This window comes from Palaemon carinicauda, unplaced genomic scaffold, assembly GCF_036898095.1.
Source record: "Palaemon carinicauda isolate YSFRI2023 unplaced genomic scaffold, ASM3689809v2 scaffold89, whole genome shotgun sequence".
NCBI lineage: Eukaryota > Metazoa > Arthropoda > Malacostraca > Decapoda > Palaemonidae > Palaemon > Palaemon carinicauda.
This window is the reverse complement of record NW_027172192.1, coordinates 163,404-285,934: the sequence shown is the minus strand read 5'-3', so window position 1 is coordinate 285,934 and position 122,531 is coordinate 163,404. Positions and strand designations below refer to the sequence as shown.

The window sequence follows — 122,531 nt, the reverse complement described above, 5'->3', positions numbered from 1 at the left end:
CTAATATAAAATAGTAATATATAAATTATATTTATAATTGTTTGTATTTAAATACAAATATAATTAGAATAATTACTTATAATCCATAATTACTTTATGTCGTAATTTCTTCATATTTCAGATTTTCACCTTCGGCGACCAGATCTAGACTCAGAGGTCAAACCCAGAATTACTTTGATATTACGTAATGAGTTACATAACATCACGTTATAATATCTCTCTCTCTCTCTCTCTCTCTCTCTCTCTCTCTCTCTCTCTCTCTCTCTCTCTCTCTCTCTCTCTCTCGATTGCTAATTACTCACTACGGTAAATAAGTTTGCATGTAAAACTTCTTAGCTCATACTCGGTACAGTTCTGTAATTATTGCACTTTTTCTTGTACCCTAATCACTTAATACAGTCTTAATAAATATCTTAAAAGTTTTATTCTTATCTCTTTTTACCTTGAAATAAGTTTAGATAAAATCTTGTCAATTCTGGTATCTTTAAGTCTCTAACTTTTTGCTTAATATCCACTCTTATATCACGTTCTTTTAATTTTAAAATGGAAAATGTTTTGCATAACATTTATGTATTTTCCATTAAATTACTCTCAATACTGAGCATGTTTTACCTCGTTTTCATTATTAGGTTTTAAATGGCCCATGAATGGCAGGGGCAAGGGACTGACATTCCCCTATCAAGCAGGACAATTCCCTAGAGATTGACCACATATACATATGATCCACCCAAGTTAGGACCAAGTAGGGCCAGGCAATGGCTGCTGATGACTCGTCAGATAGACCTGGAGGCTCCCCCAAAACCCCCATCTTTAGCTCACATGGATGGTAAAGTTGCAGCGACCAAGGGAACTAACGAGTTTGAGCGGGACTCGAACCTCAGTCTGGCGTTCACCATTCAGGGATGTTACTGCATCGGCCACCATGCCATTTCTAAAATACAAGGCAGTGGGCATTCCTGTTCTACAAATCTCCTTTTCTTCATACCTTTCGTTTTTATTCAATTGCTTCTGTTTCTTTTCCACAATTATCTTAATTTATTGTTTTTTATTCTCAGTCAAGTCCCCTTAATGTCTTCTATTTCTATTCTATATTTACCTCCGCCAACAAAGTTGGAAGGAGGTAACGTTTTCACCACTGTTTGTGTGCTTATTTGAGAACAACTTTCTGGTCACAATTTTAATCATTGAGGAATGAAACTTGCAGGGATCAACTATGTCAAAGGCTGGAAATTATTAAATTTTGGAAGGTCAAGGTCACTGTCCAACTCACATAATCAGCCATAATTTTAGACATCATTGTCATAGACACATCAAACTTGGTTCACATTGGAATGTATGAAAACACACGGCAATTAACACGTTAAGGTCAAGGTCAGGGAAAAGGTCGAGAAATAAACTGCTAGCGGCAGATGTCTGTGCTCTACTGAGTACCCCTCTAGTTACTAGATATTTCTTAATGCACTCCAGCACTTTTCATAGGGTTTGTACAGTAATTGATACTATAGCCTCCTTTATCTTTAATAAGAATAATAGAACTCTTTCAGTAAAAGCTCTTCACATCTCTATTTTAATAGGGATTATGTTTCTTCTGTTCTTTTGTAATAGCATTTATTCCCATTGTCAATTTCCTTTCCTGAATGTGAAAAATAAAAAATTTGCTATTATTTTCTCTTTATCTTCCTAATTCACAGGGATAAATCTACTCTCGTCATGTCTAGGAATATAAAAAAAATCTCCCAAACTTCTATTTATTCATTCAAAAAACCATTTAGGTTTTTAATCTAGCTCCTAAAATTAACATTTTATATGCACATTATAGAATTATCTTTGGGCTCAGGCCATGTCGTCCTGAGGGAAGGTTCCTTTAGGTAGCTTCCTAGGGTATATTTGACTTCAGTGGATATTCCCAGAGAATTTAACTTAAGGTCTCCAGAATTCTAACTCCTGGCGCAAATATCCTTAAAGTTTCCTTCAAGGATATCGCATATCAGGGGACGTATTCTTGACACGCCACATAGCTATCTCATCCGTTTTACCATCTACATTTTTTAATTGTTTCCCTTCAAACAGTTTAATCTTATTCATATTAAAGTCTAATTCTTCCAAAACATTATTTTATGTATTCCAAAAGATTCTTGTTTTCAAATCAGTTTGCTGCAAAGACCATTTAATAATGCCTACATAGCATTTTGCAAGGAGCACTGATGGCATAACTACCGAGCCAGGCTATGAATAGGACTCCAACCAACAAAATAAGGATTCGTTGGTTGTTCACGAATAACAGACTGATCATTCTAGCGTTACATCCCTTTTGTTGGTGTTGGTATCTTTCTACTCTGCAATATCAACAGTACTTCTCAGGATCTTGATTGTTACAATACAGCTAAATGGATTTTAACTAAATAAAAATCTATTTTTGGGTTTGAGCCATGACGTCATGATGGAAGTTCCTCAAAGGCAGCTTTCTACTTGTCTGTCTTATTGCAGAAATATGGCAAGTAGAAAGCTGCCCTCGAGGACCTGCCATCGGGACAACATGGCTCGAACCCAAAGAAATCAAGTTTACATTTCCCTTATACTTTGTTGTCATTGCAAATCTCACATCACCTTGGATGCGTCCGATTGTCTCAGGAGATGGAAGAAACTAATCTTATCCCTGAACATAAATCAATAAACCTAATTAAATTTTAGGTACTCTTCGTGAAATTATCAGTCTGTAATCAGATATCAAGATATATTACTTTATAATAACCCATCAACCCCCAGGCTCTTTGGAAATTTCCAAGGGTTATTTTTTCCCCAGCACATTTTGCAATGTATATTTTTTTTAAATTGCTCTAACAGCCTTAATTTTTGTCATAGAGAGGTCAGGTTGGTCTTATTCTCTTGGAAAATGCCTGAATTTTTTCAAAAAATTATCAAAAATATGAAAAAAGAAATTTTTATAGCATTTTTTTGCAAGGACGTATGGGTACGTCCATGGGGGTAAAGGGATGGCTTTTGTGAATCGTACCAGTACGTCCTTTGGGGGTAAAAGGGTTAAAGTGGACTAAAATGTGCCATACAGAAAGTGGTTTCTATTTACAACCCTCTTTTCAAAACCAGCTTCTTCAAATTGCTATCTAGTGAAGACCACAAGTGATAGATACAACCTTCTTAGCACGAAGAATCTTCGTTTATTTTTATAAAATTTCCCACGCAGGGGTTAGTCTTGGCAAAAAATCTTCCCAGTTTTTTCCATAAAGAAAATAGCTTTGCACGAGAAAAAACAGACATTTTTAAAAACAAACCCAGCAAGAATAAACTTAATTCATCATATCACATACATATACCCAGGCACTTCCCCCAATTTTGGGGGGTAGCCGACACCAACAATGAAACAAAACAAAAAAGGGGACCTCTACTCTCTACGCGGGGCCATATAAAAATTAGAATAGCGCCAACGTTATCCCTGCGTGTCGTAAGAGGCGACTAAAAGGGACGGGACGAGGGGGCTGGGAACCCCCTCTCCTGTATAAAATTCCTACGAGACACCGACTTAATTCATACATGGATATAAATTCAAAATTATAAGAACATTTCCATAACATTTATTATAAAAAAAGAGGTTGAGACACCGGGTCGTGGTCCAAACTAAAAGTAATGGCTTATTTTAATGAAATAATGAATTTTCCAAATAAAATAAATTAAGGAAATTTTGAAGTGATTTGTACATCATATACTAAAAAGTTGATAATGAAATAATGAATTTTCCAAATAAAATAAACTAGGAAAACTATGAAGTGATACATCATACAGTAAAAAATTTATAATGAAATAATAAATCTCCCAAATAAAATGAAAGAAAATTTTGAAGTGATTCATACATCATACACTAAAAACTTTATAATGAAATAATGAATCTCCCAAATAAAATAAATTAAGAAAACTATGTAGTGATTCATACATCATACAGTGAAAACTTGATAATGAAATATTGAATCTCCCAAATAAAATGAAAGAAAACATGGAAGTGATTCATACATCATACAGTAAAAAGTTGGTAATGAAATAATGAATTTTCCAAATAAAATAAACTAGGAAAACTGTGAAATGATTCATACATCATACACTAAAAAAGTTTGAAGTCATTTTAAAAACTTTTTACAAAAAACACTGGAACAATACTGAAAGTCAACATAAAAACTGTTTTCAAGAACCAATGCCTTAAATAACATTATATACAAATCCTTACGGACGAAGCATTAAAAAGCATAACACGTACGTATATACATGACTGTTTAAAAACGGACCCTCCACAATAGTTATGCAGAATTTTTACATAATTTTCCTAGACATTCCTTATCCTCTAAGACGTCCGCCAGGAGGGTACGGTCTCCGAGAACCCTTTCAGCTTCCTCGGGATTCAGCCTCAGGATGACCTGAAAGAGAAAAAATTAAAATGGGATTTCTGACAAATGAGAAAAATATACCGGGATCACTTGTAGAAATGGTTTGGAAATGCGTCAAGGCTCGGTTAGCAGGGAGGTAGGATTAGTAGTTGTGCAAAGACTTATATTGAGGATTAAAGATCGGATAATCGTGGGAAGAAGTCAGAGAAGTGTCAAAACCAAAGGGGAATTTGGACAGTAGACAAAACAGATGAGATTAAAGAGACACAACTTTGTATATAAAAATATAAATGATGAATAAAAAGTTTACACAGTACGAACATCAAATGCTTGGATCTTAAAGCTTGTACTAGACATTGTTCTATTCAAAAAGGATAAAATGCAAAAGGTCAAAATGACTAAAAGTAACCAATTATTTCATAGAGTAATTCATTTGAAACAAAGACATTACCTCGTGTCATTGAGACCTCAGTGGGCCAGGGAATTACAACCTGTTTAATCTTCTCTGAGATTAAGAAAGTAAATCCAGAGGCAGAGTATAAGGGGATAATGGAAGGGAAGAAGAAGTAGCTCCACCAAAGGGTCAAACAATGATGCAGACCATAAAATACAGTAAAACCTACAGCTTGGTCCATGAGTTAAACTAACAGCACAACATGGAGAGAGCAGAAAGCAAGGAAGCTCACGTCCATACTAACCTTAGAACTCCGAACTTCTTTGGCACGTTTTACTTGCAACATTCCTCGTGATTCGAGGAGGGTGCACAAGGTGAGAAACTCGCTCTGGTCCATGTCGGGAATGCTGCGTTTCCTGCAGACTTTCGTGTACAACTCATGAAACTGGAAGAGGAGAAATCGTCAGGTGTAACTTCAATGCAAGGCAGTACTGTTAATGCATACATTAATCATTCAAAATGAAAAGGAGAAATTTACTGTGATGATTGTTATATACCACACAAGAATTCAATTTCAATAGGCAGCTACATGAACAAGTAAAATGGTGACCTCAACTATTTTTTGTTGATGCTTCAACCACTTAAATGAAACTACTTTATACCCACCTCACAAACAAAGTACAAACATTGAACTAAAACATTCAGAGGTGGGTACATTGCTGATACTCACTCCTAGCATCCTATGTGAAATGTTTTGTGGATGGAGAGTACAATATAAAAGTTGAAATAAATCGAATTGTTGATTTCACAAAATCTCTTTATCATTGAAAAACAAAAACTGATTACTATGAATCTATAAATGTTACATAGCACTTGTATTCAACACAATTATAAGTAATGATAGTTCTAGCAATGACAAAAACAGCACATAATTCTTACACTAACTTCTTAAGTATACATTGTAACCCTTTACAGATTGTTACACTATAATGCCAATTGGAATTCCACAACTGAAAGTCCAGAATACATCCAGTTCCAAAAGCCCCTTACCTTCCCGAGAGTAATGTCCTTTGATCTCGCATTCCTCAAGAACAGCAACAAACAGCAGATCAACAGCTTCTGCTGCAGGGAAAAGCTCTCGGGGGCGTTCTGAACGGCGGAGATGACTCGGGACCCGTACACTTCGTTGAAGATGGACATGATCTGGGGAATTTCGACCATCTTGAGACCCGGTCCTGCCTGCTTCTGGGGAGATTTCCTGGGCGACTTTCGTGGACTCCCTGTCGAAAATAAAGAACACGTTGTAAACAAGTGTACCGAATGATTGACATATGGCAGGCAATGGGGTTTGGGAGGCTAATCAATACAGGGATGCAAATTCGGGGCATACAGGACTAGGGTTCAAGTCCTGCTCAAACTTGATAGTTTCTTTAGTATCTGCAACCTCACCATCCTTGTGAGCTAAGGATGGAGGGTTTGAGGAGGCCTATATGTCTACCTGCCGAGTATCAAAAACCATTTCCTGGCACAAACAACAGAAAGCAGCCCCAGAAATACCAACATGCACACCTGGAAAGGTTAAGCTTTTTTAAGGCTCTCTCACTCTTCTTGGACTAATATTTTCTTTGAATGCAAGACAGAAATATAACTTAACATGTTCCAATATATATCACGTCTCCTCCTACATCTATTAATTCAACACTTCTCCATCATCTTCCACTTTACGTTTCATAATTCTGAGCCATGTGGGCTTGGATCTTCCAACTCTTTCTAAACATATAACCAGGTAGAAACTATCCAAAATTTTCGACAAAAAAACAAGGATACAGGTGATAAGTAGTATCCAGAAACTACACCACTACATTCACAAGATTATTTAACCTTACAAATACTCAAGTAAAACTAGGGTACTCACCCATCGATGGTTTCAACACGGACTGTCTCCTGGCCTGAATTTCGCATAGTTCCACGGCTCTACGGCACACATCCAGAGCCTTGCGCACGTCGCCGGCAACGGCTGCTACTTTGCCGGCTAGGAACTGGATGGCCGACGGCCGAATGATCTGCACGTCCTCTAACCCAGCCTAGGGAAGATGAAAAATGTTTAGGAGATCATTTGATAAGATACAATTAGACCTTGCCATTCACAAGGAATATTACTATTATTATTATCCAAGCTACAATCCTAGTTGGAAAAGCAAGATGCTATAAGCCCACGGGCTCCAATAGGGAAAAATAGCCCAGTGAGGAAAGGAAATAAGGAAATAAATAAATGATGAGAACAAATTAACAATAAATCAAGGGAAGGTCACCCTCCCACATTATCCACCACAGTAGGGGATTCAGCATTATGAAGCTTCATCTGTGGTGGATAATGTGGGAGGGTGGGCTGTGCCACCCTAGCAGTACCAGACAAACTCGGTTGAGTCCCTTGTCAGGCTGGGAGGAACATAAAGAAGAGACGTACCCCTTTTTTGTTTCATTTGTTTGATGTTGGCTAACCCCCAAATTGGGGGAAGTGCCTTGGTATATGTATGTATGTAAAAACAGTAACTACATTAAAAGATATGTCATAGGCTATATAAACTATAAAAAGACTTATGTCATTATCATTACTAGCTAAAGCTACAACACTAGTTGGAAAAGAAGGATGCTATAAGTCCAAGGGCTCTAACAGGGAAATATAGCCCAGTGAGGAAAGGAAATAAGGAAACAAATAAACTACAAGAGAAGTAATGAACAATTAAAATAAAATATTCTAAGGACAGGTAACAGATAAACCAGCAAATGAGGAAAAACCACAAGAACAATTGATACTTCCTTACAAACACTGACTCCCCATTTACTTATACAACTAGAAAAATAAAGAAGTAAGTGTGTTCATAGTTATATAACACCAAATACAGCAGAGCAGTCACAGTTATATAAAAAAAAAAAAAGATAGAAAAGACAAAAAACCATTATCATCAGAGAGATTGAAAACTCAATTACGAAGTATACCGATATCGGCCTCAACTTACGCCGAAGTGTAACCAAGTATGCTGTGTTAGTTTGACTTTAACCAGAGGCTTTTTAGTGTTTTCCGTTAAGGTGCATTCGCAGTTATAAAGTATAAGTTTAAATCCACCTAAACTCAAGAGACAGAAGAACCTGGAGTCAAGTAGAATCAAATATAGCACAGCAAACTCAAGCTACATAAGAGAGGGGAGCAAGTTGAGACTGATACTGTTATATATGCGAGTCTTAAAGTTATATAATCATGAATAAGAGTTCACAAACATCTTTCAGGTCTTGTAGGGCACAGGGTATCAATGTGTGATCGGGCTAAAATAAGTAGCCCGTAAAGTAAAGTAATCAATCGCTAGGCCCTTCGCACCAAAAATGTTATTTTCATTAGTAAAATAAATTTTTGAATATACTTACCCGATGATCATGAAGCTGTCAACTCCGTTGCCCGACAGAAATCTACGGTCGGGATACGCCAGCGATCGCTATCCAGGTGGGGGTGTGCTCAACAGCGCCATCTGTGGTCAGGTACTCAAGTACTTCTTGTCAACAAGACCTCAATTTTCTCCTCGGTCCACTGGTTCTCTATGGGGAGGAAGGGCGGGTCCTTTAAATCATGATCATCGGGTAAGTATATTCAAAAATTTATTCTACTAATGAAAATAACATTTTTCAATATTAATCTTACCCGATGATCATGTAGCTGATTCACACCCAGGGTGGTGGGTGGAGACCAGCATACATGTTAACAAAGAAGCTAAGTATCCCGTATTTCATTTTATTAGTTATTCAAAATAACAAATATAAAATAAATAAGTACCTGGTAAGGAAGTCGACTTGAACCATTACTCTGCCTTTATTAAGTACGTCTTCCTTACTGAGCGTAGCGGTCCTCTTAGGATGCTGAACGACTCTTAGGTGCTGAAGTATAAAGGGCTGCAACCCATACTAAAGGACCTCATCACAACCTCTAACCTAGGCGCTTCTCAAGAAAGAATTGACCACCCGCCAAATCAACCAGGATGCAGAAGGCTTCTTAGCCGACCGTACAACCCAAAACAACAATAAAAAGTATTCAAGAGAAAGGTTAAAAAGGTTATGGGATTATGGGAATGTAGTGGCTGAGCCCTCACCTACTCCTGCACTCGCTGCTACGAATGGTCCCAGGGTGTAGCAGTTCTCGTAAAGAGACTGGACATCTTTGAGATAGAATGATGCGAACACTGACTTGCTTCTCCAATAGGTTGCATCCATAACACTCTGCAGAGAACGGTTCTGTTTGAAGGCCACTGAAGTAGCCACAGCTCTCACTTCATGTGTCCTTACCTTCAGCAAAGCAAGGTCTTCTTCCTTCAGATGAGAATGAGCTTCTCTAATCAGAAGCCTGATGTAGTAAGAAACTGCGTTCTTAGACATTGGTAGCGAAGGCTTCTTGACAGCACACCATAAGGCTTCTGATTGTCCTCGTAAAGGTTTTGACCTTCTTAGATAGTACCTAAGAGCTCTGACTGGGCAAAGTACTCTCTCCAGTTCGTTCCCCACCAAGTTGGACAGGCTAGGGATCTCGAACGATTTAGGCCAAGGACGTGAAGGAAGCTCGTTTTTAGCCAAAAAACCGAGCTGCAAGGAACATGTAGCCGTTTCCGATGTGAAACCTATGTTCCTGCTGAAGGCGTGGATCTCACTTACTCTTTTAGCTGTTGCTAGGCATACGAGGAAAAGAGTTTTTAATGTGAGGTCCTTAAAAGAGGCTGATTGGAGCGGTTCAAATCTGGATGACATAAGGAACCTTAGGACCACGTCTAGATTCCAGCCTGGAGTGGACAACCGACGTTCCTTTGAGGTCTCAAAAGACCTAAGGAGGTCCTGTAGATCTTTGTTGGTGGAAAGATCCAAGCCTCTGTGGCGGAAAACCGCTGCCAACATACTTCTGTAACCCTTGATCGTAGGAGCTGATAGGGATCTAACGTTCCTTAGATGTAACAGGAAGTCAGCAATCTGGGTTACAGTGGTACTGGTTGAGGAAACTGCATTGGCCTTGCACCAGTTTCGGAAGACTTCCCATTTAGACTGATAGACTCTGAGAGTGGATGTCCTCCTAGCTCTGGCAATCGCTCTGGCTGCCTCCTTCGAAAAGCCTCTAGCTCTTGAGAGTCTTTCGATAGTCTGAAGGCAGTCAGACGAAGAGCGTGGAGGCTTGGGTGTACCTTCTTTACGTGAGGTTGACGCAGAAGGTCCACTCTTAGAGGAAGAGTCCTGGGAACGTCGACCAGCCATTGCAGTACCTCTGTGAACCATTCTCTCGCGGGCCAGAGGGGAGCAACCAATGTCAGCCGTGTCCCTTTGTGAGAGGCGAACTTCTGAAGTACCCTGTTGACAATCTTGAACGGCGGGAATGCATACAGGTCGAGATGGGACCAATCCAGCAGAAAGGCATCCACGTGAACTGCTGCTGGGTCTGGAATCGGAGAACAATACAATGGGAGCCTCTTGGTCATCGAGGTAGCGAACAGATCTATGGTTGGCTGACCCCACAGGGCCCAAAGTCTGCTGCAAACATTCTTGTGAAGGGTCCACTCTGTGGGGATGACCTGACCCTTCCGGCTGAGGCGATCTGCCATGACATTCATATCGCCCTGAATGAACCTCGTTACCAGCGTGAGCTTTCGATCTTTTGACCAAATGAGGAGGTCCCTTGCGATCTCGAACAACTTCCTCGAATGAGTCCCCCCCTGCTTGGAGATGTAAGCCAAGGCTGTGGTGTTGTCGGAGTTCACCTCCACCACCTTGTTTAGCTGGAGGGACTTGAAGTTTATCAAGGCCAGATGAACCGCCAACAACTTGCAATTGATGTGAAGTGTCCTTTGCTCCTGATTCCATGTTCCCGAGCATTCCTGTCCGTCCAATGTCGCACCCCAGCCCGAGTCTGATGCGTCCGAGAAGAGACGGTGGTCGGGGGTCTGAACAGCTAAAGATAGACCTTCCTTGAGAAGAATGCTGTTCTTCCACCACGTTAGAGTAGACCTCATCTCTTCGGAAACAGGAACTGAGACCGTCTCTAGCGTCATGTCCTTTATCCAGTGAGCAGCTAGATGATACTGAAGGGGGCGGAGGTGGAGTCTCCCTAACTCGATGAACAGGGCCAGCGATGAAAGTGTCCCTGTTAGACTCATCCACTGCCTGACTGAGCATCGGTTCCTTCTCAGCATGCTCTGGATGCACTCTAGGGCTTGGTTGATCCTTGGGGCCGACGGAAAAGCCCGAAAAGCTCGACTCTGAATCTCCATACCCAGGTAGACAATGGTCTGGGATGGGACGAGCTGGGACTTCTCTAAATTGACCAGGAGGCCCAGTTCCTTGGTCAGATCCATAGTCCATCTGAGATTCTCCAGACAGCGACGACTTGTGGGAGCTCTTAAAAGCCAGTCGTCTAAATAGAGGGAGGCTCTGATGTCTGCCAAGTGAAGGAATTTCGCAATATTCCTCATCAGTCTCGTATACACAAGAGGTGCCGTGCTTAGGCCAAAGCACAGGGCTTGGAACTGGTACACAACCTTTCCAAAGACGAATCTTAGGAAAGGTTGGGAGTCTGGATGGATGGGGACGTGAAAGTATGCGTCTTTCAGGTCTAACGAGACCATCCAGTCCTCCTGCCTGACCGCTGCTAGGACCGACTTCGTCGTCTCCATCGTGAACGTCTGCTTGGTGACATAAGCATTGAGAGCACTGACGTCCAGCACCGGTCTCCAACCTCCTGTCTTCTTGGCTACCAGGAAGAGACGGTTGATGATCCCGGACTATGACCACTGCTTCCTTCTGTAGCAAGAGCGACACCTCTTGTTGCAACGCTAGCCTCTTGTCCTTCTCCTTGTAGTTGGGAGAGAGGTTGATGGGAGATGTAGCTAGAGGGGGATTGAGGCAGAACGGAATTCTGTATCCCTCCCTTAGCCACTTCACAGACTGAGCGTCTGCCCCTCTGCTCTCCCAAGCTTGCCAGAAGGCCTTGAGTCTGGCTCCTACTGCTGTCTGGAGAGAAAGGCAGTCAAAACTTGCCTTTTGCGGACTTGGAACCCTTCTTGGACTTGCCACGGTGACTGTCTGCACGGGTACCTCCTCTGCTGGAGGTTCTGCCACGAAAGGGCAGGATGAACCTAGAAGCAGGTGTATCAACTGCTGTAGGGCGGAAGGGTCTAGGCACGGAAGGTAAGGTTTTAGCCTTACGTGCAGAAGAAGCCATGAGGTCATGAGTATCCTTCTGAATAAGAGAGGCAGCCATCCCCTTAATCAACTCCTCCGGAAACAGACACTTGGAGAGAGGAGCAAACAGCAACTCTGACTTCTGGCAAGGAGTGATACCAGCAGATAAGAAGGAGCACAGATGTTCTCTCTACTTGAGGACTCCTGATACATATGAAGCCGCAAGTTCACCAGACCCATCCCGAATTGCCTTGTCCATGCTAGACATGATCAGCATGGCCGAGTCCTTATCTGAAGGGGAAGTCTTCCTGCTTAAGGCTCCCAAACACCAATCGAGGAAGTTGAATATCTCGAAGGCACGAAAGACTCCCTTCAACATATGATCGAGATCTGAAAAGGACCAGCAGATCTTCGAACGTCTCATAGCCAACCTGCGGGGAGAGTCAACCAGACTTGAGAAATCGGCCTGGGCAGAGGCAGGAACCCCCAAGCCAGGTTCCTCTCCCGTGGCATACCAGACGCTCGACTTAGAAGCCAGCTTGGGAGGAGGAAACACAAAAGAGGTCCTTCCCAGTTGCTTCTTGGAATGCAACCAGTCCCCCATAACCCTCAAAGCTCTCCTAGATGATCTGGCGAGAACAAGCTTGGTGAAGGCAGGCGCAGCAGACTGCATGCCCAGAGCAAACTCGGAGGGAGGAGAACGAGGGTTGCAGACACAAAGTGTTCAGGATACAACTCTCTGAACAAAGCAAGGACTTTGCGAAAGTCTAAGGAGGGTGGCGAAGACTTGTGTCCTTCAACATCAGAGTGAGGATCATCCAGATGAGCAGCTTCATCATCCGATACATCATCATCCGAAAGTTGAGTAGTGAGAGGCAAAGGCAGAGCAGCAAGCTGAACGGCTGAATCCTGCAGAATGGGTGCATGCGTGCCTGCGGATCCATCATCATGCCTCTGCTGGACAGTCTGCGAGCTGGCAACAACAAAAGCAGAGGGCTGGTGTGTGGGAGGGTCTGCGGTGGGCTGAGGAGCATGCGGTATGGTATGCAGAGCAAGCTGTAAGGTATGCGGCTCATGCTGCATGGTATGCGGAGCATGCTGTAAGGTCTGCAGAGCATGCTGCATGGGCTGAGGAGAATGCCGCATAGTGCTGGAACCCGGCAACTCCTGATGCGGCAGCTCACGCATGTTAGCAGATGGTGCAGCAAGAACATGCGTCTGGCAGTGAGGACTGCGCATCGGTGGAGGAGCTCTCACAGGTGGGGTGTGAGAGCAGGCAGCCGCAGTATCTGCTGAGCGCACAACCTCTGCGGGTTGTAGGTTAACAGGAGAGGTGTTAACCTTCTCGGCATGATACTCCTGCATAAATGCCGCAAGCTGAGACTGCATAGTCTGCAGCATGGACCACTTAGGGTCTACTGTGGTTGGAGCAACAACAGACGGAGCAGAGGCCTGTTGAGGGACCACTCTACCTCTCTTGGGAGGTGTGCAGTCATCAGATGACTGCGGCGAGTCCGAACTGACCCAGTGGCTACACCTGGGCCGTTGGACTAGCTCGGAAGGGACCTTACGTTTGAGCGGTCGTGAGACCTTGGTCCACCGTTTCCTCCTGGAAACCTCTTCCACAGACGAGGAATGTAAGGGCTCATTCGTCTGTAAGTGGATGGGACGATCCTTAGCAGATACGTCCGCAACCACTGAGGATACATCCGTGCGCCGATCAAGGCCTGCCGAACCCTTTGGTCCTTCGACATTGCTTCTCCCCTGGGCTTGGGAGCTTGCAAGAGGTCCCGGACTGGGAGGACGACTGGCACGCACAGATGTACCCTCATGCGCAACACTGACACTGACACTATGCACATCACTAGCACTAACACTTCCCACTGCACTCTTCGCTTTCAGCTCTCTGACATCTGCCAAGAGCTGATTGCGGTCACTAACCAACGACTCCACCTTCTCACCGAGAGCCTGAATGGCACGCAACATATCAGCCATTCCAGGCTGAGCACTCGTAGCAGGTTCGGGAGTCACCACCACAGGGGAAGGAAAAGGTTGAGGGGCATGGGGAGAGGAAAAATCCACAGAGCGAGAAGAACTCCTCCTATCTCTCTCCTTCTCTAACCTACGTGCATACCTGAGGAATTCATTAAAATCGAATTCCGAAAGCCCAGCACATTCCCCACATCGATCTTCCAATTGACAGGATTTTCCCCTACAATTGGAACATACGGTGTGAGGATCTATAGAGGCCTTCGGAAGACGCCTAGTACAAGTCCTAACACTACATTGCCTGTATTTAGGAACTTGGGAATGGTCAGACATCTTGAATTTAGAGGTAGTCAAGGGGGAATTCCAAAATTAAGCAAAGATCGTTAACCAATGAATCAAATTAATTCCAAAAGCTTGCTAAGCTAAGGATAAAGCTTCCTGAACAGCGAAGGCTAAACTTCAGAGCAAATACATCACCAAATCGTGAACAAAAGACTCCAAATTCAACAGCGTATCCATGTAGGTCTTGCCGGCGGCACGACAGAGGAAAAAATTGAGGTCTTGTTGACAAGAAGTACTTGAGTACCTGACCACAGATGGCGCTGTTGAGCACACCCCCACCTGGATAGCGATCGCTGGCGTATCCCGACCGTAGATTTCTGTCGGGCAACGGAGTTGACAGCTACATGATCATCGGGTAAGATTAATATTGAAAAATCAAATTTGCAAATGGTAAGCGACTAAAACACTTTCCTCTTACTTATAAAATTTGTGTATTTCAAGTTTTTAAAATTAAGAAAGGTACAGATGCTATGAGAGAGAGAGAGAGAGAGAGAGAGAGAGAGAGAGAGAGAGAGAGAGAGAGAGAGAGAGAGAGAGAGAGAGAGAGAGAGAGAGAGAGAGAAAATTTAAACCCCAAAGGCGACAACTTTCCTATCTTAGTAAAAAAGCAAAGGACAAACCTCTTGTATCCTCTGGTTAAGAATCTTGACTATTTCTGGCTTGGAATAAGGCGGGAAGTGCAACAGCTGCGGCTTGAAGGTCGGTCTCGCCTGGAGTCTGGGCAGCACTCTGTCTGTGAGATCGAGGGCGTTGGCGATGCCGACGAGAACCAGCTTGGAGTCCTTTATGGACGGCCACTCGAATATGGAATACAGGACCTCCTGGCTCTTACTGTCCAGCTGATCGATCTCGTCGAGTATGATCAAGCTGAGGACGAATGTTTGAATTAATGAATGAAAGTTTGAATGAATGATTGTAGTATACCCTCACCTGATAAACATAAAATCTTCAATCCATTTGTACTTTTCTTAACCATACAAACCTGAGAATTTTAAAGGTTTAAAGGCCACTCATGAATGGCAGGGACAAGGGACAGTGACATTGCCCTACCGGGCAGGACAATGCCCTAGAGACTGACCATATGATCAGCGCCCACGCCCCCCCTCCACACAAGCTACGACCAGACAATGGCTCCTCTTGATTCAACAGATAGACCTATCGGCTTCCCCAAACCCCAGATCTTTAGCTCACAAGGATGGTGAGGTTGCAGCGAGCAAAGAAACTTGAAGAGTTTGAGCGGGACTCGAACCCAAGTCTGGCGTTCGCCAGTCAGGGACGTTACCACATCAGCCACCAAAGCCCACAATAGGAGAATAACTTCAGCCATTAAGCTTCGAGCAAGGCAAATGCAGCACCAATAACCCGACACGTAAAGCTATCTTCACTCTGACCTTTGACCCAGGACTTGCAGGTACTGTAATTCAAAGGTTCCCGACTTGCGTAATACATATTTTGCTTGTGGTTTGGGTCAATGAAGGTTTTAGTCCCAAGGTCAGAAAGTATCTCGTGGACGGGAACTGCCTACTTCAAGACTTACTGGTTATTGAAAATGCTCCTTCCCATCCCCTGGCCCCTGAAGATAACCTGATGGAGGAAGTCAAATTCGTCGAGACAAAGTTCCTGACGGCCGAAACCACTCCAATTCTCTAACCAGTGGACCAGGCATAATGTTCCAACAATGTATCGAGGCCACCGAAGGAACAAAGCTTACCCTTCGAGAGTTTTGGGTAGAACATTTCCACATCATTAAGTTTTCTCTAAATGACTGATTAAAGCCTAGGAAAAGGTCACCAATTCTGCATGGAAGAAACTGTGACCAGAATACAGAATGCAATTTTTAGGGGTTCGAACCCAAGCAGGAGGAGTTGGTTCACAACGGCATGTGTCCTTAAGGGTAAGAAGGTCCGGAAACCACTCTGCATGATGCCATAGCGGAGCTATCAGTAACTGATAAGTTCTTGCTTATTCTCACATTGTTGAGGACCTTCCTCATGACACAGAACAGGGGAAATGCGTAAACATAGATGTTAAAATGTACCTTTTCATAAAGCCTAAGGAGCAGTAGAGCGAGAACCTAAATTTCAGGGCTGTCGCAAACAGGTCCACAGTCAGGGAACCCCACAAAATCAGATTGTAGATGGACAGAGAAGACAACAGCGATCCGCCTGAGAAACACGGTGAGCAGATGACGACTGAGGAGCTACTGGAGTTGCCTAAGTAGTAGCAACAGGATATTTCATCTAAGGAGGAGCGACAAACCTTTCAGTTCGAGTGAAATCAGGAAAATGCTATAAATGGGGGAGATCCTAATCACCAAGACAAGGCTTCACCAAGGCGAGCAGTGAATAATGTTGACCTTTCTCTTGATCTTTGACCTAGGACTTTCAAAATTGAATCACTTCCATGTCTCAACAATACAATTAATTCTTGAAAGTTTCACTATTCTATGAGTAAAATTGGGGCCAGGAAGTTGTTAACGAACAAATGGACAAAAACAACCTCCTCCCAACTTTGTTAAGGGCGGTAATTACATCGCAGGACAAACGCCATCTTAAACAACGAACAATACGAATAACAGATAGGCAAGCAAAAGTGCAAAGCAGACTAGCTTAGCTAGTAACAGCAATGAGACTGGAATGTGAAGTGAGATGGCTCATACCAAAGATGAGAAAGGATGAGGAACAACCATGTATGCAGAGAGATGAATCCATAGACGAATGTCAAGGGAATCATGGGAAAATGGATTAAAGAACAGACCTGTCGTGAATCAAAGCAGAAAGATCTAAAAGACATATAGGAGTGGAAAGAACTCATTTCATACCATCATAAAAATGTTCAAAATATATCCAGATAAATCCTCTCAAATCCTGCATTAGAAATTAATGTTAACCCTTTTACCCCTAGGCTCTTTGGAAATTTCCAACCCTTAACCCCCAAGGGGTTATTTTTTTCCCAGCACATTTTGCAGTATATTTTTTTTAAATTGCTCTAACAGCCTTAATTTTTGTCATAGAGAGGTCAGGTTGGTCTCATTTTCTTGGAAAATGCCTGAATTTTCTCAAAATATTATCAAAAATATGAAAACAAAATTTTTTATAGCATTTTTTTGCAAGGACGTACCGGTACGTCCATGGGGGTAAAGGGATGGGTTTTGTGAAACGTACCAGTACGTCCTTTGGGGGTAAAAGGGTTAATTTCCTGCAATTGTAAAAATTCTATAATACTCACACAGGATTTTTTGAAGATACTAGTGTTTTTTCTATAAGCCTTGAATTCTCCTTTTCAGTAGATCGTGGTTGAAGTCCGAGGCCCGAGACGATTTTGCCGTATATGGACGCTGATGTTTTGACCGTCATGCAGTTTAAAAAGATCTGCTTGAAGTTTTTATCCTTGAAAAAAAATTAATTTACTGTACTGTATTACATTAGATTATTATTTTGGATTAATTCATTTGTGTATACGCCACAGCACTGGGGACCATATTCACCAGAATTACTATTCAGATGGATAATTTAAGATATTTGGATCAACAAAAAACTAAACACATGAAGATGAGATAGAAAAGTTTCTCAAATGACAAAGTAAGGATACTTAACCCTTTTACCCCCAAGCTATTTGGAACTTTCCAACCCTTAACCCCCAGGGGTTATTTTTTTCAAGCACATTTTGCAGTATATTTTTTTTCAAATTGCTCTAACAGCCTTAATTTTCATCATAGAGAGGTCAGGTTGGTCTCATTCTCTTGGAAAATGTCTGAAGTTTCTCAAAAAAAATATAAAAAATATGCAAAAAAAAAAAAATAGCAGTTTTTTGCAAGAACGTACCGGTACGTCCATGGGGGTAGAGGGATGAGTTTTGTGAAACGTACCATTATGTCCTTTGGGGGTAAAAGGGTTAAACATCATCATACAGTTAATATTTAAGTCGGTAACTTTGATGCTGAGTACCAAAATCCTTGAAGGCAATAATGCCAAATACAATAATAAAAAATAAAAATCATTCATGTAGTGGTTAGTACCTTCATGTCTGCAACAAGAGAAGTGAGGCAAGCAGTCTTCCCGGTGCCCGGGGCCCCGGAGATATAGAGCGACCCAGCTCTACCCTTTCCGAGATGATTTGACAGGAAGTCTTTCATGGCCTTAATCTGTTCTTCGCGGCAGACCAGCGTCGTGGGCGTTCCCGTGTTCAAGCTCTGTCGTACGGCTCGGTAAGCGGTCACTGTTGGGAGGAGAACGAGATAAGGAATCTTATCAACTCATGCAAATATCGTGGTCAGCTAAGCAAACACAAATATTAATCGTTAGTCACAAAGTACCTTGAAGAACTGAATAATCAGCTAAAAGCCATCTTTTAATCAAATCCAAAATAAGAATTCAAATTACATTAAGACACCACATCTTCTCAAAAACACATACCCAATTTCAAGTCGGCTCTACATAAAAACATGAACAAGGAACTCGCTTTCTAAAATCACAAGGGAAAAACATTCAAGAAAAGATGTCGGGAGGAAAAAAGCATAAAAAAATTCTCAATTAATCATTAATATAAATAAATGAAATTTCTTCATGAAAGCAAATAAATCGCGCTTTTATTATATGGCTAGACATGAAATCTAGTTCTCTTTGGTCCTGTACTGAATACTCTTAAAACATCAGGTCCAAGATACTTTATCTAATCCCCTTTTCAAAGATTTCCCGGGAATCCCAAGTGACTTTTAATATGCTAATTTCATGTATACTGCAATCTACAATTTTTCTAATCAGCTGTTCTTCATGATATTAAAGTCAACATGTTTAGAAGACAGGCGGAGATCATATACGTATATAAACACTATCTATAGCCAGAGAGGGATGGCCAAAATTATTTGAGTTTTTCAATCCCAACCCCTCACCAGAAAGTTTGCCACTTGAGTGCAAGATCCTTTATTGTAGACATTTTACTTAACAGTAACACAAAAACTCACCATCAGGTTTAAACAGACCAACAGACAAGGCTTTCTTGCAACTGGAAGGACTAGACAGCGAGAGACTGGACACCAAAGTCGAGGGGCTGCCGAACTTCACAGGTGACAAAGGCAATTTCCTGGGGGATCTTCTTGGACTACAAGGTTCGAAATTCAATTTTCTAGGGGACCTCCTCGGGCTTCCGATCTCCTCGGCAACAGCCTTCCCCAAATATCTAATAGGGCTGTTCACTCCGACTCTCAAGGGGGACTTGGCGGGGCTGCTCAGATCGAGACGTCGCAACGGGGACTTCGAAGGGCTCGTGAAGGTGAGTCTCTTGATACTATTCGCTGGGCTGCTCACGTCACTCAGGGAAAGTTTCGCTGGAGACTTGAACGGACTTCTGGACCGCGTAACGATTTCGCTGACGTTGTTGCTCGTGAAGGTGAGTCTCTTGATACTTTTCGCTGGGCTGCTCACGTCGCCCAGGGAAAGTTTCGCCGGAGACTTGAATGGACTTCTGGACCGCGTAACGATTTCACTGACATTGGAACTGAAGTCTATAGAGCTGATCTTCAGTGGACTTACGACAACTCTAACAGATTCCAATCTCCTGTCTTGACAGTTTTCAGAAGCCTTTCCCTCAGAATCCTTGTTACTCTTCTGGTTTTCTGTCAGTAACCGAGATGGAGATGTTTTGGGGGGACTGCAGCAGTTTTCTTTGTCGTTTTCTGAAAGAGAACGAAATTTCCAATAACAATTTCACACTCAAGAAGTTTTAACAATTTGACAAAAGTAGCAGAGGGAAAGACAATCTCTATTAATAAAGTTATCGTATGTCTAGAAATTTTATTTATGTATTACTGTATAACCATTTACATAAATTAACTAATACTTCGTGCTGTGCTATTTATAAAACACGCATCTGAAAAATGTAAAATTGCAAAATACTGAAGGTGCATACAGTTAGATCCTATCTTTCGTGGGTTTGTTATTCGTAGACGTAAAAGCCCTGGGCTTCCATAAGCAGCACTGTATTCATGAGTATATATTCACAATTATACGAAACCACATACTGAACAGACCTTAACCCTTTTACCCCCAGGCTATTTGGAAATTTCTAACCCTTAACCCCCAGGGGGTTATTTTTTTCCCAGCACATTTTGCAGTATATTTTTTTAAAATTGCTCTAACAGCTTTAATTTTTGTCATAGGGAGGTCAGGTAGGTCTCATTCTCTTGGAAAATGCCTGAATTTTCTCAAAAAAATTATCAAAAATATGAAAAGGGTTAAGTAACATGAGTTCACTGTACTACATTTGGTCTTTTATAACTCAATGTTTTGTTTTACCAGCAAAAGTGCATTCACACATATAATTATGACTATTATTATTACCTTTTATTATATAGGGGAGAGTAAGTTGAGACTGATACTTTTAAAAAAAATTAATTCTGAATCTATGGGTAATACTGTAACAGTACTTTGTCCTATGTCCCTGTAAATTCCTTTATGTATTTGGTGTTACGTAACTACACAGTACCCTTCTGTATTTTCCTCTAGCAATATCAAGATATACGGGAGTCTAGGAGTGTCATAAAAAGAGCAAAAATTCTCCGTGCTTTCTTCAGCATCCGCAACCCATGCGAATGGTGCGGCCTGGCTGTAATCAATCTAGTTTCTCTATTGGAGCCCCTTGGTCTTATAGCCTCCTGCTTTTCCAAAAAGGGTTGTAGTTTAAAAAGTAATAATAATAATACCTAACAATAGCCAACGTGTTTTGCAATGCCTAGCCTTTCTAACTCGTCACATAAAATATGAACATAAAGAGGATGTCTTCAACTGGAGATCTTCCTTTTAACAGAAGGCACGGATAAAGTTGCCTCTTTAGATGCTATAAGGGAATATATATAATTTGAAGAGCTACTATATTCTATATCAAAAATCTATAATATATTCTAATCAACAAGAAACAGATCCGTATTAGTTACTCGCGAAATTCCTACCATACTTTTTCTATTCACATTACAATGAACCAAGCTGAAACCTTCGTTGCAAACTCGGAATGCTACAAGCCTACAAGTTATATGACCCGCAAATAAAGAAAACATAGCACAGAATCAAAAATGACAAATTCGAAGATAATTTGTATTTTTCCTAACCATACAAACCTTAGCTATTTACACAGGGTTTACCTTTTAGCGCAGCTGAAATGGTGAGCCATTAGAATTTAACGAGGGTGTATTACCCCCGCACTAGTTAGCGGGGGGGGGGGGGGGTAGGGGAGTGGTAGGTAGCTACCCCTCCCCTCCCTCACACACAGATGAATGCTCACTTTCACTTAGAGGTAGGACTTGTCTTGGGGGACAGGGCTGGCGGGCAAATGTGTGTAAATAGCTAAGGTTTGTATGGTTAGGAAAAATACAAATTATCTTCGAATTTGTCATTTGTTCCGTAACCGAAATACAAACCACGCTATTTACACAGGGTGACTTACCCCTTAGGTAGGGTGGAAAGTCCCCAGCCATACTGGCTTTGGCTTTACCCGGGGACTCAGAATCCGAGTGAGTAGCACTCGATAAAAGGAGTCCCTGCACCTCACAAGTTCCTTGCTTCGCAAGGAACCATGTGGCATACGTAAGCTTGTGTGTGAAGGAAGAAGTGTGACCCGTCCTAGGCAGTTGACCTGGAGTTCCAGAAGGAACTCTGGGTTAGGACGTTCCCAATACCACCTCGTCAGGGTATGGGGGACGCGACAGTATTGACTCAATACTCGGAACACAAGGAAGCATGGTTTACCTGCAGAGGTTCGAGGTCAGCTATGCAGAGACCAGGATGCTGCTTCCCCGTAGAGGAGATGATGAAGAAAGAAGTAAGGGCCAGACATACTTCTTTCGTTCATGCAGACTAAAACCTGATAACAATGCCCTCAACCTTCTGCTACCTGTCCAAAAAGGAGCCTGAGGTTAGACCAGCTGTTGTGTAGCCACCACAGAGCGATAGAAAACGTATCAAGACTCCTGTGGGTCACGCCCTGCAGGAAGCGGGCTGCGAAGGTCATTAGACGCTTCCAGACTCCAGCTTGCAGCACCTGCGTCACAGAGTAGTATTACTCGAAGGCGAGGGACGTTGCGATGTATCCAACATCGTGCTGTAGGGCGACGTGACGGGGGAGGGTCTGGAGACTGGTCGAGATGAATGTCCTTGAGTCCGGGCTGAAGAGGTATACTGGTGAATCTCCCCCATGTCCTCCTTGTGCTCCCAAATCGGCTGCAACTGAGGACAAACTGCAGCTGTTCCCAGCGCTAACCTCTCGATTCCTTTACTGGAAAGAAAGAGAAGGTCTTGGGACATCAGATACAGAATGGAGACTCGAAATCTTGAATGAATCGGACCGAAGGGCCGGGACCCCAGATTCTGAGTCTAGCCAACAACTCAGGAGCGAGCCTGAATGTTGCCTTCCCCTCTTCCTTAGAAAGGGGGGAGTCGTAAGAGACCAAGAAGATTGCTTACACACTGGCCGTGGCCAGAGTGAGCAGGAGACCCAAGGCGGAATACAATCCGAGGCCTGTCGTAAAGGGTCTTGAGAAGATCTCTTAAAGGACTAAAAGTCCGAGCCATGCTCCAAGTTGAAGGTCTTCCTCTGACTAGGGCAGGGACGATCGTAGCTTCGCATGAGCGAGGATAGATCCAGCGGTCAGGAAAAAGTTAATTCCTTTAAGCCTGAAGGTCAGGGAAAGGCTGAGCGACAGGCTTCATTGCCGAGAGCGGAAAGGAGTTTCCTCCCGCCGAAAGGCAATAAGACCGTTATTGCTGGAGAAGAGGCCTCAAGGGAAGAGGTATATCTCCCACGGCACCAACCACCTTAGACTCTTCACTTTGCCTGGGAGACCCCTGTGGATGACTATCGCAGATGACGCGACCTCCGTACCGCGACTGTAGCGGGTTGTTTCTTCTTGAGGAGGAGGCGTAGTGTCTCCAGGCATGAAGCCGAAGCGACGCCCCGGTTCGGGAGAGATGTCGCAGTGTGGTTGCTTAAGTAGTCTGCGCCGTGGGAGAAGCTCTCCCGGGAGTTCCGTCAGGGGAAGCAGAGGGTCCAGAAACCGTTCTGCGCATAGTCCCAGTGGAGCTCTCCCATTGAAAGGTTGACAGACAACCTGGTCTTGTTGAGACCCATTGTCCACAGACAAAAAGGAGGGAAGACGCAGGCGTCGAAGTTGTCCCACCATCACCGGAATGCATCTTGCCAGAGTCTCGGGGTCTGAGACTGGGGGGAAGAATAGCGGAAGCTTGAGGTTCCAAGCTGTTGCGATCAGGTCCCCCAGACCAGTACTTGCTAGTTACCCAAGGTCAAAGACCCCCAGGTACACTCTCTCTACGAGGCTCTGCTCGGATAGTCTGAGAGAACATTCCCCTGCCTGGAATGAGAGAGCCGATGGTGGTATTGAGAGAATCTCAATCATCCCGGTATCTCTACTGCAAGATGTGAAGGTGTGAAAATGCGTCCCCTGCTGGTTAGAATACGCCAGAATCATGAAGTCGACGCGCACGGGGCGACTCGGCAGGAGCTGTAGGATCTGTGAAGGGGCCAGACTAAGGCCCCTAAGCCTGCCTGAATGATGGAGAGGTATCCTTCAGGTCTTGACCATAGGCCTGGACCGGAACATGCCCCCCCCCTTTCCTTTGACGAGTCCGAGAACAGCATCAAGAATGTGGGGAAAGGACGAGAATATCCACTACCATCAAGAGGCTCCATAGGTCAACACCCATTGCAGGTCTAATAGTTCCGCTGGTCCCATAGGGGCCAGGAAGTCCGGTTAAACATTGCCTGAAGCCACCGGACCTTGGATCGCCCCACATGGAAATTATGCTGAGGCGACCGTTCGGACTATAGACGGGTCAATGAGGAAAGGAGAACTAGGAAACGTTCCAAGGTAGGGCTGAAAGCTCTGCTTGACTGAGAACAGGTACTGCGACTCTCCTCAGTCTTGCCACAGTCAACCGAAAGGAAGGCTCGGAGGATGTGGTAACAGAATCTGGCGTCCCCAGGTGGTCACCCATCCAAGTACCGACGTTGCTTAACCTCGCTGGACGGACGAGAAGCGGGGTTTCCAACGTGGTAAGGCCGTTGACCCAATATCATGGCCAGATACTCCAGATGTTGAGGCAGAGGAAGAGAAGGCTCCAAGCAAAATACCATGAGCCCACACTCATGGTAAGCATCCGGAAGCTTGTCCCGGCGCTTAAGAAGGTCGAACCCGAGCCTACCGGAGTTGACCAGCCCTCCAAACAGCAGAGGAGGCGGAAGCCTGCACCTGAGCGGCCAAGAGGAAGGCAGGGAGAGTTCTCTGGGGAAACAAACCTGCTATGCCACGGCGGGATAGCCACACTGCATCATAAGCAGAAATACTTGCAGTCTAGACTGAATTCGACGAGCACCCTGGAAGATGGATGGAATGGAAACTGAAAGTACCCGTCCTTCCGATCCAGGGTTTAAGGAGTCCTGTCGCCTCGTTACCAGTCTGGTCGATTCTGCTGGTCTACGCTGGCCGAAGTTTGTTCGACAAACTTGATCAGGGCTGAGAGGTCGACCAAGGACATCCCCTCTCAGATACTTTCTTACAAGAAAGGATCGACTGAGGAGGCCGGGGGTGAAGCCGTCGATGATCCTAAGGAAGACCTTCGCCTAAGGTATCGATCATTCTGCCCAACCGGGCAACTCTGCTGACGCTATGGCATAGAGGTTCAGAGACACTGAATTCGCTGACAGAGACGGCAGGCGCGATATCCTTGGCTGATCACAGAGATTGTGCGGGAATGGGCATCGGGAAGCTGTCATTCGGATGAGTAACCTTAAGCATCCTCCCAGGGAAAAACCTGCAATCCTAGAGTTCGTGAACTCCTTTTAGGACTATGCCCCCCGGGGGAGTCTCCCGTGCCATCTGTTCCTGACAGGAGGAAACTGCAATTGGACACCTTGTCCCAGTTGTCGTAGCCGATAACTTAGGCCGACGTGATTGAAAGAAAAGGGCGCTGGAGCCCTGCAGAGTCTGGAAGAAAGCGCCTTGGAGGAGTGAAAACGGAAGTCGATTTCCTCCGCACAGCCGCTGTCTAAGTCTCTGTCCTTGGGTACAAACAAACTCTTCTCAAGGATGGAAGGGTGTCTGAGGTCGTCGACCTTCACAGATGAGACACCCGAAGGAAGCCCTCAGTCAGCGCGTCCAGATGGTACAACATCGAGCTTGTCCGCAAGTTAGATACTTAACGACGAAAGGCCAAGGTGCCTGAGCTCGAGAGGAGGAAAGTACCCATGGTCTTCCTGTAGCTTCCTTGAACCCAACCTCGGGCCGTAATCGAGGAGGGAAAGAACCTGGTAAGCTCCCAGAGGAAAGGGTAAGCAGTCACCCCTTGTCCGATGGAGAAATCTCGAACGGAAAGCCCCCCCCGCCAAAAATCCTTCCAGGGAATGACGGGGAAGGGCTAACCAGGTTAAGGAAAGAGGAGTATTGCTCAGATCTCCCTTAAGTTTCTCCTATTCTTGCAAGTGCCATGCTCTGTGTTTACGGGGTGAGGCCGTGTTCTGGAAATACGCTCCAGAAGAACTCGCCAGGCTGGCCATGCTGCGAAAACCCCATTGGGAATCGTGGTCGCAATCGCCCTGGAGCTCGCGCAACGGTAATTCAAAGATTTTCGCGTGGGCGAACGTAGAAGCGCCCATGCGCGGTAACGCAAACGAAGGTGAGCGAAGGAGCGCAGAGGGAGGGCGAGCGCTGGTGGTCGGCGAGCGATAACCCATAGACGAGCAATGGATACTGCAAGAAATAAGCCGACGCTTGTGCGAAGAAACACTGAGGTTCGCGCGACGGAACACCATCTGTCCGCGTGATGGAAAACCGTTGGTTCGCGCGTGGGCGAACATTGGAGAGCATGGGCGCGGACGCGCATGAGCGTAGACGTGCAGGCACGTGGGCGTGTGGGCGCGCAGGCGAGCGGGCACACAGGCAAGCGGTCGCGCAGGCGAGCGGTCGTGAGGGTGGGCAGGTGGATGAGCGCGAGTCCGAGGCGGCGAACGCAAGCGTTAGCGCTATGGCGAGGAAATGCGCTGCCGCGTGGCCGAGGAAGACCGCTGGCGATATGGATCAACAAGCGATCGGTGGTGAGCTGGTGAGCGCTAACGCGCTGGTTGGCGATGGCGCGTTGTGTTATGCCGACGCGATGGTCGAGCAGCATGCGCAGGTGAGCGATCGTGCGTTGGCGAGCAATATGCGAAGGTGAGCGATCGCGAGCAGCATGTGCAGGAGGGCGATCGCGCGATGGTGATCAGCATGCGCAGGTGGGCGGTCGCGCGATGGCGAGCAGCCTCTGCAGGTGGGCGATCGCGCGATGGCGAGCAGCCTCTGCAGGTGGGCGATCGCGCGATGGTGATCAGCATCCGCAGGTGTGCGGTCGCGCGATGGCGATCAGCATCCGCAGTTGAGGGTCGGGCGATGGCGATCAGCATCCGCAGTTGCGGGTCGCGCGATGGCGATCAGCATCCGCAGTTGAGGGTCGCGCGATGGCGATCAGCATCCGCAGTTGAGGGTCGCGCGATGCCGATCAGCATACGCAGTTGAGGGTCGCGCGATGCCGATCAGCATCCGCAGTTGAGGGTCGCGCGATGGCGATCAGCATGCGCAGGGGAGCTAGTAGCTGGCGAACCATGTTCCTTCAGAAGAGTTGGAGAACGTTGGCGTGCCGGCTGTAACACACGCGGGCGATCCGGAGATCGCCGAGAGACAGGTGATCGCTGGCGAGCTGATGATCGCTGACGAGCAGAAGGCTAAGCGTGGAAGCCTGCGTATAGAGGAAGAGTCCTTGACCCCGACCTGAACCGAAGTTCTAGATCGCGAGGGCAAACGTGGGCGCACAGGGCGCGTAACAGGAACCAACAGGAACAGCAGGAATGATCATCATGAAAGCGCTGACGAACAGGAGAGCGCTGATGAGCAGAAGAGCGCCTGTGCGTTAACACTGAGCAGGAGCAGGAGAGAACACAGCAGAAGGGCGCGCAGGGAAACCCTGACACGCAAGGGAAGAACCCCCGTGAGAGGCAACCCTTTGCCCCGAAGGGATCGTTGTCCGCCGGGAGACTGATGTCCGTCGGAAGACCGCTGTCCGTCGGGAAGACCGTTGTCCGTCGGGAAGACCGTTGCCCGTCGGAAGACGAGATCAGACTGCTGTCCATTTGCACCAAGGCGGAAGATCGAGAAAAAGGAGTTATAGGCTGCAAACGGAGATTCAAAAAGGCGCCTCAAGCACCCTTATAGGGAGATGAGAGGCCCTTACGACGAGGCGGACGGTGGGCCTTACGGCGAGGGAGGCCAACAGCAACAGCAACAGAAGAAACCTCCGAAGAGGAGTCTCTATGAGTGTACTCTCTCGCGAACGAAAGAGAAACACTTCGTAGTAGAGACTGGTCAGCAGTGACCTAAAAGGAGCAATCCTCCGAAGAGGAGCTCCTGCAGTTGCCCAGCCCCTTGAGCGAAACTGCCGGTGTGACCGCTCAGCACCAAGAGCATAGTCGCACGAAAAAAAGGCAAGAGGAGAACCCTCCATAAGGGGAAAAACTCAAGCCTGGACAGGAAAAACTTCCCTCGGAAGGAAAGTTACCTGCCCAAGGAGGCAAGCCTCCTGAGAGTACTAAAATGAACTGGAGAGCTGTCCGTCGTCACGGAAGTACTTCCAGTAGAAGGAGACACGCCCCTGACGAAAACACAAGGGGGGAGGCAGCAACAGCCGAATCCCCAGGACTCAACAAGACAGCTCACACCGTTGCCATATTACAGAAACGAACTAGATTGGTAACTGTAAAAAAATAAAACAAAAAAACATTAGTACACATTCATTCCCCCGGGAAGGCTCCGAAGAGGAATCCCAAGGGAAAGGAAACAAGAATTACACAACAGGCACGTGCCCTCACAACCACTTACACTCACGGAAGGAGAGCTGTAACCAAAACAGAATTATAACAATTATTAATTATGTAACTATGTAATTATGTAATTTAAAAATGAATGAACACTAAAGAAAGAACGAAAACCCCGAAAGGAATCGTTCTACAAAGCTGAAAAATCAACAAATACAATTAGATTTATAAACTAATTGAGACAAAACGTACGGCGTAGCAACCCCCCCCCCCACACGGAAAGGAAGCTACAAGGGCATAGTAACACGTAGTAAAAGGGTGAACGACCTCAAGAGAGAGAGAGAGAGAGAAAGACATGTCAAACTCGATCGCCACCCATAACGCCGAGGCGGCCAATTGCCGAGGACACCACGTAGATAAGTACACTACACACACAAATCTGAAAAGGAAACTTACTGATTTCTATACTCAAATATGTATACAACATGAAAACATGTTTACATATATATTGAGTAAATGAAAAGTAAGCGATTAAGTAAAGACAAAACAAACAATGGCTGCCAAGAGAGGACCAAGACAGAGACGTCTGTCACAGTCCGAGCCAAAAGTGAAAGTGAGCATTCATCTGTGTGTGAGGGAGGGGAGGGGTAGCTAGCTACCACTCCCCTACCCCCCCGCTAACTAGCGCGGGGGTAATACACCCTCGTTAAATTCTAATGGCTCGCCATTTCAGCTGCGCTAAAAGGTAAACCCTGTGTAAATAGCGTGGTTTGTATTTCGGTTACGGAACAAATAAAGAATAAAGAATCCCCTATAACAGGTATGGCAAAATGAAACAAAATCAAGGGATAATGAAATAAAATATGACAAATAACAGATAAACTAAAAAGTAAAATAGGTCTTAAGTTATGCCTGGCCTGAAACATTTAAAGTCAAGAAAAAATAAGAATAATTTCCCCAGGACAGAAATCAACTTACCTCTGTCAATTTTTCTTTTCGTTGGAGTGCGATCTAATTGACTGTTTCTAGCATCCTGGGATGTGTCGTCCTCGGCCGAGCCGTCCGTTCTACTTTTAGCTTCTAGTTTGGGAGTCACACACGTAACTTCAAGGTCCCCCTTGACTTTCCTTGGCCGGCCTTTCCGTCTGGCAACTGGACTCGGGACATTTTCGTCTTCGTGTTCTTCGTCGTACCTTTGAATTACCTTCTTGGCCCGGTTCGATTTCCGGATGGGAAAGTCTAGCGTGCTCTGAGTTCTCGTCTTATGCATCTGGGGAAATATAAAGTGAGAAAGAAATTAGAACAGAATTTTCAAGATGCAATTATTATTAGAACTATCAAGTCAAGTAGCTCATGTCACTCAAATCTAATGGCCGCCCATACTCTGATTACTTATAACAGTTTCAGAGGAACTTCATAGCAGCCATTAGACTCGGACACTACTATTGGCTTCTTGTATTATCCTTCAACCTCTTTTCACTTGGTAGTGCCACTGGGGTGAATGTAGTTTATCGGGACAGGGTGATATCTTAATACTATCCCAATCTTTTTTCCTTATGGGGAAGATGTGCTTTACTATGATCCGATATACAATACCATAATATGAAGTTATTTTAAATTTTATGAGTTCATCCCAAGAATGGGGTCCGGGGGCTTGCCCCCGGCTGGTGGTTATGACCTGGGAACTACTAGGTTCGGTTAGATTGGGTTTGTGGGGTTTGTATGATAGTGACAGTGGTTGAGGGATGCCCCCGTTAGGTCATTAGGAAGGTAAGGACACAGCTTGCAGGTCAGGTTAGGGGGGGAAGTTTGGGTTAGTTGTCAATTTTTTCTCGGCGTGTCTCCATGAACTACAAAGGCTCCGTGCCACTTCCTTACGAGACATAGAAGAGCCCGAGAACGACCATTTTTTAAAATATTCTACCTAAACCTGACTGAACATAGTTTGTTGTGACAATCGTAAACTAATAACTTGCCAAATCCATTTCTTTATAGGTAGTAGGTTGGCCTGGGCACCTACCGCCCGTTGAGATACTACCGCTCAAGAGTTATGGGGTCCTTTGACTGGCCAGACAGTACTACATAGGACCCTTCTCTCTGGTTACGGTTCTTTCCCTTTGCCTACACAAACACAGAATAGTCTGGCCTATTCTTTACAGATTCTCCTCTGTCCTCATACACCTGACAACACTGAGATTGCCAAACAACTCTACTTCACCCAAGGGGTTAACTACTGCACTGTAATTGTTCAGTGGCTACTTTCCTCTTGGTAAGGGTAGAGACTCTATGGTAAGCAGCTCTTCTAGGAGAAGGACACTCCAAAATCAAACCATTGTTATCTAGTCTTGGGTAGTGCCATAACCTCTCTACCATGGTCTTCCACTGTCTTGGGTTAGAGTTCTCTTGCACACTTCTATCTAGTTTCTCTTCCTCTTGTTTTGATAGTTTTTATAGTTTTTATAGGAAATATTTATTTTAATGTTATACTCTACTATAAATGTTTTGTTTTTCTTTATTTCCTTTCCTCACTGGGCTATTTTCCCTGTTGGGGCCCCTGGGCTTATAGCATCCTGCTTTTCCAACTAGGGTTTTAGCTTAGCATTTAATAATACTAATAATAATAATAATGAAAGTCGTTTACCTTGGTCTGAAATATATGAAGATAGTTTTACGATTTACAAAATATTACGATTTAGTGTTACACTACCAATATTTTCCAAGTTCAACCCAGTCCAAAGAATGTGCCTAAAACAAGTTCAACCCAGTTAAGATAATGCACCTACAACATTCAAATTGTGCATCTATTCAGCCTGTTATGCCTACAACACAGTCAAATTTCCTACTGATTTTTTCTTTGGTTACCATAATGATAGTTGATTAAAGATAATATACTACCAAGAGAACAACAGTTTTTGAGCTTTAGGTCTATCTGGCAACTAACACGGTTAAGAGCATCACTAATTCCAATGTCGAATGAATGATCACCATTAAAATCCATATCAAAGCTCAACCAGTTAATATTTTGTTGGTTAGGATTGGTAGGGTAGTGTTAGTAAGGACAATAAGGTAGGTAGGGCAGAGGAAGGTAGGGTAAAGAACGTTGGGTAGGTAGGGTGAGATAAGGTAAGGTAAGGTAAGGAAGGTAGGGTGAGGTATGGTATGGTAGGGTATTGTAGGGTAAATAAGGTGAGATAGAGTAAAGTAAAGTAAGGAACAAAGGTAGGATAAGGTAGAGTAAGGTAGGGTAAGGAAAGAAGTTAGGGTAGGGTAGAGTAATGCTAGGTAAAGTAGGGTAAGGTAGGGTAGAGTAGGATAAGGTAAGGTAGGGAAGGATAAGGTAAGGTAGCGCAGACTAAGGAATGGAAGGGTAAGTTATGTCGAGGTTAAAGTATGGCCAGAACATTAATTAATTTCTAACTATGACCCAACCTCCTACTAATTTCCCATTACGAGCGCTCTTCGTCTTTCGACGTTATCAATCCCACCATAACGCAGGATCGACGGCTCGAATCAACTCTCTTCATTTCTATTCCTTGTTTAATTTCTACGAATGCAGGGAGGAACTGGCCCCTGATATACAAAGGCTCCCTTACCTTATATATTACATATATTACATTATATTTATAACTAACACTGGTATAAAGCAATACTTTACCATAAATTACTTCTATACAACTGTAGAACTCAGTCATAACTTATGTGGGGGAAAATTACCTAACCTAAAGCAAGAAATGGGGTACCAAAGGCAAACCTATTTATGGGGTATAAAATAATCCATACGAAAGCCAAATCTTTTATTAAATAGCTTAGAAGCATTTAGTATTCATAAAATATCACAATACCGTAATTAAACGTAGCTATTAATTTAAATTAATTACAGCCATGGGGGGCAACTTCCTGGTAGCGAATCCAAGCCAAGGGAGGTAACAACCAGCCTTGTATAAATCAAGATATTACCAATATATAAACATTATTTAAAATAAAAAGTATATTATAAGTAGAGTAAATACCCACACGCATACTTTACCTTACTTTATTTATCGTAGAAATAAATATATCCTTTAAAAATACACAAAAAATATTAGACACTTCTTCCCGGGATTCACTCGGTTTGTTTACAAATTTCCAACTAGCGGCCAGTGGCGGGAAATACCCTATGAGGTATGTATACTGCGTTCTGATTGGTGGATATATCTTCGTATTTGAAAGCTGCGTTCTGATTGGTTGAAATGTTTTTCCTGTCCCATCCTGGAGAACCAAGAGCCCGCCAGACATTTAAAAATGGTTAGAAAAAAAGGTTTTATGGTCAGGGCATTTAAAAATGACCTTTAAATGCAAGACTTGGTCAATTTAATTATATTTTCCATCATTGATATCACGAATAGCACTTTTAATATAGTTTTAATAATATGATTATGTGAGTGACCCAGTTGCGTAAAATATTTAGTTTTTATATTAACTATAAGATTTGGCGCCATTGTGGCATTTCGACTTGTTCTAATCGCTATATATCTAATACAATTTTCAAGTTAAATTATTGTGACACAAGGAAATTCTTAATAATCAAAATTTAACGTAAAATTACTTTATTTCCTCCATATGTATCTTATTTTAAGTAAACTGGTCAGTTACATAATTACATTATCGAAATCCTCAGAGAACAACTAAGTCTTCAGTTTCTTCATGAACAATATATATTTCTCATTTATTAATTCAAGAATTTGAATTGCTTTAGGCTATAACAGATTGAATATTTACGTTGGCGATATTTATGACACTATTCTGTCTAATTTATCTTCCTCTTGTTTTGTTAAAAGTATTTATAGTTTATATAGGAAATATTTATTTTAGTATTGTTACTGTCCTTTATATATTTGATTTTTCCTTCTTTCCTTTCCTCGCTGGGCTATTTTCCCTGTTGGGCCCCTGGGCTTATAGCATCTTGCTTTTAGGGTTGTAGCTTAATAATAATAATAATAATAATAATAATAATAATAATAATAATAATAATAATAATAATAATAATAATAATAATAATAATCTTTTCAATTCCAAATCATAAGCTTTGCATTGTCTTGAATTAATTATATGATCATCTGGTTAGTTCAACTTATAAGGTAGTTTATACCTTTTATCTGTTCACGTGGGTTAAATTCCTCAAGCTGGAATTACACTAGGCTTTTTTTTCGCCAGCAGCTGCCCAAAATGGAAAGCAAGAGATGTTTTTGCTCGAGGTATTGGCAGCAGCGAGCACAAACCGCGAGTATGACGTCATATGTAAACACACAAGATGGCGACTGCAAATAGAACGTGCTCTAGCATGGAAATTTTGGTCCAACAAGCCTCAAAAATAATAATAATAAAAAAATCTGCTTTATTCATCCTGTGGCAGATGTAGAGCTCTAAAATTCACGTAATATACTGATAATAAATTTCACTGCAACAGGTTAAATTTCTTGGCGTCATGATGATATCAGCAAATAGATTTCGTTTCACTTCTTCCAATTCTTTCCTCGAACTGCGATATCAAAGTGTGAGTAGATTTGCTGAACATTTCCCACAGTCTTGAACTCCCAATCATTTTTTTTCAAAATGTCCATACCTCTAACGGTGGAAACAGGTGATTATGTAGTAGGCCTATGTATCACGTATAAGTAGGCCTACACCATCGCAACATAACTTTATAACCTGTATCACCATTTGCCTTTCGAACTTCATTATCATATTATGTCAAGTAGTGGGTAGTACCACCTGCAGCATTTTTCGTTCATACCAGAATTATCTTCTCTTCTATGTTTTGGATATTTATCTATTTCCTTATTTCCTCTCCTCACTGGGCTATTTTTCTCTATTGGAGCCCTTTGGCTTACAGCATCTTGCTTTTCCAACAAGAGTTGTAGCTTGGCTAGTAATAATAATAATAATAATATGGTCCAGACACCGATTTCTTTGAATAAAAGCGTTTATTATTTCCTCTTCATCATTGTATACATTATATATCATTATTTTTAGTTTTAATCTTCAACTTTTCTTAGTCTCTATGTCGACAATCATAGAATCTTAATTACACTTCCATTTAATGTTAAATTTGAATTAAGAATTGTTATAGGCCTATATCCTTAAGTACAACCTCAAGCTCATTTTTTTCCTATCAGTGATTTTTTTCTAATATTATATTCAACGATTTTAATACATATAGAGCATTGAGAGACAAGTTACAGTCAACAGATGTATTTAGTTAATATGAGTGAAATTGTGTAAAAGAGTGTAAACCAAAATTCAAAAGAGTGTAAATTTAAAGGAGAAAGACTAATGAATATTAATAGGGCTAGTACAAATACAGAAATAATTGATTCTGATAAATATATCTTGGAGTAAACATATAAAACGTGAATGCAAAATAGAGGATGCACAAAAGAAATATATTAAACAAATTCTTTAATAAAAGTAAAGTATGCAGTTACTAAAAAGTATTTTGAGGTGAAATGAACAATAAGGGTTAGTCTCCTGAGCTTACAACCTAGAAATGACAGATGGGTGGAAGATAGAATGGCTTGGAGGGAGTTAAAATAGACGTAGGTCTATATTGAAATAGTATGGGTTCGTATAAGTTAAAGTTAAATGGCACAATAAATATTAGTTTCAACGTGCTATTGGTGAGCATAATTTGTAGAAATATGAAGAGACTAACGCTATGTAAATTTCAATACACACACACACATACACACACACACACACACACACACACACACACACATATATATATATATATATATATATATATATATATATATATATATATATATATATATATATATATATATATATATATATATATAAACGATTATACTAAAAAAAATATGAAAACTTCCACGTAGCAGAATACGAAAAAATAGCTTTTATATAACCAGTGGAAAGTCCGGGAATATCGATTAAAAAAATAATAGATATAGAACTAATATTAGTTTATTTTTATCATAGTAATTTATAAATAGTTCCCAGTTTTTTTTTTTTATAAAGCTCATATCTATAAAACTCGTTGTCCTGGCAGAAGGTGGAATAGTAAAGGCGATGGCGAGTTTTGTTTACATCCTCTTCTTCTTCTTGTTAATTTCTGACATTTCTGCTCAAGATGGGGACGTGAATATCGAGTGTCCTTTTCCAGGTAGGATACGATATTTAAAAAGTTATTAATAGTATATATTCTAACTAATATTTAAAGGAAAGCTTTGCCAAATATGGGATGGTGTTATCTATACAGTCTTGCAATCTCTTATCATTGCTACTTTAAGCACTGAAAAAGTAGCATTTAATACTACTTTTTAAGGACTGGAAAAGTAGCTTCGTCCTTTGGTTTAAGAGAGAAAAAAAGTTTATATAGCTATTGAAACAATAAGAGTCTCTCTCTCTCTCTCTCTCTCTCTCTCTCTCTCTCTCTCTCTCTCTCTCTCTCTCTCTCTCTCTCTCTCTCTCCCTCAGCCACATGTCAAATTCTCACGAAGAATATGTATTATCTTCATATTTTTTTATAGAAATTTCCCGCGTTTTTTTGTCAAATTTCTTACAAAATCTTATAAACAATTCTTATGTAAACTGGAGTCACTGGGTATATATATATATATATATATATATATATATATATATATATATATATATATATATATATATATATATATATATATATATATATATATATATATATACTGTCGTTTCTAGTCAACTGAAGGACAAAGGCCTCAGACATGTCCTTATTCATGTCTGGACTTTATCCAGTTTCCATCACCTATATCCATGCTCAAATGTATTAGAAAAACATTAAAAACTCAATACAACTATTAAAATTTATCAATAATTCATTGAGAACTTTACCAAATGGCCAACTTTATCAATGATGCATTGAGAAATTTACCAAATGTCCAACTTTATCAATAATGCTTTGAGAACTTTACCAAATGTCCAACTTTATCAATCAAGCATTGAGAACTTTACCAAATCTCCTACTTTATCAATAATGCTTTGAGAACTTTACCAAATGTTCAACTTTATCAATAAAGCATTGAGAACTTTACCAAATGTCCAACTTTATCAATAATGCTTTGAGAACTTTACCAAATGTCCAACTTTATCAATAAAGCATTGAGTACTTTACCAAATATCAACATTTATTACTAATTAATTTTTTAAAAATCTACCAGTTGTAAAGATTTATTAATAATTATCTAAAACTTTACCAAATGTCTAAATTTATCAACGAATGATTGATAATATTACAAAATGTCCTGATCGACCAACCAACAGAAGGCCAAGATGTGTCCTCACCTGAGAAATGTGCCCAATACACAGCCTGTGAGTGGACAGATGTCCAGTGCCACCTCAGGGGGAATTCGGAGGCTGGGTACGCTGTCGAGGGGGCGCCCGTACCCACTGAGAGGGGTTACAAGGTAAGCTATGGGCACATGCGTCTATGTTTACTCTGCAAAATAGGACTACTCTTCTTCTTTTAAAATAGAAATTGTAGCTGTCGCTGGGTTAGGCGGAAAGGATTTCAAATCTGACTGGGCGGAGTCTCCGGAGGCCGTACTCTCTAGTCGAAGCGAATCATCTTGCCTCTGGAACAGTGCCGTAGGTAAGAGGGGGGCATCTGGAGCCCCCAAAGCAAGGTCAGATAATCAAAGTACGTAAGTATACATTTAAAATTACCACCAACTCACCAGTTTAAAGGCGAGGGGGACCACTTTACTAACTCAGCCCGTTCACAGGAGTCCAAATCTCTAGTTATTTCACTGTTCTGTTGTAAGTCCAAGGTGTGAATATATTAAACAGATAATATCTCCATATCTGGTTGGGTGGAATATGCAGAAGCCTCACTTTGAGGTCCCCCTGGTTTATCTCGATGTGAAAAAATGAGGCGAAGGAGTTTGAATCTATCTGTTTGGAAGCTCCGGCTGAAGAAGCTTAATATTTTTCCTTCCGCTATACCCCAAATCAAGCTGCTTTTCTTATCATCTTTATATGTATTTTATTATAACTTATACTTTATAATGAGGCTGTAGGATATTCTCCCAGAGCAATATCAGTGCTGAGTGGCCTTCCAGGCCCAAGAGACAAACCATATGTCATAGAGGTGTGAATCCTTCAAAGTTTAAGTGAGTCGTACCATCTGAATGCCTCGGTGTAAGGTTTAATGGAAATAAGTGTTTCTGATGCTTTTTGAAAATCCTTTTTATAAAATCCTTTTTATTTTTGAGTTGTTATTGAATAATTCATACGCAAATAAGACAATTAATGAAATTATAAAAACCTAACTTCATGACTTATGTTTTAGTCATAAGATGTTATTTTGTAAAATATTCCATGGCACAATTACACAAAAATTCCCTCCATTTTCTAGATAAACAAATAGACAAACATTCATCTAAATCAATTAAATTCTGTTCGCAGCTCAACTTGAAGAAAATAGATCAGAGTGTGACAATGTTTGACAACGACATCCGGGAACTCGTGTTTGAAGTGATCAACCATGAGGATTATCACGTCCAAATTAAGGTGAGGAAATACCCTCCCTCCCTCTCTCTCTATCTCTCTCTCTCTCTCTCTCTCTCTCTCTCTCTCTCTCTCTCTCTCTCTCTCTCTCTCTCTCTCTCTCTCTCTCTCTCTCTTCTCTCTCTCTCTCTCTCACTGTATCGGTTCTTCGAAAAAAGATGAGAGTTATTTAAGCGTAACTAGGTGATATGTGACCTGAGGAAAGGTCAAGATCTGGTCCCCATTTATGAATGACCTGGGAGCACTGTGTCGAAACACTTGGTGTCTCAGTGGCCTAAACAGAGAAATAGGTATTTGACAGTTCTTTTATTGAAGTGGAAAACTACTGCATGAATAAAGCAGAATAAGATGCACAAAGGCTGGGCTACAAAAAGGCTCGCTAACGTCTTCAGAGCCCGAACACTATTCCAGTATGATACTTGTGTACGTATGGGTATTCATAAGAAAAACTGTTTGACACACAAAGGATATAGCTCCGTGTATAAAATAATGTGACACTTATGTATGTATATATACCTATATGCAAAGCAGTTTGACACATTGCGGATATACCTCCATGTGTAAAATAGTTTGACACTTATGCATATAATTCTATATATACCTATATGCAAAGCAGTTTGACATTTGTGTATATATATATATATATATATATATATATATATATATATATATATATATATATATATATATATATATATATATATATATATATATATATATATATATATATATATATACAGGCAACCCTCTCAATGTAGGAATAACGGTAAGAAAGAATGTACATGAAACACTTTGACTCTTATGTATGATACTATATACATATGTATAAATATATTAATCTTCTTGCATTCTGTTTTTTAAGATCTATGATGCAAATGAAGCCAGGTATGAAGTCCCAGTGCCACTGAACTTACCCGAAGAAGCAGGCACTTCTCCGAAGTACGTCGTTAACACTACGCAAGACGGCGAACCGTTCTCGTTTTCGGTTTCGCGAGATTCAGCTCCCGAGGATCCACTGTGAGTCGAACCTCCTGTTGGAGTTAGATAAGCTCGTATTGACTTGAATTTTTCCTGACTAGAGAAGTTTTTGGTGTCACAATAACATTGATTTTGAGCAAATAAGATTCTGATCAAACTCTTATTGTTTAAAAACAGTTTCATGACTTATATCAAATTGTAGTTTTGTTTCAAACTTTAATACTTATACCACTATATCAGTTTCAGCACGGTAGGTGCCCTCATCTTCGAAGACCAATTTCTGCAGTTCACCAGCTCCCTTCAAACGGAGTACCTTTATGGCATCGGGGAGAACATTCGCAACACCTTCAAGCACAGCTTCCAATCGAGGGAAACAAAACCGCTGTTTGCTAGGGATCAGCCAGTTGGGGACGTAAGTCTCTGATACTTTAGAAGTATCTTTCTTTCCAATAGTCTTTTCATTTGTACTCCTCTTCTTTATTTCAAATAAGAATATTAATCTCCCAATGAACATTCAGATGATCAAAAGCATTTTTCTCTAACAGACTGAGGTCAACAACTACGGTGTGCATCCGTACTACGTCAACGTCAACCACAAGACGGGCACGGCGCATTCCGTTCTCTTCTTCAACACCAATGCAATGGGTAAGAAATAGCACATGAAGAATATGTCTTGTAAAGAATGATATATCCATACAAACATTACGGAGTCAATCAAAGTCCTGATGTAGAGACTTTCCTCAACAGAGTATTCTACTTACGTGCTGAGCGACGGAAGCCCCGCCCTTACGTTCCGTAGCATCGGAGGTATTATCGACCTGCATTTCTTCTTGGGACCATCTCTGGAGGATGTTAACATCCAGTACACTAATGTAAGTCCTGATCTCCCCCGTTTCCTTTGTTTTCAGTTACTCTTACTAACATTGGGGACTCATACTTGGGGCTGCAGAGCTGCAGTCCACCTGAAACCCATTTCTAGAGACTCAGCAGAGTGTCCCCCTGAGACAATGGCTAGGGCTACGAGTCCCTTAGAGACTCAGCCAAATGTCCTGAGACAATGGCTAGGGCTACTAGTCCTTTAGAGACTCGGCAAAATGTCCCCCTGAGACAATGGCTAGGGCTACGAGTCCTTTAGACACACAACAAAATGTTCCCCTGAGACAATTGCTTGGGCTACGAGTCCTTTAGACACAAAAAAATGTTCTCCTGAGACAATTGCTAGGTATACGAGTCCTTTAGAGAAACAGCAGAATGTCCCCCTGAGATAATTGCTAGGAATACGAGTCCTTTAGAGACAGCAGAATGTCCCCCTGAGACATATTGTTGGGTATACGAGTCCTTTAGAAACAGCAGAATGTCCCCCTAAGATAATTTCTAAAGGTATGAGTCCTTTAGACACAGCAGAATGGCATATTACTAACGAATGCCTCATGATAAAAAGTCATTAGCCTTTATGTTATCTAAGGATTTGCAATACTTTACTGAGTGAGTTTCCATTAAAGACGAGCTAAAATTTCCGTTAATTTTTTGGTTTCTGTACGATACATGTCTGTTGAGTACTGCTGTTTATTGGCACCACAGCCACACCACATCTGGAAACAATGAGCTGAATCAGAGCAGCTCAGTCTTATGCTTACTGTTACATGAAGCTTTCACTATTTCCAGCTTATCTTATCACTATCTGCCACTGGTTACGACTATCAGTAATTCTACATATTATAGTTACTATTGTTATTATCACTGTTTAGTCACATTGCCAAACCATTGAGAAACTTACCTGAAGGATTTATTTTTTTCAAATCATTTAGAAGGAATCAGTGCAAGCTGAAGTTGAAGAAATTAGATAGCTAGCCAGGAGAAGGACATTCTAAATTTGTTATTTTGGTGGTCCTCTTGTAGGTTCTCATTTAACCCTTCAGTTCAGTCCCTTATTGCTTTTCTATTTAGAGACAGATTCTATAGTTCTCTTGAATGACTGCTCCTTTTATGTCCTAACTGTTCTCGATAAATGCTTAAAAAAGAAACAGGTAAAAGACCTTTTTCACAAGGATAGTTTATCCCATAATACTTTCCAGATGATCGGATTACCCGCTTTCCCTCTTTACTGGACGCTCGGATTTCAACTCTCTCGTTATGGCTACACTTCGGTCGAAGACGTGAGGGAGGTTCGTGAAAGGATGAGGGCCATGGCTGTACCCCAAGTAAGTTGTGTTAGGGCCTTCATCTTTGGCTTATCAGAAGACTGGTTGTAAAGAAATAGTCTGAAAAACTTATTTTAACTAGAGGGGCACTCAGCAGAGAGCTTGCCTTCGCCACGCCAATTAGTCCTATTTTGCTCTTAACTCCACAGCGTACTTGTACTTCGATGGATTTCCTTCAAAATCTAATGGATTTGTCCTTGGGTCATACTCCAAATGTCCTCAAAGTTTCGTTGAAATTGATTCTGTAGTTTTGGAGTAATGATGTTCACAAAGAAAAAATTTATATTGTGATTATCTTGTACTTTGATTAATCCAAAAGGATGCAGATTTATCCTTGGGTCATACCCAACAGGACTACCAAGTTTGATCAAAATCAGTTCTGTAGTTTTTGTGTAAAGTTGTTCACAAACAAACAGCATGGGTGAATACATACCCTTTGCAAAATCTTCTATTATGTCTCTACAACTTCCATGTGAATATCAATGCACTAAAAACTAAGATGTTTTGAGAATGTTTATAAATGTTTCCTCATTTATGTTATTCACCAGGACGGCCAGACTATCGACATTGATTACATGCTGCGGTTCCGGGACTTCACCTACGACACGGACGTCTGGGCCGGACTGCCTGAGTTCGCCGAAGAACTTCACAATGACAACATCAAACTCACTATTATTTTGGTGCGTTTATTGTCCAACGGTCTTGAACCATTGCTAATATTAATATCAGTTCTGCTTCTTATTATTCATGTATCATTTGTGAAGGAAAAATACAAGATATCCAGCTTGGCTTGATACATGAAATTCAAGTCAGAATGGTTGTAGAGAATCTAAGTATTTTTGTAAACTTGGTCTAGGTACTTAAGATAGGAAAGTTTCAAGTACAAAGAGCTAGAATAAAAAAAAAGTGGTTACATATTTTTACATACTTTTGATAATTTTATAAGAAACTTCAGGCATTTTCCAAAAGAATGAGACCAACCTGACCTCTCTAGGACAAAAATTAAGGCTGTTATAGCAATTCAAAAATATTATATAGAAAAATGTGCTCAAAATTTAACCTTATGGTGGGGGTAAAAGGGTTAAATAAGGAATAATTCACATTTTAAACAATTAGACTTCTATTCAGAAACCATTATCCAAAACTAAACTACGTCTCTTCTTATCAGGACCCAGCCTTAGTCATTGACTTTGAAAATTACTCTCCGGGTCAGCGGGGAAAAGATGCCGACGTATTCGTCAAGTGGATGTCAGAAGATTTAGTTCCGGCAGACCAGGAACCCGGATGCGAGTCTTACGTGGTCGGATATGTCTGGCCCGACACCAAGACGATGTTCCCTGACTTCTTCAAGCCAGAGACGAAAGCGTGGTGGGCCAATGAGCTTGCTATATTTCATGAGGTAAGGACCTCGTCCTGTCGTAATTTTGTAAGGTCACTCGACTTATGCTACCATTTCCTAACCTAAAACAACTTACTTAGTTTAGCTTGTTATTATTATTATTATTATTATTATTATTATTATTATTATTATTATTATTATTATTATTATTATTATTATTATTATTATTATTACAAGATAAGCTACAACCCTGAATGGAAAAGCAAGGTGCTATAAGCGTAAGGGCTCCGACAGGAAAAATAGTGCAGTGAGGAAAGGAAATAAGGAATTAAATAAATTACAAGAGAAATAATGAACAATTGAAATACAACACTTTAAAAATAGTAACAACATTAAGATGGATCTTTTATAAATAAACACTAAAAAAAGACTTATGTCAGCCTGTCCAACATAAAAACATTCGCTGCAAGTTTAAAATTTTGAGGTTCCGCTAATTCAATTACTTTACATGACTAGGAAGATCATTCCACAACTTGGTAACAGCTGAAATAAAACTTCTAGAATACTGTGTAGTATCAAGCTTTATGGTGGAGAAGGCATTAATATTAGAATTAACCTAACTATGCCTTATAAAAGCATAGCTTAACCAACCTAACCATATGACAACGGAATTAAATCTTTCTCGTGACAGACGGTGAATTATGACGCCATCTGGATAGACATGAACGAACCCTCAAACTTTGGCACCAATCTGGCTCGTCCTTGGAACTGGCCTCCTGAGAGACCAGACTGGAGTCTGAAATGTCCTTATAACAAATGGGACAGTCCGCCTTATCCGACGAAGATGGTGCGAGTTGGCGGTTGCGAAAGTCAGAGGATTAGGTAATATAATCACCTTCTCGAATTGAAGCATTCTTTGTATACGTGTCAGGATTCTGTATCATTCATTTTCTTTATGGTTACAGCAATTACCAGTGTGTTCATTGTGCCCATACCTTGATGTATGATGGCAATACAAATAAATTGGTCAAGAAACCGTCTTTAATCACCTCGAAATGAAGCATTCTTTCTATACGCGTCAGGATCCTGTATCGTTTATTATCTTTAGGGTTACTACAACTACCGGTGTGTTCATTGTGCCCATACCTTGATGTATCATGCCAATGCAAATAAATGGGTCAAGAATCTGTCTTTAATCACCTCGAAGTGAAGCATTCTTTGTATACGCATCAGGATCCTGTATCGTTTCGTAAGCTTCCCTGATACCAAGTATAACTGGGGAACACAATTTGAACTCTTCACCATAATGAATCTTGTATAGTTATCTTTTACAGGCTCTACATATGATATAACAATATAACAATTGATATGTGATTGAATTATAGTGTGAGTAATGTGTGTATGTTTAAATATCACCCAGAAAGAAATTCAAAGCAAACATCATTTTACATGTATGTGAACCTTTCCATGATATACATGTATAAGTCAATTGTAAGACTACTCTCACCTCTGCATAGTGTTTACCTATGTGCCTAAAATCTTCTTTAATGTCATTTACATAATGCATTTCATGTGACAGAACTATATAGGGTACTTCATGAACTGACGTTAAATCTAAAGTTTTACAAAGATACATCGGATTCCTCTATCTTGGTTATTTTCAATCATTCTCTCCTTGATAACACCAATAACTTGCTTATTCCATCTGCCTGTGCACGAAGAAGCTTAAACATATTTATATTTTGCAGCGAGAAGACCATATGTATGTCGAGCAACCATACAAACGGAAAAGAGACCTTCCTCCACTACGACGTCCACAGCCTGTACGGATGGTCTGAGACAGTGGCCACCTATGAGTACGATTGAGAGCTTTCTTGTTTCAGTAGATTATTGAGTTTCAAATTATAATCACCACCACTTAAAAGACAGCTGGTTCTGGAATATGTATATGAAAAACCTTGTTTTCAAGACTAATGTTTACCCGAAGATTCTATTCGATCTGAATTATCAAGTCTTGAGGATGCTACCTTTCAACTTTTCTATTTTCTAACTTTTAAAGTAATGTTAGGATTGAATGAAATACACCTTTGCTTAGAAAAAAAACAAATTCACCAAACCAGAATTTACGCACAAAAATACTTTCTCCATACGGCTAATGCTTCCTTCTCTTATCAGAGGACTGGACGGCGTGTTCCCTGGTAAGAGACATGCCGTACTGTCCCGCTCGACGTACCCGGGCTCCGGTCACTACGTGACTCACTGGCTGGGAGACAATACAGCCGAATGGAGTCATCTGAGGAATTCTATCGTTGGTAAGGCTCATACAGAAAGTCTTCAAGATACAAACTTGATAGGTTCCGAGAAGCTGTTTGTGAGTCAGATTTGGGTAGTTTGTAGCGCTACGGCCAAGCGTCCTAATTTGCTTATTATCGCTCCGACTGTTATCTTGTATAGAATAAAAACGTTTGGAAATGGTCTACGGATCTTAAATATGTTGTGTAATGGGGGGGGGGGGGTCCAGGGGGGCACAGCCCCCCTGGGTAAGGACACGGCTTTTAGCATAGGTTAGGTGGGTTTTTTAAGTTAGCTTCTCCTGTCGTACTCGTAGGTAAGGAAACTGTTGTGAGAGGGGGGGGGGGGGGTCCGGGGGGGCAAAGCCCCCCTGGGTAAGGATACGGCTCTTAGCATAGGTTAGGTGGATTTTTTAAGTTAGCTTCTCCCGCCAAAATCGTTTTTAGAACGACGGCCATAGTTCAGAATATTCCCGTTTTCTACGGGATCTGGCCGTCACCCTACAAAGGATCCTCAAATTTTGTTAAACTTTGGTCTGATTCGCATGCCTACGATTTTCAGTTGCCTCGTAAGGAGAGGATATGTAACAGCTCCTCACTTATCCTTCCCCTTAGAGGATTAGACTTGGTAAAGTCTATTGGGGGTGCAGATATCTATAGTTATCTTAGGATGCGTCCTTGATTATACACGATATCTTCGGATAGTCGTTCCGGGGGGCTGGAACCCCGTGATACCTGACGGTAATTCTCTTGTAATATCACTCGCAGAAATATCATGGAGTAGGAAGCTGCTGGAGGGAACTTCCATCAGGACGACATGGCTCGAGCCCAAAAATAGATTTTTCAAACCCTTCAGAATCTCTTACTCAATCCTTCTTCTTCTTCAGGAATGCTAGAATTCAATCTGTTCGGCGTGCCTATGGTGGGAGCAGATGTCTGCGGGTTCTTGAACGACGCCACTATGGAACTGTGCGCTCGATGGATGCAAGCCGGCGCTTTCTATCCTTTTGAGTAAGTTATATGTTCAAGTACTTAATTCTACTCCTTTCTCTTTATAGCTTTGCCCATCCTACATGGGCAAGCTGCGATACGAAAGCTAGCTTAGATAATTCATGATCTATACGACTTATTGCATAGGATTGTAAGCTTGTAAATACTGATAATATGTACTGATAAAACTGGAATACAAACTTTCCTGATGTTTAAAGAGAATTAAGAAAAGGTTGTTTTCAGTCGAAACCACAACGGCATAGGCCAATCGCCCCAGGACCCCGCTTTCTGGCCAGAAGTGGCCGCCATTTCCAGAGACGTCTTGGCGCTGCGTTACAAGTACCTTCCTTACTTGTACACACTCTTCCACGATGTGAGTAAATGGTCTAGCTCTCTGGTTTATTACTCTTAGATGTATGGTATACTTCAAGTCAAGGTTGGTAGATAAGGGAAACTGCAATGCCTCCTGGGGGTCAGGGCTATAGTGTTCCAAGCTCTTTTAAAAGAAGAAGATAGTTTAAGTAAGGGAAAGAAAGCTTTCGCTAATTAATTTTTCAAATTGGTATGACCTGGGTGACTCATTGAAGTTAGGAGATTTTACTCATGCTGTCCCAATCAGAAAGGAAGCACCACTCTCACATTTACTTCTTCTTCTGTCGATTGCCCAGATCTTTTCTCCGGACGGGGGCTTTTGGACAAAATGTCGTAGCCCCCAAACTCTCACGTTGATTTTTACAGAAAAAGAAATGTGAAGATTGAACGCATTGCGAGTGATTACGAGTTATGGGTCTGTATGGGAAGATTGTCTGGGTGTTTTGAGAAACTGTATGTTACGAATAACCCTGGCGGTAGGTATTGTAAAGAGATAGGCCTAAATGTAAGATGCAGAACTGGCTGAATGAATGAAATTACATATATGGGAAATTGTCTAGGGATAAGCTAAAATATCACTTCTTTACCAACAACGACTTAAAGCTCATTTAGTAACATTAATTCGTGTACTTTTAATCTAGTCCAAATCACAATTTATTCATTTTTCAGGCGCATCACCACGGCCATTCCGTAGTTCGACCTCTGTTCAGCGAGCACATGACAGACATAGACGCCCTGGTCGTCGACGACCAGTTCATGTGGGGCACAGGAATCATGATTGCTCCGGTTCTGATTGAGGGCGCCACCAAGAGATCAGTTTACTTCCCTGAGGTAAGGTTAGCCATAAGGCCTATGAAATTTATAATAACCTTCTGTTGATATATGCCAAGCAATCAGCTATTAGGAAACTTTTCCAAGCTGAAAGGGCACTGTTGTGAGTCAGTGCAAATGCATCTCATTAAAAGAAATTGAGTATATTAGGAAACTTTTCCGAGCTAAAAGGGCACCACTGCGAGTCAGTGCAAACGTACCTCATTAAAAAAGAAAATTGAGTATAATTCTTTTCCAACAGGGCGAATGGTACGATTTGGAAACAGGTCAATTGGTTGCCAATGGACCGACGACCCTACAGATCGAAGCGCCCCTCGAAGTGATTCCCGTCTTCAGCCGGGGCGGCGCCATCTTGCCATGCCAAGAACCAGCCCTCACCACCGCAGAAAGGTAATGTATGTTAAAATGTGCCAAATTTAATACATTTAACATCCTGCATTGTTTTAACCAGTTGAAGTTAATGAGAATTTATACTCTGGTTGTTTCACTGCCTAATTAATATTGTTTCTGTATGATTAAAATAGCTTAAAACTAGAAATAATTCTGCTCCCCTGTGTAGCGTGAGTATTATTACTATTACTTGCTAAGCTACAACCCTAGTTGAAAAAGCAGGATGCTATAAGTCCAAGAGCTCCAACGGGGAAAATAGCCCAGTGAGGAAAGTAAATAAGGAAACAGATAGAATAATGTACCTGAGTATACCTTCAAGCAAGAGAACTCTAACGCAAGACAGTGGAAGTTTATATATATAGTACAGAAGCTATGGCACTACCAAATCCATATTGTATTAGACAATCAAGTTTTTCTAGGCCATATTTATAATTGCTATATATCATTTACTCTAAAATTATAGGCCTAGTCATATTGGACGTTTTTAAATGCATTGTAGGGGACAGAACATTAGGCCTAGTGCTTCCAGGTAGATATAATAGCTTCTACTTTACATATAGTCCCTTGATCATTGTAGTGGAAGGGCATTTATAGTATTTAATACAATTAGAAATTATTCTCTTGAATTTCCAGCCGGCAAAATCCATTCTGCTTGACGGTAGCCCTAGACTCAGGCTTGCGCGCATCTGGGGAGCTGTTCTGGGATGATGGAGAGAGCGTTCACACTGTAGAACACGAGGGAACCTTTTCTGCTACTTTTGAATATGCAAATGTAAGTAACTGGAAGTATTCTCTCTCTCTCTCTCTCTCTCTCTCTCTCTCTCTCTCTCTCTCTCTCTCTCTCTCTCTCTCTCTCTCTCTCTCTCTCTCCCTAAGAGCAAATGGAGGCTCCGCAGATGAACTAAAAAGTCTTTGAGACGTCCAAAATTCTCTCTCTCTCTCTCTCTCTCTCTCTCTCTCTCTCTCTCTCTCTCTCTCTCTCTCTCTCTCTCTCTCTCTCTCTCTCTCTCTCTCTCTCTCTCTCTCTCTCAAAAACTAATTCGCTCAACCCAAGAGCAAATAGGTAGGAATAATTCAACACATTTTCCTAACTCCAATACGTTTTTTTGTTAACCTACTTAACCAGTTAGTACCTACTACGTACTTGTACTTTGATGTACTTTATCTAGAATATTACAGACTCATCTTTGGGTCATAGCTAACATGAGAACTAAGTTTGGTCCAAATCGGTACAGTAGTTTTTGTGTAAAAAAAAAAAAAAAAAGATAAAAAAATCTAACTAAATACGTCATCTATATTTTTCACCTTTCAGGACACACTCAAGATGGCTGTCTTTGACAGCAAAACAGTCGTGAGTGGCCTTGCCTTGGAGACTATCTCCTTCTTTGGCTTCCCATCAAATCCCAGTGGCGTTGTGGTCAACGATGAGGCCCTAAGTCCTTCCTCGTGGAAATATGAAGAAGATATGGTCTTAATTGTCCATCTTTCAGTGCCCCTTGGGGAAGATCTGTTGGTTAAATTTTCCCTCTGAGGTCAAGAAAAACATTCTTAATTTGTTAATTTTCTTTCGTGTTTCAAAATGGTTCAAATAAAATCATGTTTGAGTTATTAGTGATTTTATTTTCCAAGATGTCCGTAACGGAATTATATAAGTTTTTCATATTTTATTTCTATTTTATTGATGTGGGAATGAGTGGGTTAAAATTCATACCATTTCATCATGTTTTTTTTTTTTTTCTGGTTGAAATTGTGGTGTATGTAATAATAATGATGATAATAGAGAGAGAGAGAGAGAGAGAGAGAGAGAGAGAGAGAGAGAGAGAGAGAGAGAGAGAGAGAGAGAGAGAGAGAGAGAGAGAGAGAGAGAGAGAGAGAGCCTTTGCTAGTCTACTGCAGGACAAAGCCTCAGACAGGCCATTCTGCACGCGGCTGTTTATGGCCTTTCAATGCCTTTCTATACCAGCAAAATTTCTTATTTCGTCAATATATCGTCTTTTCTTCTTTCCCCTGCTTCTTTTGCAATCTCTAGGGACCCATTCTGTTATTCTTAATGTCCATCTATTGTCTGTCATTCTCATTATAAGTCCTTCCCATGTCCATTTCTGCTTACATATTGTTAGAATATCCTCTACTTTAGTTTGTTCTCGTATCCATGTTGCCATTTTCTTGCCTCTTAGTGTTATTCCCATCATTATTCTTAACATAGCTATAACTAAATTATGTTCCAAGGCAGATGTAACTTAATAAGGCTCCAAATTTCTTATGCATAAGTTAATACTGGTAGGATCATCTCATCAAATACTTTTATTTTTAGAGAAAGTAGCATTGTACATTACATAATCTCATTTTGTTTACCAAAAGCTCTTCCTCCCATGCTTATCCTTCTTTAAATTCCAGTCTCGTCTGTTGAGGAAACACTTAGTGTCTGTCTTAATCATACTATGTATATTAATTAACAATGACTTACTATATATTGATTCAAACATTATTTAAGAAAATACACAATAATACTGACATGCCAACCTTTATTTAAAGTGCTAGAAGGAATGGTAGACATAAAAAAATCTTAATAATTATCAATTTCTCAGTTCCGTTTCTATAATGAATAATTAATTTTTTGTTCAGTTTGTTGTCATTTGGAAAACACATCAGGAGAGAGCGATTCTCCATTTGGAATAATTCATATTTTAAGACACGAAATAGCAATTTATCATGTTATAATAATGTGATTATTTATAAATATATTTGATTCTTAGGGACATGTTTATTAGAATGATTTAATTGAATCCAACTGAAGATAAAAATAGTATTAGAAATTAACTTAAATTCGAATGATAAAAACATCACTTGACAAAAACCTACTGTAACTCATAAAATGTATATTTAATAGCTAAATTATAACTTTAATTTAATAGCTTTTATAGTGAATGGTTGTTTCTTATACATAAAAGGCAATTTTTGTAAAGGAATTCTTAAAAAATGAAATAATAAAAATCGAATAATAGAAGCATTACTTGATAAATTCATACTCTAACTCATAGAAAACATATCTAATAACTACATAATACATCTGATTTAATAGTCTTTTAGAGTAAATGGTCATTTCTTATACATAAAAAGGCCAATCTATAAAAGGAATTCTTAGAATGAATAAAAAAAGAAGCACCACTTGTAGGTCTTCTTATCCAGTCAGGTGGAAATTACTTCCGAGCCAACTCATCCTCAGCAGTTTTCGTTTGACGTTTGACTTGGAAACAAATCGTGTTTACAAATAAGTTGTGTGAGTTTTATCCCATTTTTAGGATAAATTATCCAAAGTGGACGTTTAAAATGGATTCGGGATTGTTAATTATCCCACTGGGGTTGATATTAGGTCGTGAAAAGGTGTTATTTTATGCGTAATTAGGGTAAATGTCAACACCCCTAATGTAGCCTCTATAACCCGGCTTTGTTTACATTTTATTGTTTGAGATTACGTGTTTATTTATTTTTTGTTTATGTTTATTTTTAGTGTTTTTCTTGACTTGGGGCCTTTGTATTTGGTATAGACAAACTGGCCAATAAGTAAAATGTATGTAGATATTTACTATGGCACAATACGATGTTTTTAATGAAAATGTATTTATATAGTGTATGTAAACATATACTATAGCACGATACGGTTTTTAATTTAGTAATTTAAAGTATTTCGAACGGTTTTGATGGAAATAATTGTTGAAAACTTATATTTTTACAATTTCCAAAGTTATAACTAAAAAATTCATTTTAAAACTCAAACAAACATAAGAACGCCCTAACCTAAGGTTTCCTAGGGTGTATGTATGATAGCGGCCACCTGTATTTTCGAATACGCCGGTGTAAATGTGGTCGCAGGGGGCGTCATCCCCTCCGATAGGTAAGTAGGTAAAGAAACAGCTTATAGGTTAGGGGGTGTATATATGTTAGCGGCCACCTGTATGTATTATTATGGCTAACTTAGAATACGGCAGTGTAAGGGGGGTCGCTGGGTGCCGTTAGCCCCCCCCCCATTAGGTATGTAGGTAAGGACACGGTGTTTAGGTTAGGTTAGGGGTGGAAAGTTTAGGTCTATTTTTAATGAATGCATGAGGAACTGGCCGAGGATATACAAAGGCTCCTTAGGTTAGGTTAGGGGGAAAGTATAAGTTAGTTGATGTCCATTTTTAATCAATGCGTGAGGAACTGGCCGCTGATGTACAAAGGCTCCGTAGGTTAGGTTAGGGGGAAAGTATAAGTTAGTTGATGTCCATTTCTAATCAATGAGTGAGGAACTGGCCGCTGATATACAAAGGCTCCGTAGGTTAGGTTAGGGGGAAAGTATAAGTTAGTTGATGTCCATTTTTAATCAATGAGTGAGGAACTGGCCGCTGATATACAAAGGCTCCGTAGGTTAGGTTAGGGGGAAAGTATAAATTAGTTGATGTCCATTTTTAATCAATGAGTGAGGAACTGGCCGCTGATATCAAAAGGCTCCGTTCCCCAAACAACCTGACCTAGGAGCTATATCCTCAACACTTTATCATAATATTTTGTAAATCGTCAGAACAAGAATTTTGGAAGTTTTAATGAGCTCAAATTATTGGGTAGAGCTTACTTCAGAGCAAATAGAGAATGTCCCAAAAGTGTTTTACAACAGTGCGGGGATAAGAAGTTTTCTCTATATTTCTAGATGTGAACAATTGGAGACAGGGTTCAGCAACACCCAGTGCGTGGTATTCATAGGATACTCCCTCATGTCACTTGATAATGCTCTCACATGTACGTTCCTCCTGTTTCGTAGTGTGAGAGTGACAGGCAAGTTTTGTGGTCGATCTGGACCTTGATCACTTATGACTGTGTCTGTCACCGACCTCTTATAGGTTCATCACCGTGTTATTTCTAGGTCCAGGGATTTGTATGCTAAGAGGAAGGAAATTCCTGTACCAAGTGCCAGTCCGCTCCGTACTTTTGAGCTTTTATAGTGACTGATCACCGAAGAGGGATACAAAGTGTCTTCCCTTCCTTGGTACTAGGAATAGCTCCAGATGTGTGACGTCCTGATCCACCGTTTTCTTTCGTTTCTGTTTTTCCGATACTGTTCGTGGAATTATGGTTCCATGCTCTGGGTAGAAAGACTTAATTTCAGAGTCTGAGTGGGTTTAGCAATCTAGATAGATGCTCATGGCTCCTGTAGGTTCTAACTGTTTATTATTATTATTATTATTATTTTTTCAATATTAAACTTACCCGATAATCATGTAGCTGTCAACTCCGTTGCCCGACAGAATTCTATGGAGGGATACGCCAGCTATCACAATACTAGAAGGGGGTGTATTTACCAGCGCCACCTGTGGCCAGGTACTCAAGTACTTCTTGTTGACACCTCCTCAATTATTCCTCTGTCGTGCTTCCGGCAAGACGTTCTGGGATACGCTTATGTTCTTGGAGTATTTTCACGACTTTGGTGAAGTATTTCTCTTTGATTTCGGCTGTCGCTTTACTGGAAAACTTCTATATTAGCTTAGTTAGCTTTTGGATTTAATTTAATTTTGGTGACGAGAGAGTATGAACTCTCGTTCACCTTTCAATGGCCGACCCTTCCCTTAGACGGAAGTGTTGGTGTCTAAGAGAGTATAGACTCTCTTTCTTAATTTTGCTTAACAAAGTTATAGATTTATTTTATATCTCTCCGCCTCTTATAGGCCTCTTCGATTAACTTCCTTTTATTATAAACTCATTAAAATTTTTATATTTGTTTATATTCGACCTTCCTAATAGTAGGCGGTCTTTTACCGAAGTTAATAAACTTTGAGCCCGTCATTTCGGTTTTACCTGTTAACATATTATGCTATTTCCGCCACAGAGTTTGAAAGATTTTCTTTGACAGTCTCGTACTGTTTTCAAAGCTGAACTAACGTTTTGTTTTGTCTCTGCAGTTGTTGACGTTCAGAACGTTCAACTTGCACTCTATCGTTACGATAGAGAAAGAATGTTCACGGTTTCACGTTGCAGTAAGAGTAACCGTGTCTAATGTTTTGTTCATTCTTTCTTAACTTAATGGTTTTGATCCTAATAAAGGAACTTTTCAGTTTTTTCCTTTAACAATAATATGTTTTAACGATATATATGATTGGGCTCTTCTCTCAGGTTCTAAGTCAAGAGAGAGAGAGAGAGAGATAGAGACGGAGGGAGAAAGAGGATAAACGTTTCATTCAAGCCTGCCAGGCGTACGAGTAACGTCATTATCGATTTTTGCTCTTCTCCCTAGTCTCTTTAGGGGAAGAAACTAAACGTTTCTAGAGTGATCTAGTGTTTAGTCTCTTTCCAACCACTGATTTATTTTTCATTAGATTTTTTCTGTTACATTGTAATTCTGTTTTCGCAATTACTAACTTTGAGAAAGGATAGAATTGCGTATTTCAGGTACAAACCACTTAAGTTTCGAGTTCAGTGAAATAAGTGCAAACAGAAATCAAAGTGATAAGTGATTAGTGCGTGAGGGTACTTTTGTGCGCGCCAGTCGTCCTCCCAGTCCGGGACCTCTTGCAAGCTCCCAAGCCCAGGGGAGAAGCAATGTCGAAGGGCATAAGGGTTCAGCAGGCCTTGATCGGCGCACAGAAGTATTCTCGGTGGTTGTGGGCGTGTCTTACCGAGACCGTCACTCCCACCCGCAGACGATTGAGCCCTTATTTTGCTCGTCTGCAGAAGAGATAGGGGAGAAAATAAAGGCAGAGTATAACGCTGGTCTCAGGTCTCAAGACTTCTTAAACGTTAAGTCCAGACCTATGCCAGACGTACGAAGTTTAAGTTCACAACCCGAATGCAGTCGTTGGGTTAGCTCTGACTCTCCTAAGTCATCAGTTGATTACACTCCGACTTAGAGGAGTAAGGTTCTGCCACAACAGATCTCTGCTGTTAAGGCTTTACCTCAGCAGAACTTAGTGTCTGCCGACCCCAAGTTAACTCTACTGCAGTCCATACAGTCACAACTTTCGGTCTTGATGCGTGAGTGTCGGGCTGAGAGTGTTGCACCGCCTGCACTCCCTCCACCTGTTCTCGCTGCACCTGTGCTCGCCCAGCCTGCACCTGCTCCGCCTGGTCGCAGCACCATCTGCCAGGCGTACGATGTTGTGAACTCTACTACAGTCCATGCAAGCACAGTTTTCGGACTTGATGAGTGAGTGTCGGGCTGAGAGTGTTGCTCCACCGCCTCCGCCTACACTCCCTCCTCCTACACTCGCTCCGCCTGATCACAGTACCATCTGCCAGGCGTATGATGTTGTGGACTCTACTACAGTCCATGCAAGCACAGCTTTCGGACTTGATGCGTGAGTGTCGTGCTGAGAGTGTTGCACCTCCTGCACCTGTGGTGCACCAACCTCCTGCACCCGTTCAGCCTGTGCTGCACCCGCCTGCACCGGTGGTGCACCAACCTCCTGCACCCGTTCAGCCTGTGCTGCACCCGCCTGCACCGGTGGTGCACCAACCTCCTGCACCCGTTCAGCCTATGCTGCACCCGTTCAGCCTATGCTGCACCCGCCTGCACCGGTGGTGCACCAACCTCCTGCACCCGTTCAGCCTGTGCTGCACTCGCTGCACCCAGTCGCAGCTCCATCTGCCAGGCGTACGATGTTGAACCACTTTCGGAGTTTGCTGTTCACAGTGTTGTTCAGCTTCAGCCTTCTTTAAGGCAACCCTTGCTTTGGGATCAGGAGAGTTACACTCTTCCTCCTCCTCCCCTTGCTGCTCCTCCAGTGGTGCAACTCTCGGTTGGGGTACAACAACCTCTCCCCTCCGTGAGTCTGTCTGCTCAACCAGCGCTGCACCGAGTTCAACCCTCATCTAGGCAAGCTCATCTACACCATGCACTTGCGCCTCAGGAGCCTCAGCTTGCTAGAACTTTACCTTGTTCTGCGCAGCCTCAACCTTCTCATGCTCCACTCATCTCTCAGGAACAGGAACGGACTACTCCGCCTCCGTCCTCCGCTCAGCTGGTACAATCCTTGGGTGCAACTCTTGCTAGGAGTCAACCTCCTTCACCCTTGCACCTGCCTTCTGCTCCGTCTGTTGTTCAGCCTATGCAGTCTGAACCTCAGGTTTTCCCTCAAGTTGAGGAAACCTCTGTTGTTGTTCCAGCTCGTTCTGACTCTGCTGTTCAGCATACCATGGTTTAAACCCCATGCAAGCATGCATTAAGCACTCTAGCACTGGTCATGGAATTTCTGAGAAATGTTAAACGCCATGCACACGCTCTGCTTTCCTTTCAGCAGGCTCTGCTTACAGCAGGCTCTACTTCCTACATGCTCAGCATTCAGCATGCTCTGCATTCAGCATGCTCTGCATACAACATGCTCTGCATACAGCATGCTCTGCATTCAGCATGCTCTGCATACAGCATACTCTGCATACATCATGCTCTGCATACCTTACCGCATGCTTCTCAACACATCTTGGGTTGTTGCCAACTCACTAGACTGTCAAGCAGTTTCATAACGTTGCCTTCTAGTCTGCTGCTTTGCACCAGTGAACCCTCACTCAGAGAACTTAGCTTTTCTAGGATAAGGTCCCTGTAGATGAGAAAGTTCTTTTCTCCCTCCTTCTGATATTCCCTTGAGGACTCTGTCATTTGGAGGGAGCCTTTAGCTGCATAACCTCTTATGGACTTTTATTTAAGCATAATATGCTTACAGGGAAGGTAATGGTTACACTTCAGCCGCTAATCCCGTCTGTTACCACACCTGCTCCCATAGACCTTGAGCTGTGTTGCATGACATGCAGTCCAAGCTTAGTCCTTGTTAGAGGATTTTTTGTTTACGGAGTCAATGTGTCACGGGGAAGACGTTCAACAACCAACAGAAGGGACTTGTTGTGACGCAGTGGGCAACCTCAGCAACCCGTTAAGGAGTTGTCTGTACGACCCAGACAGTCTAGACAGATTCGGGTTGTCACTGTACTTCCTCGCTTGCCCATGATTGACAGTTTACAGACTGTGCAGCAGTATCATGATCTTGTGTCCGGCTCCGTCAGACGACTGGCTTTTAAGAGCTCCCTCAAGTCGTCGCTGTCTGGAGATTTTCAAATGGACTATGGATCTGACCAAGGAACTGGGCCTCCTGGTCAATTTTGAGGAGTCTCAGCTCGTTCCATCCCAGACCATTGTCTCCTTGGGTATGGATCTTCAGAGTCGAGCTTTTCGGACTTGTCCGTCGGCCCCAAGGATCTTCCAAGCCCTAGAATGCATCCAGAGCATGATGAGAAGGAACCGATGCTTAGTCAGGCAGTGGATGAGTCTCACAGGGACACTTTCATCGCTGGCCCTGTTCATCGAGTTAGGGAGACTCCACCTCCGCCCCCTTCAGTATCATCTAGCTGCTCACTGGATAAAGGACATGACGCTAGAGACGGGCTCAGTTCCTGTTTCCGAAGAGATGAGGTCTACTCTAACGTGGTGGAAGAACAGCATCCTTCTCAAGGAAGGTCTACCATTGGCTGTTCAGTCCTCCGACCACCGTCTCTTCTCGGACGCATCGGACACGGGCTGGGGTGCGACACTGGACGGACAGGAATGCTCGGGAACATGGAATCAGGAGCAAAGGACACTTCACATCTATTGCAAGGAGTTGTTGGCAGTTCATTTGGCCTTGATAAACTTCAAGTCCCTCCAGCTTAACAAGGTGGTGGAGGTGAACTCCGACTACACCACAGCCTTGGCTTACATCTCCAAGCAGGGAGGGACTCATTCGAGGAAGTTGTTCGAGATCGCAAGGGACCTCCTCATTTGGCCAAAAGATCGAAAGCTCACGCTGGTAACGAGGCTCATTCAGGGCGATATGAATGTCATGGCAGATCGCCTCAGCCGGAAGGGTCAGGTCTTCCCCACAGAGTGGACCCTTCACAAGAATGTTTGCAGCAGACTTTGGGCCCTGTGGGATCAGCCAACCATAGATCTATTCGCTACCTCGATGACCAAGAGGCTCCTCTTGTATTGTTCTCCGATTCCAGACCCAGCAGCAGTTCGCGTGGATGCCTTTCTGCTGGATTGGTCCCATCTCAACCTGTATGCATTCCCGCCGTTCAAGATTGTCAACAGGGTACTTCAGAAGTTCGCCTCTCACAAAGGGACACGGCTGACGTTGGTTGCTCCCCTCTGGCCCGCGAGAGAATGTTTCACTGAGGTACTGCAATGGCTGGTCGACGTTCCCAGGACTCTTCCTCCTAGAGTGGACCTTCTGCGTCAACCTCACGTAAAGAAGGTACTCCCAACCTCCACGCTCTTCGTCTGACTGCCTTCAGACTATCGAAAGACTCTCAAGAGCTAGAGGCTTTTCGAAGGAGGCAGCCAGAGCGATTGCCAGAGCAAGGACGACATCCACTCTCAGAGTCTATCAGTCTTTATGGGAAGTCTTCCGAAGCTGGTGCAAGGCCAATGCAGTTTTCCTCAGCCAGTACCAATGTAACCCAGATTGCTGACTTCCTGTTACATCTAAGGAACGTAAGCTCCCTATCAGCTCCTACGATCAAGGGTTACAGAAGTTTGTTGGCAGCGGTTTTCTGCCACAGAGGCTTGGATCTTTCCTCCAACAAAGATCTACAGGACCTCCTTAGGTCTTTTGAGACCTCAAAGGAACGTCGGTTGTCCACTCCAGGCTGGAATCTAGACGTGGTCCTAAGGTTCCTAATGTCATCAGGATTTGAACCGCTCCAATCAGCCTCTTTTAAGGACCTCACATTAAAAAACTCTTTTCCTCGTGTGCTTAGCAACAGGTAAAAGAGTAAGTGAGATCCACGCCTTCAGCAGGAACATAGGTTTCACATCTGAAACGGCTACATGTTCCTTACAGCTCGGTTTTTTGGCTAAAAACGAGCTTCCTTCCCGTCCTTGGCCTAAGTCGTTCGAGATCCCAAGCCTGTCCAACATGGTGGGGAACGAACTGGAGAGAGTACTTTGCCCAGTTAGAGCTCTTAAGTACTATCTAAAGGTCAAAACCATTACGAGGACAATCAGAAGCCTTATGGTGTGCTATCAAGAAGCCTTCTCTACCAATGTCTAAGAACTCAGTTTCTTACTACATCAGGCTTCTGATTAGAGAAGCAAATTCTCATCTGAAGGAAGAAGACCTTGCTTTGCTGAAGGTAAGGACACATGAAGTGAGAGCTGTGGCTACTTCAGTGGCCTTCAAACAGAACCGTTCTCTGCAGAGTGTTATGGATGCAACCTATTGGAGAAACAAGTCAGTGTTCGCATCATTCTATCTCAAAGATGTCCAGTCTCTTTACGAGTACTGCTACACCCTGGGTCTATTCGTAGCAACGAATGCAGTAGTAGGCGAGGGCTCAGCCACTACATTCCCATAATCCCATAACTTTTTAACCTTTCTCTTGAATACTTTTTATGGGTTGTACGGTCGGCTAAGAAGCCTTCCACATCCTTGTTGATTTGGCGGGTGGTCAATTCTTTCTTGAGAAGCGCCAAGGTTAAAGGTTGTGATGAGGTCCTTTAGTATGGGTTGCAGCCCTGTATACTTTGGCACCTTTGAGTTGATTCAGCCTCCCAAGAGGAACGCTGCGCTCAGTAAGGAAGACGATCTTATTAAAGGCAGAGTAACGGTTCAAGTCGACTTCCTTACCAGGTACTTATTATTTCATTGTTATTGTGGATAACTGATTATATGAAATATGGGATACTTAGCTATCCTTTAATCTTGTACACTGGTTTTCACCCACCCCCCTGGGTGTGAATCAGCTACATGATTATCGGGTAAGTTTAATATTGAAAAATGTTATTTTTATTAATAAAATAAATTTTTGAATATACTTACCCGATAATCATGATTTAATCGACCCTCCCTTCCTCCCCATAGAGAACCAGTGGACCGAGGAATAATTGAGGAGGTGTCAACAAGAAGTACTTGAGTACCTGGCCACAGGTGGCGCTGGTAAATACACCCCCTTCTAGTATTGTGATAGCTGGCGTATCCCTCCATAGAATTCTGTCGGGCAACGGAGTTGACAGCTACATGATTATCGGGTAAGTATATTCAAAAATTTATTTTATTAATAAAAATAACATATTATTATTATTATTATTATTAAATGCTAAGCTACAACCCTAGTTGGAAAAGCAGGATGCTATAAGCCCAGGGGCCCCAACAGGGAAAATAACCCAGTGAGGAAAAGAAGTAAGGAAATAAGGAAAAATAAAATATTTTAGGAATAGTAACAATATTAAAATAAATATTTCCTATTTAAACTATAAAGACTTTAACAGGACAAGAGGAAGAGGAACTAGATAGAAAAGTGTGCCCGAGTGTACCCTCAAGCAAGAGAACTCTAACTCAAGGCAGTGTAAGACCATGGTACAGAGGCTATGGCACTAGCCAAGACTAGAGAACAATGGTTTGATTTTGGAGTGTCCTTCTCCTAGAAGAGCTGCTTACCGTAGCTAAAGAGTCTCTTCTACCGGGAGGTTTTAGATTACCCTTAGGTTCGTGGCCTCCTACCGCTGTGCGAATAATTTAGGAGCCTTTGACTTATCTCTTGGATACAGAGTCGGATTCTTTTGACTGACTGGGTGCCGTCTTAATGGGATATCCTGATGGCAGAAAATTCTGTGCTTTCTTAACCCCACTGGAGGGTCATTCCATCAAAGAGGGTTAGAAGAAAGAAGAGGGAAGATGTCACAGGTTCCCTGAATGTTTTTATCTCTCCATCCCCTACTCAGATTGTGTCTTCCTTCCAAGCTCCATTTCTGGACGTGTAACAGAGATGGAACGATCTTGGCTCCCGTCAGATCTTTACAAGTTGTCGTTGTAATGGAGCAAGAGTCCATTAAGTTGGAATTATAGCTCTATATTCGTCCTCCAGAGATGAAAGATGAAGATGTCTTGCTCTTGATAACTTGAAGGACGTATTATGCGTCCAAGCCTTGAGTTATTCCATAGCATCTTATTCTTCAGGTGATCATGTGTGTCCACCCGAGTGATAAGCTTGGGCCACCCGAAAGGCTTCTTAGAAATCTTTTAAAGACAACTCGAGGCTAATTCACAATCCTTTTACTGTCCTAGATAATTTCCAAGCTAAGGATGAGTACCTGGGTATGCTGTTTGTTTGGGAATTTGCTTGTAATTGTACAGTATCAGGAAACTTAGAGAAGTTGCACTTTAATTGGGATGCTGCAATTGGGTTTTGGAAGGATTGCAGATTTTTATTGTTGGTATTGAATCATAACATCAATTTTCCCCCCTTTGCAGAATACATGAAGTTTGGAACTGCGGCTGCTCGGGCTCCTCTTGAAATAGAAGGGAATCGACTCCTAAGCCGGCAACATGAGTGGGGCTGGCAGTAGCGATAGCGGCTTGGACCTGTCCGGCAAATTGATTATCAAGGTGAGTTTTGAGAGCAGTTCGAAGAATGGTTGTAAGTTTCAAAGGTTTGCTTGTGTATCTTAAAAGCAAATTTTGATTTTGTATGAAATTGTTTCTATTATGTCATATAAACTTGTGACCTTTTATAGGTATGGCTGTTTAAACATGTTAGTATTAGCTGGAGTGTAGGCCCTGCCCACTTACTAAGTAGTATAACCATTCTGACTTCTGTTACCGGAGATCACCGTTTCATTTATATAATCACTGATGTATAATAAAGATTTTTCAAGGTTAAAATGACCCTGTTCAAGTTAAAAGAAGCTTTCTTTATGACTTTTTTTTGACAGCAAATTACGCAATCTTAAAATTATATAACAAGCAATAAGTCTTATGCCATTGTTCTTCATTAGTTATATATACCACATTGGTTGAACGTAGCAAGTGTGTTAACTTGTTTAAATTTAATTCTGTTTAACAGGCTCAACTAGGTGATGACATCAGACGAATCCCAATTCATAACGAGGACATGACTTATGACGAGCTGATCCTCATGATGCAGCGGGTCTTCCGATGTTCATTGGATCCGGAGGACGAAATTACTCTCAAGTATAAGGTATGGGATTGTGTCTCATTTTGCTCTGGGTCCACAGTGATGCAAACGAAGACAAGTTGCATGAATAACCGTGTGTTCAATTCACAAAGTAATTTTTAACCCTTTTACCCCCAAAGGACATACTGGTACGTTTCACAAAACTCATCCCTTTACCCCCATGGACGTACTGGTACGTCCTTGCAAAAAACATTTTTTTTTTACATATTTTTGATAACTTTATGAGAAACTTCAGGCATTTTCCTAAAGAATGAGACCAACCTGACCTCTCTATGACGAAAATTAAGGCTGTTAGAGCAATTTAGAAAATATATTCTGCAAGATGTGCTTGAAAAAAAAATGCCTGGGGGTTAAGGGTTGGAAATTTCCAAATAGCCTGGGGGTAAAAGGGTTAACCTACCATTAGGAAGATCATGAACATAACCCTGTTTTGAACTAACAAAGTTATTTTAAATTTATCATTAGAAATATGATCTCATCCATATACTCTTTGGTACTGAAAGTTGAGAAAAGTAAAGTGCTCACCTGAGGTAATAAATGCTATTTACATCATCCGTTCGGCATGTGTGTCTTATTTCATCCATTCTCTTTTCCTTTTCTATTTCATCTGTTCTGTTTGCCTTTTCTATTTAATCCGTTCGTATTGCCTTTTCTATTTCATCCGTTTTTGTTGCCTTTTTTATTTCATCCGTTCTGTTTGCCTTTTATGTTTCATCCGTTCTTTTTACCTTTTCTATTTCATCCGTTCTGTTTGCCTTTTTTATTTTATCCGTTCTGTTTGCCTTTTCTATTTCATCCGTTCTTTTTACCTTTTCTATTTCAGCCGTTCTGTTTGCCTTTTATGTTTCATCTGTTCTCTTAGCCTTTTCTATTTCATCCGTTCTGTTTGCCTTTTATATTTCATCGATTCATTTAACCTTTTCTATTTCATCCGTTCTGTTTGCCTTTTATATTTCATCCATTCACTTAACCTTTTCTATTTCATCCGTTCTGTTTGCCTTTTATGTTTCATCCGTTCGGTTTACCTTTTTTATTTCATCCGTTCCCATTAATCTTTCCTCACCTAGTCATTTAAGTTTCTGCAATATTACCTTATACCAATGTCTTACTGTATGAGAAATAATTTACTTGGCCCCAGGGAAAATCTTTGTAAGTTGGTCTTGTAAAGTATTAACCCTTTTACCCCCCAAAGGACGTACTGGTACGTTTCACAAAACTCATCCCTTTACCCCCATGGACGTACCGGTACGTCCTTGCAAAAAAATGCTATAAATTTTTTTTTTTCATATTTTTTATAATTTTTTTGAAAAAATTCAGGCATTTTCAAAGAGAATGAGACCAACCTGACCTCTCTATGACAAAAATTAAGGCCTTTAGAGCAATTTAAAAAAAATTTACTGCAAAATGTGCTGGTGAAACAATAACCCCTTGGGGGTTAAGGGTTGGAAATTTCCAAAGAGCCTGGGGGTAAAAGGGTTAATTAATTCGGTCATTTTTCCAACAAATTTTTTTTTCAGGACGAAGACGGAGATTTAGTGACCATCTTCGACACTTCGGATTTGTCGTTTGCCATCCAGTGCAGCCGTATTCTCCGACTAACGATACTGCTCTCGGGCAACTCGAAATCAAAAACACGGCCACCTGATTTGACTGTAAGTTTGTCCAGTTTTTGTAATAGTTTTTTTTTTTTATGACAGATTTTATCAAGTTTTGTTATTATAAAATCAGTTTGTTCAACACGGAGTACTTACCTCGAACTACTTTCTTAGGAGTATTTGGGATCTCCTCCCAACCGACCAGAATTTTGTGTAGTTTACCCTATCTCCGTTTTCTATGCGGGGGAACCTCTGGCGGAGGAATGAGTGCCACGAGGCGACCCGGGGTCAGAGTTTGTTATTATAAAATCAGTATCAAGTAATTAATGAGGTTGTATAGGGTGCAACTTATTTGCTTATTACATCTGATAAGACTAATTTTATCTGGTTTTTATTTATTTTTATGTCAGTCTATTTAGTTTTGTTGATTAAAAGTCGGTATTAAGTGATAATGCTATGAACATTACTGTAGTACATACACGACCACATATAATGCGCACCTTAATTGACTTTCATTTTAGATATGAAAGCAATACACTCAACATATTCGTGTAGTAATCTAATAAATACAGAAAGTAAACCTGAACAAGTTAATCAACCTATGCTTTTCACTATAGTCAATTCTTTTTAGTGAGGCAGATTTGCACCAACTCGCAGCGGTGCCCTTTTATCTCGGAAGAGTTTCCTGATCGCTGATTGGTTGGACAAGATAATTCTAACCAATCAGATAGCAGGGAACTTTTTCTGAGCTAAAAGGGCACCGCTGAGAGTCGGTACAAAGGTGCTTCATTAAAAAAAATTGAGTATAGAGTTGACATTAAGCTGATAAGCATTGGTGTTTATTATTTTGTCTTGGTTCATTATCTGATCTCTCTTGTATTTAAGCCAATTTTTCACCTTGTTAACCCTTTTATCCCCAAAGGACGTACTGGTATGTTTCACAAAGCTCATCCCTTTACCCCCATGGACGTACCGGTACGTCCTTGCAAAAAAACTGCTATTTACATTTTTTTTTGCAAATTTTTGATAACTTTATGAGAAACTTCAGGCATTTTCCAAAAGAATGAGACCAACCTGACCTCTCTATGACAAAAATTAAGGCTGTTAGAGCAATTTTAAAAAAATATACTGCAAAATGTGCTTGGAAAAAAATAACCCCTGGGGGTTAAGGGTTGGAAAGTTCCAAATAGCCTGGGGGGGGGGGGGGGGTAAAAGGGTTAATACAATTTTACATTCGCCAAACATTTATGCAGAGTTTTGAAATTTTTACCTCTGCAAGCGATGTCGGAAGGTTATGTTTTTGCCCAATGTTTGTGTGTGTTTGTTTATTTGTGAACAGCTTCCTGGCCACAATTTTAAACGTAGAATAATGAAATTTGCTGGGATTAACTTATGAAAAAAGCTGGAAATTGCTAAATTGTGGAAGGTCAAAGGTCAAGGTCAAGCAAAATGTCCATTTCTTTTAATTAGCCACAAGTGTGGACATAAATGTCACAGATACTTCAAAATTGTTTCATATTTGAGTGTATGAAAATCCACGCAAATTATTACAAGTTAAGGTCAAGGTTGACAAGAAATAAACTGCCGCGGCAGAGGTCTGCGCTCTACTGAGTTTGGTATTTTCTATTTCTGTCCCCCACAGACGTACGCCATCAAAAAAGAACTCCAAGAGATTCGAAATCGTCTGACGACTTTAATCGACGACCTGGAAGTTCCCCTCCCCACTTCGGTTCCGGTCGCAGATGCTGGTAAGGAGGTGTTATTATTATTATTATTATTATTATTATTACTATCCGAGCTACAACCCTAATTGGAAAAGCAAAATGCTATAAGCCCAGGGGCTCCAATAGGGAAAAATAGCCCAGTGAGGAAAGGAAATAAATAACTGAAGAGAACAAATTAACAATAAATCATTCTAAAAAAAGTAATGTCAAAAGAGATATGTCTTATATAAACTATTAACAACGTCAAAAACAAATATGTCATATATAAACTATATAAAGACTCATGTCCGCCTGGTCAACAAAAAAGCATTTGCTCCAACTTCGAACTTTTGAAGTTCTACTGATTCAACAACCCGATTAGGAAGATCATTCCACAACTTGGTAACAGCTGGAATAAAACTTCTAGAGTACTGCGTAGTATTGAGTCTTATGATGGAAAAGGCCTGGCATTAGAATTAACTGCCTGCCTAGTATTACGAACAGGATAGAATTGTCCAGGGAGATCTGAATGTAAAGGATGGTCAGAGTTATGAAAAATCTTTTGCAACATGCATAATGAACTAATTGAACGACGGTGCCAGAGATTAATATCTAGATTTATATAGTAATGGCTTTCAAGTTAAGTATTATGAATTCAGGAAAGAACCATATTGATGGGTTGTCGGAAACTCGGTGCGTAAAAATATTCTGTATATGTTCCTACATGTAATACAATCCCAAGACCTCCAAATAGAATGGCCGTTAAGGCTTATATTACAGTATATATTTGAAAACGCATATTTTTCATCAATTTGTATTTTCCTAACCATACAAACTCGAGACTTTTAGGTTATTCTGCCTGTCTCAACCACCCCGCAAGACCTAAGCGATAGTTCGAAGGGAAAGTAGCCCTACCTGTTGGGTGGGTAACCACTCGGCAGCTAGCCGTGGTTACCTTGTTAAAACCTTATTGGCCAGTTTCTCCTTCAATGAATTCATACTCTTATTAGAAATCTCAAGATGTTATGGTTAGAAAAATACAAAATAATTTTGAAATTTTTGATAATTTAACTCCAAATGTTTTTTTATGTTGAACAGGCTGACATAAGTCTTTTTATAGTTTATTTATGACATATCTGTTTTGACGTTGTTACTGTTCTTAGAATGATTTATTATTAATTTCTCATTTATTTATTTCTGTATTTCCTTTTCTCACTGGGCTATTTTTCCCTGTTGGAGCCCTTGAGCATATAGCATCTTGTTTTTCCAACTAGGGTTCTAGCTTGGCTAGTAATAATAGTAATAGTAATGACCTCATCAGAAAAGGCAAAATAACATTTTTATTTAAACGTCCATTTTTTAACAAATATTGATTTCAATTTTTCAAGGTCAACCCGTGACATAAGTTTTATAGGGATCATGAAAGTTTAATTAACCCATTCAGTAGATTTTTCAGTTTTTCTTTGAGGTTTAATAAAATAAAAAACAAAATTCTTAGGGTAGGCGAACGTCAGGTCATTTTCGGTATTGGTTTAACCCTTTTACCCCCAAAGGACGTACTGGTACGTTTCACAAAACTCATCCCTTTATCCCCATGGACGTACCGGTACGTCCTTGCAAAAAAATGCTATAAAAGTTTTTTAGTTCATATTTTTGATAATTTTTTGAGAAAATTCAGGCATTTTCCAAGAGAATGAGACCAACCTGACCTCTCTATGACAAAAATTAAGGCTGTTGGAGCAATTTAAAAAAAATATACTGCAAAATGTGCTGGGAAAAAATAACCCCTTGGGGGTTAAGGGTTGGAAATTTCCAAAGAGCCTGGGGGTAAAAGGGTTAATAGGTCCAGTCTACCCTGACTAGATCAGCGTACATATTCTTATCAATATTAGAGAATGGAAAGTTGAATATTAACCGCTTGGTAGGAAAAGAACGGAGGAAATTAGCTATAGTAAGTAGCTCATTTAGGAGAACACTCCAAAATCAAACCATTGTTCTCTAGTTTTGGGTAGTGCCATAGCTTCTATTATTATTATTATTATTATTATTACTAGCTAAGCTACTACCCTAGTTTGAATAGGAAGATGCTTTAAGCCCAAGGGCTCCAACAGGGAAAAATAGCCTGGTGAGGAAAGTAAACAAAGAAATAAACTAGAAGAGAAGTAATGAACAATGAAAATAAAATATTTCAAGAACCATAGTAACGTAAAAATAGGTCTTTCATATATAAACTGTAAACACTTAGGAAAAAAAACAGGAGGAAGGGAAATAAGATAGAATAGTGTGCCTGAGTGTACCCTCAAGCAAGGGAACTCGAACCCAAGACAGTGTAAGACCATGGTACAGAGGCAATGACACTGCACTACCCAAGACTAGAGAACAATGTTTGACTTTTGGAGTGTCCTTCTCCTAGAAGAGCTGCTTACCATAGGTGAAGAGTCCCTTCAACCCTTACCAGGAGGAAAGTAGCCACTAAATCATGGTCTTCCACTATCTTGGGTTAGAGTTCTCTTGCTTTAGGATACATTCGAGCAAGCTGTTCTATCATTTTCCGTTTTTCCTTCGCTCTCTCTGCTTTTTTTTCCTGTTGGAGCCCTTGGGCTTATAGCATCCTTCTTTTCCAACTAGGTTCGTAGTCAAGCAAGTAATAATAGTAAATCTTGGGTTAGAGTTCTCTTGCTTTAGGGTACATGTACATTCGAGCAAGCTGTTCTATCATTTTCCGTTTTTCCTTCGCTCTCTGTGCTTTTTTTTCCTGTTGGAGCCCTTGGGCTTATAGCATCCTTCTTTTCCAACTAGGTTCGTAGTCAAGCAAGTAATAATAGTAAATCTTGGGTTAGAGTTCTCTTGCTTTAGGGTACATTCGAGCAAGCTGTTCTATCATTTTCCATTTTTCCTTCGCTCTCTGTGCTTTTTTTCCTGTTGGAGCCCTTGGGCTTATAGCATCCTTCTTTTCCAACTAGGTTCGTAGCTAAGCAAGTAATAATAGTAAAAGGTAACATTATGAAGGACAGTTTATAGCATTGATAGTGTTTGAAGCAAGATACATTCTCTACGTGAATATAGAAACCATGTCCCCTTGTGCGTAAGATATGCTTAACCCTTTTACCCCCAAAGGACGTACTGGTACTTTTCACAAAACCCATCCCTTTACTCCATGGACGTACCGGTACAGTACGTCCTTGCAAAAAAATGCTATAAAATTTTTTTTTCAATATTAAACTTACCCGGTGATCATATAGCTGTCAGCTCTGCTGCCCGACAGAAAAAACCTACGGACGGAATACGCCAGCGATCGCTATACAGGTGGGGGTGTACATCAACAGCGCCATCTGTCGAGCAGGTACTCAAGTACTCGATGTCAACACAGAACCAATTTTCTCTCTGTCGTGCCACCGGCAAGACCTACTAAATACGCTCTTGTTTTCTGGATTGATTTTCACATTATTTGGTGAAGTATTCATTTCTGGTTATTAGCTATCGCTGTGCAGAAGTTATCTTCAATACTTCCTTGCATTCTTTTGTTAGATTTTGGATTATTTGTTGACGACTTGGATAGATTTTGAATTCCCCCCTTTGACTAATTCAAGATGTCTGACCCTTCTCAAGTCCCCAAGTACAGGAAGTGTAGCGCTAGGGACTGTTCAAGGCGTCTTCCGAAGGCCTCTATCGATCCGCACACCATTTGTTCCAATTGTAGGGGTAAAGCCTGTCAATTGGAAGATCGATGTGAGGAATGCGTTGGGCTTTCGGAATTCGATTTTCAAGAATTCCTGAAATATGCACGTAGGCTAGAGAAGGATAGGATCAGGAGGAGTTCGTCTCGCTCAATTGATTTTTCCTCTCCCCATGCCCCACAACCTATTCCTTCCCCTGTAGTGGTTGCACCCGACCCCCCTGCTAGCTCTCATCAACCTTCAATGGCAGATATGATGCGTGCCATCCAGGCTCTAGGTGAGAGAGTCGAGTCATTGGCGAATGACCGCAATCAACTCATGGCTGACGTCAGGGAGTTGAAAGGTAAAAGTGCAGTGGGAAGTGAAGTGAGTGTCAGTGCAGTGAAAAGTGTCAGTGTTACGCATGAGGGTGCGTCTGTTCGTGCCTGTCGTCCTCCCAGTCCGTGACCTCTTGCAAGCTCCCAAGCCCAGGGGAGAAGCAATGTCGTACGACCAAAGGGTTCGACAGGCTTTAATCAGCGGACAGACGTTCCCTCCGTGATTTCGGACGTATCTTTCCTAGATCGTCCCACCCACAAGAAGACGAGTGAGCCCGTTCATTCCTCGTCTGCGGAAGAAGTTTCTCGCCAGAAACGATGGACCAAGGTCTCACGGCCTCTTAAACGCAAGGTCCCTTCCGAGCAAGTCCAACGGCCCAGGTGTAGCCACTGGGTCAGTTCGGACTCGCTGCAGTCCTCCTCCGACTGCACACCTCCTAAGAGAGGCAAAGTGGTACCGCAACAGGCAGTAACTCCGCCTGTTGCCGCACCCGCTGTTGTAGACCCTAAGTCACAACAGGCAGTAACTCCGTCTGTTGCCGCACCCGCTGTTGTAGACCCTAAGTGATCTTTGCTGCAGTCTATGCAGACTCAGTTAGCTGCTGTTATGCAGGAGTATCGTGCGGAGAAGGTTGACGCTGCACCCGTTAGCCTACAACCTACCACGGTTGTGCGCCCAGCAGACGCTGAGGCTGCCTGCTCCCACACTCCAGCTGTGAGAGCTCCTCCACCCATGCGCAGTCGACCCTGCCAGACGCATGCTGACGTTCACAGACGCACGGAACCCTCCGTTGCCGTTCGTGAGCTACCACAACTACAGGAGGGTGGAGTTAAGCTGCCGTGTTTTGACGCGGTGCGTCAGCCTCCGCAACCCACGGTGGTCTCCGCTATCCTTCCACAGTCGGGAGTAGACCCTTTGCGCACCCACTCAGCTATGGTTGTTGCCAGTTCTTAGACTGACCAACAGTGGCATGACGTTGGGTCCAGTGCAGCCACGCATGCACCCGTGCTGCCGGGCTCAGCCGTCCAGCTTTTACCTACTCCGTTGCCTCTTCCTCCTCAACATTCAGACGATGGACTCTCTGATGATGACGAAGCTGCACATCTTGACGACCAACACTCGGACATCGACGAACCCAAGACCACGCCTCCCTCCTTAGACTTTAGGAAAGTGCTTGCGCTGTTCAAGGATTTATATCCGGATCAGTTTGTGTCTGCAGCACCACGCTCGCCTCCCTCTGAGTTCGCTTTAGGCATGCAGTCAGCAGCACCTGCCTTTACGAAGCTCGTACTCGCTCGCTCGTCCAAGAGAGCTTTAAGGGTACTGGGAGAGTGGTTGCAGTCCAAAAAGCAACTTGGGAAGACATCCTTCATGTTTCCCCCGGCCAAGCTTGCTTCCAGATCTAGCGTCTGGTATGCCACGGGAGAAGTTCTCGGCTTGGGAGTTCCTGCCTCTGCCCAGGGCGACTTCTCAAGTCTGGTAGACTCTCCCCGCAGGCTGGCTATGAGACGCTCCAAGATTTGCTGGACTCCTTCGGATATGGACCATCTTATGAAGGGAGTTTTCCGTGCATTCGAAGTCTTTAACTTCTTGGACTGGTGTTTGGGAGCGTTGAGCAGGAAGACCTCCCCTTCTGATAAGGAAACTTCCATGCTCATTATGTCCTGCATGGACAAAGCCATACGGGATGGTTCTAGTGAGCTTGCGGCTTCTTTCGTGTCCGGGGTTCTCAAGAAGCGGGATCACCTTTGCTCCTTCTTGTCAGCTGGAGTCAACCCATGTCAAAAGTCGGAGCTTATGTTTGCTCCCCTCTCGAAGTGTCTCTTCCCTGAAGAGTTGATCAAGGAGATTGCCGCCTCCTTGATCCAGAAAGACACTCATGACCTGGTGGCGTCATCCGCACGCAAAGCCACCCCTTTGCCCTCCGTGCCTAGACCCAGGATGGACACTCCAGCGTCAAGGTTCATTCCGCCCTTTCGTGGCAGAGCCTCCAGCAGAGGAGGTGCTCGTGCCGGAAGTCAACGTGGGAGCAAGAAGGGGGGTTCCAAGTCCTCTAGAGGCAGAGTCTGACTGCCACCTTCTTCAGACAGCAGTGGGAGCCAGGCTCAAGAACTACTGGCAGGCCTGGGAGAACAGGGGCGCAGACGCACAGTCTGTGAAGTTACTCAGGGAGGGGTACAGGATTCCATTCTTGCGCAACCCCCCTCTAGCAACAACTCCCATCGACCTCTCTCCCAGGTACAGAGAGGAGGACAAGAGACAAGCTTTACAGCAAGAGGTGTCTCTCTTACTACAAAAGGGAGCGGTAGTCATAGTCCGGGACCATCAATCCCCAGGCTTCTACAACCGCCTCTTCTTAGTGCCGAAGAAGACAGGAGGGTGGAGACCGGTGCTAGACGTCAGTGCTCTGAATGTCTTTGTCACAAAGCAGACGTTCACCATGGAGACGACAAAGTCGGTTCTAGCATCGGTCAGGAAGGAAGACTGGATGATCTCGTTAGACCTAAAGGACGCTTACTTTCACGTCCCCATCCACCCAGATTCCCAACCTTTTCTAAGGTTCGTTTTCGGGGAGGTTGTATACCAGTTCCAAGCCCTGTGCTTTGGCCTAAGCACGGCACCTCTAGTTTTTACCAAACTGATGAGGAATGTTGCCAAATTCCTGCATTTAGCAAACATCAGAGCCTCCCTCTATTTGGACGACTGGCTTTTAAGAGCTGCGTCAAGTCGTCGCTGTCTGGAGAATCTACAGTGGACTCTAGATCTGACCAAGGAATTGGGTCTCCTGGTCAATATGGAAAAGTCCCAACTCGTCCCATCCCAGACTATAGTATACCTAGGAATGGAGATTCAGAGTCAAGCTTTTCGGGCTTTTCCGTCGGCCCCCAGAATCAGTCAAGCCCAAGAATGCATCCAGTCCATGCTGAAGAAGGACCGATGTTCAGTCAGACAGTGGATGAGTCTGATAGGGACGCTTTCATCACTGGACCAGTTCATCGCGTTAGGGAGACTCCACCTCCGCCCCCTTCAATTTCACTTAGCTTCTCACTGGAGAAAGGACAAGACGCTAGAAGCGGTCTCGGTTCCTATTTCCGAGAAGATGAAGTCTTCACTGACTTGGTGGAAGAACAACATTCTCCTCAGGGAGGGTCTGCCACTGGCTGTTCAGACCCCCGACCACCTTCTCTTCTCGGACGCATCGGACACGGGCTGGGGTGCGACATTGGACGGTCGGGAATGTTCGGGCACGTGGAATGCGGATCAAAGAACGTTGCACATCAACTGCAAGGAGCTACTGGCAGTTCATCTGGCCTTGAGAAGCTTCAAGTCCCTCCTTCTAGGCAAGGTGGTGGAGGTGAACTCCGACAACACCACAGCCTTGGCGTACATCTCCAAGCAAGGAGGGACTCATTCGATGACGTTGTGCGAGATCGCAAGGGACCTCCTCACCTGGTCAAGAGATCGAAACGTATCCCTAGTAACGAGGTTCATTCAAGGCGACATGAATGTCATGGCAGACCGCCTCACCCGGAAGGGTCAAATCATCCCAACAGAGTGGATCCTTCACAAGAATGTTTGCAACAGACTATGGGCCTTATGGGGTCAGCCTACCATAGATCTGTTCGCAACCTCGATGACCAAGAGGCTCCCAAATTATTGCTCACCGATTCCGGACCCAGCAGCAGTTCACATAGATGCCTTTCTTCTGGATTGGTCCCATCTAGACCTTTATGCGTTCCCCCCGTTCAAGATCGTCAACAGAGTACTGCAGAAGTTCGCCTCTCACGAAGGGACAAGGTTGACGTTGGTTGCTCCCCTCTGGCCCGCGAGAGAATGGTTCACCGAGGTACTGCAATGGCTAGTAGACGTTCCTAGAACACTTCCTCTAAGAGTGGACCTTCTGCGTCAGCCGCATGTAAAGAAGGTACATCCAAGCCTCCACGCTCTTCGTCTGACTGCCTTCAGACTATCGAAAGACTCTCGAGAGCTAGAGGCTTTTCGAAGGAGGCAGCCAGAGCGATTGCTAGAGCAAGGAGGACATCCACTCTCAAAGTCTACCAGTCGAAGTGGGAAGTCTTCCGAAGCTGGTGCAAGTCGAGATCAGTATCCTCAACCAGTACCTCTGTAACTCAGATAGCTGACTTCCTTTTATACCTAAGGAAGGAAAGATCCCTTTCAGCTCCCACGATCAAAGGTTACAGAAGCATGTTGGCAGCAGTCTTCCGTCACAGAGGCTTAGATCTTTCCAACAACAAAGATCTACAGGACCTCCTTAAGTCTTGTGAGACCTCGAAGGAGCGTCGGTTGGCCACACCAGGTTGGAACTTAGACGTGGTACTAAGGTTCCTTATGTCAGCAAGGTTCGAACCACTTCAATCAGCCTCTTTTAAAGATCTCACTTTGAAGACTCTTTTCCTCGTCTGCTTAGCAACAGCTAAAAGAGTCAGTGAGATACACGCCTTCAGCAGGAACATTGGATTTACATCTGAAACGGCTACATGTTCCTTACAGCTTGGTTTTTTAGCCAAAAACGAACTTCCTTCTCGTCCTTGGCCGAAATCGTTCGATATTCCAAGCCTTGCTAATTTGGTTGGAAATGAACAAGAAAGAGTACTATGCCCTGTAAGAGCTCTTAAGTACTATTTGAGACGTACTAAGCCATTACGTGGTCAGTCAGAAGCTTTATGGTGCGCCATTAAGAAACCGTCTTTACCTATGTCGAAGAATGCAGTTTCTTATTATATCAGACTTTTGATTCGAGAAGCTCATTCCCATCTGAATGAGGAGGACCATGCTTTGCTGAAGGTAAGGACACATGAAGTTAGAGCTGTCGCAACTTCAGTGGCCTTCAAACAAAACAGATCTCTGCAGAGTGTAATGGATGCAACCTATTGGAGAAGCAAATCAGTGTTCGCATCATTTTACCTTAAAGATGTCCAGTCTCTTTACGAGAACTGCTACACCCTGGGACCATTCGTAGCAGCGAGTGCAGTAGTGGGTGAGGGCTCAACCGCTACATTCCCATAATCCCATAACCTTTTTAATCTTTCTCTTGAAATGCTTTTATTGTTGTTTTTTGGGTTGTCCGGAAGGCTAAGAAGCCTTTCGCATCCTGGTTGATTTGGCGGGTGGTCAAATTCTTTCTTGAGAAGCGCCTAGATTAGAGGTTTTGATGAGGTCCTTTAGTATGGGTTGCAACCCTTCATACTTCAGCTCCTAGGAGTCGCTCAGCATCCTGTGAGGATCGCGAGGCTCAGTAAGGAAGACGTACTTAAAAAGGCAGAGTAATTGTTCAAGTCGACTTCCTTACCAGGTACTTATTAATTTTATGTTTGTTATTTTGAATAACTGCTAAAATGAAATACGAAATACTTAGCTCTTAATGTTAACATATATGCTGGTCTCTACCCACCCCCGTGGGTGTGAATCAGCTATATGATCACCGGGTAAGTTTAATATTGAAAAATGTTATTTTCATTAGTAAAATAAATTTTTGAATATACTTACCCAGTGATCATAAATTAAAGGACCCACCCTTCCTCCCCAATAGAGACCCAGTGGACCGAGGAGAAAATTGGTTCTGTGTTGACATCGAGTACTTGAGTACCTGCTCGACAGATGGCGCTGTTGATGTACACCCCCACCTGTATAGCGATCGCTGGCGTATTCCGTCCGTAGGTTTTTTCTGTCGGGCAGCAGAGCTGACAGCTATATGATCACCGGGTAAGTATATTCAAAAATTTATTTTACTAATGAAAATAACATTTTTTCATATTTTTGATAATTTTTTGAAAAAATTCAGGCATTTTCCAAGAGAATGAGACCAACCTGACCTCTCTATGACAAAAATTAAGGCTGTTAGAGCAATTTGAAAAAAATATACTCCAAAATGTGCTGGGAAAACAATAACCCCTTGGGGGTTAAGGGTTGGAAATTTCCAAAGAGCCTGGGGGTAAAAGGGTTAATCTGTAATTGTACTTTGCTTACATTTTAGATATAGGCGGGAGTAATGCGTCTGGGGCAGCAGCAGCGGCCGCGTCTTCTAACATGCAGTTGAATGTGAATTCCAGAGAGTTTGATCCTCTTCAACAGGTATTGATTGCGTAGCTAATTTTCTATGTCCCATATTTATTTAACCCTTTTACTCCCAAAGGACGTACTGGTACGTTTCACAAAACTCATCCCTTTACCCCCAAAGGACGTACTGGTACGTTTCACAAAACTCATCCCTTTACCCCCATGGACGTACTGGTACGTTTCACAAAACTCATCCCTTTACCCTCAATGGACGTACTGGTACGTTTCACAAAACTCATCCCTTTACCCCCATGGACGTACCGGTACGTCCTTGCAAAAAAGTGCTATTTACATTTTTTTTTTGCATATTTTTGATAACTTTATGAGAAACTTCAGGCATTTTCCAAAAGATTGAGACCAACCTGACCTCTCTATGACAAAAATTAAGGCTGTTAGAACAATTTAAAAAATATATATAGCAAAATGTGCTTGAAAAAAAACCCCTGGGGTTAAGGGTTGGAAAGTTCCAAATAGCCTGGGGGTAAAAGGGTTAATTAAGAAAGTTAAGTAAAAAATATAGTATTGATGTAGCATGGTTACTGAATTCTTTTAAAATATTTACAAAACTCTTAAAATCTTTGATGTTTCAGTAGTAAAAAAAAACCTCCTTGCTACGATCAACTTTTTCTAAATGATTTCATTTGATAAGTTAGGGAAGTTTTAACTAAACACTCATGATGGTAATTTTCCAGCAACAACCGCAGCAGCAGGGTGGACAGCAACCCTCGCATCTCGGCCCCGGGGCGACGCAGGCTCCGCCAGCAGCCGGCACTCCGACACCGGCTTCGTCGACATCCGCGCCAAGTGAAGGTGGGATTAAGAGTAGATATGAATGGTTTCTGTGATCCAATGCTTTCATAATTTTAAGATTTACTTTTCCTTTTCAATTGAAATCTATGCTTAATTTGTTGCTTTGGTGTATAGCCTTTATTTTATGTTCTGTTTTGATCTGGAAGGCTAATATTAGTAGTTGTAGGGGTGACTATTCTCTAAAGCTGGAGCCTACTTATTACGGTAGATATCCCATGAAAATTGTCAAGCAAGTTTGTTTTATATGTTGAGGGCAGAGTCCTCCTCATGTATATCAATTTGGCCAATTTGGAAACTAAATTATATAATTGTTTCATGTTTGTACAGTAGTTTTGCAGTTTGTTAAAAGTCTTTGTTTTGTTTTCTCAATAAAGGTACGTTCAAAATTTTTTGTTTTGTCTGCGAACCAGTTTGCATAATACATTCTTTAAAGTGAATGCAATGTTAAAAACATGGATAATTTAGAATTTAATTGGAAAGGAATACTTAATGTACAGTACGTTTGTGTTTGGAGTTCCATTCCTCATTATTATACAGCTCAAGATGTTCAGCGGACTTTGCTTATGCCAATAATTCATCATGAGAGGACCCAACCACCACTGGGCCATGTTATCAAAATACCATACATACAGCACAATGAATCCTTAAGAATACTTCCTCCGGCTCCTTCAATTTTCTCACGCGTCTTTTATTTTGAAACCAATCTTTTTTAGTTACGGCAAAATGCGACGAAAGTAACGCGTACCAGGAAGTCCTCTCCTCGTTTGGCCTCTCGGAAGGTACTATGTCGCAAGTGGTATTGCATGCGATTTACTAATCAAGCAATGTTGACACGATTGCTTTAGCCGAGTACTTCACTGTACCATATTTTTAGGCTCTAATAAAACTAACCTGAGGTACTTCAAGTACTCCACTGTACCGCATTTTCAGGCTCTAATAAAACTAACCAGAGGTACTTTTAGGATTTGGATGGTAATGCTGAACAACGTCTTGCTTTCTTAAAAGCAAGGAAAAGATTCTATTAAATAATCTGTAATGTTCATCTTTCATTTGATTTAATGATATCACTATCCTGTCATTAGATTTTGTCTCATAATGTTGAACTTTCTTTCTTCAAAGCAAGAAAAAGGTATTAAATATTCTGTAATGTTCGTCTTTCATTTGATTTAATGTCACTATTATCCTGACATTTGGTCACAACTTTTGTTACAGCTGTCAGATTTGCACCAAAACTATGTAGATAGGTCTTCAGCCTTGAGAGCTTCTTACCTTTTAGAAACAACATTGTAAATATATCTTGTAGTCCTTTTTGACTATTTAGAATTACTTGTGTAAATATCATTCTGGACTGGGTTTCACTGTTAGATTAAGCTTATTTTATATTGATAGATAATTTTTGAAGATAGATATCTTAGCTTAATCTTAAGCGTACTCATTGAAATATTGAAAGCTTTGTTTTTTAATTGTCCCTCCTGACTACTGCGTTGATTTCCTTTTTTATTCCTTGCCATACGTCCCCTTTGGTTTCCCTTTCTTAGCTGTTCACCCAAATTTCAACCCTTTGAAGTATCGGTAGGAGGGTAAACATGGAACTCTATGCTACTGTAATAATAATTGATATTAATCAAAATGATATTCATAATTGGAAATTAAGATCTCTATTGAGAAATAACTTGAGGGACATCTGTTGTAAATAATGATCAGTATAAGTCTACTTGAAGCACATCTTTTCCAAGCCAGTATCATTCTTGTATCTTCTGAGTTTGTTAAAGAACTGATCTTTGCAACAACAAAAATAACAGTTCAGTTTTCCTTTTGAATGTTGAGAGAATGGAAACTTTTACACCGAATCACAGGAAAGAATTATACTCGAAAGGAAAGGGTATGGAAGTGTTAGTGGTCAGAGCTAGTAAAAAGCAATAAAAAATTAATGCTTTTCAGTTGTCAACTTATGATTTAGTTGAGAATGAGATAAACACTTCCAGACCTTAACAGTGTTTAGGAAAATTTTTAATCGTTAGTTTCATCATTTAGTTTTAATCTATTCTCATTTCTGCTTTGGTTATTCGCTGTTAGTAGTTTACTCTCTATTATTCAGTGTATTTTTCTATTGAAGCCCTTGATTTTGAAGCATATTGCTTTCCTAACTTGGCTTGCAGCTCAGATCGTTAAATAATACTAACGACAATAACAAACTCTCAGTCTTCAGGAGACGAGATAAAACATCTGAGTGAAATTTCTTTAATGATGATAGCACAAATCTAATACATTTCTTGAATCATTAAGGTAGTTTAGTTATAGGTTACCTTTTGAAATTAACATTGGATTTTTGTTTGTACATGAATTTTAATATCTGCCGTTACTTTAAAATAATATAGTATATGCATGTCGGCCTTTTTGAGAGATTACAAATAATTATGGCTCGAGAAAATAACCTATTCGGGCATGCAGTACTTGTCGATACTGTATGTTTAAGCAATAGAAAATTTATTAACTTGTCAACTGCCTAGAGAACTATGTTAAAATTGCTAATCTCTTTTTTTTTGTCTCTATGGTAGCCACATTTCGAATTCTTCCATCTTCAGTATGTTCGAATCAGACTAGTATTCCTTTAAATCTTCCTTTTTTATTGCATATTAACCATTCCCCAGGTATGTTAAAGCACCTAGTGACTTGTGTGTCGTACTGCATTTCGTGGAAATTGATATTGTCTTGACAGAGAAGGGGAACTCTTAAATGATTGATGAAATATTAACACATTTCTCCTGGCATGTTTAAAGAAAACAGATTGTTTGTGTTTGTATAGTATTGTGAGACCTCTTTTGTAGCGTTTAACACATTCTCATATGATTTGTGTTTTGGGGGTTGTGAAATCATTTATTATGTACGGACTGTGATTTATCTGTCATAAATATTTAATAAAACTTAAATTTGGAGTATCCCCAAGTAATGCCCTCAACTTGAAGGCCATAATGATATTATACCAAAGTTTATCAGCTTCACAATTACAGTGGGCTTTATCTTAACTTTATAAACATTATGCACCCCCTTACATTGATGAATGTAAGATGTGGAATCACCAAATGTGAAGTACATGTTATGTTGTTGTGCTATTTTACTTATCAAGCGTTTAGGATATGCTACTTTCTTTTAATTATCAGATATCCTGGAACCCAATATCTCTTGACAAATTATAAGGTTACTGTTTATCCAAAAGATTGTGAGGCTCAATTTAATTTCTAAAGAAATATAGACTTTATAAACCATTTATTTTAATCTGCCCGTTGTAGGTACAGACACGCCCGTCACATCGAATGCCCCGGCTGCTCCCGGCGACGGGACTTCGAATGCCTCCGGTAAGTCGACGCCAGCTACGTACCAACAGCAGCCGGCGCAACCCCAGCAGCAGCAGCAGCAGCAACCACAGCCTCATCCAGGTTACCAGGGCTACCCCCCAGCAGGTAAAATTGTGCCTTCTAACCTCGGGCAGTCTGTCATTTATAGCTTGCTTTTCAACTTCAGAGTAAGACGGGACCTCCTCCGAGTAGGTGTGAGTAAGCGTTTTCTAAGCTTTTAGAATTAATTCTTTGGAAAAGAAAGGACGCAGTCCCATTCTAGTGAGCGTAGGTAAGTGTTTTCCGAGTATTATCACAATGCTTCGAGTATATCTATTCTCCGCAGATAAACCGAAAGGGCTACTCTGAGGGTAACTATTACTATAGTCAATTCTTTTTAGTGAGGCAGATTTGCACCGACTTGCAGGGGTGCCCTTTTCGCTTGAAAAAGTTTCCTGGTTGCTGATTGGTTGGACAAGATAATTCTAACCAATCAGATAGCAGGACATTTTTCTGAGCTAAAAGGACACCCCTGTGAGTTGGTGCAAATGCGCCTCATTAAAAAAATTGAGTATAGCAGACGATTGTGAGGCATGAGAGCTAGTTTCACCTGTCATACTATAAACAAGTCAGCTGTTCATGATTTGATTTTAAATAAGAAAGCATTACAGCATGTGCAGAACTTCAAAGTTTAACCCTTTTACCCCCAGGCTATTTGGAAATTTCCAACCCTTAACCTCCAGGGGGTTATTTTTTTCCCCCAGCACGTTTTGCTGTATATTTCTTTTAAATTGCTCTAACAGCCCTAATTTTTGTCATAGAGAGGTCAGGTTGGTCTCATTCTCTTGGAAAATGCCTGAATTTTCTAAAAAAAATATAAAAAATATGGAAAAAAAAAATTTTATAGCATTTTTTTGCAAGGACGTACCCGTACGTCCATGGGGGTAAAGGGATGAGTTTTGTGAAACGTACCAGTACGTCCTTTGGGGGTAAAAGGGTTAATATTGTCACTTTACAGTATTTGTAGACGGTGTGTAACATGCTGTGCATACAGGAAGTCCGTACAAGCTAGATCTTGTCTTTATAATTCACAAATTCCAGTCATGGGTATCTTAACCTAGAAAAAGTACCTTTAGTCCAGATGGTATTATACTATTATTATTTGCTAAGTTGCAACCCTAGTTGGAAAAGCAGGATGCTATAAGCCCAGGGGCTCCAACAGGGAAAACAGCCTAGTGAGGAAAGGAAACAAAGAAAACTAAAATGTTTTAAGAACAGTAATAACATTAAAATAAATATCTCCTATATAAACTATAAAATTTCTAACAAAACAAAGAGGAAGAGAAATAAGACTGAATAGTACGCCCTAGTGTACCCTCACGCAAGAGAACTCTATCCCAAGATAGTGGAAGACCATGGTACAGAGGCTATGGCACTACCTAAGACTAGAGAACAATGGTTTGATTTTGGAGTGTACCATAGGCCAGCTTGAAAAGGAAATCTACAATATGTATACATTGAAGTGATATCCGTAAGCACCCACTAACATAATTAAATTTGCTGGGTTAGAATTTCTTTTAGAAGCGCTGAAGCAAAAATAAAACCTTGTAGTAATGGACTAATAGTGGAGGGAGTGAGGAGGTTGGGAGAAATGTTTTGGGGGAAGATTGAGAAGGAGACAGATTTAGATGGTGAGATAAGATGAAAGATGTGGAGAGGAGAGGTTTGATGGAAAATGCTTTTGATAGAAGGCATTGAAGAGGGCATATCAGGTAACCGGTCCCTCAATGTAGGGATAACGGTGAGAAAGAAGAAGAGAGGGAAGGGCTGTCCGTTATAGCTTATCGTCCAGTGTATAAGAATTTTTCCCAATGCATAAAATTGAGCTAATTCATACTAATTACATACAGGACCACTATATATATCCAACACCCTAGGGTATCATGAAACGATCTGCTAAGAGTTACATGTTTTCATTTATCACCCTTGGATGACATACATACATATACCAAAGGCACTTCCCCCAATTTTGGGGGTTAGCCGACATCAACAAATGAAACAAAACAAAAAAGGGGGACCTCTACTCTCTACGTTCCTCCCAGCCTGACAAGGGACTCAACCGAGTTCAGCTGGTACTGCTAGGGTGCCACAGCCCACCCTCCCCCGTTATCCACCACAGATGAAGCTTCATAATGCTGAATCCCCTACTCCTGCTACCTCCGCGGTCATCTAAGGCACCGGAGGAAGCAGCAGGGCCTACCAGAACTGGATGACATACAATTATTAAGTAATGAAAATGAAGACATTTGAAGTCCTCATAATTCTTCTGAAGCAAGTTATTTATAGGTATTTATAGGTACGGTTGTTGTTTCAGGAAACCTACGTAAAAAATGCATCGTAGGTTTGTTATACGTATGAGTTTCTATAGAACCTGTATCATCTTTTGTTGTGAAATATTTCTCCCTCTATTTTTTGCTTGAGCATGTTAGTTTTATTTGATTTATTCTTTTATTGAAGTAATTATTAATTTATTGTAGTCAATTATATAATCTGTTGATTGTAATATAGTCTCTTATGCTATGCAGTTTACCCTGTATTTTATTTTACCTTTTTCTTAAGTTGATAAACTTTAAATTTCAAAGGTATTTTTGATAATTTGTTTTGTTTGTTAGAGTTCATACTCGGAAACATAATTTCCTTGTTCATTGGTTGAAAGTTTATTCATATAGAAAAATATATTTAAAACTGTATCTTATAGACAATGGTTTATTGGTTATTTCACAACTGAACGTTAGTGCCATTTGTTGTCGTTCAGTTTTGGGAGTTCATAGCGGTATCTTTATTTATGCTCTTTGTGTTAAATTTCCCTCCTTCAGCTGCAGTTCCCGTTCCTCAGCGTGGACCCTATAATTCCTATCCAGGTAAATCCAAATTGTTTGTCCTCGTAGGTAGATGTCGATCGACTGCTTTCGCCTGTCGGAGCCTTTAACTCTGGCTTTTCTCTTCTAATCGGTGTTGGTTTTGAATGATGTTTTTAATGCAGTGCGAGCCTGGCCTGGAGCATGACCGAGTCGAGGTCGGCCTTGGAGGACGACCTTGTTCAATTTCCAATCGTTTTCTCTTTTTGGTGATTAATCTTGAGAGGTTGTTTATAATTCTGACCTCAAATGCATCTGAAGGGTATTCTAACATAGCCGACTTTTCTTGCATGTAGAAACAGTATGTACTAACAATCTAATGACTATAAGTAGAACTAAAGATTTTCTCTTAAGTTTTGTAGCAAATCTAACTCTATAGTTCCATTTTTAAAGTAATTTTCTTTCAGTTGAGAATTCTGGGGTGTTTAAAAAACAATTTTATAAAACGTGAGGGAATTATCAGGTCTTTTTATATCAGACACAGCATTTTTTACATTGAGAGTAGGAGCATTAAAGTCATTCTAAATCTAAAGAATGTGGAGGAATGCTATCAAGTTAAAATCATAATAATACCTTGTTATAAAACTATTTTAAAGATTATTTTAATTTTTGGGGGACTGTACCTTAAACAGTACCATCACATTCAGGCGTTACTTTTTTCTCTACATTTTTCCTATCTAAAGTACAATTTATCTTGCAATAATGCTATAAATCTCTTCAAGATTTGATTGAAATGTGCAAAATAGTTGTATTTTTACAAAGTTACAATTTATTCTCAGAAGTATTGTACTATGCTTCTCGGTCACGTCCAAAAGACCCTTAACTGCTAGTTCCTGTTATAGAATACCTTGGAGTATATCGCTTTTGACAAACTGTCACAGTGTGTGTTTGACCGATATAAAGTTTAACGTAAATTTTCAACATTGCCTTTTTTGCTTCAAGATGTTTGATAAGATTTAATATATTTTGTATGGCCCATCACTGGGTCTTCATAGGTCATCTATCGCAGGTGTACGCTATGAATTTAAAGTTTATAGAGGTCCAATAGCAAGATGGACGAAATGAAGCAGGAAGAGAGATGCACAAAAAGGTTAACAAGTTACTGCTAATCTCCACGTGCTACTTCTCTTCGCTATTATTACGTGTTCAAACTATGAAAATTTCTTTATACGAAAAACTCATTTTACAAAACGACATTCAAAGATATTTTCGCCTTATTACGAAAAAATACTCGGGATACGAATGAAAATTTGCGCTATTGTTATTTATGTTGAATAATTCAAATGTATTTGGCTCAATTTCATTCTAGGTTCGAAAGTTTCTCCATACGAAAAACTCATTTTAGAAAACGGCATAGACTTTTTTCGCCTCATTACGAAAAAATACTCGGGATATGAAACAAAATTCTCGCTGTTAAGTTATGTACGTTGAATGATTCAAATGTATTTGGGTTAATTTCATTCTAGATATGGTTCCAGAACCTTCAGTAAAAAAATCAATGATTCCAGAACCTTTGGTAAAAAACTTGGTGGTTCCAGAACCTTCAGTAAAAAAAAATCAATGATTCCAGAACCTTTGGTAAAAAACTTGGTGGTTCCAGAACCTTCAGTAAAAAAAATTAATGATTCCAGAACCTTTGGTAAAAAACTTGGTGGTTCCAGAACCTTCAGTAAAAAAATTAAGGATTACAGAACATTTGGTAAAAAACTTGGTGGTTCCAGAACCTTCAGTAAAAAAATTAATGATTCCAGAACCTTTGGTAAAAAACTTGGTGGTTCCAGAACCTTCAGTAAAAAAATTAAAGATTCCAGAACCTTTGGTAAAAAATTTGGTGGTTCCAGAACCTTCAGTAAAAAAAATTATTGATTCCAGAACCTTTGGTAAAAAATTTTGTGGTTTCAGAACCTTCAGTAAAAAAAAGATTCCAGAACATTTGGTAAATAACTTGGTGGTTCCAGAACCTTCATTAAAAAAATTAATGATTTCAGAACCTTTGGTAAAAAAATTAATGATTCCAGAACCTTCAGTAAAAAAATTAATGATTCCAGAACCTTTGGTAAAAAATTTGGTGGTTCCAGAACCTTCAGTAAAAAAATTAGTGATTCCAGAACCTTTGGTAAAAAATTTGGTGGTTCCAGAACCTTCAGTAAAAAAATTAGTGATAACAGAACCTTTGGTAAAAAATTTTGTGGTTCCAGAACCTTCAGTAAAAAAATTAATGATTCCAGGACCTTTGGTTAAAAAGTTTTTGTTGGTTCTAGAACCATTGATAAAAAACTTACTCGTGGTTCCAGAACCTCAGTAAAAAAAAAATAGTTCTTTTCAGAAGGATCAGTGAAAAAAAATAACATGATTTATCCCAGAAACATCGATAAAATCAACCGCAAAGAATTTTTTTTTTCCTAACAAGTCATCCGTTTCCAGGTCAGCCTTACGGAGCTTCGCCAGGCGACGCGTCCGCTGGTGGTGCTCCCCGCGCGAGCATGCCTTCCACCAGCATTCCTGCTGGGTCCACGTCGGTGTCCATGGGCGGAGTACCAATACAGGCGGGTCAACAGCCGCACTATTACCAAGCTTATGGGCATCCTCAGTACCCAGGGTCAGTTACTTGGCTGTTTAACCCTTTTACCCCCAGGCTATTTGGAAATTTCCAACCCTTAACCCCCAGGGGTTATTTTTTTTCAAGCACATATTGCAGTATATTTTTTTTAAATTGCTCTAACAGCCTTAATTTTCATCGTAGAGAGGTCAGGTTGGTCTCATTCTCTTGGAAAATGCCTGAAGTTTCTCTAAAAATTATCAAAATTATGCAAAAAAAAATTTAAATAGTTTTTTGCAAGGACGTACCGCTACGTCCATGGGGGTAAAGGGATGAGTTTTGTGAAACGTACCAGTACGTCCTTTTGGGGGTAAAAGGGTTAATTATTGGTCCTTGGGTCTCGTTTGAAATGCTTATTATAATTACTATTTTGGTAAAGCGTCAAGCGAGTTAATGTAAAGAAAATTTGGCAAATGATTCAGTAACTTTGCTATTTAATTACTTGTGATTAATTTGAGATATTTATAATTAGTTTTCATTATGCATCAACTAAATTAATTGTTAGAAAGTGTGGCAAATCATTCTTGCAGAAAGGTAAAGGTCTGTAGAAACTTATATGATGGAAATAAAGCTTAATATGAAAAATATAATTTTTAAATATTAAACTTAGCCGGTGAATATATAATAGCTGACGTCTCCGACGGCTCGACAGATTCCAAAAACTCGCGAGCGATCGCCGTGAAGGTTGCGGGTGTGACCACCAGCGCCGACTATCGGCCAGATACCTCATATACTTGTCAACATCTTCAGTTCTTCTCTGTCGGTCTTGTCGACAAGTTGGTTCCGCTCGCTTTATGACCTCGAGTTTTCTACCGAATTGGTGAAGTACTTGGTTTTGGTTTTATTGCTTTCGCCGTGTTGGATTATTCAATACTATCTTCAAAAGAAATGCTTTTGAAAGGAGAGGAAAAGTGTTTTGCCCTTCCTTTTTTTTTTAATCTCTGGTTTTTCCATAGAGAAAAGATGGCCGACCCTTCCCTTAGTGTACGGAAGTGTGTTTAAGGCTTTTAGTAATTATTTTATCACTTTATAAATTATTGTTGATATTTATAGATTTTCCTCTATATATTTTATATCTCACCCGCCTTTATTAGGCCTCTTCGATTAGCTTTCCATTTATACTAAACATCAAGATAAATTTTATGTTTTGTTTATATGCGGCCTTTACCTATTCCTTGTAGGCGGTCCTAACTTGGAAAACGAAGTTAAACAACGTTGAGCCCATTCAACTTTTATTTTTGTTAAGTTTAAATCAATTGCTCTGTAAGAGTTATGAGATGAATATTTTTTAGAAAATATTTTAAGAAAATATTTTTTTTTCAAAGATGAACTAACGTTTGGTTTATTTATGCTACGCAGTTTGCGCTCTATCGTTACGATAGAGAAAGAGAGAATCACGGTTTCACTTTGCAGAAAGAGTAAATCGATTTTGACGTTTTGTTCATTCTTCTTTCAAACTGAAGTGTTTTAGATACTAATTTTAAGGAACTTGTTAATTTTCAATTTCTTAGTCCTTTCAGTTTTTTTCCTTTGGTCAAATAACCTGTTATTGACAAAGGGTGAGTGGGCCATTCTCTTGTGTGTGACAAGAGAGAGAGAGAGAGACGGAGAGAGAGAGAGAAAGAGAGAACGATCCGATCTTTATTCTCGTCCCAAGTCTCTGTACAAGGAGTTTGGGAGCGAGTAACGTTGTTCTCGATTCAGTTTTTTACTCTCGTCCCAAGTCTCTGTACGGGGAGAGAGGATAAAACGTTTTAGTTTTTATTCTCGTCCCAAGGCACTGTATGGTGAGATTGAAAACGTAGTCCTTAGTGAACTAGTGTTTAGTCTCCTCCCCAGTCACTGATCTTTTTAACTTCATATATTTCCGTTTTATTCGATATATATGTATATGTTTATTGATTTTTGCATGTGTGTTTCATTTTGTACTAGTGTGCTTACATTATACGACTCATTTCGCAATTCTAACCTTTTGATGTAAGGGAGAATTGCGTGCTTCAGGTAGAAATCAGTTTTATTCATGTCTAATGTGAAATTATTGAAAAATACGATATCAGTGAAGTAAGTGCAAAAAACATGTTCTGTGTTGCGGAGGGTTCGTTTGTTCGTGCTTGTCACTGGCCTAGTCCGAGACCTCTTTCAGGCTCCCCTGCACCAGGTAGAAGGAATGTCGTAGGACCTAAGGGAGTGAGGAGTGTAAACCAACGAACAGACGTTCCCTCAAAGGTATCAGACGTTGCTCGGCAAGCACGTCCTTGCCATAAGACAGGAGAGACGAAGTTTCTCCTCGTCTTCCGATGATTCGTCTCTTTAAAAGCCTGGGCGTATAGTTTCGAGACGGTTGAAACGTTTATTAGTTCCTTTAGAACAAGTTCAACGTCCTAGCTGTAGTCATAATAAGAGTCCCGTTCATAGCGATGACGTTCATGTACAGACGTTTCTGCCACAGACTCGACGTGACGTTGAGCGGTGGACGCCGTGGACACAACGTGACGTCGAGTGTCAGTCACCGTAGTCTCGATATAGCATCGATCAGCAGTCACTGCTGTTTACTACGTGACGTTTGAACGTCAGCCACTGCAGTCACAGGTTGATCCGAAGTTAGATATGCTGTTAAAGCTTTCTTCTTCAATAGAAGCTTTCGATCCTGTTCCTGTGCGAAAGGATCCTTTGCTTTTTGTACGTCACGGTTCTGGGATACGTGATTCGGGTCTTCAACCTTCTAGACGAGCTTTGTTACGTCACGCTGACGTTATCTCTAGTGACAGCTTTGCTGTTAAGCGAGATGCGGAGCATAAATCTCGATGTAACTTTGATCGCTTTGAACGTCAGCCACCGCAGTCACAGCGTGACGTTGAGATGCAGAACGTGACGTTGAGCGGTGGACGCCGTAGACATGACGTGACGTCGAGGGTCAGTCATTGTAGTCACGATATAGCATCGAACAGCAGTCACCGCTGTTTCTATGGGACGTTTGAACGTCAGTTACTTCTGTCACGACATGTAGTAGAATAACATTCTCTGCAGTCACAACGTGACATCGACCCTCCAACTTTAACTTCTGTTCATATACAAGTGGAAGTAGCCTGTCAGGCTTTTCCTTCACGTCATTCTGAATATAAATCTCCTTCTCGCAAGACTTTAGTTTTATCAGATGATGTGCCTTCTGAAGAAGTTGATGACCCCTTTCAACTAATGTACCTTTGGGGAGTCTTTCAGAAGAGGAGTAACCTAGGGTGGTCCAACAATCCCTTGTTTTATAATTATGAATTTCTTTAGTGAAATTTTGTCCTACTCGTTTTGTAACGGCTGCTCCGCTGTCTGAGTTTACTCTTGGCATGACTTTCTTCGACTCCTACATTTACGAAGTCAGTTCTCTCTTGTTCTTCCAAGAGAGCCATGCTCTTACTGGGAGACTGGTTGGAATCCAGGAGAAGTTTAGGAAAGTCTGCTTTTGCTTTTCCTCCTTCTTAATTAGCTTCTCGCTCGGGCATCTGGTGTGACACAGGAGAAGCTCGAGGAGAAGTTCTCGGCTTGGGAGTACCTGCCTCTGCCCAGGGAGACTTCTTAAGCCTTGTGGACTCTCCTCGTCGTCTAGCCATGAGACGCTCCAGGATTTTATGGTCGGCTTCAGAGCTAGACCATCTCCTGTTAGGAGTTTTTTTTTCGAGCGTTTGAAGTTTTTATTTGTTGGATTGGTCCCTGGGTGCCTTAAGTAAGAAGGTCTCTCCAGCTGTCAATGTATTGCTGTACAATTATGTCATGCATGAACAAGGCTATCAGGGATGGCTCCAATGATCTGACAGCCACGTTCACTGCAGGAACAAGGCTATCAGGGATGGCTCCAATGATCTGGCAGCCACGTTCACTGCAGGAGTACTTAAGATGTAAGTGCACTCAATGTGTTCATTGTCAAGACAAACTTCACGATGAAGACTACCAAATCTGTCTTGGCAGCAGTAAGGGAAGGCGACTGGATGGTCTCTCTCGACCTTCAGGATGCATACTTCCACATCCCGATTCATCCAAACTTTCAACATCTGAGGTTTGTGGACGGGAAAGTAATGTACCAATTTCGAGCACTGTACTTCAGCCTCATTCCTGCTCCTCTTGTTTTTACAAGGCCCTTGCAAAATGTAGCAAGCTTTCTACATTTTTTGAGGATTCAGAGCCTCCCTTTATTTTAACGACTGGCTAATCAGGGCGTCGTCATTATATCGCTGTCTGGAGAGCCTCTAATGGACAGTAGACCTAACCAAGGAGCTAGGTCTCATAGTGAACGTAGAGAAGTCGTAACTTACAGTACCCCATCCCAGACTTTTCTTTATTTGGGAATGGAGATACAGTGTCTGATTTTTCGGGCCTTTTCGTCTCCCACAAGAATGGAACAAGCTCTGTTAAAAGTCCTTCACTTGCAAGAGAAAAACAGTTGCTCTGTAAGAGTTTGAACTAGCCTCGTGGGAACTCTTTCATCCCTGGAGTAGTTTATCTCTCTGGGGAGACTCAACCTATGCCCTCTCCAATTTCACCTAAACCATTGGAACAAGGAGAAGGGCTTAGAGAGTATCTCTTTCCCAATCTCCAACTCAGTCTAGACATGTCTGACTTGGTGGGACAGCAACATCAGACTTCGAGAAGGTCTTTCTCTTGAGATCAAGAACCCAAACCATGTGTTGTATTCAGATGCATCGGATTTGGGTTAGGGAGCTCCACTGGACAGTCTGGAATGCTCGGGTCTTTGATCCACGGATCAGAAGGAACTCCATTTAAGGCAAGTAACATCTCTCCTTTGGCGAGATTTGTGCAAGGAAAAATGAATGTCTTGGCGGACTGCCTCAGCAGAAGAAGACAAGTCATCTCCATGGAGTGGACGTTGCATAAGACTGTGTGCGAGAAGCTATGGATGACATGGGGTCAACCCACCATAGATCTTTTTGCGACTTCACTGACAAAGAGGCTCTCGACTTACTGCTTTCCAGTTCCAGATCCAGAGGCAGCCCACCTAGACGCTTTCCTGCTGGACTGGTCTCACCTGGACGTTTATGCCTTTCCACCTTTCAAGATCCTAAACAAGGTGCTGCAGAAGTTCACCTCTCACTAAGGGACCAGGTTGACATTGGTTGCTCCACTCTGGCCCGCGAGAGAGTGGTTCACAGAGGTACTTCTATGGCTGGTAGACGTTCCAAGAAGTCTGCCGTTACGGATGGATCTCTTGCGACAGCCTCACGTAAAGAGATTTCATCAAAGCCTCCCCACGCTTCGTCTAACTGCCTTCAGACTATCGAAAGACTCTCTTGAGCTCGAGGGTTTTCGAAGGAGGCAGCTAGAGCGATCGCGAGGGCTAGAAGATCCTCTACCATCAGGATCTATCAGTCGAAATGGGAGGTATTTAGAGACTGGTGCAAGTCCTCCTCTATTTCCTCTTCCAAGTGCCTCTGTAGCGCAGATTGCGGATTTTCTGCCTTATCTGAGAAACGGTCGCTCCCTCTCTGCATCCACCATTAAAGGCTACAGAAGCATGTTAGCTTCTGTTTTCAGGCATAAGGGTTTGGATCTTTCTAATAACAAAGATCTCCAAGACCTGCTTAAGTCTTTCGAGACTTCCAAGGAGCGTCATATTTCGACTCCTGCTTGGAACTTGGACGTGGTCCTACAGTTCCTTATGTCAGACAGGTTTGAACCATTAAATTCAGCCTCCCTAAAGGATCTTACCCTCAAGACACTTTTTTTTGGTGAGCTTGGCTTCGGCTAAAAGGGTTAGTGAGATACATGCTTTTAGCAAGAACATCGGCTTCTCCGCTAATAAAGCAGTATGCGCTCTTCAACTTGGTTTTTTTGGCCAAGAATGAACTTCCGTCTCGTCCTTGGCCTAAATCATTTGAAATTCCCAGTCTTTCTGAGATTGTGGGGAATGAAGTTGAAAGAGTGCTGTGCCCCGTTAGAGCTCTTAAATTTTGTTTATCCAGAACTAAACCGCGACGTGGTTGTTCAGAGGCTTTATGGTGCTCCGTTAAAAAGCCCTCTTTGCCCATGTCTAAGAATGCGTGGTCTTATTTTATTAGACTTTTGATTCGGGAGGCACACTCTCAATTAAGTGAGAAGGATCATAATTTACTTAAGGTCAAGGCTCATGAAGTTAGAGCGATAGCAACTTCTGTAGCGTTTAAGCAAAATAGACCCATTAAAAGTATTATGGACGCGACCTTTTGGAGAGGCAAGTCGGTTTTCGCTTCATATTACTTGAATGATGTCCAGACTCTTTATGAGGACTGCTACACACTGGGACCATTCGTAGCAGCGAGTGCAGTAGTGGGTGAAGGCTCTACCACTACATTCCCTTAATCCCAATATCCTTTTAATCTACTCTTGAAATTTTTAATCTTATTTTGGGTTGTACGGGAGACTAAGAAGTCTTTCGCAATCTTTTTGATTTGGCGGGTGGTCAAAATATTGTTTCTTGAGAGCGCCCAGATTAAGGGTATTGATGAGGTCCTGTTATAGGGGTGTTCACCCTGGATATAGCAGCTCCTGGGAGTCTTTCAGCATCCTAAGAGGATCACTGGGCTTCGTGAGGATAGCGGACTAATGAGGCAGAGTAATAATCAGAGTCTGCTTCCTTACCAGGTACCTATACTTAAGTCTGTTTTTTGAATAGTTGTCAAAAACTCTTGAGCATATACGCCTTTATTGTATTAATACTGGTCTCTACCCACCACCATGGGTGTGAATCAGCTATTATATATTCACCAGCTAAGTTTAATATTTAAAAATGATATTTTGATTATAAAATAAATTTTTGAATATACTTACCCGGTGAATATATAAATTAAAGGCCCTCCCTTCCTCCCCGATAGAGACCTAGGGGACTGAGAAGAACTGGAGATGTTGACAAGTATATGCGTTATCTGGCCGATAGTCGGCGCTGGTGGTCACACCCGCAACCTTCACGGCGATTGCTCGCGAGTTTTTGGAATCTGTCGAGCCGTCGGAGACGTCAGCTATTATATATTCACCGGGTAAGTATATTCAAAAATTTATTTTATAATCAAAATATCATTTTATAAGAATTAAGTATTTCATCTTTGAATATGTTTTAATCAAAATATTTCTGTCGCAGTGAAACACTTATAGCGCATTAGATTATTCTCGTTTTCCTTGCCACCTCCATTAAATTTTCTTAACTTCAAGCCAATATGTCCTATCTAGGAGGCTTACATACATAGTAAAAAATTTGAATTTGCCACAAAAAAAAAAAAAGCAGACTTCTTTCAAACCAGTGAAGTAACTGCTTAAAATATCTTGAAAATTTAACCTGTTTATCCCAGTAACGACCTTTACGGTGAGGAATGAAGTCATGCGTTAACTTATGTTGACATTTCTCGTAACCAAGAAAGGAATTAAAAGAAAAAAAAATTGCTGAATACGTTTTCTATGCAGAACTTATGATTACATGGAATGAGTCCTCAATGTTATAAAAATATACGTACAGGTATTGTTTTCCAAATTAACAGTGTACTGTAACTAAGTTTCATCTTTACCCATATTTTGGAATCTAATGTTATCTATTGACAGTAAGTAAGGGATTCTGTATCAGCTCGGTCCATCCTTTTTCTTTCCTTCTATCTATAATTTCAATTTTTTTTCATTAAATCCATGTAAGAATTAATTGGGATTTACAGGTTTCCCGTAAGCGGTAGCCCCAGCGGTGGTTTTCCCCAAGCGTACCCAGGCCAGGGTTATCCCGGAAACTTCAGCCAACCCCGCGGCGCTGCGCCATCGCAAGTCGCCGTTTCGCAGCCATCTCAGGTCCCCACTGGACCGCAGTCGGCAGTAAATAGGTACGTACGAATAGACTTAGGGCCCTTCCGCAGTCGGCAGTAGATAGGTACGTACGAATAGACTTGAGGCCATTCCACACGATGGGCGAATGCACGGCCGGCAGACATGGTTACCAATTTTGTATGGGTGACAATCACAAATGTAGATGTCATAGATTGCCCGTGCTTGTTGTTGAGGCACGGGGTAGGCATCTGACTATTTTCAGACGCAACTCTGACTGCACTCTGCCCTTTGCTTGGTATCCAGCCTGTGCCTACCGACTACCTTGGACAGTTTGATCTGGTGACAGAGTTTCAAAATGAAAGAATTACTGGCAAAATAGCGCCTGCCCTGCGTGTGGAAGGGCGTTTACGCTACCTGGGGGTTTTTATGTGTGTTCTTAGTATGAAATTGGAACAGGAATTTACTGAGGAAGTTTGGCAGAGAAAATTTCTTTCAAAGAAAAACTTTTTCGTTTCATCATTTTATCAGACCACCAAGATAGGGGATCTGACTTTAATAGAGTTGTTAAACTTTTAGTAAATTGTAGGTGTTATTTTCATAATACTTTTATTAGATGGTTAATGAAGTTCAAAATGCAGTCAGTAGGTGCTTAGGAATAGTGGTCTAAGTGGTTTTTATTTTGTAGATCATTTTTAAATGATCTATTCTTAGTATGTGATTAGAGTGCTAATTTTCCGAGGAAGTATGGCAAAGAAAAAACTATTCTCTTCAGTAAGTTAAAGGATCTAATTCTTAAGTGGTCGTTTTATCTTTCATTATATTTATTAAATTAGTTTTTATATTAATGGTACTTTTATTTGATGGTTAGCAGAGTAGTATTGTGGACTTGAGGAAAATAAGATGCCGCTGGTTATTAGCTGGACTTCCTGTGTTTGTATTAGACGTTTAGTCACTCAAGTTGGTCATATTAATATTCAAATATAACTACATTTCAAGACTTTAATTAGGCTGCAGGCTTTTTTTTTTTACTCCATGTATTCCATAGATAACAGTCAAGAGTATAGTGCATTGGAATTAAAGAGAGTCTACCCTCAATCATAAATATAAATTTTAATCCAAATCAAAAGTTACAAATTTTAAGTGGACCAACTCTTCTTTTTGTCATTTTAAGTTTTATAATCATAAAAGTAAACTAGCTTTTATATCCTTCTACATTCATCCTTGCTTCCTGTCCAACCTCTTTATCTTTCAGTTGGTTTAATTCAGCGTTTCTCCACAAGTTCATTTTGGCATTGAATAGCCCTGCTAACCCCGTCTATTTACCCCTAATTCCATAAATTGAATGCAATTCGTTATTTAATAAAGTTCTCCGTTACAGGTACCCAGGTCAGTCTGGGGCAAGCTTTCCCCCATGGCCACAATAAACCCCGTGACGTCCGGACATTTCGGCAAGGGTCGGACGTAAAGACGAAGGCGCATTGGAAAGGTCAACACAATATTTGTAATAGAGGAAAAAAATATTCATATGCAAAAGTATTGGTTTTGTTAGAGGAAAAAAATATTCATATGCAAAAGTATTGGTTTTGTTATTTTAATATATGCAGTAGCTCTTAACTTAATTTTGTAGTAACCATAGCTATTTTTAAAAATGCCTTTGTCTAAATTAAAGCATTTATCAGACATCCTGATTCAGCTTCTAGGTAACTCCCATACAATTTTGTCTTCCCTATACACCTTGTTTAAACTGCAATACTCGCAAGTCCTTTAATACTGTACCTATGTGCTAATTTGGCTTATTTACACTGGTAATCTTTTATGTTGATCTTTGTCATGTGTTTTTAACATCTTTTGCCATCGTACGTTCGTAATTTAGGTCTTTTTGCAGGTCGGCTATTCTCACGCTGTTTATCAGAATGTATTGGCAATTCATGTTCCATTTGCCAGCATATGTTGGTACTTGTAAAGCCCTGTCCACGCGATCAAGCATGCCCGACGGGCAAACACTGATACCAGACCACAATAGTTAGTAAGAATGAGGGTTGGTGACGTCGGAAGCGGGACAAACACAGACAGGGATCTTGCAACACAATGATGCCAGAACCCTGCCTTTAGTTTTCCTGCTTCTGACGTCACTAACCCTCATTTACACTAACTATTGTGGCCTGGTATCGCTGTTTACCCATCAGGCATGCTCGATCGTGTTGACGGGGCTTAATTCTTGTTCCATTTACCAGCAGTAGTTGGTACTTTTAATTTCTTTTGACCGCATGTTTTGGTAACTCACAACTTATGTTGATCCTCTCTTGTTTGGTAACTATCACAACTTAAGTTGATCCTCTCATATTAACATTTTCATTGTAATGATAGTACAGTATTTTCTAATCTCTCCAGCCGACGTAGTGAGATTCTTTTCTTTTGCCCGGTTTGTGGCAGTTTCCGACTTGTATTAGATTTTACGTTTAATGTCGACGTGACAGTTGCTTTCGCAGCATTTTTTGAAGCTAGGTTTTGTGGGGGGGTGGGGGATTTACCGATAGAAGTTCCTTCCTATCGACGACTGTCGTCACAAAATATTTTCAAACAAGAAAGAACGAACTTTTAAGTGGCAAATTTTAATATTTTTTATTCTGATAATTCGTTTAATTATTAGTTTTTTTTATGTGGATGCCTTTTACAGACTGGTAGCAATCCAAAAATAGGATTATAGGAAAAAAAGGAGTATTTCTCGCGTAATTAAAGTCTTTAGTCAGCTTTGTGTGCTAGGTTTTGCAAGAAATAATTTTGGCATGCTGAAATTAAGGTACATCATCAAGTTAAAAATTAGTTTGATCAAAATAAAAATATAAGGGTTCTGATTTTATGAAGAAATTATTTTTGAGACTTTCAAATTTATATTTTCCCCACAAGTAAGTCTGACAATATTTCCATTTTTTGAATGTGTATGTTGTGCAGTTTTAAGTTTTCCAATAAGATAAAAATTACTCATTTTTCTTCCACTTTACCATAGAGAATTAGAGTACCTGGTTACAGAAACACCCAAGTTGCATTTGGTTCAGTTGTTATTGTATATATAGTCTTATAATAGTTTTAACACCAATTACTCTTAGTTTGTATTTTATGAAATTGATTTATATAGGATGGTAAATTAAAAGTATTTCTGGATAAGTATTGTTTGTTTATAAGTAAACCTTCTTCTCTTTTATAGTCTTTATCCAGGGTGACGTCACATCTCTAAAAAATTCAAATATATCGGAAAAATGGGTACCAAGGATTTCAAATTCATTGTGAAAATGGGTTCCTAGGATTCCCAATTCATTGTAAAAATGGGTACCGAGGATTCCCAATTCATTGTATTCGGCTTAAACTTTTCAATGCTGGTTCAGAATCAAATAGACAAATTATACCATTTAGTACAAGAGATTGAATTAATAATAAACTCAAGATGTCCCCCTACGGAAATGGGGCTTCACCAAATCTCCAAGCTATATTTTTTCACAGGAAAAGATTATAGAATTAACTAAATCATGAAAGACTGGCTATTACGTTTATCGACGGTACTAGCCCTTATAACTAAAGTTACGTCCCCTATGGCTTAAGGGACACACTGGGTCCCCTATGGCTTTAGGGACACACTGGTATAGCCCCTTACAGCTAAAGGGACACTTCAACGCTGCCTACAAAATGTTAAAGGTCTTGTAAATTAATCTGTAAGAGATCTACCACATTTTTATGTTTTAAGTAATTCTGAAATATTCTGAAGTCCTAAATCCAAAGACACAACCACGGACTTGATCAAACGATACCCTTAATTCAAAGTTCTCCGGTTTGTATCAACATAGGAACAATATTTATTTAAAGCTGGCAATTATAAAAGTTCTAAGATTCTTCTATGGCTGGTTCAGAGTATTCTTATAGCATGAGTGGAAACCAGAATAGATGACTGTAGAGTCACGCAATAAAAGATGTACCTTAAATGTAAAATTACATTTAGCGGTTAGGAGACAAGCTGTATGATATGGCCTCTGCAAACTGCACCCAATGGAAATATGGACGCTACCAACTTGTAAAAAAATATCCTAATTTAGCTTCTAAATCAAGGAATAAAGTTTAACACCCGACATAAAGAATACATATCAGAATGTTTTTAAAAGAATTTATGTTGAGCAGAGATAATCTTACAATGCAATACTTTACATTTCCCTGACAGCGAGAGATGCGATTTGGTGTATAGCAGTTAAATTTAAAAAGCAATCATGTTCAACTCATTATTTTAGGTCAGTTACCACGAGAGTTGTTGGTTCTGTACACTAATCAAAATTCATAACATCAAGAGTTCTACAAATGTTACAATTGACTCTTAACAGCTCTACATGTATTAAAAATCTTAAATTAAAATTTTTCTGAATAAAAATTACTATTATCCTTCAATTATTTACTTAAATACATTCGCACAAAATGAAAAAATAGTCTGTTTACTATACTGTATTTTGCACACAGCTAAACTTTTTTAGTTAAAGAAAACTTTTTTAAACTAATTTTTCCTCAATAATATCAAGAGCATAACCAGCCATTTCAGACATAAAACTCATAAATTCCTGGATGACCGTCTCATCCACCAAATCTCTCTTATATCTACTCTGGTAAAACACTGGCATATCTTTATCAAAAGCTTCGTCTTCCTGGGAGTAGCCGCCTCTGCCCGAAAACATGCCCGTCACGCCCCTCGTAAGGTCCGCTAGCAACGAGACAAGAGTGTCGCCTACCTGAGAAAATAGAGAAAGGAAAGTTTGAAACGCCAACAAGGGTTTAGAATATTATGCATTGACGGGACTTGGAAATACACACACACATAACTACAGTAATACCTCCGGATACGAAATTAATAAGTTTCAGGGTGGCTTTCGTAACATTTCGTATAATGAGTCGCGATTAACATGCTATGTGATTTTTAAATTTTCGGCGAATTTAGTCTTATCCCGAGTTTTTTTTTGTAATGGGAGAAAAAATCTATGTCGTTTCATACCGAGAGTATTTCGTAAACGGAAACTTTTGTATATATTACTTTCACTGTATGGCATTTGCTTAGATAGTCTAAGTATACATTTACCTACTAACAAACAATGTCTCCTCACACTAAAAACTACTCTTGGGTAGTGGCCTATACCAAAGATTCAAAGCCAATTCTTAATTCCAAGTAACTTGGAGAATGTACACTACTGTATAACTATTTTAATGTTTTCCACAGCTCTGCCTGAAAACCATTTCATGTCTGAGAACAGACGAAAGGAAGAATAAAACTAGATAAGAGATTATATCATCCTATTGGCTGAGTACAATAACTTCGACACCTGAACTACGTGAAAACAGATTTACAATTACTAATAGTATACTTTAACATTGAATAATAATAGCCTTTAACCCTTTTACCCCCAAAGGACGTACTGGTACGTTTCACAAAGGCCATCCCTTTACCGGTACGTCCTTGCAAAAAAAAGGCTATAAAAATGTTTTTTCTTCATATTTTTGATAATTTTTTGAGAAAATTCAGGCATTTTCCAAGAGAATGAGACCAACCTGACCTCTCTATAACAAAAATTAAGGCTGTTAGAGCTATTTAAAAAAAAATATACTGCAAAATGTGCTGGGAAATAAAATAACCCCTTGGGGGTTTAAGGGTTGGAAATTTCCAAATAGCCTGGGGGTAAAAGGGTTAAGTAAAGGATATTACAATGAATATATCAAGACATTAAATCCAAGACTAATCAAAATCCACAACACTTAATAGCCTATATATTAAGAACAATACTTGCAAGAAAAAAAGTCTACAGTTTTAAACTTAAATACTTCCCTGTTTGGCATTGCTTTAAAGTGATATTACAATTATAATAATGAATAATCTTCAAAATCATTCTAGATTCACTGATTCAGGCTATCGATAAAAAAGACTTGCATAAAAATTCTAAATTTAAACAAGATAAATGAAATTTCAAAAATTACAAATAGCCTGGAGAAGAGGCATTATAATAATCCTCCTCGGTGAAATTTAACGGCCTGTAATAATCGGTGGCGTTTTCAGTTCCGTCTTCACCTCTTCTCGGTTTGTAAATCGGGTAACCGGTGAGGGGGTCGCCTATATCGGGGTTATACCTGTCGCGCAATCCGTACCCTCCGAAGTGGGCTAAAATGTCTTCCATGTACCAAAAGATACGGCTTAGGATGTACATACCAGACTGAGGAAAAGATTTGTAAATCTGTTATAAATCCTTGAGCTATCATAGACTTTCAAAGAAATTTTTCCAAGATAATTAAATTGCAAATCTAGACTTTTGAAATTGTTCTAACTTGTGCTATAGAAATAACAAATAGGAATGATTTTCATCGATGCCGATTCATATATAATGTTTACAAGTCGAAAACATCGATGTACATACGTAACGCTACATACCTCTACTTTTATTTATAGATGCCTTTTCTTGCCTAAAGAATACAGACTTAAAAGTCAAAAGAATACCGACTTAAAAGTCAAAAGACTGTACAAATACAAATTTCATCTACTCGACACCAAAAAGAATTTAATACCCATAAAATAACTTTAACCAATCCATATTTAATATTATAAATACAAAATACATTAGGTCCTCAACTTACAAAACTTAATTGGTTCCAAGAATCTGCTTGCGAGTTTAATTGTTTGCAAGTCCAATTTTGTTAAATATTGGCCTGCGTTAGGCATAACCTGAATTCTATGCCTATGAGTTTTACTACCAAAGTCAACAAATAGTCAGGTTTCATATGTAAAAGACATTCTTACAATTGTTGTTTTGCTATTGTATTAAATATAATATAATTTTATTTCGGTATTTCTTCATCTTTGTTACTTAGTTAGATTTGCGTTTGTCTCTCGAATGTTTAAGCAATGTTTGTCTCGAATGTTTAAGCAATGTTTGTCTCGAATGTTCAAGTAATGTTTGTAAGTCGAGGTCCCTCTGTACTGTGAGAATACATACCGTTCTGGCAATGGGGCTGGACCCTACGATAACGGCTACCAGTGTCGTGATGAAGCCCGTTGCAGGGAGCTGCAAGCCTTGTAATGCAGACGACGCTCTGCCGAACGCCTTGGCTACCGAGCTTGTGGTCGAACCCAAGTCGGAAGTGAAGCGCTCGAGGAGTTTCGCACTTATGTCTCTCACGCGAGCGTCCCACGACCTCGCTGGCTTGCGTTCAGATGCTGCATGCTGTAAAATAATTTTTTTTCTATAAATACAAGACGGCTTTAATTCATGTGCAAAAACTTAATTTCTCACAAAACCTGAACATAATTTTTACCTAAATGTGATTGTCGTTATATATATATATATGTATATATATATATATATAAAAAAAAAGTTGTTTTCTAATAACCAAGTCATTATAGTATCTCACTGAATATATTACTACATTATACTGTAAACTCCCAGGGATCTCTTGCCAAGATTCAACAAATTTCTAAATGAAAACCAGACTCCAGAACACGTTTAATGTTTAACCTCCTGGAAGTACACTCCAGAACACGTTTAATGTTTAACCTCCTGGAAGTACTTGTGCAATTGTTTTTCCCAGGTAAACTTTTAAAAATTATCCAATTTCTCGATACTACATTGGTGAAGACTAACAAAGACCTTACATCATCATCTTCATCGAGCTCCTCCTCTAAACTAGTTTCTTCGGCTGGACTGTCCGACACTGCCGTTAGTGGTGGTGCTTCTTCCTTTGGCATGGGCGGCGGTGCCATGATTTTTCCGAACCTTCCGCCACCGCTTTGGTCACTAAGGTGATAAAGAAACTTAAGTGCCATACAGTTCTGTATCTTCATTTATAAGTTAGTTTTCCCATGAATGCTACAGTAATAAGTGTAAACCAGAGAGAGAGAGAGAGGGGGGGGGGGGGAGGTTAAGGTCTGGGTCGAGCAAACTGCCGCGGCAGAGCTCTGCATTCTATTATGATTATCATCACTAGCTTAGCTACAAATGGCTCCAACAGCAAATAGCCCAATGAGGAAAGGAAATCAACTACAGGTATATGAGAAATAATGAATAATTATAAATATTCTAGTATGTATGGAGAAAACTATTACGGTTGAATTAGCAAAAGTTAAAATAAACCTTGAACTTCTAAAAGCTAATTCTTCTAAGGCTCTTAATGTACCATCATGGTCCACTCATCAAATTCTTAAAATATTCTTAATATTTCTTAACCAGCCAGGTTAGAGATAAACTTTTAAGCTCCAAATCTCAACAGGAGACAAAATTAAAGAGATAAAAATTACTTACACCATAGGCCGCGTAGGTGCGACCAACACCAAGAGGAAAATGGCGGCTTTGAAATGTGTTGGCCTCATGCTGTTAAAGTGAATAAATTGTTAGTTTATATTTCTAATAATTTAAATTTTAGAAAACAAAAAAGTATGTATATCGTACTTGGAAAATATCAAAATAAAGAAGGTATAGCTTTATAATAGCAGAATTTTACTTTATACAATTCTCCCTTTTTCAATATTAAACTTACCCGATAATCATGTAGCTGTCAACTCCGTTGCCCGACAGAATTCTATGGAGGGATACGCCAGCTATCACAATACTAGAAGGGGGTGTACTTACCAGCGCCACCTGTGGCCAGGTACTCAATCATTTGTTGTTGACACCTCCTCAATTATTCCTCTGTCGTGCTTCCGGCTAGACGTTCTGGGATACGCTTATGGTCTTCGAGTTTATTCACGGATATTTGGTGAAGTATTCTCTCAGATTAACGGCTGTCGCTTTACTGGAATCCTTCTTATATTAGCTAGATAGCTTTTATATAATTCTGATATAACGATTAACGAATTTTTGCTTGTTTTTGGATCACCCTTTGACTAACTCTTTGAAACAAGATGTCTGACGTTTCGCAAGCCCCCTCCCATAGACGATGTAGGTCTTGCAATAGGCGTATTCCGAAGGCCTCGGTAGATCCTCACACCGCTTGTTCTGACTGTAGGGACAGGCCCTGTCTATTAGAAAATCGATGTGAGGAATGCGCCGGACTTTCGGAATTGGAATTTGTCCGTCTTTTAAAATATTCTTCTAAGTTAGAGAGAGGTAGAGTTAGGAGAAGTTCTTCTCACTCTTCTATGTTTTCCTCACCTCATGATCCCCTACCTTTTCCTACCCCTGTAGTGGCTACCCCCGAACCTACTGTGTGCCCTCCGCCTGATATGTCAGTTGTTTTGCGTGCTATTCAGGCTTTAGGCGATAAAGTAGAATCAGTGGTAAGTGACCATAAGTCTCTGATGGCCGAGGTTAAAGAACTGAAGGTCAAGAGTGCAGTGGGTGGAATTAGTGCCAGTGCTGTGACGAGTGCTAGTGTCGGTGCAGTGCCAAGTGCTAGTGGTGCCAGTGTGGTGCGTGAGGATTTTTCTGTGCGAGCCAGTCGTCCTCCCAGTCCGGGACCTCTTGCAAGCTCCCATGCCCAGGGGAGAAGCAATGTCGAAGGGCTTAAGGGTTCGACAGGCCTTGTTAGGCGCACAGAACTATCCTCGGTGGTTGCGGGCGTGTCTTCCTTAGACCGTCACTCCCACCTGCAGACGATTGAGCCCGTCTTATTCTCGTCCGCTGATCAACTAGCAGGGAAGAAACGTTGGTCTCAGGTCTCGAGACCGCTTAAACGTAGAGTCCAGTCCGCGAGTGCTCAGCCAGGTTGCAGTCATTGGCTCAGCTCTGACTCGCCTCAGTCATCTGTCGACTGTACTCCGCCCAAGAGGAGTAAGGTTCTGCCAAAACAGAGCCCGACTGTGACTTTACCTCAGTCTGTTATCGTTTCTGCCGATCCCAAGTGGACCCTGCTTCAGTCCATGCAAGCTCAGCTTTCGGACTTGATGCGTGAGTGTCGGGCTGAGAGTGTTGCACCTCCTCCTCCGCCTACACTCCCTCCGCCTGTTCTCGCTCCGCCTGTGCTCGCCCCGCCTGCACTTGCTCCGCCTGGTCGCAGCACCATCTGCCAGGCGTACGATGTTGAGCCACTTTCGGAGTGCGCTGTTCCCAGTGGTGTTCAGCCTCAGCCTTCTTTAAGGCAACCCTTGCTTTGGGATCAGGAGAGTTATTCCACTCTTCCTCCGCCTCCCCTTGCTGCTCCACCAGTGGTGCAACTCTCGGTTGGGGTACAACAACCTCTCCCCTCCGTGAGTCTGTCTGCTCAGCCATCGCTGCAGCGAGCTCAACCCTCCTCAAGGCAAGCTCCTCTACACCCTGGACTTGCGCCTCAGGAGCCTCAGCTTGCGAGAACTTTACCTTGTTCTGCGCAGCCTCAACCTCATCATGCTCCGCTCACCTCACAGGAACAGGAACGGACTACTCCGCCTCCATCCTCCGCTCAGCTTGTGCAATCCTTGGGTTCAACCTCTCTTGCTAGGAGTCATCCTCCTTCACCCATGCGCCTGCCTTCTGCTTCGTCTGTTGTTCAGCCTTTGCAGTCTGAGCCTCAGGTTTTCCCTCAACAGTTACTGGAAGGGGAAACCATTGTTATTGTTCCTACCCGTTCTGACTCTGCGGTTCAGCATTCTGGTCCGATCGCTTCGCTACCCTCTGCTGATGAGGTGTCGGATGATGAGGAGGCACACCTTGATCCCTCATCAGACGTGGACGAATCAAAGCTTTCTCCATTGTCGATTGATTTTCGTAAGGTCTTGGCTCTACTCAGGGAGATTTACCCAGACCACTTCGTCTCTGCTATTCCCCGCTCTCCACCATCTGAGTTTTCGCTGGGCGTACAACAAGCTAAGTCCAACTATACTAAGCTTGTCCTAGCTAGATCCTCCAAGAGGGCTTTAAGGATCTTAGGGGAGTGGCTGCAGTCTAAACAACACCTTGGCAAGACTTCCTTCATGTTCCCTCCAACGAAGCTCGCTTCGAAAGGTTGCGTTTGGTATGCCACAGGGGAAGCACCAGGCTTAGGAGTACCTGCCTCTGCCCAGGCTGACTTCTCAAGTCTGGTGGACTCGCCTCGGAGAACTGCTATGAGACGCTCGAAGGTTTGTTGGACCTTCTCAGACCTGGATCATTTTCTGAAAGGGTTGTTCAGAGCATTTGAAATGTTCAACTTTCTCGACTGGTGCCTGGGAGCCCTCAGCAAGAAAACCTCTCCTGCGGACAAAGATTCTGCCATGCTAATAATGTCCTGCATGGATAAGGCCATCAGAGATGGATCGGGTGAGCTAGCGTCGTTATTTGTATCAGGGGTGTTGAAGAAAAGGGAACAACTGTGTACCTTCCTTTCCGCCAGCATTACACCTTGCCAGCGGTCACAACTCCTTTTTGCTCCACTCTCAAAGTTCCTCTTTCCCGAGGAGCTAGTTAAGGACTTGTCGGCTGCCCTGATACAAAAGGACACGCACGATCTTGTAGCCTCATCGGCTCGTAAGTCTAAGGTTGCCACCTCAGTCCCCAAGACTTATCGCTCCCCAGTGGCTGATACCCCGGCTACGAGGTTCATACCGCCCTTTCGTGGTAGAGCCCCCAGCCGAGGAAGCTCCCGTCCAGACTCTCACAGGAGCAAGTCTAGGAAAGGATCCAGGACATCTAAGGGAAAGAACTGACTCTCAGATTCTCCAGACAACAGTAGGAGCCAGACTCAAGATCTTCTGGCGAGCCTGGGAGAAGAGAGGTGCAGACGCACAGTCTGTCAGTTGGCTGAGGTACGGTTACAGGATTCCATTCTGCCTCAAACCACCTCTGACCACATCGCCCATCAACCTCTCTCCCAACTACAAAGAAGAGGACAAGAGGCTAGCATTGCAACAGGAGGTGTCGCTACTTGTGCAGAAGAAGGCAGTGGTTATAGTCCGGGACCATCAATCCCCGGGCTTCTACAACCGTCTCTTTCTTGTGGCCAAGAAGACAGGAGGTTGGAGACCGTTGCTGGACGTCAGCTCTCTCAACGAGTATGTCACCAAGCAGACGTTCACGATGGAGACGACCAAGTCGGTCTTAGCAGCGGTCAGACAGGAGGACTGGATGGTCTCGTTGGACTTGAAAGATGCATACTTTCACGTTCCCATTCATCCAGACTCCCAACCTTTCCTGAGATTCGTTTTCGGAAAGGTTGTCTATCAGTTCCAAGCCCTGTGTTTTGGCCTAAGCACAGCTCCTATGGTCTTTACTCATCTGATGAGGAATGTAGCGAAATTCCTACACTTATCGAACATCAGAGCCTCCCTCTACCTAGACGACTGGCTGTTGAGAGCCTCCACGAGTCGTCGTTGTCTGGAGAACCTCAATTGGACTTTAGACTTAATGAGACCTAGGTCTATTAGTCAATATAGAGAAATCTCAACTCATTCCCTCCCAATCCATTGTGTACCTGGGAATGGAGATTCAGAGTCAGGATTTTCGGGCTTTTCCATCGGCCCCCAGGATAAACCAAGCCCTAGAGTGCATCATGAGCATGCTGAAGAGGAGCAATTGCTCAGCGAGACAGTGGATGAGTCTCACAGGGACCCTCTCATCACTGGCCCTGTTTGTCGAGCTAGGAAGACTCCACCTCCGCCCTCTTCAATTCCATCTTGCTGCTCATTGGGACAAGGGCTCGACTCTAGAAGCAGTCTCTATCCCTATCAACCAAGAGATGAAGACCACTCTCCTGTGGTGGAAGCACAATCTCCTTCTTAAGGAGGGTCTATCATTGGCCATCCAGACCCCCAATCTTCATCTCTTCTCAGATGCATCGGACTCGGGCTGGGGTGCGACCTTGGACGGACGGGAATGCTCAGGAGTGTGGAACAAGGAACAAGGATTACTCCACATCAACTGCAAGGAACTGTTAGCAGTTCATCTAGCCCTGTTGAACTTCAAGTCCCTCCTGCTAGGCAAAGTGGTGGAGGTGAATTCAGACAACACCACAGCCTTGGCTTACATCTCCAAGCAAGGAGGGACCCATTCGAGGAGCCTTTACGAGATCGCAAGGGACCTCCTCATTTGGTCAAGAGGTCTAAACCTCACTCTGGTCACGAGGTTCATCCAGGGCGATATGAATGTTTCAGCGGATCGCCTCAGCAGAAGGAATCAGGTCATTCCCACGGAATGGACCCTCCACAAGAGTGTGTGCAACAGACTTTGGACCTTGTGGGGTCAACCTACCATAGATCTGTTTGCCACCTCCATAACCAAGAGACTTCCGCTTTATTGTTCCCCTGTTCCAGACCCTGCAGCGGTTCATGTGGATGCTTTTCTTCTGAACTGGTCCCATCTCGACCGGTACGCATTCCCTCCGTTCAAGATAATAAACAAAGTTCTGCAGAAATTCGTCTCGCACGAAGGGACACGGCTGACGCTGGTTGCTCCCCTTTGGCCTGCAAGAGAATGGTACACAGAGGTACTTCAATGGCTAGTCGACTTCCCCAGGACTCTACCTCTAAGAGTGGACCTTCTACGTCAACCACACGTAGACAGGTTGCATCCAAACCTCCACGCTCTTCGGCTGACTGCCTTCAGACTGTCGAAAGATTCGCTAGAGCTAGAGGCTTTTCGAAGGAGGCAGCCAGGGCGATTGCCAGAGCTAGAAGAGTTTCCACTCGCAGAGTCTACCAGTCTAAGTGGGAGGTCTTCCGAAGCTGGTGTAGAGCCAATTCAATATCCTCTACCAATACCTCTGTGATCCAAATAGCTGACTTCCTTCTACATCTTAGGAATGAGAGATCCCTTTCAACACCTACGATTAAAGGATATAGGAGCATGTTGGCCTCAGTTCTCCGCCACAGGGGTTTGGACCTGTCTTCCAACAAGGACCTTCAAGACATTCTCAAGTCTTTTGAGACGTCTAAAGAACGTCGTCTTTCCACTCCAGGCTGGAATCTAGACGTAGTCTTAAGGTTCCTTATGACATCTAGGTTCGAACCTCTCCAGTCAGCTTCCTTCAAGGATCTTACCCTCAAGACTGCTTTTCTCGTTTGCCTTGCAACAGCTAAGAGAGTCAGTGAGGTTCATGCCTTCAGCAAGAACATTGGTTTCACAACCGAATCTGCAACATGTTCTTTTCAGCTTGGATTCCTAGCAAAGAACGAGCTTCCTTCACGTCCTTGGCCTAGATCGTTCGAAATACCTAGCCTCTCCAACATGGTAGGTAACGAACTAGAGAGAGTTCTTTGCCCTGTCAGAGCTCTCAAATATTATCTGAAGAGGTCTAAACCTATTCGAGGACAGTCAGAAGCCTTATGGTGTGCCATCAAGAAACCCTCGAGACCCATGTCCAAGAATGGGCTTTCGTACTATATAAGGCTTCTGATCAGAGAAGCACATTCTCACTTTAAGGAGGAAGACCTTGCATTGCTGAAGGTAAGGACCCACGAAGTAAGAGCTGTAGCTACTTCGTTGGCCTTTAATAAAAACCGTTCTCTGCAGAGCATAATGGATGCAACCTATTGGAGGAGCAAGTCAGTGTTTGCATCATTTTATCTGAAAGATGTCCAGTCTCTTTACGAGAACTGCTACACCCTGGGACCATTCGTAGCAGAGAGTGCAGTAGTAGGTGAGGGCTCAGCCACTACATTCCCTTAATCCCATAACCTTTTTTAACCTTTCTCTTGAATGCTTTTATTGTTGTTTTTTATGGTTGTTACGGTAGGCTAAGAAGCCTTCCGCATCCTTGGATTTGGCGGGTGGTCTATTCATTCTTGAGAAGCGCCTGGGTTAAAGGTTTGGTAGAGGTCCTTTAGTAGGGGTTGCAACCCCGTGTACTTTGGCACCTTTGGGTTGATTCAGCCTCCAAGAGGAACGCTGCGCTCAGTAAGGAAGACGAACTTTAAATAAAGAGGCAGAGTAACTGTTCTATTCGACTTCCTTACCAGGTACTTATTATTTCATTGTTATTTGAGATAACTGTTATATGAAATATGGGATACTTAGCTATCCTTTAATCTTGTACACTGGTTTTCACCCACCTCCCTGGGTGTGAATCAGCTACATGATTATCGGGTAAGTTTAATATTGAAAAATGTTATTTTTATTAATAAAATAAATTTTTGAATATACTTACCCGATAATCATGATTTAATCGACCCTCCCTTTCCTCCCCAGAGAGAACCAGTGGACCGAGGAATAATTGAGGAGGTGTCAACAACAAATGATTGAGTACCTGGCCACAGGTGGCGCTGGTAAGTACACCCCCTTCTAGTATTGTGATAGCTGGCGTATCCCTCCATAGAATTCTGTCGGGCAACGGAGTTGACAGCTACATGATTATCGGGTAAGTATATTCAAAAATTTATTTTATTAATAAAAATAACATTTTTCAAATAACTCAAAATTTCTTTAAGCAAAAAAGTATATAACACTTTTAAAACAGAAAAATATATAGCTTTATGATAGCCTTATCCCTCTTAAAAGGTTAACTGTACAATTTTCTTTTTCGCAATAACTTGTAATTTCTGAAGACAAAAACATACATACGGTACTTGAGAAACATCAAAATAAAAACTATTTTTTCCCAATAACTGTGTAATTTCTGAAAACAGTATCATTCATACAGTACTTGAGAAACATCAAAATAAAGAGACTTATAATAGCAGCATTTTACTTCAATTTAGTAAAATTCTCCTTCACCCCCAAAAGTACGTGAAATGCTAATCTCTAAACACCACCCATAAATACATAGGGTAATACTTTTGATTAGATAACTGGAACGGTACAATTTACCTGAATCATAGGGTTAGATAACCTTTTTATCAATGAAATTCAGCTTTAGTCAAAACCACTGAATTACTGAAATTAAAAGATTTAATATTATCAAACAAAAAAATAAACTAGTTATTTCCCCAATATGTCAATGGTGTGTATGCGGATGATTTTTTTAAAAACCTCTTCTTGAACATCATTGATAAAATCTCAAACCAATCAAATTTAATTCTCTTTTACAATAACCATTAAAATTTAACTGCGCTTTACTACCCAACGCCTAATTATAGACAAGGAATGTATAGCAATTGCAATAGAAACAGCTTTTAAAGTAATTTGTATTTTTCCTGACTAAATAAACCAGTCCTTTAGTAGTACAACTTCATCGAAGCAGAAAGTGTACAGTAACTAACAAATCAAGTTTGTTAGGAAAAATGTTATTTTCATTAGTAAAATAAATTTTTGAATATACTTACCCGATGATCATATAGCTGTAAGCTCTGCTGCCCGACAGAAAAACCTACGGGCGGAATACGCCAGCGATCGCTATACAGGTGGGGGTGTACATCAACAGCGCCATCTGTCGAGTAGGTACTCAAGTACTCTATGTCAACACAGAACCAATTTTCTCCTCGGTCCACTGGGTCTCTATTGGGGAGGAAGGGTGGGTCCTTTAATTTATGATCATCGGGTAAGTATATTCAAAAATTTATTTTACTAATGAAAATAACATTTTTCAATATTAAACTTACCCGATGATCATATAGCTGATTCACACCCAGGGGGGTGGGTAGAGACCAGCATATATGTTAACATTAAGAGCTAAGTATTCCGTATTTCATTTTAGCAGTTATTCAAAATAACAAACATAAAATTAATAAGTACCTGGTAAGGAAGTCGACTTGAACAATTACTCTGCCTTTTTAAGTACGTCTTCCTTACTGAGCCTCGCGATCCTCACAGGATGCTGAGCGACTCCTAGGAGCTGAAGTATGAAGGGCTGCAACCCATACTAAAGGACCTCATCACAACCTCTAATCTAGGCGCTTCTCAAGAAAGAATTTGACCACCCGCCAAATCAACCAGGATGCGAAAGGCTTCTTAGCCTTCCGGACAACCCAAAAAACAACAATAAAAAGCATTTCAAGAGAAAGATTAAAAAAGGTTATGGGATTATGGGAATGTAGTGGCTGAGCCCTCACCCACTACTGCACTCGCTGCTACGAATGGTCCCAGGGTGTAGCAGTTCTCGTAAAGAGACTGGACATCTTTAAGGTAAAATGATGCGAACACTGACTTGCTTCTCCAATAGGTTGCATCCATTACACTCTGCAGAGATCTGTTTTGTTTGAAGGCCACTGAAGTTGCGACAGCTCTAACTTCATGTGTCCTTACCTTCAGCAAAGCATGGTCCTCCTCATTCAGATGGGAATGAGCTTCTCGAATTAAAAGTCTGATACAGTATAATAAGAAACTGCATTCTTCGACATTGGTAAAGAAGGTTTCTTAATAGCACACCATAAAGCTTCTGATTGTCCACGTAATGGCTTAGTCTGTTTCAAATAGTACTTAAGAGCTCTTACTGGGCACAGTACTCTTTCTTGTTCATTTCCAACCAAACTAGCAAGGCTTGGAATTTCGAACGATTTGGGCCAAGGACGAGAAGGAAGTTCGTTTTTGGCTAAAAAACCAAGCTGTAAGGAACATGTAGCAGTTTCAGATGTAAATCCAATGTTCCTGCTGAAGGCGTGTATCTCACTGACTCTTTTAGCTGTTGCTAAGCAGACGAGGAAAAGAGTTTTCAAAGTGAGATCTTTAAAAGAGGCTGATTGAAGTGGCTCGAACCTTGCTGACATAAGGAATCTTAGTACCACGTCTAAGTTCCAACCTGGTGTGGCCAACCGACGCTCCTTCGTGGTCTCAAAAGACTTAAGGAGGTCTTGTAGATCTTTGTTGTTGGACAGATCTAAGCCTCTGTGACGGAAGACTGCTGCCAACATGCTTCTGTAACCCTTGATCGTGGGAGCTGAAAGGGATCTTTCCTTCCTTAGGTATAACAGGCAGTCAGCTATCTGAGTTACAGAGGTACTGGTTGAGGATACTGATTTGGACTTGCACCAACTTCGGAAGACTTCCCACTTCGACTGGTAGACTTTGAGAGTGGATGTCCTCCTAGCTCTAGCAATCGCTCTGGCTGCCTCCTTCGAAAAGCCTCTAGCTCTCGAGAGTCTTTCGATAGTCTGAAGGCAGTCAGACGAAGAGCGTGGAGGCTTGGGTGTACCTTCTTTACATGCGGCTGACGCAGAAGGTCCACTCTTAGAGGAAGTGTTCTGGGAACGTCTACTAGCCATTGCAGTACCTCGGTGAACCATTCTCTCGCGGGCCAGAGGGGAGCAACCAACGTCAACCTTGTCCCTTCGTGAGAGGCGAACTTCTGCAGTACTCTGTTGACAATCTTGAACGGGGGGAACGCATAAAGGTCTAGATGGGACCAATCCAGAAGAAAGGCATCTATGTGAACAGCTGCTGGGTCCGGAATCGGTGAGCAATAATTTGGGAGCCTCTTGGTCATCGAGGTTGCAAACAGATCTATGGTGGGTTGGCCCCACAATGCCCATAGTTTGTTGCATACATTCTTGTGAAGGGTCCACTCTGTTGGGATGATTTGACCCTTCCGGCTGAGGCGGTCTGCCATGACATTCATGTCGCCTTGAATGAACCTCGTAACAAGGGATATGTTTCGATCTCTTGACCAGGTGAGGAGGTCCCTTGCGATCTCGTACAACTTCATCGAATGAGTCCCTCCTTGCTTGGAGATGTACGCCAGTGCTGTGGTGTTGTCGGAGTTCACCTCCACCACCTTGCCTAGAAGGAGGGACTTGAAGTTTCTCAAGGCCAGATGAACTGCCAGTAGCTCCTTGCAGTTGATGTGTAACTCGCTTTGAACCGCATTCCACGTGCCCGAGCATTCCCGACCGTCCAACGTCGCACCCCAGCCCGTGTCCGATGCGTCCGAGAAGAGAAGGTGGTCGGGGGTCTGAACAGCCAGTGGCAGACCCTCCCTGAGGAGAATGTTGTTCTTCCACCAAGTCAGTGACGACTTCATCTTCTCGGAAACAGGAACTGAGACCGCTTCTAGCGTCTTGTCCTTTCTCCAGTGAGCAGTTAAGTGAAATTGAAGGGGGCGAAGGTGAAGTCTCCCTAACGCGATGAACTGGTCCAGTGATGAAAGCGTCCCTATCAGACTCATCCACTGTCTGACAGAACACCGGTCCTTCTTCAGCATGGACTGGATGCATTCTTGGGCTTGATTGATTCTGGGGGCCGACGGAAAAGCCCGAAAAGCTTGACTCTGAATCTCCATTCCTAGGTAAACTATAGTTTGGGATGGGACGAGTTGGGACTTTTCTATATTGACCAGGAGACCCAATTCTTTGGTCAGATCTAGAGTCCACTGTAGATTCTCCAGACAGCGACGACTTGACGCAGCTCTTAAAAGCCAGTCGTCCAAATAGAGGGAGGCTCTGATGTTTGCTAAGTGCAGGAATTTGGCAATATTCCTCATCAGTTTGGTAAAAACTAGAGGTGCCGTGCTTAGGCAAAAGCACAGGGCTTGGAACTGGTAGACGACCTTCCCGAAAACGAACCTTAGAAAAGGTTGGGAATCTGGGTGGATGGGGACGTGAAAGTACGCGTCCTTTAGGTCTAACGAGACCATCCAGTCTTCCTTCCTGACCGATGCTAGAACCGACTTTGTCGTCTCCATGGTGAACGTCTGCTTTGTGACAAAGACATTCAGAGAACTGACGTCTAGCACCGGTCTCCACCCTCCTGTCTTCTTCGGCACTAAGAAGAGACGGTTGTAGAAGCCCGGGGATTGATGGTCCCGGACTATGACTACCGCTCCCTTTTGAAGTAAGAGAGACACCTCTTGCTGTAAAGCTAGCCTCTTTTCCTCCTCTCTGTACCTGGGAGAGAGGTTGATGGGAGTCGTTACTAGAGGGGGCTTGCGTAAGAATGGAATCTTGTACCCCTCTCTGAGTAACTTCACAGACTGTACGTCTGCGCCCCTGTTCTCCCAGGCCTGCCAGTAGTTCTTGAGCCTGGCTCCCACTGCTGTCTGAAGAGGATGGCAGTCAGACTCTGCCTCTAGAGGACTTGGAACCCTTCTTTTTGCTCCCACGTTGACTTCCGGCACGAGCACCTCCTCTGCTGGAGGCTCTGCCACGAAAGGGCGGGATGAACCTTGAAGCTGGCGTGTCATCCTAGGTCTAGGTACGGAGGGCAAAGGTGTGACTTTGCGTGCGGAAGACTTCACCAGGTCATGGGTGTCTTTCTGGATCAAGGAGGCAGCAATCTCCTTGTTCAACTCTTCAGGGAAGAGACACTTAGAGTGGAGCGAACATCAGCTCCGACTTTTGACATGGGGTGACTCCAGCTGATAAGAAGGAGCAAAGGTGATCTCGCTTCTTGAGTACCCCAGACACGAAAGAAGCCGCAAGCTCACTAGAACCATCCCGAATGGCTTTGTCCATGCAGGACATGATGAGCATGGAAGTTTCCTTATCCGAAGGGGAGGTCTTCCTGCTCAATGCTCCCAAACACCAGTCCAGGAAGTTAAAGACCTCGAAAGCGCGGAAAACTCCCTTCAAAAGATGGGCCATGTCCGAAGGGGTCCAGCAAATCTTGGAGCGTCTCATAGCCAGCCTGCGGGGAGAGTCTACTAGACTTGAGAAGTCGCCCTGGGCAGAGGCAGGAACTCCCAAGCCGAGAACTTCTCCCGTGGCATACCAGACGCTAGATCTGGAAGCAAGCTTGACCGGGGGAAACATGAAGGAAGTCTTTCCCAACTGTTTCTTAGACTGCAACCACTCTCCCAGTACCCTTAAAGCTCTCTTGGACGAGCGAGCGAGTACGAGCTTCGTAAAGGCAGGAGCTGCTGACTGCATGCCTAAAGCGAACTCAGAGGGAGGTGAGCGTGGTGCTGCAGACACAAACTGGTCTGGATACAAATCCTTAAAGAGCGCAAGCACTTTCCTAAAGTCTAAGGAGGGAGGCGTGGTCTTGGGTTCTTCGATGTCCGAGTGTTGGTCGTCAAGATGTGCAGCTTCGTCATCATCAGAGATACCATCGTCTGAATGTTGAGGAGGAAGAGGCAACGGAGTGGGCTGGACGGCTGAGTCCGGCAGCACGGGTGCATGCGTGGCTGCACTGGACCCAACATCATGCCACTGTTGGTCAGTCTGAGAACTGGCAACAACCAAAGCTGGGTGGGTGCGCAAGGAGTCTACTGCCGACTGTGGAAGGGTAGCGGAGACCACCGTGGGTTGAGGAGGCTGACGCACCGCGTCAAAACACGGCAGCCTAACTCCACCCTCCTGTTGTTGTGGTAGCTCACGCACGGCAACGGAGTGCTCCGTGCGTCTGTGAGCGTCAGCATGCGTCTGGCAGGGTCGACTGCGCATGGGTGGAGGAGCTCTCACAGCCGGAGTGTGGGAGCAGGCAGCCGCAGCGTCTGCTGGGCGCACAACCGTGGCAGGTTGTAGGAAAACGGGTGCATCGTCAACCTTCTCCGCAGTCGGAGTGTGGGAGCAGGCAGCCTCAGCGTCAGCTGGGCGCACAACCGTGGCAGGTTGTAGGCTAACGGGTGCAGCGTCAACCTTCTCCGCACGAAACTCCTGCATAACCGCAGCTAACTGAGTCTGCATAGACTGCAGTAAAGACCACTTAGGGTCTACAAAAGCGGCAACAGACGGAGCTACTGTCCGTTGTGACTGAAGGTCTAAAACAGCGGGTGCGGCAACAGACGGAGTTACTGCCTGTTGCGGTACCACTTTGCCTCTCTTGGGAGGTGTGCAGTCGTCGGATGACTGCAGCGAGTCCGAACTGACCCAGTGGCTACACCTGGGCCGTTGGACTAGCTCGGAAGGGACCTTACGTTTAAGAGGCCGTGAGACCTTGGTCCATCGTTTCTGTCTAGAAACCTCTTCCGCAGACGAGGAATAAATGGGCTCACTCGCCTTCTTGTGGGTGGGACGATCTCGGAAAGATACGTCCGAAACCACGGAGGGTACGTCTGTACGCTGATTAAAGCCTGTCGAACCCTTTGGTCGTACGACATTGCTTCTCCCCTGGGCTTGGGAGCTTGCAAGAGGTCCCGGACTGGGAGGACGACAGGCACGTACAGACGCACCCTCATGCGTAACACTGACACTTTTCACTGCACTGACACTCACTTCACTTCCCACTGCACTTTTACCTTTCAACTCTCTGACATCAGCCATGAGTTGATTGTGGTCATTCGCCAATGACTCGACTTTCTCACCTAGAGCCTGAATGGCACGCATCATATCTGCCATTGAAGGTTGATGAGAGCTAGCAGGGGGGTCGGGTGCAACCACTACAGGGGAAGGAATAGGTTGAGGGGCATGGGGAGAGGAAAAATCAATTGAGCGAGACGAACTCCTCCTGATCCTATCCTTCTCTAGCCTACGTGCATATTTCAGGAATTCTTGAAACCCGAATTCCGAAAGCCCAGCGCATTCCTCACATCGATCTTCCAATTGACAGGCTTTACCCCTACAATTGGAACAAACGGTGGGCGGATCGATAGAGGCCTTCGGAAGACGCCTTGAACAGTCCCTAGCGCTACATTTCCTGTACTTGGGGACTTGAGAAGGGTCAGACATCTTGAATTAGTCAAAGGGGGGAATTCAAAATCTATCCAAGTCGTCAACAATTAATCCAAATCCAAAAAAGAATGCAAGAAAGTATTGAAGATAACTTCTGCACAGCGATAGCTAATAACTAGAGAGAATACTTCACCAAATAACGTGAAAATCAATCCAGAAAAACAAGAGCGTATTCAGTAGGTCTTGCCGGTGACACGACAGAGAGAAAATTGGTTCTGTGTTGACATAGAGTACTTGAGTACCTACTCGACAGATGGCGCTGTTGATGTACACCCCCACCTGTATACGATCGCTGGCGTATTCCGCCCGTAGGTTTTTCTGTCGGGCAGCAGAGCTGACAGCTATATGATCATCGGGTAAGTTTAATATTGAAAAAATACACATTACTTAAAAAATTTGAGATTTATTTCTTCAACGCATACAAATTACAATCTTAACACTTTTAACCCCAAAGGACGTACTGGTACGTTTCACAAAAGCCATCCCTTTACCCCCATGGACGTACCGGTACGTCCTTGCGAAAAATTGCTATAAATTTTTTTTTTTTTCATATTTCTGATATTTTTTTTTAAAAATTCAGGCATTTTCCAAGAGAATGAGACCAACCTGACCTCTCTATGACAAAAATTAAGGCTGTTAGAGCAATTTAAAAAAAATATACTGCAAAATGTGCTGGGGAAAAAATAACCCCTTGGGGGTTAAGGGTTGGAAATTTCCTAAGAGCCCGGGGGTAAAAGGGTTAACGAGACTCTTCCTTAAGAGGAAATCACCATGAACTAAAATCTGGTTGGTTAAACTTTCCTTGGAAATGTCAGACCACCTGGCTCTTGTATAGGAGCATAGGTGACTACTCCTACCAACCTCCTATCAGTCTCAGTTTGGAGAGGACACAGAAGTTAGAATAGGTCCATACAAAGTAAAATTAGTAACCTGTCACAGGAGAACCTATATTCTTGTGCAGAGTATGTTCATCCAAATATATATTAAGCATGAAAAATGGGTTTGTATGCCTTCTATTTATCCTTCCCCTCATTTAGTAGATGGGGGAGAGACTGCTTAAATATGGTCTAAAATCAAAGATTACGGTTATGAAGCTTATCTGTATCTAGGATCCAGTCCAGCAAATAACAGCCATGCCTACTGCAGCCACAAGGGAGGGGGGAAAGAAAGAAGAGTAGAAAGCCAGTCATTGTAACTTGAATTCTAGGCTTATGTCGAAACCGCTATCTTACACGAGATGCTTCTTGTGCCTTGAGAGAGCTGGGCCGGCTACACATGAGTACAGGCATCTAGAGACTTATGGCTATGACCCATGGGTAGTACGAGGTGAAAGTTGTCTAGCGTTTTCTGTCATACCATCAAAACCCACTAACTGGTTCTTCTTTAAAGCTAGAGTGGAGATGCTAAATCTTCATGAGCCCTTGCCCGAGATGGCCATTGTGATACCATTGGCATGTCCAATGGTATCACAAAGCCAGAACAAAACATCGTCCTTGGGCAGGTCTCTTGGTCCCACTGGTCTCTCTCTTCCCAGTGCTCAGGCCTGAAGCACCAAGTCCTCTTTATGCAGTGCCACAGAGTCCTCTCGAGCCAGAAGCAAGTCACCCCAATGACCGCTGGACACATCTTGTAGCGAAGAGATGGAGAAGGATTATCTGGGTACTGTCGACCGCTGGGCTTTTGCCATTTGTCATGAACTCGGGGGAAAAAAGTAAAGATTAGACCTCATTCCATTCTCTGAATGATTAGCTATATACCAGATGCCATATAGCTTGCCTACTCCCTTTGGCAACACCCAAGGCTAGCAGAAAGACTGTCTTGAGTGTCTAATCTCCATCTCAATAACTCATATGGGGCACTAACAAGAGATTCAAGGAGTCTGGTAACATCCAACTCCAGGGACCTTGAGATCCTGGGGTGGCAAAGACTGCTCAAAGTTTCTCATGTGCATATAAAGTTTCCACTGGGCAGAAAGGTCCAAGATCTTTAGTTTGAAGACCTAGCAGAAGGCCAAGTGATAGCCTTTCATCACAGAGGCCGAGAGGAGTTTTAACTAGCGAGGGTATTAGAGAAAACCAGAGAACACACGCTATCATTTGAAAAGAGGCTCAACCAGAGAAGTAGCCCTTCTAAGACACCTATTGCATAAGATGGGCCACTTCCTCTGGTAGACAGTTTCAGAGGACCTTTCCAGGTATCCAGGCATCCGCGCAATGCCTTGCAAAAAACCTCTCGCACCGAGATGCTGGATAGTCACCATACACAAAGTACAAGAGGAACCTCTGCTCTGTGGGGCTGACAGAAGAGGGGGCCATAGGGGTAGTTCTTTCAGCACCTTGACCAGAATCAGATCCGGATACCAACTGACAAGCAGCCAATTGTGACCCACCAAGGTTATCCTGAGACCTTATGTCATCAAAAACCAGTTAATTACTTAGCCCATAAGTATAAGAGAAGCAAGGCTCAAGTGTCCACATTGTCCCAAGGATAAAAGGCATCCTTGAACACCACCCAAGGGTCTGTGTGATTAACAGTTCAGTCAACGGTGATCTCCATGAATCTAGAAGCCTTTCCGCCACGCATGGATGTAGGAACTACTCTGAACCCCCCAAAATGGTCCCTGCAACTGAGCATTGTCCGCTAGAACATTCCTCATGGATGGAATGATCCTCACAAGATCTCTTACAGTGTTGTTCACTGCTCACATATGGACCAGCTTTATCAACTCCTCAAGACTGTCCGAGACAGTCCCTCCTTGCCTGTTAATGTAAGCGACAGCTGTAGTGTTCTCACTCAATAATATCGAGCACCCTATCAAATTGTTCACAAGCTTGTTGAGGTAGGAATACTGCTCGCAATTCTACACCCAAGGCATCTTGATTACATAGGTGTGCTCCACCTATCCTTAGATGCGTTCAAGAAAAGAAGCATCTCTGGAACTTAAGGAATTGAATGGATCTCCCCTGGAGAGGTTGTGTGCGTAATAGCATGCTCATATACTTCTCCCTCTGCTTGAGCACAGGACTACTTTACCCAATTGATCGCAATCCTCAGACTAAGTAAAGCAGTCTGTCTCAACCCTGTAGTAACCACTTCTTAGCAGAGGCCAGGATCAGCCAGTCACCGAAACATCAAAAGACACCCGGTTTGAGTGGACCCAACCCGAGACCAGAGCAAATACTCTTTTAAACGTTTGGGGAGCAGTGGACAGTGTGAAGCACAGAGCTTTGAACTAGTACACTACTCCATTTGAAGACAAAGCCGAGGTATTTTCCACCGAACTTATAAAAGGGCACTAAAACTGTCGCCTTCGGGTCCACCGAGTGCACGGTCTTCCTTTCTGATGGCAGACTGCATGGTACTTCCTATCCACATGGTAAACATGGTATGATAAACTTGTTCAGTGGAATGTAGTCAAAAACTAGTTTCCAACCTCCAATCTACTTCTCCACCTGGATGAGTCTTTCTCCAACAGGAAAAGCAGATTATAGAAACTAAGAAAACCTTCTCAAATGACTTAGAGGGGGGATCTTTTCCTCCATCGCTTCCACCTCTTGCCAACAAGGCCAGGGCTTTCAGATATCTCGGAGAGTAACTTTGGAACGCCAACAGAGCGAGACCGTAAGGAGTTTAATGTTCCGCAAAGGGTAGACTGTGTTCGTTCCAAAGGACTTCGGATCACCAACTGCTCCACTCCATGTCACTACCAAGTTTCCTAATGGCATGATAGGCATTGCCCCAACTCGTATCAGTTTGAGTTGACTTAAGAGTCCCCTTCCTCCCTTCTTACCTCTACCACCCTTCTTGAATGGGCCAGGTTAGGCGTGAAAGAAGAATATTGTCTGCTCCTTTCTTAGAAGCAGCAACAGCCAGAGGTCCTGATCTGCTTTTGGAGAGTAACTATATGATGGATAAGTCATGGCTAGCCTTCCTCCACTTCATCACTACCTTCACATCCCTCTAAAGAATGAGGACAGAAGCATCCAGCTCCAGGTCATTCCTCAAAGCCGATGTTTCCTCATTAAATTTGCCTGGAGAATCAAAGCAACAGCATCCTTCCTTTTCAGACCCACTTACCTCACTGGTTCATCAACTAGTTCACCGTGAAGGTCACTACAACACCAGACTGAACCAATTTACTGTATTTCAACATCTAAGGATTTTACAATCATGGGAAAGTAGACTACTTGGGACCACTGTTTGATTTAGGATGCCACCTGGAGGCTGGCTATTGCAGAGGTTTTCACGGCAGCAGATTAAAGAGCAGAGAAGACAGAGTGCCATCAGTCTCAAGTCTATCCACAAGCAACCCCGTTGTTAATGCAGCCACTGAGGGCTTGATGCGAAGAGGGAAAGGGCTCATATTTGAGAGAGCAGGAGACAGGATCCAATTCTACTGGCTAACCCACAGCAAATTCTATGGGTAGGAGAGCTGGGAATTCACCCGGTAAAAGGCCCAGCTAGCAAGTTCAAACCATGACAACATTAAGAAGGTCATAGACTCTTGGGAAGTGGCTAAGTGCCAATCAATGAACCTTGAGCCCCCCTTTCACAAGAGCCAAGGTACTCTCCAAGTTCACTGCACTCATGGACGAGTGCAAGAACATTGACAAACAAACACTCTCTCCTAGGATTCTCGGGCAGCACTGAACTAGAACAGAGTGCCATTGGGAAGTCAAAATCTCTAGACTCTTCCTTCCTCGCAAGGGAATAAGACTCGACATGCACCTCTGCAGACCATTCTTTCCTCCCAGAGTATACACGATCCAGAACGAGAACAATGATCAAATTCTCCTTCAGAAGCAGGATTGCTTTAAGCCCTCATGTCCCCCCAATGACTGCAGTAGTACCCTGTCCTTATACTGTTGTCTAAAAAGAGTGGTATCAGGCAACATAAGCCTGATATGCTAGAATCCGTCATCTGGTGGTGGGGAGTCTTTCCGCCAATAGCGCTCATGCGATGGGGCCTTGTAGGGCCCTTAGATTACCAAGATTGGTCCAGGGTTGTTATCCGTTTTCATTCCCAATTGCACGAACTAGTGAATTGGCAACTCAGGGAAAGAGTAAGGGACAGGTGATCTCTTTAACAATCACAATTGGATTGCTCATCACAATGATTGATCTTGCAGTCCACTATCCCGCAGAGATCTATCACTTGGAGACCAAGGATTGTATTTCTAGTGGCGAGGAGAAATGATACAATTGAAGTGGCGAGGAAAAATAAAGGCTGTTGTAATCATCTAAAAACTTGTGTATAAATACTTAGATGCTGTTAATTGGTAAAAAAATCCAGGTAATGATCAAGTCACTACATCAACAGAACAGCTGCCAAAAGCTATTGCAAATAATGCATGCACGCAGTTACCCACAACACAAAATATTGCAAAGAAAGTGAAATTGTGTTCACCATTTTATTAGAGTAATATTTAAGATTTTATGCTCCAGCCTCCATTAGTCATGAAAATATTGAGAAAAATGCCAACACTTCAATTTTTTAAACCAACTCTCAATTTCACTAGAAACCAAAGTATTCTACGTGGTTAACCCTTTTAACCCCAGGCTAATTGGAACTTTCCAACCTTTAACCCCCAGGGGTTATTTTTTTTCAAGCACATATTGCAGTATATTTTTTTTAAATTGCTCTAACAGCCTTAATTTTTGTCATAGAGAGGTCAGGTTGGTCTCATTCTCTTGGAAAATGCCTGAAGTTTCTCAAAAAATTATCAAAAATATGCAAAAAAATGTAAATGGAAGTTTTTTGCAAGGACGTACCGGTACGTCCATGTGGGTAAAGGGATGAGTTTTGTGAAACGTTCCAGTACGTCCTTTGGGGGTAAAAGGGTTAATAACATACTTCAATTTCTAGCAAAATTGAACTTTGCTATGAGAAATGGACAAGTGCTGGCTATTTCTGTATGACTAATGGGGGCTGGAGAATAACAACTTACGTATCGATCAATTAAAAGTCAAAACCTTTTTTTACTTTAGATAAGATAAATTGTGGATTACTATAGTTTTTGGCATTCGCCTTTATCATACTTTTATTAGTATGATTTGATCATTACTTAGCATTTACATCCAATTGAGCTTCCAAATATTTATGCAAAAAGTCCAGAATGATATTTTAAAAGCCATCTTTTTTCCATCCTCCCAATCAGTTCTAGCACCCCTACTGTCACAAGAAAATTTCTCCAAAATTAAAATTCAATCTACATCAAAAATTTTGTAATTTCATAGATTTTGGAAATTTAATAGTTTCAAATACTTCCCATTAAGTATATAGCTATCGTTGATCATATCAAAGACCAATGTATCACCGAAATAACGACCAATGTTTGGTGTGCGACGCACATCCATGCACCACTTGCCAAATCAGAACAACAGCAAGATGTCCAATTGCGAGCGAAGCGAGTAACGGCGGTGCAAAAATCATTTAAGTGATGCAATATAAGTTACAGGTATTCATAATACTTCAAATTCACGCCACTTTAATGAATCGTATAATTTTTCCAAATACTATAGTTACCTGGTGTTTATGTACTTCAGACTACAATTGCTGTAAATCAGTCATTTTTTGGCATTTCATCATTCAAAAACACACTTTTCCCATTGTTAACTGTCATAACTGTGTTTTTACATTAGGGGGGGTTAGGAAAATTCAAATAGATGGTTTTCCCCCCCCCAATGTTTGTAGTCAGATGGGTAAAACACAAGACAACGAGTACTAAATATGTTTGGTTAAGTACAGTATTAAAAAAAAATTTAAAGCATCATATAATTACCAATATACAGTTCATCACACATGAGTCTATGGTCCAAATACCTCACATTACAGGACTAAACAAGAACTGCTAGATCCAACTAATTAGTTTGTCAAACTTTAAAAGGTACTTGGGAAGAGCAATACACTGAAGAAACCATATCCATATTCATTGCAAACCAAACTATTATTCTATGTAACAGAGTAATGTAAAATAGAAAAATTCTTGGTATAATATTGGACTGATATACCAGTAAACCTCGAACACAAAGTTAAACATAAAATGGATTTTGACTTAGGAAAAATCTATTTAAGGGCGAGATAGCCATGTCAGGTATCACAGGGTTCTAAACCCCCGGAACTACTATCCTAAGATATCGTGTATAATAAGGGACGTATCCGTAGATAACCATAGATAATACCGATATCTGCACCCCTTACAGACTTAAGATATCGTGTATAATAAGGGACGTATCCGTAGATAACCATAGATAATACCGATATCTGCACCCCTTACAGACTTAAGATATCGTGTATAATAAGGGACGTATCCGTAGATAACCATAGATAATACCGATATCTGCACCCCTTACAGACTTAACCCAGTCTAGGAATCTAGGGAGAAGGATAGTTGAGGAGCACTATACCCAATGCCTTGATTACATGAAAAAAGAGAAATGCTTAATCAATAGATAGAACTGTTCAAGACTGTCATGAAAATAATACCACACGTACAACTAGCCTTGCATTGCCTAGACTAGCCCAGCCTAACCTGTCCTACCCTAAACTACTAACACTTGCCTGGAGACGAGAAAAGTTGATCAATTGTCCCTATGGCTAAAATAAACACATCCATCAATAATCATATAACACAAATGAGAATTATAGCACTGAATTAAATAACTTACATATAACTCGATTCAATGGATTCCCTTGGAGAAAACAGTTTAAAAAATAACTTGTAATTCGACGTTTCGCAAATTCACTGGCCGACCAAGGAGTTTGGAGGTGGGTAAAATTGATTTCGAAGAAACCTGCATTTCCAAACTCCATGGTTTTATTTCGATTTTTCAACCAAAATTACATTAAATTGTTGATATTCAAATTAGAAAATTATTTGGAATCAGTATATTATAGAAAGATGATACATAAATAGATTTTCTTTTAGGAAATTATTAATGGTTAAATTTCGATTTTTCAACCAAAATTCGATTAAATAGTTGATATACATCTTCCAAAAATTATTTGGAATCAGTAGACTATATTATAAAAACATGAAACTTAAATAGATTTTTTTTTTAGGAAATTATTAAGTTACTCCAGATCAAAATTCAATTGTTTTCTTGAATATATTTTAATGGATGTGTTGGGAATTTATAAATTTGGTTATTATAACTGACGTCGGGTCCTGGAAGACCATTCATAGTTAGCTTTTTCCCCCAGCAGAGTTGAAAATGGATGCTGAAACATAGTCTCTCTCTCTCTCTCTCTCTCTCTCTCTCTCTCTCTCTCTCTCT

The 122,531-nt window shown here is 41.8% G+C and overlaps 4 protein-coding genes across 8 annotated transcripts; 2 read left to right on the top strand and 2 right to left on the bottom strand.

Moving 5' to 3' along the window:
- Positions 1–3,574: 3,574 nt before the first annotated feature.
- Cdc6 (Cell division cycle 6) lies at positions 3,575–32,397 on the bottom strand. The gene is made up of 10 exons (XM_068369776.1): positions 32,197–32,397; positions 29,143–29,434; positions 19,283–19,993; positions 18,338–18,537; positions 17,548–17,708; positions 14,940–15,186; positions 6,701–6,869; positions 5,836–6,065; positions 5,090–5,230; positions 3,575–4,421 (listed from the first exon to the last, which is right to left on the bottom strand). Exons 2-10 carry the CDS (start codon positions 29,432–29,434, stop codon positions 4,305–4,307), a joined length of 2,268 nt encoding a protein of 755 aa, XP_068225877.1. The 5' UTR covers positions 32,197–32,397; the 3' UTR covers positions 3,575–4,304.
- Positions 32,398–35,196: 2,799 nt separating this feature from the next.
- Positions 35,197–48,707, top strand: LOC137637613 (sucrase-isomaltase, intestinal-like). The gene is made up of 19 exons (XM_068369760.1): positions 35,197–35,329; positions 36,463–36,605; positions 37,606–37,710; positions 38,570–38,724; positions 38,926–39,097; positions 39,231–39,330; positions 39,433–39,557; positions 40,761–40,886; positions 41,435–41,566; positions 42,055–42,285; positions 42,917–43,107; positions 43,974–44,081; positions 44,401–44,537; positions 45,404–45,527; positions 45,750–45,879; positions 46,548–46,709; positions 46,951–47,099; positions 47,733–47,871; positions 48,412–48,707. The coding sequence occupies exons 1-19, from the start codon at positions 35,236–35,238 to the stop codon at positions 48,628–48,630; spliced, it is 2,742 nt and encodes a 913-aa protein (XP_068225861.1). The 5' UTR covers positions 35,197–35,235; the 3' UTR covers positions 48,631–48,707.
- A 1,586-nt stretch (positions 48,708–50,293) lies between these two features.
- On the top strand, positions 50,294–95,050 carry LOC137637619 (protein TFG-like). 3 transcript variants are annotated; one of them, XM_068369766.1, is made up of 13 exons: positions 50,294–50,379; positions 60,347–60,481; positions 60,939–61,073; positions 62,588–62,722; positions 64,308–64,413; positions 74,359–74,456; positions 75,134–75,251; positions 75,965–76,030; positions 78,542–78,712; positions 81,463–81,507; positions 83,929–84,103; positions 91,783–91,941; positions 93,264–95,050. In XM_068369766.1, the coding sequence occupies exons 2-13, from the start codon at positions 60,422–60,424 to the stop codon at positions 93,307–93,309; spliced, it is 1,314 nt and encodes a 437-aa protein (XP_068225867.1). In that variant the 5' UTR covers positions 50,294–50,379; positions 60,347–60,421; the 3' UTR covers positions 93,310–95,050. The 3 variants fall into 3 exon arrangements, with proteins under 3 accessions (XP_068225867.1, XP_068225869.1, XP_068225868.1); XM_068369768.1 differs by lacking the exon at positions 75,965–76,030; XM_068369767.1 differs by lacking the exon at positions 81,463–81,507.
- Positions 95,051–96,024: 974 nt separating this feature from the next.
- Positions 96,025–122,066, bottom strand: LOC137637620 (uncharacterized). Of its 3 annotated transcripts, none has more exons than XM_068369770.1 (5): positions 121,923–122,066; positions 100,195–100,263; positions 99,549–99,690; positions 98,893–99,120; positions 96,025–96,648 (listed from the first exon to the last, which is right to left on the bottom strand). In XM_068369770.1, the coding sequence occupies exons 2-5, from the start codon at positions 100,260–100,262 to the stop codon at positions 96,412–96,414; spliced, it is 675 nt and encodes a 224-aa protein (XP_068225871.1). In that variant the 5' UTR covers position 100,263; positions 121,923–122,066; the 3' UTR covers positions 96,025–96,411. The 3 variants fall into 3 exon arrangements, with proteins under 3 accessions (XP_068225871.1, XP_068225873.1, XP_068225872.1); XM_068369772.1 differs by lacking the exon at positions 121,923–122,066 and adding an exon at positions 121,816–121,860; XM_068369771.1 differs by lacking the exon at positions 96,025–96,648 and adding an exon at positions 97,367–98,115.
- Between the last annotated feature and the right edge of the window lie 465 nt (positions 122,067–122,531).

Excerpts from the sequence above, each read along its gene's own strand:
- LOC137637619 (XM_068369766.1), top strand. The coding sequence starts at position 60,422 with ATGAGTGGGGCTGGCAGTAGCGATAGCGGCTTGGACCTGTCCGGCAAA. Across the intron at positions 74,457-75,133 it reads AGTTTGATCCTCTTCAACAG|CAACAACCGCAGCAGCAGGG; the intron begins GTATTGATTGCG and ends GTAATTTTCCAG. Across the intron at positions 81,508-83,928 it reads ACCCTATAATTCCTATCCAG|GTCAGCCTTACGGAGCTTCG; the intron begins GTAAATCCAAAT and ends ATCCGTTTCCAG.
- Cdc6 (XM_068369776.1), bottom strand. The coding sequence starts at position 29,434 with ATGCATAAGACGAGAACTCAGAGCACGCTAGACTTTCCCATCCGGAAA. Across the intron at positions 6,066-6,700 it reads CGTGTTGAAACCATCGATGG|GGAGTCCACGAAAGTCGCCC; the intron begins GTGAGTACCCTA and ends TATTTTCGACAG. Across the intron at positions 4,422-5,089 it reads AAGAAGTTCGGAGTTCTAAG|GTCATCCTGAGGCTGAATCC; the intron begins GTTAGTATGGAC and ends TTTCTCTTTCAG.
- LOC137637613 (XM_068369760.1), top strand. The coding sequence starts at position 35,236 with ATGGCGAGTTTTGTTTACATCCTCTTCTTCTTCTTGTTAATTTCTGAC. Across the intron at positions 43,108-43,973 it reads TGCGAAAGTCAGAGGATTAG|CGAGAAGACCATATGTATGT; the intron begins GTAATATAATCA and ends TATATTTTGCAG. Across the intron at positions 45,880-46,547 it reads TGTACACACTCTTCCACGAT|GCGCATCACCACGGCCATTC; the intron begins GTGAGTAAATGG and ends TTCATTTTTCAG.
- LOC137637620 (XM_068369770.1), bottom strand. The coding sequence starts at position 100,262 with ATGAGGCCAACACATTTCAAAGCCGCCATTTTCCTCTTGGTGTTGGTC. Across the intron at positions 99,691-100,194 it reads GCACCTACGCGGCCTATGGT|TGACCAAAGCGGTGGCGGAA; the intron begins GTAAGTAATTTT and ends TTATCACCTTAG. Across the intron at positions 99,121-99,548 it reads AGCTCGATGAAGATGATGAT|CATGCAGCATCTGAACGCAA; the intron begins GTAAGGTCTTTG and ends ATTATTTTACAG.